Source organism: Falco peregrinus, chromosome 4 (genome assembly GCF_023634155.1).
Source record: "Falco peregrinus isolate bFalPer1 chromosome 4, bFalPer1.pri, whole genome shotgun sequence".
In the NCBI taxonomy this organism is placed as follows: Eukaryota; Metazoa; Chordata; class Aves; order Falconiformes; family Falconidae; genus Falco; species Falco peregrinus.
Genome location: NC_073724.1, coordinates 14919378 through 15063556, shown reverse-complemented (window position 1 = coordinate 15063556; position 144179 = coordinate 14919378). Strand labels below are relative to the sequence as shown.

The 144179-nt window shown below is 40.7% G+C and overlaps 1 protein-coding gene across 9 annotated transcripts; it reads left to right on the top strand.

Annotated features, from left to right (window-relative positions):
• The first annotated feature begins 49794 nt into the window (after positions 1-49794).
• Positions 49795-130350, top strand: NRIP1 (nuclear receptor interacting protein 1). Of its 9 annotated transcripts, XM_055801603.1 has the most exons (5): positions 50340-50501; positions 57502-57586; positions 95380-97054; positions 105707-105755; positions 121302-130350. In XM_055801603.1, the coding sequence occupies exon 5, from the start codon at positions 121668-121670 to the stop codon at positions 125151-125153; it is 3486 nt and encodes a 1161-aa protein (XP_055657578.1). In that variant the 5' UTR covers positions 50340-50501; positions 57502-57586; positions 95380-97054; positions 105707-105755; positions 121302-121667; the 3' UTR covers positions 125154-130350. The 9 variants fall into 9 exon arrangements, 5 of the variants coding, with proteins under 5 accessions (XP_055657578.1, XP_055657576.1, XP_055657580.1 ...); XR_008746807.1 differs by lacking the exons at positions 95380-97054; positions 105707-105755; positions 121302-130350 and adding exons at positions 92519-92674; positions 93778-94226 and having other exon boundaries at positions 49795-50501; XM_055801601.1 differs by lacking the exon at positions 95380-97054.
• The last annotated feature ends 13829 nt before the right edge of the window (positions 130351-144179 follow it).

Sequence of the window (144179 nt, the reverse complement as noted above, 5' to 3'; positions counted from 1 at the left end):
TTTTTTTTTTTTACTTTTTTTTTTTTTCTTGGATGATTGTGAAAGGAGTCTCTTTTTCTTCTCCAGCACTAAAGAATGGGGTCTTAGGGTCTGATTCTGCCATGCTGACACTGATGGGCCATTTCCAATGGACTGAACTGGGTTTAAACAACATTTAATATTGTCTTCTGAATGCAAGGAAAGGAGAAAAAAAAATATATACTTGCCAGTGTTTTAAACAGCAGTTCTTGAAGGACAACAGGGGCAAGTGAGAATGCCTAGTAAGACAACTGCCTTCTGACTTGTCTTCCAAGGAAAATTCTACATTAGCACAGGGAAGAGAACAGGTTTTCAGGTGCCCACAATGAAGAATCCAGTCAGCTCTGCTTTCTCTTTGTGTGGGGATCTGTAATTTCCATGGTGGATTGTTTGGTCTGGGGATTATTTGGGTTTTTTTCCGATAGAAGAGGCAAAAGATTGTGTCAGGTTTTGGTTCCAGATGAAGATCAGTGTTTTCTCATTGGTTTATCAATGATAGTCTCTAAAACAGATTTACTCACCTGAATTAGTTGAGTCCCAACGTAGACAGCAACAAATGCAAGTGTATTTATTTGCAAAGTTTCCTTTTTCTAAAGGAAATGTGAAGCCACTACACATAAAGAATATCTCTGGGGAAGAAAAACATGGTTATGAATTTTAAGGGAGAGAATCAACTCTTATCTGCTCCAAGCCACTTTCCATTGCCCTGGCTATTCTGTTGTTGGGTTTGTTTGGGGCTTTTTTCCTTCCATTTTGCAGTTTAACAGATGGCTTGGGGTAACCTGAGGCATTTATTGTTAATGTTTTTTTAGCAGCCATCGAACATTACATTACAAGAGGTTTTAGGTCTGTATTGCTTCTTGTTTTCCTGACTTTTTTTTTTTTTTTGTCCTTACCTTTATTTTGAAGTTTTATGTCTGTTCTATATGTTAAAAAAATAGAAGATGCCAGTGTTGTAGACAATATTTTAACCATCTCATTTTAGGTCACAATGTAACATTGTGTAGTGCCGATTTGAATAACTATTTTGGTGGAAGACATCTAATTCTAGTGTAGAGCATGAATGGCAGAAGAACTATACCTGTACAGTCCTATTAGGATGTCCTTGTTTAAAAATCTGGAAAGTAAAGCATAATGCAAATGAAATCAGTTATGTTATGAATAATGTAGGCTATCAATTATTCTTTATAAAAAGTTGCACGTGCTTCTCAAACCTATCTAGATACATTCCTGTTACGTGACCCCCATAGCAATGAGAACCATGGAAGACCAAATGTTATGTGGCGGAAGGACAGATCAGAGAGGGTTATGTTTGGCTGGAGTGTTAAGTGAAAAATGCATCTACATGGCACCAACGTGCCTTCACGTCTTCATGTTGGTAAAGTCATTGGTGAAGGGCAGCTCCCCTCCGTGCAGGTGGAGTGGCGCAAGGCTCTCGCCTGTCTCTGCTTTGCTCCCCATGGCTCGGTGTGCTCCTGGGGAGGTGGGGGATCGATGTTTCAACTGCACATCCCCAAAGAGAAGTTACCTTGTGTTTCTGAGGACAAGGTTTGGCTCACAGAGTTACCACAAGCCTATGTCTCTTTATTGTTTCCGAATAAAACCGTCTCTTTGGCTGAGATCCTGCAAAGATTTATGCACATGCTTAATTCTGTGCTCTGGGAATAATCTCACTGGTTTCAGTGGGACCACAAGCAATGTGTAAATGTAAATCATTGCAGCACTTGTTTCTAAAAATCAGTGTAAATAGAAACAGATTTAAATGTATAGCTGGTTATGCAGCCTTCTTATTTAAAGAGGGAGGGGAGAAGAAAGAAACATTTTCTCTTGACAATATGGAGCTTGAAAGTCCTTCTGTGGTCAGACACTATTTCAAAACTGGTATTGGGAGATGGTTTTAAACAAATTTCACTGCAAAATGAAGTTGATGATAACAGTTTCTAGGTCTTAACTCCTCAGCAACTAGTGGTAGAAACCCTGAGAAAAAATTTTACTTTGGTGAGGACTATTGACTCGCTTTCTTACTCACCCTGGTCCAGTTCTGCTACCTCCCTCTGCCTTGTCTTGCAGGATCAGACCTTCAGGACCTTGAGAAAAAGTAAACTTTTCAGTAATCAAGGATACAAGAGGGTAATGTGGGATTAGAGAAAGCATGGTGTGGCTAGCACTTCTTTCTGCAGTATGTACTTTCCTGCCTAGGATACTTTCTCATTATGTTCTCTGAAGCTTGGGATGCTTTCTGAATGCCTCACCTACTCACTCAGATAATTTTTTTGTTTGTTTTGTTAGTATTTTATTTCTTCAATAAGTAATTTCTTCCCTCCCTTAACTAAGTTTCTGTATCCTGCAGAGTTAGAGGCTGGATTTAGAAAGAGCAGGCACATCAGGCTTCAGCAGGTTGGCTGCTAACCTCACCAGGAGCCTCCTTGGAGCAGGAAGGGAAAGGTCTCAGCAGCTGAAATGCAAACTGATCCAAGCTGCATGTGCCTGGGAGGCTACACAGGAGTTTTGGAGAATCATACCTGAGTATACTAGGGTTGTACTTCAGTGCGGACATAAATGTTGTTGCTTTCTAATTATTTGGGGAGAAGGGGGGGAAGCGGGATTTTCATGGTGCAAGTGGGGCAGGTAGTAAAACTGAGATAGAGAGCTAAAAAGTGTTCCCCATGGTCCTTTTTGACTGCATTCCTGCTTTTCTCAGCGGTGCTTCACAGTTTGCCTTTAAAGCCTCCTTATTCAGAGGGACTAGCAGAGGTGAAGACAGGGGAAGGGAGTTTACCAGTCCAGTAAAAGAAGGTGCTAACCTCAGTGTTGCATACTGAAAAGCTTCTCCTGTTGTGGTATAATCCTTTGCTAGAATGAGCCAAACTCTGTTACTTAATTGAGCAAAGCTCCCATTGAGTTGTGCTTGATTAACAACTCTGGAATCTGGCTCCGCGCAGTTGTGATGAGAGATGCTTCAGCGTTTCAGCTCAGCCCGCCAACACTGATCTCCCCAGCTGCTGGTTCCCAGAATTTCCCAGCTACTGTCGTTGTGTGCTTGGGAATTTCTCTTTGAACAGCTGCAAAATGTTGTACTAGGCATACTTTCTGAAAGGCAGAGCCATAGGCTGGCAAGTGGGAATGACAGGGAAATGGCAGAGCACAAACCTCTCTCCAGTCCATCTGCACAGTCATTGCCAAGAAAGTTTTGGTTTTGGCTTCTTTTTTTTTTTTTCCCTCTTTTTTTTTTTCTTCTTTTTTTTTCCTTTTTTTTTTTTTTTTCTTTCTTTTTTAATATGATAGATTTGCTTTTGTGGTTGCCTTTGGGGATTTGTGCAGTGGTGCAGCGCAAAGGCTGCTGGTATTTGGCATTAGTTAAGACCTTCTGTGGGTCTGTCTTGATCGTACCAAAAGGTTTTCTTCTGTTGGGGGATTTTGTTTGTTGGTTTTTTTTTTTTAACAGTTTTTAGCATCTCAGGAAGTTAGAGCTGGAGACCACTGATGCTGCATCACAGGGTTTTGTAGTAAAGTACGGTCTCCTCTAAGTTACAGAAGGATTAGAAAAGCACTAGGCTGAGTATACGCTTACAGGGCTGCCTGAAATTGTATTCTTCAGACATATTGTGAGGTTTCACCTGACACTCGTTGTACATGGCTTTTGAACTGATGCATGCAGTTTGAAAATCTGCATGTCAGACATGTACAGCTATACTGTGCTGTTCCTACGCTGTTACCATATGCAGGAATCACTTTATGCAGAAAATAGTCTAGCCAGTACTGTCTTTTAAAAACAAATACTCTGCTGTACTTGTCTAATGAGTACCGGCCATGTTTTATTACATGTGAAGTCAAAGAACATGCTTCATCACCTCAAAAAAAAAAAAAAATCAAACTGTAGAGACTGGAAAAATTAGATAGTGCACAAGGCTGTTATTAAAACACCTTAGATGTCCTAGTCAGCCTTTGAATTAAAAACAAACAAACAAAAGGCCTGCAGGCTACCTGGTGTAACCAAAGAGGGGCAATTAATGAATTGGGTGTGAAGCTGCATTGTGATTTTTATGAAAGATTATGAAAAGGGTGTTAAACTTATGGAATCCATAGCATTTGGCTTAAGGTTTATTGGTTTTAATTTCACATTCTTGGTTCATTTTTAACTGTCTCATGGACATATAATGAACAGGATAAACTCTTTGTTTAACACTTTCTCAGTACCTTCACTTCTTTTCTGTATAAATATGGAAAGGTTAAGCAAGAAAATATAAACATGTACATTACTTGATTTCTATTACAGAATTATTAATGATATGGCAGATGTAGTGTTTGCATATTATGCTTGATCATCAAAACCTTGCTGCATATCTCCTTAATGGTAGCTCCTTTTAAGTTGAGCAATAACGTGGCTTGAATGAAGACTTCAGGGTTTAGCAAATGAGGAATACACAGGCTTAGGATTCAGAGGAGCTGATGCTCTGTCAGCTCTTCTGTGTTAATGGTGACGTGCTCCTGTCATGTTCACTATCTGTGCTTGAGAATTGCCTTTTGAGAAACAACAGCCTTGTGCTGGCTGAAATTGCTCTGAGGTCAATGTCTTTATCCTTCTTCAGGGAAGGAACGTGGATCCCACCATCCTCTCTATGGACCACCACAACAACATATTTCTATTCCTTTTGTTAGAAGACCATAATTCCCATTTAGTTGTTCAGCTTCTTTCTACTTGAGAAAGGTGTAAGGACAGGGCATGATAAACATGTGTGAGTCATATAACAGGCTGGACACTAACACTCAGGACAGAACTGGATAGAAAATGGATTTCTACAGGGCACATATCTATCTGATTTGATGGGGGGTGGGGGTGGGTATCACTAGGGAAACAACGCTGGTTTGTCATGGAAAAAATAGCTGCTATTTTGGCCTAAATCTCTGAATTTCTGTAGTTACATGCCATCTGAAGGATGATTTATTAGAAAAGGAAGGAATACTTTTCCTTTGTTTGAAATCAGCATCCCCAGCTATGCAGCTGTTATACCCAGAGCCAAAAAGAACAGATGTGGGAAGAAGAAACTGGAGAACATAAGAACATATCATAAAATAGATTATCCCTCACTCAGAAACATGCATTTCTCACATGTATGCCTGATACAGAGCTTACACCGATTGAGATCATAGTACCTGATACTCTGGGTGGATGGAAGCAAGTTTGGGTAGAAGGTTGGTCTGAATCTCATCTAGGATACCTTTGTGTTTATACACATACTCCTCTGAAACTGGTCCCATCTATGAACCTTGCAACGTTAAATCGGGCTGAGCAGGATCACCTTAGCACTGAAACTGCTGCCGTACCTCAAACACTGTGTGGCTCTGTGCCGTCTGTTCTATAACTTACACTGTCACTTTTGCTGGGATAGTATAAAAAGAAAGGGAGGGACAAGTAGATTACAGCAGTGTAGTCTCTGGCATTCTGTAGCTTTTACGGGGCTGCTCTGCCTGGCTGCAAAGGGGTTCTTTACTCCGCTGCCTTTCGTTTTGCAGCACCGCTTTGTGTTCTGCTTTCCAGCTGAATTTTCAGGAGCGTTACTTTGTTGTCAGTGTTGTTCATGAACTGCAGTTTTAATTGATGGGAGACCTTAACGTGCGTAAAAAGGCTTCTGATGTGTCTGCATGTCATTGTCATTGCTTTTTCTTTGTGCCTTTGTATAGTAAATCTACTCTTATGCTTTGACAGTGCAGTTGTAGCAACTGAGCTGATTGATTACATGTAGATTCACAAGCAAATCCATTTACATTTCTCAGGGAATGCTTTAATTTCTTTTTTTAACTTCTACCAGTAACTGAAATGACTCTAAGCTTTAATTATATTAATGCTATTTTATGTATTGGGGTCTAATCTTTGAGACACAGGACATCCCTAGCAGCTAATGGCAGCTCTGAGGGTTCGAGATCTGCCCCTATGTAATTAATTCCTCTCTTTATGTTTTTGAAGTGATGGAATAGTGGAAAAATATTTAATTAAGGGTATAGTTTTGAATCTTCCCTGAGGTTGATTCACGCATAAAACTTAGAACTGGCACGCTACTCAGAATGTAACTCAGAATTCAACAGGGCCCCCTCCTTTCAGCAAAGAGACCTTCTGTTTTAAAGCAATAATCGTCTCTTCCAGATATTTGGCCAAATCAAATACCGATGCAGATCAGTGCAGCTTTATTGCCTGTAGCAGACTAATGCCCCTTCCCATCACCCAAGGCTTTGGCTGTTTGCATGAAGGCAACTTGCCACCAATTAATAGGAAAGTTGTACTTGATTTTGTGTGACTTTATAAGCTGAATTTAAACCATTTGGCAATATCTTGAACTGTGTGTGGCACTAGTTTTTGTTGGTTGTTGGTCGGGTTTCTTAATACTAAAATCTACTAAGTCTTCTTGAGCTTTGTGTTGAGAGGAATATTATGCTGGTATACTGGAAGGGAGGTAGACACAGAAATAAATGTATGTCACTTCCCAAAGTGAAAGTTAAAATAAATGCTCTTACCTGGTTTACCTGTTGGAACATGTGGTTTTAGCTCAAGAAAAAAAGACAAAAAAACACAACAAAGCCCCCAAACCCAAAACAACAAACAACAAAAACATACAAACAAACATCAACCGCACAAAGCACAGTATGTGGAAAATATAACCACTCAGTAGGAGGTGTAATACAGATTTGCTTCTTGTAGTAATCCCTTTGATTTCTTTTTCTTTCATGTATGGCACTATCATTTATAATTCTAGTATTTGTTTGCATGCCTCTAACTATAGTGTTTACTCCCAGGAATTGTTTTGTGATGGCTGATTGCCCCAAATCAAGGATGGTTAGATAACCTTGTCTTTAGCTAAAATAGCTCGGTGTTTTTTTCAGCAGACAAAATACAATTATTGATAGAATGAAAAAATCAAGTATTTTTCTTTACCCAGTAACCTGAAGAGGAAATAAAATGAATTCTGTTCTTCTGTAATAATTTGTAGCACAGCACTCATAATCTTGTTGAGAAATTGGATTCTTTCATTGAAATGTAAACTAAAGATGCATTTGCTTCTCCTTGTTTTTTCCTACTTGCAATGTATTCGGAAACCTAGTAGAATAGCATTTACTTGGAGGCTAAAGACCTAATGAAAATCATGGTTTCCATTTTACTCACCGAAAGCTTTACTCAGAATAAAAAATTGGACAGGCTTAAGCAAACATGTTGGTAAATGACAAGTGACACCTGCCAGAGATGTGTCTACTGTCATCATTTTGACATAGATTCCATAATCATCCCCTGTGATATCCTGTACATATACCAAAGATTGTTCTGAGCCAAATCCCTGTATAAAAACATCTATAGCATCACTGGAGGCCATAAAATCCAGGTGGAGATTTTGTTGTTGGACCCTTCTCTAATTTCATCAGGTATACGTGCTCTCATTGCAGATTTGTTAAATTATTGTATTAGCCCAGTTACTTTCATATTTTATAGTTGCTATTTCAAGTAAAAAAAAGATAGTGCTGATACATGGCAGAACACATCTTTCTGTTTGCCTGAGGTTTTTTGCTGTTTCAGTATCTCAAAGTGTAGGAAAAAAGTAGTGCCATAAGGAGGAAAAGTTATGAAGTCTGATTTCCTATAGGTTTGTGCTTAATATGTGGATTTTCTTGTGTCCTATAAATTAACATGGCAAATTTTCCCCAGCAGAAGCATTATCTGTGTTCTGCCCTACCGTCTATACGTGTACAAAATTCCATCAGACACAGTATTTTCATAACTGCCGCTGTTCTGTCAAAACCTCATTGAAATTGCCCTGGAAAACTGGAAGCTATTTTGCAAGATAGATAAATGGATAGAAACACCTGTACAGGCAGTTGTATAAAGTGGCTTCTTAGGAAGGCGGACTGATAATAAAAACTGACTTGCTAAATTCAAGCTCCTTCAGCAGTATGCTGGAGTAGATAACCTGTGCCTCTGTTTGTCATGGAGGGAAGAAGCAAAAGCAGCCCTATTATCACCAGGTTTGATTTGCTGCAAGTCAGAAGTGTTGATCTACTTCTAGGAGATCTCTGAATGGATTTTATTGTGCAACAGTATCAGCTGGACGGTGATTGATTTGATTGTGCTTTTTTTTTTTTTTTTTTCTTCCCTACTGTGTAAGAGTCTTGGAGAATGCAAGAAATGTCTTTTTGATAGCATTAGCTGAAAGGCTGGGGAGAAAAAAAATCAACAGGGTGTCCCCTCTAAATCCTTCTCTTTCACCCACCAGTAAAATTCAGGGAATTTGCGTTGCTGTGTTTCAATTTTGACTATATGTTTTATTCAAAATGTTTAACTTTCATTGTTGTTGATACCACTCTAGAAATCGGAAATGCAGTATTTAATTTTGAAAACTCAAAATGTACGCACAGTTGGAATGTTGTGAATTTAAAAATACTCCACAACTTAAATTGTTGTCAAAATGCTGCCTTCCTGGGCAGAGGCCTTGTTCCTTTGGATCCGTATTTTCTGACGACTGGTGGGGATGCTTCAATCTATGATTATAAATAAATACATAAATAGAAATGCTTGGCTGTTCCAGTATTCAGGCTTTGTCAGCCCCTCTCTGAGGGGCACCTGTTGGGACATCTAAAATGAAGTACGTATTCTGGATGGTTTTCCCTTTCCCTCCTTTTCCCCTCTTTGTTTTCATTTCTCTTCCTCAGAGGGAACATCTGAGGCTCCCAGGAACTGGGGATATTTGAATAAATGAGGGAGATGGACAGCACTATCTCTTATATCAACAATGACTACATGTAACTTAAACTTTTATAATACTTAATGATCAACTAAGCTAAACAGATTGCCTGGGGTAGCTATAGATTGTTTCACATAGCTCTTTATCCATCATTTTCGTTTAAGTATACACTTGAGCAGGTGTTTTAAAGCGGAGTTGGCACTGCAGAAATCAGTTTAACAAAAAAACCAAACCCAATCCAAACCAAAAAAGCCTATGCATGGAGAAGATAACACTTATCAGAGGATAAGGTTACCATAGCTTTCCCTCGTACTTCACTTCCTTGTGGCTGGAAAATACGATTCTTGAAATGGCACGTGTTATCTGGGTAACTGGTGCCATTGGCAGGGCAAGGCTCACAACCCGCCCGGGAGGGCACGCACCCCTCTGCTGTGAGCGGGCGGCTGTACGTCCCTGCACAGGGGCTAGGAGGGCAAAGCCTTCACGCCAGAACCTAATCCACTCAATGGCATTACCCAAGTGGGATCTTCTGAGATGAAAAATAGCATTTGTGTGTGAGATCTGCTATATTTGCTCCGTACGGTTACGCAGAAGTTAGACTTTGGAAGGGAGTGCGCAGTCTAAAAGCAAAGAAAAAAAAAAAGAGAGATTGATCCTAGGTCTTTCCTCCAGGACCAGAGCTCTGTGTGTATCCTGACAGAACTCTTAAAGCTGAAATTTCTACCGGTGAGGTGCGGGTGTTCTGGCAAGGCCCTCAGAGCGGTCACTGCCTCCCCCGCTGCCATTGCCCCCCTCGCCCCCGCTGCTGGGGAGGAGGCAGCTGCCTGCCAGCTGTGGCTGCAGGCACTGGGGGTTCTCCTTCTTTTCCTTCATCTCTCTTTAATGCCATCCTGCTGGTTTTCTTAGCTGAATTTTCCTCCTGCTTGAGTTATTCCTGCTATAAATCTGCAAAACTGGCTCTGAAAATGCTCAGGTTTTAATTTCCATCTTTTGTATTTTGAGCATCCGCTCAGGTAGCTGTTGTTCCCGGTGGTTCTGACTTTTGGTGCTTCTGTATCATGCTCTTGCCTCTGCTCCAGGGGCTGATGACCCTTCAGAGACAGTCAGGTCCTCTCTGAGGCTTGAAAAGTCCGTGTCTGATGCTTGTCGTGGCCTCAGGCAACTCTGGTTGCTTCTGGGTTTGAGAGCTGCGTAGAGATGTTTGCTGGAGCCTCTGGGTCCTGCGTTAGACAGTGGCTGATCCACTGCAAAGCTGCCGTTAATTCGGACCTGTGGAGCTATGGCTACATGACAGGCTGGAGCAGGCCTGTCCTGCTCAGGGTCAGAGGGATTCAGTGCCGCCTGACGGGCAGACACCTTGCGTAGGTGCAGCTGAAACTCTTTGCAGGAGCACTTTGGTAATAGTTCACTGACGGTGGCCACTGAGAGGGTGGAGGGCACAACAGAAAAGTTGCTTCTGTCTTCTTCCTCTGTTAAGTGAAAATTGCTGGTGTGGTAGAGCAGTATCCCTGTACTGGCAAGGGACTCCTTTGGTGTTATTTTAGCCTCTGTAGGTTGCTTGCTGGAAGGAGTCGTCTGAAGAACAGCTGTCTTGAGTTGTATGTGACAGTAAGAGCTGTCCTGACGAATGCTCTGGGCAACACTGTGTCTGCGAAGCTGATGGCCACCTCCACTGCCTCGCTGAGTGTGGAGCCGGTACACCACCAAACCATCATTTTTTTAGAGCAGCAGCAGTTCACTCTGGAGGATGAGGTACCACCAGGGTTCTCATCTGGGTTGGTTTTGTTTACTCCTAATGCTTGAGCACTGGAGATGAATATCACCGGGATCCACCCAAAGCATCTCCTGGAAAAACTTTCTCACCGGGCCTAAGGCTTGCAGATGTGTTCCCCTGTATTCCTGACTTTTCTTCAACCCTGTAAGAGCTTTATACTTCACCCAGTTATAAACACTTCCTGGTCTCATGTGTGCTAACAGACCTTACCCACAAACATGCTGTAGCTGCACAGGCTGAAGTATGTGTCTATCAGCTTACTCCTAGATGCCTACCTTTCCCTTCAGATGTACCTAGACAGCCGGGAAGGTTCCCTGAAATGGGGATCTTAACGAAATGAAAAAAAAACCAACCAAAGAAACAAACCAAAAACCCCCAGAAAATCTTCATGAGGAGTATAAATGACTGTCCTAGTTAATGACCTCTCTGAGAAGCTTATCAAGCAAATACTGAATAGTCTTTGAACTTGCCCTTAACACAGGCATTGATATTGGGCTCATCAGTGCTGCGGAATTACAGTATACTTCAGGGAATTGTTTATCGCTGTGATCCTCAAAAATAGGATGACTGGAATTGTTAGAGGCAAATAACAGCCATTTTGTCCTGGCATGGGCTGGGTTTTCAAACACTTTTGAGATGACGAAAGCTATATTCTGTTTTGCTTTATGGATGTTATCCTGCCTGCTATTATCTTTAAGCATCTGGGAAATAATATTGAATTTAGATGGACTAACTCAATTTTTTAAGTAAAATGACGATAATTTCCTGCATTTCATTCTGAAATTTTATTTTTTATATTTCCTCCCAGTATTGTGGCTGCACAGGTGAGGTACACCAAATGATGTACCTCATGGCTTGGTTTCTGATGTAACTACCACCGTGGGGACCTTTCAGGCTTTTGGGAGTCCTTTACTGAAGTGATGATTTCAATAGACTAAGCTTGAATTTTGCGTTGGATCTTTTAGAACCCAACAACAACTTTATATTCTTTCTGTAACTGAAGAGTAGTAGGAAAAATATTTTACGGTTATCAGTCGGGGTTTTTTTCAAAGAATTTCACAAGTTAGTTCACTGATCACTGAATCCTTCCACATCTGGAGCAGAGCACTGCTGTCAGAGGCAAATCACTGGCACACTTCAAGTTCATGCTTACACGTATGAGATGTGTTGTTGCTGTACGCATTGTGGCTAGACTATTCCAACATGAAACTGGATGGAAAAGGAGAAACTAATTGCAAGAGGTGGTATCAGGAGAAGCAGTATCCTCCTCTCTGAAAATGGAGAATTTGATGCTCTATCTCCTCCTGTGTGATTAGTCATTTGGAGAACAACTGTTCACCACCGACTGGGCAGTGTTCCAGCTGTGTAACATTATTGACATGCCCTGATCATCACCCATTTCTGCCTACACTTTCAGCCTACATGATTGAAACATTCATTTCATCGGCTTTTGGGTTCACAGGAGGCTGGAGCCTGGGTGAAAGTACTTCTTCAACAAACAGGACTTCTCATTTCACATGTCCTTACTGCAGTTTTCTTCTTTCGGTGGGATTTCAGTTGAGTTAGCAAAGCCAGTGAGGGGTTCCCTTAACTTGGAGACTGAGTTGCAATGTGGAGGTCTTTTTATTTAGCAGTACTGGGTTAAATAATCTCAGGCGGCTAAAATAAGACCCGTATCTTTTTTCAAAAGGGTGGTTTTTCTGAGTGACCAAAGGAGACATTCTGCAGATAATCATAACATTTCTGTGTGGTCTAATGAAATTATATCTGTAACCCCTTCCCCCTCCAAGGGGTCAGTACATCATCACGTCTTACTCGAAGGGGTTTTGGAAGGGTTACAAAAATAACTGTTACACTCACTGAAATGTGAGTGACTCACTTAGAAATAAAACCTATGCTAAGAAACCATTAGAAACAGATGAGCTATGGCTGTCCCACATTTTGCATGTGCTTTTTGGTCTTTCTTTGCACTTCAAAAGCATCATGTAATTGTCAGAATGAATCAATGAGTTACGCGTATACGGAGAAAGCTAAAACAGAAGGTTAGTTGCTTGAGAGCAAAACTGAAAAAAAGCAATAATCCTTTTCTTCTTAGTCCCACAGCAGATGTATTCAATGGTGTCAGGGCTTGTTCTCTTCCTTCTTGTTCCAAGGGAGCGGCATGTCTCTCAGTCCCTGGCACCGCACTCCCACAGCCATAGTGGGGCTGGCTCTCCTTCCAGCAGGGTGCTGTGGTCAGAGCTTGAATGAGCCCCAGGGACCCTGAACCCCTGGCACAGGAGGAGCAACTTAAAGTCTCAGAGGGAAAAATGGTGATAAATGTTCCACTCCAGCAGCTGGTGCTTTCAGTGCTCCCTTGAAAAATACGGATTAATAAAATAGCAGAAAACTGACATATTTAGGTTTTGGTTTACCTTGTTTTTAAGTATCTCAGTGTCTCAGTAGCTGCTTCTGAGAGCTCCAGTATCACCTGGGCAATCAGTGCTCAGAGAGAGGAGCTGTTTTCTTCAGGGTTAAAGGACAAGAGCTACCTGCCTAGCTGGTGAATGTGATTAATTGTTGCTTGTCTGTAGTAGAGGAGTTATGGTCTGCTGGCCTTTCATACTGGCTTGCATGCTTTGCCTCTCCTGCAAGGCTATGAGAAGGAGAGGAGGGGAGGCTATTGTAGAATTTATCAGTATGATGCTGATATACTGTGAAATGCATGAGTATAAATATACTTCCCGTTTTAAAACTGATTTGCATCCACAAATAAGCAGATTACAATAAAGCATGGGATAAATCTCTTAATTTTTTCACAGATAAGAGCAGTCATGAAAAACAGATCAGTTTCCAAAACTAGTGCTTTGCCAAATGGAACATTTCTTTATATACATCAGTGCGGATCCAGCACTGACATCTTAACAGCAACAGAATGAAATCTTTGTTTTTTAATGCCAGCGTTCATTTGTTGTTCCCTCAATAGCTGCTCAAGACGTGAGTCTGTTGGTGGGCATTCATTGGGTTTTTTTAGAAGAACTATTTTGTACATTCTCCCTGTAACATTGGCTGGGGAAAGAGCTTCTTAAAACCAGTAAGGCTGCCATGTTACTTAAAATATTTTTTTTAAAAAAAAAACAACAAAAAACCAAACTAGTAAATTATTATTACCTATTTGAAAATAAAAAGAAGATACTTCAGAAGATTCTGGTCCTCATCACCATATGCAATTCTTATTTTTGCTGTTATTTAAGCACAGGAAGGTCCCAATTTTTATACCTATTGGGTGTCTGGATTATGCCACAGCAAGTCTAGGGTGCAGTCCTAGCTGTGTTATAAGCCTATGTCCAGATGATGATAATCTTTTTATCTGGGGGGTTGGGGGAAGATAGGACTATAGTGAGGCATTTTAACACCAGACCTGGGATCCCCATCAGGTCTCCCCCACTCCAAACTTTTCTCCCGTTCTTCATTTTTACATTATTATTATTATTATTATTATTATTACTATCTTCTTTTGTGTGTCCTTCTTAGCCTGCTCTACTGACAGCCCAGCTGGTGCTATTCATAATTGGCAGGCCATTCAGGGCTTAGGCAAAAATAGCTATAAATTAAAACACGACTGACTGACCACTCTCTCCCCTGCCTTGCACCTTCTGTAGGTACTTTCATGTGTGGAAAATGAGTTGGGAATTAGAATCATCTCAGTCTAGTAAGGTTTTATGCATGCTTTGCAGGGATGTAAAAGAGTACAGAACATATATGGCTGGTACTGCATAGACACAGAGCCAATAGTTTGCATTAAGGCTTGTGTGCTAGTTCTTCCTTTGGTTCACACTTTCCACTTATATTTCATTCATTTTAATTATTTATAATATTAATACTACATCAATCTTCCTTCTATTCTGCCCCAGAGGGACCCTATCATGAAAGTTAAAAATTAGGTATGTTATTACTGTATCTGCTAAGCATTAGGAGCCTGATTATTCTAGACAGTGATATCTGGAGAATATACTGATAATTTTAGATAGTAATTCACCTAGATAGTGAATTGGAGTTGAAAGAGTAAGTGTCAAACTATTACAAGCTCTGTAACAGCAGCTCTGGAAACCTCAACAGTGATTTAATAATGAAAAGAACTCTAGAAGTATTATAAAAAATAAAAAAAATAAATTCAAAGCTTACAATGGTCCCTACCTGTAACAAGACTGGTTAATAAAATACTTTTGAAATGCTAATTATTAAGATGGAAGACTAATAATTAGTCTGTGTAATTATCAACCAAGTTTCAGAACTGACCTTACAGACATTTTCTTTGTTTTGGAAAGGGTGATGGGCAGAGGGAGAAGGCTGCCATAGGGATGCAGCCATCCTTACTGCACAGGTACATACTGTGAGGTGTAAACACCACAACTGGCGCTGTAACTCAGACAGAAAGTCTGACAGGTAAGTGTGTTCATACAGGAGACATGCTTAGGTTTGACCTGAACTAAATCGTCACCTCCTCTGAAAAACAAAAAGTTCTGGGAAATTTTTGGCATGGTTTTGGCGTCTGTTTTGTTGACAGTGTGGTGTGTAGATGCTGCACCTAGCTAAAGGGGCAATTCTTTTTCTAGCAGACAGTTCACAAAGGAGTCAGTGTCCAATGTTCTGGTCTAGCATCTGTACATGGGGTCAAAGCTCTCCTAAGTCCATGCTTTGATAGCACTTTTGCACTAATGGCTTTCCTTAGAGCAGGCATCCAATTTCTTTTAAATCCTTTTAGGTCCAGTTGACCCAGGAGAAGGAATTTTTAGCAGGAATTTTCCATTCTGCCTGCATCCAACTATTGTACAAACAAAAGTGAAGAACTCGGCCCCTATGAGTAAATTACTGTGTTTGGTATAAAAGTCTTCAGACTTCAGCAACTGCAAGATGTACAGCCAGACTTGTTTTAATTCTTCCCTCCCCTCTCCCAGGAAGTTGCTCAGAAAAGAGTTTCTGGGATGAGTTTTGACTAGCTGTTATTAGAGTTTTCCATCTTTACATATACTCTTTTTCATATGTGCTTGCTGGCATATTTGTCATATTCACTGGGTGACTGTTGTTCTGTACCGCACGGAGACCTGGATCTGCCACTGAAGCAACTGCAGTTCCTGTACTGAATGTAGAAACTCCTTTTTGAAGGCTGCCAGAAATCTCCTGTTCTTGCAAAAGGTAATGGATTTCGAAGCCGTAAGGAAATATGTCAGTGGCATCAGGCTGAATATTGCCCTAAGGCACATAGATAATTTTTAATGTCTTTTTTTTATTTTAAGTAGTTTAATATAGAATAAAGCTTCTCAAGATTTGGAACGTTAGGAATATCCTCAAAGTGGATTTGCTGGCAGAGGCTGGTGCACAGGATCAAAAATGCATAATAGGTTCATTACCGCATGGACCAGCCTCAAAGAACTGAAAGTCATATCATGATGCAGAAGGCAATGGTGATTTTTTGATTTGTTGTGTAATCTGTTTTGAATGCCTGTCAGAGCTCTGCTGTGACTGATTTTGTTGAGCAGTGCTTAATGCATAGTTGTCTGGTGTATCGTAAAGTTGAAAGTATATATTCTACGTCTGGGTTATTTTGAATCGAAAGTCCATTTTAGCATGTAGTTAGCTTCCTACACTTTCTTGGTTGCAGTAGAGGACAGAATTTGAAAATATGTGCTTTTTAGGTGGAAAAAGAGAATTTGTGTGTGTTTGACAGGAATTCTTTTTACTTCTTTGAAGAGTGTACTGAGTATGATAGTGTTATTGGACTGAAACTAAGCATGAAGAAGGAATTAGGGTTTTGCGGTGACCTGTTGTAAAGCTGACAGCTGACTTGTTTTGGGACTTCGCTTCCTTTCACTGTTTCTGATGTTGGGGAAACAGACCTCAGTTCCCCCAGGTTTGTGTTTGGCGTGCAAGCACACAGCAACATGTTGAAAGGCAGCTGCAATCCAAGCACTTGACAGGGTAAACCAGAACAGAGACTGTACAACCTGAAGAGCTGACACAGAGAAATGGGGGTGTGCGTGTGAGAAAATGGATGGGATAGAGGAATTGGAGGGAAATGACTCCTATGTGGTCCTCATTACCACGCACTTCTGCCTTTTTTATGTTTTTAATGGGTTTCTCTTGCTCCTGGTGAGCCTGCTGTATTGGCTTCTGTGCTTTTGCTTTTCTGGCATGCTCGGATACTTGCTGAAACAAGGTTAAGAACATGAGAGATGGGGAAAATGTGTTCATATTGTTTGGTAGTGGGTGAATACCTGAACCAACTCCAGGTGAACCACCTTCTAGACTCATCAGCTTGCTGCCACACCTGAGCCTCATGGTTTTTTAATTAGCCTCATGGAGATATTTTTATTTACTGTGAGGAAGTCCCTAGAAGTTGTGCTCTCTGTGTAAGAAGAAGAGTTTAAGTCATTTGAGTAAGTCCTTTCTCATACCCTTTTGCTGTCAGAATTATGGTCATCTTTCTTCTCTGTGTAATATTGAGAGCAAACTGATAATTGTAGCTTTTGTAAACTGTTGGTACAATCACTTTTTCTAGGTTAAATGATTTATGATGTTTTGCCACAGCCTTATAAACAGGAAAAGCCAGCCTAAAGACAGAAGAGAGATACTAATTAGAGAATGATAGAAATACAAATTTAAAGCAGCCACAGTAGGGCAGAGAATTTAAACAAAACAGCATCCCTTTTATTACAACCTAAGCCTTAATTATATATCCTAAGTCTTCTATTGCATCCTAAGTTTAATTGCAGAAAACAGGGGATGGGAAAACTAAGCCTTCGCAGCCGTATTTGGCAGAAGCTCCAGAGTGAGACTGCCATTAGAGGAGAAAGTCGGAAGCGAGCCCTCCTCAGGACCACCTGCGAGAGATCAGGATGCTCTAACTTGGCCAAGGGGAGACGAGGAGAACATGGAGCTTCTGCCACCAAGGAACGGGACAGAAGTAAGTTGGTGAGTGCAGGCCAGAGCTGGATGCCCCCTGAAGTAGCCAAAGGGGGAAGCTGGTGGTGAAGTATGTTCTGGTGATATGTTATGCTGTTTTATCATTTAAAAAAATGTTTAACTCTACGTTGGTGGTGTGTATTTGTAACAGGATGGCTTAACAGGCTCCCACATCATCTGTAAGCCACCATGAGCAGTGTTTTCTTCAGTGTATGTTCAAAGAAATATCTTTTCAGGAGATTGGTAGCATCAGGTGCTGATCTTTGAGAAGGAACATTTTTAGTAGATGACGAAAGGTTACAGAATACAACTCCTTGATGCCTCTCAGCATTCTTAAATAATAGCGAGATTTCTCTCATATGTGTGAGGACTCCCTCTGGCACACTGCTCCCCCCTGCAAGCTGTCTCCTCCAGACAGCAGCTTTTTTTGCTTTGTTTTTGTTTCTTCCCCCCCCTCCCCAAGCTGGTCACTGAGGAGGGCCATGTCCTGCCTCAGCTAGTGTACAGGGCTGTGATCAGTCCTGTAAGTTGGTCTTAATTCCAGGGCATCCTGGATTTCATCTGTTGTCCTAGTTTATTTTTCTTTGTCTCCAAATACACTGGATTGCCTAGCTAGTCTGTTCTTCTGAATATGTTTATTAAGTCTGAATATTGAAAGCGTCCCTTTTCTGTCTCAGCTTAGTACAAACAATAAAAAGAAAAACATAACCTAGATAATCATGAGGGCTTAAGCCCCCACAGTTCATTAACTGAAAGATTCCTCAAAGTTTCAAGGGTTAGGGTGTTTTTTTCTGGGTTTGCATTTGTGTGTGTGTGTGTGGTGCGTGGATTTTTTTCCTCACAAAGAAAAAGACACTTATCTAACCATCTTTGGTTTATATTTTTAATTCTTACTTCAAATCATGGAAATCTATAGAATTTCTGATTAAAATCATGAAGTATTTTTGCATAACAATATCTGCTAATTACATTCTTTAAAAGCCTTGGCTGTTTTACCTGAAGCTAAACACCCCCCAAAAAATGGATTCTAATGGGCACTCTATGTTAAATTTTTAATATGTCTTTATAGTATCTTAATATTTCAATGCTTAATATTATCCCCCCGTATTATCTCTATAGGTAGAAAATTGTCCCCTATTTTCCCTTTTCTACAGATGAAGTGACACACTGAGACAATTAGACTTACCTCTTCAAACCTCTTCTAAAAAGCATCAGGGCCCAAGGTCATGTGGGAATGATATCGTGGTGCCAGGAGCTAAACTGCACTTATAGTGATAGACAGAACCACATTCCCCTTCCCTCAGCTGAAGTGCCTCCAAAGGGGATTTGGAAAACTTCATTCCACAAGCAAAGGCTTCCTGTGGATGCTTTCCCTCTGCTGATTCCGATGCAATTTTGGTAAAGGTTGTTTACGGTCTCCTTTGGTAGCAGCTTGTATGAAGCCTGGAAGCTCTCAAGGAGAGAGCAGGTAGTGAAAGGGTCGCAAAGCCAGTGCATGTGGAAATGGGAGAAGATGGATACCTCCATTGTAAGTGCTGTGGATTGTCATGGGCTCCATTCCCAGCTGACAGGCACTAGATGAGTCTCCACACAACTCCATTCCCAACTAAGCTAATGGGGCTGAAGGTTTGCTATCTTTATTCCCAGCTGCTGACCAAGAAAACAGTTTGTCTCCATTGCTGCCGTCTACTCGGGGACATTCAGAGAGCACAGCTGGATTCTTTACCCATACAGCACTAAAGCTAGAACTTTGGTTTATTGTAAAGAAAATGATAAATTCTTCTGTGTTTATATTATACAATTTTCACATCTGTAGTATAAAATGTATCTGCAGCTGTGGCACTGCAAAACCTGGGCTATTGTCTTGTATTCAGAGGCTTCTGTGTGTTGTTTTGGTTTTGTTTGGTTTTTTTTAATCCATAATTTTGCCCTCAGTACTGAATCTCTTTGCCAAAAATACTGGGGGGAAGAGCCACCCAGCCCTCACCTTGTGGAAGAGGTTTAGAGTGAGCTGCTGCTGTGTCCCCCAGTCCAGGGGGACACAAAGCAGAGTCTGGCTGACACCTTTGAGAAACAGGAGTGTGTTTCCACATCTCTATCTCCTCTGCATAATCTGTGATATCTGAATTAAGTTTCATGACATATTAACACTTTGAAGCTGAGTTAACATACTGTGTTGTATAATACATTATGTATGACTTGAGCATCAATTGTGCTGGAGCATCAGCAGCCACAGACTTGGAAATGTCTCTTTCAGTGACAGAAATCCTAAATAATGCTGAAACCAAATTCTGCTGGCATAATTTTATTTTGTATTCCTTGTCCCATTACAACATCTCTTACTCACAAAACCACTCATGTTCAAGCCATCTAGCTTCCTCTTTCCTCCACGTACTTGTCACAAAGTCCCCGTTCCACATCTTTCATATTACAGATATTCCCATGGTGCTGCATGGTAATTTTAGTTTGTAACATCAGAAGTGTTAGGATTATGTTAGCTTTGCTGAGCCCAGGCACTACGATGTGAAAAAGAACAATGATGAGCATTAACATTTATAATAAGTATGTGCTACAAAGAAGAGTAAGAAACAAAAAGAAAACAAACCTCACTGTGTTTTTTTTCTTCTGGTACATTTATATTTCATGCTTCCAAACACAGCTAAGATATAGCTTGTTGTATCAGAAGTTGTCTTGTCAATTATACATTGGTCTGACATTGGATACGGTGTGTGTATATATATGCGTGTGTATATATATAGGCAAATATGCAGTCAGAGGTTTATTGGTCTTAATATAACTCATCTTAAGCCTGATTACTTTGTTTCAAAATTAGACTCTTAGAACATATTAATTATGGACATATCCCCAGACAACATGGCTCTCCATGGGGGATTTCTGCCCTTAACTCTGATTAGTGTTAATAGGAGCTATCCATGTAAACTCCTAGAGGACCAAAAAGAGAAATAATTTTCTGCTGGCTATATTTTTCTTTTAGGGTATAAAACAATACTGAGGTGTTCTGGGACCGAATTGTAGAGTGCTTGATAGTGCTAGTCTGAAACTTTTCCTCTCTCTGGTGGATTCTGGATCTGATGAAAGCACACTACAATAGTATGCACAACATTGCATATGTTTAAGTTTTATATATAAAGTGGTATGTCTTTTTGGTTTTTTTTTATTATTATTATTTTATTTTATTTTCTAAGCTAAATTAGACTTTAAGGAGTATTATTTTCTTCTTTTTTTTGCTGGAAGTACTGGACTAAGGAATGTTAGAATTATATAAATATGTCTACGTGACCTGTTGTTGAATGCACTAATTATCCATTTGTCATGATTCTCCCACCCTGGATTACTCAGGGAAAAATATCATCTAATTTGGAATTAGCAACAGGAACAATTTTCAGACAGAGGAGGTGGCTTGTGCTAGAAGCTAGATAAAGATTATTGGGCCTGTGTTGACTGTAAACTAAGCACACAATAATTAAAATAGTTTCTTAGTGATGGAGAATTTACTGCATCTTTTGACGATTCATCTCAGTAGCTAATTATACTTAAAATGTGCTTTTTATCTCCAGATTGAACTTGCAAATATTGGATTCTGTTGTGTGTCTGCCCACTAATTTAGAATCCTCTGAAAAATCTTCTTCTTGTCTAGTCCCTTAAAGATTATAATCTTCTCTTTGAAGGAAAACACATTTAGTTCAGTGTCTCTTTGGAAGTGGCCTTTTTTTTTTCCTTTTTTTTTTCTCCCAGACCTAAATCATTCTTGTTGCTCTTCTCTGCACTCTTTCCAAGTTTATTCATTTTTATTTATTTATTTAAATTAAAGGTATTGTCATTTCCCAGGGGCTTGCCTGCCTTTTTCACAGAGTTGTTATGGTTTGCTTGGCTTCATTCATGTTCACATCTGTCCCTAGCTAAGGAATGGTACAGATCTTCATGCCTGCCCTCACGGAGAGGGGTCTGATGCCCTTGATGAACTGATAGCAAGACCAGGCAGGTGTTATCCAGAATCCAGCCTAAAGGTTTTATTGTCTAACACCATTCAGAAACTGTACCCAGAAATAAAGTGCGATCTATTCCAAATGATCGTGTCTATTCTTAGCAACAGCTAAACCTTGTGATCATCATGGTAGACCCCATGTGACAGGAGGGCTGTGTTCCAGGGGTGAGGTGATAAGGCATGCATAATGCATGCCTTATCATGGGGGGGCACCTCAAGGAGGAGAAATCGTGGCTTTCTGGATATAGAAAGTAATAAGGTGTAACATTCTTACAGTTGGGCCAGCTGCTTTGCAGTTGTAGGAGGGCAACAGTGCTGTTGCCCAAAATAGTATCAACACAAGAAAAGTAATGTCATTTTCTGTCAGGCTGCTCTCTGCAAAGAATGCAAATCAAACTCTAGGATTAGATGAATGATGATGCTTTCAAAGGAGTGCCCTGAAGGTGGTGGGCAAAAAAATACATCCAAATAAAAAAAATCATGGGCTTCTCACAAGGAAGCTCAGGAGCTGGCCATCCTCACCCAATCGCTTCTGAGTCCTGCCAACCCAGCTCCACACAAGGGGGTGGTTTGAAATCACTTGACTTGATTTATTTTTTTCCCTCCTGTCTTTCTAGACTGGTTTAAAATTTCCTTTTTTGTATCCTTCTGTTAACAAAGAGGAAGGAAAGCTGGGTGTGGTGGAGGTGGGGGTGTCTCCCCCATCATATAGAAGAAAAAAAAGGAAGAGAAAAAAGCTGACCACAGAGGCATGAAGAGAAATTCATGTTGAAAAGATGGTAGTGATGGAAAATAGGAAGAGTGTAGCTGTGATCCCTCTGTGGATGATTTCTTTCAACAGACTGTGACAAATACTTGCAGTATCTGAAGACAAAGAAAATACACTTCCAAGTATTTGTTTTGTTTTAGTTGCACATGAAGAATCATTCAGGAAATCTTTCCTTTCTTAATCTTCATTGCCACTCCATATCGTTATGACAGCACCGACACAATGGGGCATCACCAGGATCTTCCAGTACCTTTCTGTTACTAGGTTTCATTACAGTAAATGCATATGTGCATCTTCAGCTTTTACTTCTGCTACAGGAATGAATTAAGCGTCTTCTTATGTGGCCCCTCTCTTGAGGTTTTCATTTGGTCCTTGTTTAGGTAGGTTTCTGTTCCCAAGCAAAGCTTTATTTTAGTAAAGGCTAACAAAGGGTTGAGCCACAAATGGATCTGGGCCTTGAATATCTTCCCTACAAATTTGCTGTGCTGTCCATGTTAGCGTACGTTATGGTGAAATAACACAGGAGCCAAGCACTGACACTGCTCCAAAGGAAAATCAGCAGCAAAAAGCTGCACAATTTTAAGAAAGTGTCATGGGTTTTTTTGGGGTATGGCTTTTCAGTGTGAGTGGGCTGACACTTCCTACTATTTTTTTTTTTTTTTTTTTGGTCTGATTTGTTAAATAAGGATGAATGTTTGCTGCAGGCTGAATTACTGTGGGTATCATTTCAAGAAGTGATCTCTGCAAAGATAGGCGCCAGAATAATGCCCGATTTCTGTAATTAGCTCTGGCTATTACAGCTGGGTTGCTCAGAAGAGCGCGCACAACAAATACCTGCAGTATTCAGAGGTGTATAATGTCTAACTTTTTTTGGGGTACTTTTTAATAGTTAACATAATCCTATCAAGCTGGGTGGTAGGCTTTATATTTTTGGGAGAAGGTGGTGGCAAAAAAAACCCTTGCACCATGCTTTAAAGCTTCATTAAGAAAGAACTTTACTCAAGGAGGAGATGTTAATAAGTAATGAAACAAAGGCTCTGTTCTGGAGATTAAATGTGCATGTGTCCAAGTACAAAGTTCGTGTTGCAAAGTGCAGCTGTTTCCCTGCTCAACACCCAGCGGCAGCCCCAGAGCCCCGGGTTCAAAGTCTGTCCGCTTTCCTGCCCGAGCGCCGAGTGGGGCAAGGTCTGCCCCAAGTTCAGAGTTCAGTGTCTGGGGGCTCGCTGGCTCGGTCGTTCGGGATAAGCAATAGTTGGTTTAAGATTATAAGTACAAACAACAAAAACTTCCCGTTCTCTTCTGATGTGTCAGATTTCATTACAGAAGGAATGGTTTTTCGGAAGGAGTTGATGAACTGTTTAGAAAGAACGTGGGGTGTAACAGAGCGACCTAACCAAATCCCACCAAAGGAGCGCAGCAGTAAAGTGATGCAGGAAATAGCGCCTGTTTGCATTCTCCTTCCTCCTGGGATTTATTTAAATGAGGAAAAATGAAGTGAAAGAACTAATTCTCTATATACAAAGGGATTAAATTGAACTCTTTATTAAAAAAACATAAAAGGAGAGGGGAAAAAAAAAGGGGGGGGGGGGGGGGGGGGGGAACCAGTCCATGTGCTTCCTTTGTGTCACGATAAGTGTTCCACACCATGGGGGTGAAGAGAACTTAATACATCTGGATATCCTGCTTTCAAATCTCCCTTTTTCTCCTCCCTCAAAGGCTTTTTATGAAGCTAACCCCAACTTTCTTATTCAGAAGGGCTGCAAAGCCCACCTGTGCAGCTTTTTTGATTAGCTGTGGTCATATCAAAGGCTGCTGTACCCAAGCACGGACCCTGAGTGAGAATAGAGACCGATGGCTGAGAGCAAAGGCTGGTACAAACCCCCTTGGAGGAATTTATATTTCAGGCAAAGCTGTAGCTGTGTTACAGAGAGAGGAAAGTTTCCTATCTGTTGCCACATCCTTTCTGAAGGAAAGGACGGTAAACCATGGGTGGTAAACCAAGTCATCAGTGATCAGTGCCCACAGCACACCGCAGGTCTGAGCAGACTGCCGTCATCTCGCTTCATTGAAAGGAACAAGGATGTTCAGAAAACTTTCTCAGACATCAGAGGTCTGCCCCATTTGTATCACAGCTGCTACTTCCCTGGGTTCAGTACATTTAATCATTGAGAGCCACAATCAAAAACAGGATGCAAGGAAGGACTGTAGTAGCCAAAACCATGAGCTCTGCACCAAAAATATGTGTGTTTAGATATGATAATTTTTTTCCCTTCCTACAAACACTCATGAGTCTATCAAACACCAGAGGAGAGGAGCCTCCCTCTGATGAATTAGTCCTATGCTTTGGTTTTTACCCCAGGTCTAACCTTCCATTTCTGAGCAATATACTCGAAAAGCTAACAGAGACCCTACGGTGAATATTCCAGACCATGGCTTGTAAGGGTTCAGATGGGCACATGGATTTATTGGTGCGCAGAAGAAGGAGGGTGGGGGAAGAAAAAAAAAAAAAAAGAGGCAGCCAAGGTCCAAAGATCCAAAATAATGTGCTGTAATGGCTGAGCCCTTCCTGGGAGGATGTGGAGAAGAAATAACAGGAACTGCACCTGTGATATTCCATTCCTGTCTGGGAATGTGGAAACCAGGAGTATTCAGGCTTTTTCCTGTTACTTTTTGCTGTCTCTGTGCAACCGCTGTAGTGAAGAGATCAAGTCACTGAGACTGGTAGTAATTAGTTAACTTGGTCTGCACTGATGCCAATCCCTGACATAGCAGCACCTGTGAGTAACAATTTCTGCTGCTCCCACGGCGGGAGGTCCACACAAGTCTCTGGCATCATTCTGAGAGACTGACCATACCTGGCCATGAAATCTCTCTTTCCTAAGAAACTCTGGCTAGTGCCATTGCTCTCCCTAACACTGTAGGCTACTGAGAACATACAAAAGGTGAGGAGAAGATGATGGAATCAACACGTACATTGCTTACTGCACTGATAAAAGTCCTTCAGACGATCCAGCTCTGCTGAGTAATAACCACAGATTTGAGCCTTGGCTTGCCTCTTCAAACAAGATGGCACTGTCAGGCTAATACCTACTGTGTGGAATGGGTTTCTTTCATTCTTTTCTCTTAGCATTGACCACATATTAATAGTCATATATTTGTAGAGGAGATATAATGGGAGGAAGGGGAAGAGTCCCTGTAGCCCTGTGGTCACTACGGTTGCATGGGCGAGGATGGTAGGCTGATGTAGTCCAAATCGAGCAAAGCAGGAACTTAGACTAGCTTGCAAAGTAGCAACTATTCTGGTGGTTGACTGCTGAAGCAAATAGGTGAACACTTGTACCTCTCCCTCTTGCCTTTGTCTCCCCCCATTTTCATGACAGTCTTCTGTGTCCATGTCACCTGGCTTTAGTCAAAAATAGAAGAATAACATGAAAATTACTTGCAGGTCAATCTTTTTTCTTTTTTCTTTTCTCCTTTTTTATTCCTGTCCTTTTTTTCCTTTTTCTGGATGTCTCTGCTTTTATTTAAAATCACTTGTTTTCTTTCTCAGCGGATAGTTTGAGAATCGTGTACCTGAACTAAGAACCAGATTCTGGAGTAGGACTGTGCTGGTACTGGTTGGCTGCAGATCTACTGTGATCCTAGTATTGAGAGAGACCTAACAGGTATGTAAAGATCAGTTTGCTCAAGGGGCTGAGGGTCTTAGAAGAGAAGAGTACTACTGCTATCTGCTCCTCTCTGAAAAAAAATGGCAGGAAAAGGGTGTGTGCATGCACATATCACTTGCAGGATTTTTTTATCTTGGAACCAGTATCTTTCCACTAAGAATCTGTGCCTGTGAATTGTTTTCTTCTTGGTTTACACACTCACCAGCCCCTGTTTTCAAACCCCTTCAGGTAAGGCTATCAAAAAAGCCCTCCTTCCGCCTAGCCTCCATTTTCTCATTCAAGATCAGATGTCTTAGAAAGTACTGAGGAATTTCCTTTGGCAGGAATACTGGAAGAAAACAAAGAAGAATAGTTCAAAATAGGACTGGCACAGCTGCCCTTGGGCTGGGGATTTTATTGGTTTCTGATTCTTTTTTTTGTTTTGCTCTCCACTTCAGAATTTTTCTTTTCTGCATGTCTTCTGCATTCAGTCTTGTCCACACTGAAGTAGTAGAGTAAGAAGGCTTGTCTGCACCTGAAGTTTTGCAGCTTTACTCTGCTGATGTAATTAAGGCAAACCCCCCGCCACCCCTTGCTTCTTCCTAATGCAGGCTGTGTTATATCAGCAAGAAGTTGCTTGTACAGACAATGTACTTACAGTGCTCTGTAAAGCAAATCGACATCTATTATTTGGTGTCGTATTTATGCAGTAAAACTGTTTATGCACTAAGGCTTTTGGTGATATAATTGCTTCATTTAAAAAATCGTATTTCAAATAAAACAAAAATGTATACTGGTAAATGGTAAAAGCAGAAGAGATCTCTGGGTAGCTCGCTACTTTATACATTGGTAATAATGAAATTAATACACCTTAGAGTAGTGGCACATGTTACAAAATTATAAAAGGACAGAATGAATTAAAATGAAAGGGTTTTTATAGGTATACATACATTTGCTATGTAAGGACTTTGACAAACTTCCTCAAAAGAGTTGTTCAAACAGGAATGGTTTTTTCCTTCCATCGAGGTTAAATGTTTCACTAGCAAGAACTTCAGACTTTTGCACTTCAGTCCTGTAGCATGGCCTACCCTATGTAAAATAATGATTTAAAGTCTGCTTTTCTAAGAAAAAAATGAGTAAACTCATCAAATTTGCCTAAAACTATTAATTATGGCATAATATTGATGAAAGGTTTGAGTATTATGGCAGGACCTTGTTCCTTTTGGTCTTTGTCTGACAAGTTTTCATATGAAAACACAGATGTGCATTGCTTCTACGTTAAGTGCAAGGTTCTGCATGATCTCATCTGTTGTCTGGATCTTCTGGGCTCTGCTTTGCTATAGTTAAGGATGGAACTCTGTGGTTTATTGTGGAGATGCTGGTTTTAAATTCAGAATTCAGACTGTGCTAGAAGCTTTTGGTTTACTGGGATTTCAAGTCTCAAAAAACCCTCCGTAAACTGCTACTTAAGGTAGGAGTGATTTAAATACTGAATGATATTTTGTTTGGAAAATGAATGGACATAGAGGGATCTTTAAGAGTTAACACAGAATTTATTTCGTGCCAGTGTTGCTTTTAGTTTATTCTTCCTTGCTGTAAGTCACTCTCGTACTCTGCGGTTGATCCTTTGTTCCTGCTCTTGTTCCCCAAAGTGCTCCCTGCCTGACTATCAGTATGGACATGCAGTTTTCATCTGTGGAGAGTTTTCTAACTTTTTTTTAGTCATAACTGAAAATTTATGTGCTAAGTTCAACTCAGTGAATTACATGACAAATCTGCAGCAATGCAGACGCCATCGGGGAGACAGAGAGACTGGCCGTCTGTCTTGCCAAGTATCTCAGCAATCCTAGCGCAGAACAAGCTTTCTAATGCGCGGCGTATGTGACAATGAGATGTGCTGACTTTTTGATATATACGTGTGCAAAGTCCTTATTAAAGATTTGGTTTCCAAAGGCGAGTTTGACACAGCTGGGTGTATACCGTGCTTTTGGAGAGAGAAGGGAAAACGTTAGGGCATTTCAGTACATTGTCAGCCGTGCTGGTGGGCAGTGTGAGGATGAAAAAGGAGCCAGTGTACTCCTCACAGCTTTTAAGGTGTGTGCCTGCATGTGTAGGGTATGTTCAATAATGCGGCTTAACTGATCACTAATTAGCTTTTGCTTATTTACATGAATTGAACTTAGACCTATATACTATTTTGATATATTTAGTCATAATTTTAAACTTCTGTGCTTTTTGTTATACTGAGTATGTAACATAACTGTGCTTTTATTTCCTGTGTTCATAAGCAAACCCGTTTCCTTGTGAGAAGCTGAATTGTTTAATTTTGAGATGAAATAAGAACTTACTCTTTCAAAATACATTATAGCATGATCTGGTCTGACTGAGAGACTGGTAGGTACACATTACACAAACAAGAGGTGTTCAAATTTATTGCTACAGCTAAAATAGCATTTGCTGCAACATGTAGATAAGAATCTCTGAGAATGCATGAAAAATTTAAAAATGTGTCCAAAATTTTTATTCATATCCCATTTAGATAGCTCATCTTTAACTAACAGTGAAATTGTTTTGGTTTATTTGGTTTCAGTTATTATTGGCTGAAAAAGTGGAGACAAGAAAACATAACTGGTTACCTTCAGTTACATGTTAAGGTGTATTTTTTTCTTTTTCGAGAAAAAGATCCTTGAATTAAATATAAGCCAATTGATTTGTCACGGATTTCATCTGAGGCACAAGCTTTAGGTCAATGAAACTTTGATTTCTCTTTCAAAATACCAAATCAATTTATGTGAAGGATAGAGTGTAAGTTTTACTTTTAGTCTCAGTTTTCTATCCTTAATATTTTTTCTGAATGGACTCTTGGAGTCTGGAATATTAGTGTTGAAGTGCTTGCTTAATTTGTCCAGCACCAGTAGTCAGTCACTGGTCCTGCGTGTCTGTCATAGTGAAACGGAGCAGGCTGGGGGGAGGGCACACCCATGGAAGGGACAAAAAAGCCTGGAACAGCAACTTACAAAATTCGCCAGCCATATTCCTTGTAATAAAATGATGCTGGCAAAAATACTTTAATTCCTGTGTTTCTTCATGTCTCTGTCTTCTGTGGAATTCAGCAGGTGCCCCTGGGTATATTCAGCAGTATACTCAGTGGGTGCCACTCCTGGAACGTGGTGTTGATGTTTTCACAAAATTGAGCAGACCCTGAAACACTACCTGTGTGCAAAAGGGATATATGTATTCTATTTCATTCCTTCCCTTTGCGTGTAATAATGGTGGTTTTCACATAAGAAGGGTAAAAACAGTGTTGCAGTTTAAGCATCTTGTCTCTAATCGTCATTAGATTTTACTTTTCTGTGTTTATGCACCTGTTTTTCCCCCTACTTTGCCACTGACTTTTCTGGACCAAATGTAAAGAAGGTGGTTCTGAAAAACCCATCCTGTATTTCTTTAGCATCAGCTCAGTGAATCTTCCTTTGAGCTGCAAAGCCATCCCAATATTCAGGATTTTAGCCAAGCCAACAGGGCAAAACTCTACTGTTGCGCAAAAAAAAAAAAAAAAAAAAAAAAGCCAAGGGACTTTTAATGATCAAGCAGAGATGATAGGACCTTGGCATGTGAAAAACCCTGATGTAGTAAATCAAAGCAGGCTGTCTTGAGCGTAGTAATATTTTTATGCTAATAAATTAGTGTCATAAGCGATTTGTCAATAAGATGTAGAATACGCTATGAAGGAAGTCAGACAGTATTTTTCTTTCACGTAGAAAAAGAGGGTGAGTTCATAGCAAAATTCTCAACATAATTTTTTCTAAGAAAGGTGTTGATGGTCTGACCCACTGCACAATTATTTGCATATTTAAATTCTTATGTGCCTAAGACATTTTACATACCTAAGCTGGATTTAACCATTTAGAAGATTTTGATGAGAACTGTTATGGTAAGGAGCTGGCTGCACTGCTCTACTGGAGAACACTGCAGTCTGGAGATGTGCAGCACTTCTGAAGCAGTGGCTCCAAAACTTGCTTGAGCAGAGCTGTACATGTGGGTAGTGAGAAGCTCGTGGCCCATTCCACCTTTCTTCTCATAGAGATGTACCTCACAGCTGCTGTTTTCAAGAAGTAACTGCAAGCCCAGGTAGCAGAGACAGTAACTTCTGTCCATCACCATTCCTTCACACACATACCAAACCATGCCTGTGTATCTCACCAACACAAACTCTCCAAACTCTCATGCTGTTGTAGTGCAGACAAGAACTCTTGGCCCACAGCCATGCACAAACCAGACGTGCTGCACCAGTCCCCAGGAACCAGAGCAGGAAGGAGCCTGAACCCATGCCTATGGCTGTATCAGGACCAGTATGGTTAAATATCTTCATTGGTAACAGAGACAGTGGGATTGAGTGTCCCCTCAGCACGTTAGCAGATGACACCAAGCTCAGTGGTGTAGTTGACACGCCTAAGAAATGGGATGCCATCTGGATGGACCTGGAAAAGCTCGAGAAGTGGGCCCTTGTGAACCTCATAAGGTTCAACAAGGCCAAGTGCAAGGTCCTGCAGGTGGGTCAGAGCAAACCCCAGTACTAACAGGCTGTGATGTGACTGGGAGCAGCCCTGCTGAGGAGGACTTCAGGGTACTGGTGGATGAAAAAATGGACGTGACCCAGCAATGTGCAGTCACAGCCCAGAAAGCCAGCAGTATCCTGGGCTGCATCAAAAGATGCGTGGCCAGCAGGTTGAAGGAGGTGATTCTGTCCCTCTGCTCTGGTGAGACCCCACCTGGAGTACTGCACCCAAACCCAGAGCCCCTGGCACAGGAAAGACATGGACCTGTTGGAGCAGGCCAGAGGAAGGCCACAGAAACTATCAGAGGGATGTAACACTTCCGTGAAGACACACTGAGAGTGTTGGGGTTGTTCAACCTTGAGAAGAAAAGGCTCCCAGGACAACTTATTGCAGCCTTTCAGTACTTTAAAGGAACTCATAAGAAAGATGGGGGAAAACTTTTTAGTAGGGCCTGTTGTGATAGGACAAGGGGTAATAGTTTTAAAATGAAAGAGGGTAATTTTAGACTAGATATAAGGAAGACATTTTTTACAATGAGGGTGGTTAAACACTAGAAGAGGTTGCCCAGAGAGGTGAGAGATGCCCCATCCCTGGAAACATTCAAGGTCAGGTTGGACGGGGCTCTGAGCAACCTGATCTATTTGAACACATCCCTGCTTGTTGTGGGGTGGAGGGGTGTTGGCGATGGACTAGAAGACCTTTAAAAGTCCCTTCCAACCCAAATTATTCTGTGATGGTGCACTAAAGGGCTCAGGCCAGTCCTGTGTGACTCTGCTGCTAGGCTGGTTGCTCCTGGCAGTGAAGGGCTACTGCACCCCTCAGCCTCATTTGTGTACCCAGGCAGTAGTCACAGTCCTTCATGCTGGTCACTATGCCAGCCCTCAAAAAAGCCATCCTTCAGGGTACAGAGTCACCTATTCTCCTGCAGACCAACCCCTCCAACTCCAGTTGCAGCCTTAGATTTACTTTTTCATCTGCAGTCGGTTCACTTCCATTCTTCAACTGTCTGAATCTAGAAAACAGATGAAGCAGCTGTCCTTCCCCTGGACCTGGTGCAGTCCAAAGCACCAAATACACGTTTCTTTTTCAGACTGCTCTTACATTCCAAATCCATTTTGTTCCACAAAGAATCTGCTGCTTTCCCTGAGACAACTGCACTCATAAGGACCGGTGGGAGTTACTGTGTCCCTGAGCGTGCAGGGCCTTCATTTCTCCTAGCCCTTGCACAAACTGCAGGGATGGAGAGCTGCCCTCTCTTGTGTGCTAGCAGTCCAGCAGAGTAAAGGCCTCTGACTTTGCAGTCTGAAGGTATCCGTCCAAGGTAAAGAAAAGTTTTTTAGGGGAAAATCAGGGAAATCCAAGGGGCCAGGATTTATTCATTATCTTTTGATTTGATTTTTCATGCCAGGTCCTATTGCATACAACCTCCCTCCAACTGCTGCCTCATGCATACAAAATCACAGTTGGAAGTCCAGTCTGACCATTTGGCACTGCTTTTTTCAGTGATACTAAGAAAAAGCCTTTGGAAGGTCAAAGGCTTATCAAAACTCTAAAGATTCATACTAGTGCAACTTCGATCTGTTTGTTTTAATTCATTCTTGCTTTTAACAGATTTGGACGTTGCATGTTAGTACCCAATTTAAAAGTGGTATGTAGAGGTAATGCCTCTGGAACTTGCTGGGGCAGCAGCAGCAGCAATGGTAGCCTTCTATTAACCTAGCTAACAGGTATGATATCGAGAAAAGAGTTTCCATGTCTCTCAACACCCGGTTTGGAAGGGTAGAAGGCTGGCTTATGTATAGATATGTAGGTATGTGAATATTAATATTAATCTTTCTTATGCCAAGACATCTTTAAGCATTTCCCCCTCACTTTCAGGTCCTCATACCTCTTCTCCAAATCACAAGTGTCAAAGAACAACACGTTTAACCCAGAATCTGTTGTAAGACTAATTGCAGTCATAATGCAGAAATTGAGGTTTTTTATACGCACTCACCCTCCACAAAAATATGCCTGCTATAGCTGGCTGCTGGCTTTCTGAGAAACGAGGGGGAATTCTCTCTGCTAGTAAGCATGCCTCTTGCTGGTGCAGACCATGTTTCTGCCAGCACTGGCCTCGTAGATGGCTGTCCCAATTGCAGCATGATGAAAGCAAATACATACTGCATGTACCATTCACACAGATAGACCAACTGCCTTATCTTCACGTTATCCTCTGTATTGCTAATCTGGGAGAAGACCTTCTTCTGTAGCAGTAAATGGTGTTCCCTGCAGTTTGGACCCGTTTTTAAGGGGTTAGCCAGAGCACATCAGCCAGTGACTCAGAAGCAGGTCTCTGAGGTGGAACCCCAGAGCATCCCTTCACATGCTGCACTGTACGCTTCCAGGGGCACTCCTGCACTGTGCCCTGCGATTGTAATTTCTTCTTGTGGGTTTCTGGTTTCAGCTCGTGATTCCTGGGCAGATGCTTATTCCTATCTCTGGCTGCTGACCCTTGGTTTGACTTTCTGGTTCCTGATTTTTGGCCATGAATATTTGGCTCCTTTCCCAGTTCTGGATGCGGGCCCTAACCTTTGGGCTGAATAGCCCGTGCTCTAGTCTGTAATCCTAGAAGGCCACCAGGTCATCAGTAGTAGACTGTACTCTAATTTATTCAATAACAAATGAAATCTAGAAGGTAAGTTATTTTTTTATGACAACTGCAGCTATTTATTTGTAACCTGGTCTTCTATTAGTATTTTGCTAGGCTGCTAGATGCAAACTTCTCCTTTCTGTTAGTCATCATATTGTGATGGCCATTAATGGCCATTCTTCCTTTGGGGAAAATATAATCATACCTCAGCCAGTGCAGCAGGTAAACAGACCTGTTAGCATATATACAAATTTTAAATTGGTGACTACAAGTCCAATAAATTACACCAGAAAAGGCAATAGTGTCAGATAAAAATGAAATGGAAGTTCATAATAATATGAAACATTATAAACATTATTGATATACTGTATACATGGTCTGCTTTTTCTTTTGGGAGTTCGTAATGCCATTCCATCACACATGACAGAAGAGTGTAAACATACGCTCAAATGTAGTCACTCAGACCTTTTATAATCTCGTGACTGAAACTCGATGAAAATATGTGTTATAAAGTTGACAAAGTATGAATGAAAAATTCCAAATGAAAGAGGAAGGACTGAAGTCTGTAATGTGTGTTAATGATCAGGTGGAAGAAGGGTCAGGTTGCTTTGGCAGGAGAATTAATGGAGAGTGAATATAAAGCTGAGTTGTAAAACTGAACTTAAAACTGAAGTTAATACTTAATCAGCTACAAGTAATACAAAATCAGCAGCAATGTGGATTTGAGTGAAAATAAAACTGCTTTAATATATACTATGTATGTCACATTGTTTATACACAATTGTGTAACAGACACACATATACATGGTCAAGAGAAAATAAAAATCACAAGATCTGGGTGGATTGTATTTAATTTTGTTCATCAGTAATTTGGAAATAAAAAGCTCCATGTTGATGCAATGTTTTTGCTTTGTAATATTTTGATGGAGTTAGGTATCTAGACTCAAAGAAACGTATGATCCATCTGTCCTCCTTCTATGTTGAAATGTGACAGTTGTCAGTCTAGGAAAAGTGCACTTGTTAGTTTGCTTTAGCCTAAAAGCAGGTTACATTATAGTCTGCTGTTCATTGATGCTTCATAGAAATGTGACAATTCCTTAATTTTAGAGCTTAAATCGAGACCTATCAATATGGAGACACTTAGATTACATTTTTAAAATTATACGAACGTTTGCTAAACCCACCTCCTTCTCCCTTTCACCAAGAAGGGATGTCCTTTACTGGAGTAATTTTCATGGAAACACACATTTATTTATTTTTCCTGAAGCAGGCTAACTCAAAGAAGGGATAGCAGGATGTTTGTGGAGTTCAGCTAAGGGTGAATTGAGACTCTCCTTTGCTTAGTATAAGTGAAGAGGATGATGGAAGAAGCAAGTTTGGTGTATTGCTTTGGGGTGTTTCTTCCAAATCGGTCATGTACATATTAGTATGATTTTACATACTTTTGTTAAACTGTCAGATCAGAGGAAGAAATCTGGTGAAATAAGACAAGTGACTTCTTCAATTTGTTGGTCAGTTAAAATCTGTTAGTATAAAAAGCTAGAGCAGAACAGCAGGGCATAGCTTTTATCTAAACTGAGAATTTTTGCTTGGTGTAAAGCTCTTTAATGGAACTGCCCGTGAACTCATGTGACATTCACCATGTGTAATGACATCTTTTTTTTTCCTTTTTCCCCCAAAATGAATTAAAAATGGAAAATATTTCCGGTAGTACTTGGTAAGTACCAAGAAGTCAGATCCCTTGGTACCACTGAGGTCCTTTCGTCATTAGAGGCAGGTAGTTTCCATTATTCATATTGGATCGCATTTCATTTAAAGTCTCACCATTACTTAAGAAGCAAGATATTAATGAGAGGTGTTAACTGAAGTGCTGTCTTTTAATTTGATATTGTTCGATCCAGCTGTTTTAAAATTTCAAAGAATAAAGCTTCCATTACCTTACATCAGAGAAGAATTTTATGGGCAAGAACACCTAATTCTTGCCTAGTTTCCCTTGTCAGCCAATTACCTTTCTTAACTCTCCACCATTTAGTTCTAGGTTAATCCTCTTGCTTCACTTTAAATAGTTTCTCTGATTCCTTGATATTCATACACTGCAGTTAGTTATATAGAGATATTTTTCATACTACCCCCATCCACTTAGCTGGTGAGTAGCCAAGTAATACATACTTAGCACTTTTAATTTTATCTCATAAATCAATCACTGTAGCTCTAAAATCAGTTAGATTTTTTTTTCTTAAACGATCGTTCAATACAAAAAGTCCATTATGCATTCCTGTGAATAATATATTAATTGTGTAGTTTAATTTCATAAACAATATTACACAATTAACTTCATAAAATTGCTCACTTTGAAAATTGTACAACTACAATTTCTATAAAAGTAGTTACAAGATGACATAATTAATCCAAGCACTGTCGCTCCGAATTGCCACTGGTAAAGCAGAGGCCTCTTAAATGTGCGATTATGATAGAGAGAAAGTATATTCCTTTTTACAGATTTATTCCTTTTTGCCATGCACTAATGATGTAAGGCAAGATTACTTCAGTGAATGGCTTTATTAATATAAAGAAATACTACTAAAGGTATTTTTTTTAAAAAAACAGATTTTTTAAAAAATCTCTTTTTCACTATGCTGTATTCTCTATCAGGTTGTTAAAAAAAAAAAAGAAAAAAGATAAAAATTACTTCCTTACTGATTTTACTCTTTTGCTTTTGGCGAACACCATTTTTTTTCTCTTGGGATGGAGACAGAGACGGTATGAATAACAGAATCTACAAAAGAGAATACAAATCAAAACTGAAAGGAAACATGTTTATATGTTGATAATTATTTGTTCCCAGTTAGAAGAGTGAACTGAGATCCAGATTCCACAGGCTAGACAGAGTGCTGATGCCTCTAATGGAATATTCCTGCTGTATTACAGGGTGCTTAGATAAGGCAGGGAAGGAGTTGGAAAAGGCGCTACCCCGTGTCCCAATCTGCAAACCTGAGGTGCAAAGAGACGAAGCAATTTGTTCAGTATTACAGAAATCCATAGGAGAATCGGGAGTGTAAGCTCCCGCCTCCCAGATGAACTGATCTACAACACTGTATTTATACTATAATCTGTTTTTATGCTCTTATCTATTTAATCTTCCCCTCATACCAATTTTTATAAGTATGTCTCCACAGAGAACTCCAGCATAAGAGATGTTTCTGCAGATGAACCCTGAGGTTTTATAGTAACGCTGTATAATCATTACGTGGGAGGTACTCGGAGTTAAAATGGTACAAATTACCATTAGAAGTGAATCACTTCAGCACAGCCAAGTAAGGTTAGCGATCTGCTGGCTGCCGCCTTACCGTCATTCACCAGCGACAGCAGCCGCTTCTACGGCCTTACGTAAGGTTACATATGTGTCGCCAGATTGCCCACAGAATTCTGGTGGGGGCGGGGGGACACCCCCAACCAACTCACACCCCCTCCTGCTGTGACGGGGAGGAGAATCCCGAGGAATCCCGCCTGGGATTTTCCTGTATCTTTTTCTGGGCATGGGAAACTTCGGCCCTGTGCCCCCGTGCGTGTACCTATGCACTGGTGGGCAAACCTGGGGAGGGAGGAGATGCTGGTACCCGTCACCTCCCTTCCCACGGCCGCGCAGGGGACCGCTGCCTGTGCCTCCCTTTCCTCTCAGTGATGCTGCTAAGGAAAGGCTGTAGAACAGCTCCTTCCTTAGCTTGCTCCGTGCTTCTCCTGTCCGTTTCTCCCTGTTATTCCTCGCCGAATAAAGGGGGTGGGTCAGCACTGCCCTCCCGTCACCTGGATATCCACACACGAGGGCTGTGTGGTCAAAGCCAGCGCCATACAGCCATCCTTAACCTTTGCTGTGTAAAAATAACCCGGGGGGACGTTATCCCATGGCTTAGAGCTCCGGTATAGAAATACACTAAAATGAAAGCATGGAATTAATGGATTTGGTACCCTGCTACTCAAAAGTAAAGCACAGCCACTAATAGCACAGTGTGCCAGTTATTTCACAGGTTATTTGTTTAAACTGAAGATTCCACCACTGCTTAATTGTACTGTATGTGAAACTCCAAATCTGCTACGGTTCCAGATTTAAAAAAGAGCATTATATAGAATATAGGCCTATTAATTTTACAGTCTAATTTCTGATTAGATTTTACAGCACCTCTGACGATCCACATAGATTTTACCCATTAAAAATGATGACAATTCAGTTCTGTCATTTTAAGTGGAATTAAACCCAGTATTGCCAAGTATGATAATATCCTATGAAAAAAATGAACCAACACTTAAATAAAAAAAAATAAATAATCAGTCTCAGCATCATGTTATTTCTGTATAGGAAAAGTTAACTACAGTGGGATTGTTACCTGTTAGTGCAGCCAAAATCCTGTGGGTCTGACACCAACAGAAATTCTCCATTCAGGCTGAGCAGGTTAAGTACTGTTTCCTAGCACAGCTGTGTAACGTGTCCGTTGGTAATTAAAAGAACCTGCTAGAGCTGGTTAAGGAAAAGTTTACTTTCAACTGTTTTCTATCAGAAAATAATTTTGTTCAAAATTAAAATCCCTGCCATGTCTGTGCCTTGTTTGAAAGGAAACTAAAAAAGGTGGGGTTTTTAAGAGGAAAAAAAAATCTAACACTGAAACAGTCTGTTCTTGACTTATTTTAGATGTATACTTAAATAAACACCCCCAAAACCAAAAATGGAAATGTTGTTAATATGAAAATAAAATTTCCATTTTCTTTAGTGTCGATTTTAAATTTGGGGAAGGGGCTTATTCTGACTTGAAACCAAGCCAGATTCTGAAAACAGATATAAAATGACATTCCTACTTGTGACGTGACTTTCCATTTGCATTTGTAGACACAAGGTATATTTTTTAGCTCTTATTTGCTACACTAATCCTGTTGACTTCACTTGAAAAGAATGGCATGCTTCCCACTAACTTTATTAGTGACAGGATTGGGCCTTGATGCAATACCTCATGTCACAGCAGCAAAACTTGTTGCCAATAGACTGTCTCAAGGGAGGAGATTTCCAGTAACTGCTCCCTGAGAACTATTCTAAAAATGCATCTTTTTTTCTGTCCAGCCATCGGGATAATGATATACTCGATCCCTAAAGAGAGGGGCACTGCCTGAGCTGCATTGATGGCACCAGAGGTCCCTGCTGGCTTGTTCACTAAACAGAACTGGCAACTGACTCTGAAGATAAAAGTTCTTGACATTTTTCCAAGCTGGTGGAATGGAGCTGAGTGACACTTAGAAATAAATAGAGGAGGGAATAGTATGATATTGCATGGCAGACAAGCTTTCATGAAAGACTTTCATGGGGGAGATGTGGGATGTAGTGTTCCAGGCTTGAGTCTAGGGGATTTGTTGACAGTTGGATAATGTGCGTGTTTGCTACCACTAGTACGAAATGTAGAGGAAAACAAAGGGAAAAATTCCAAATTAATTCTTTGCTCCCATTTAAATGGTTAAAACCAAAATACAATGATGTATCTCTTTCTTCCCTATAATTGACTCTCTACAAATTGCCAATCTCTTTGGAAATCTGTTAGAAGAATGTTCTCTCCTGACAAGGAAATGTACTTCATGCAAAACATTTGTCATTTGTCTGTTATTATAATTCACGATCTTATCCTTCATTCTCTCACTTGTTTAAGCAAACAGTAATAGTACTTTTAACCTGAGTCTTCAAAGGTAAAAATATTGTGAAGAGGTCCCCATTCTTTTTCTTCTTGTCTCTGATCTCAGACAAAGCCTTTGAACATCAAAGTGGCTCAAAATTTGGGGCGAGTTCTTAAGGATCAGGTTACTAGAAAGAAATTCATTGAATGTCCATGTTCATATTCAACATAGACCAGAACAAATATTAATATTCAAGAAGAGTTTAATTTAATCACAACAATTAAAGCAAGTTGCTGCTTAATCTTTTTTGCCCAGTACAACGAAGCTCACTCGTTCCATTGTATTGCCATGAAAAATCCTTGACTTCTGTCAGTCAGAAATTTCTTGAAAAAAATTCTAACCTAGGAACTATAAAGCAATTAGAAATGTAAAATAAATTCCTTAAACAAAGAATGTTGCCATTTTAATTATAGTATCATACTGTCATGTAAAAGGTTAAAACTTAAAAAAATGAATCTTGTACCCTCAATCTATTACCTCTAACCAATTCTTATTTTCACATTAATTTTTGCAGGTTGTCATTTAAATTAAATACTTTTCAACTCTGTCAGTTTATCTCTATGTGTATTCTCACTACAGCAGTCACTAGAGCAGAAGTAGTTTAATCTTTGGTATAATCCCTGTAGGACCATATTCTTAGCTACAACTTTAGGGGTTCTACAGATGATCTTTTTCTTTTAAACAGCGGCACTCCTTTGTGGGGCAACTCTTGCCCTTGTAAGGACTGTCTATAAACAAGATAGTTTTACAGTCTGTTCTGAAATCTCCTTCATTGTCAGTGGCTAGGTAGTCATAAATCCTCCCTTTCTCTGTTACCTTCTAATTTCTGTGTTCTCAGGAAAGGTTCTAATAACATTATTCTGATAGGTTTAATTTCTAGTTGTTTAAAAGCCAGATCCTGGGGACAAAACTCTTATAATTTTCTTTTTTTTTTTTTTTTTCCTTTTTCTTGTCACTGATAAGAATGTATCTAACATAAATGATAAAACATGTTGCTCCTAAAGCTAGATCCCTCCTCAGATCATCACAAGCATGCATGATACATTCTGAGTGTGCAAACAAACCTGAGTGACCACAAGAATCAGTAATAAACTGTCCAGCAGAAACACATGCCATCAGTAAGGCCAGTAAGGTGGGCTAATGACTCTGCCACATGACTACTTCTGACTTAGGTTATGGTTATGTTTGGTTATGGAGAATTTTCACTGACTTCAGTAGTATCAGAGAATTGCAGAATCATTTAGGTTGGAGAAGACTTTTAAGATCATCGACTCCAACCACAGAATCATAGAATTATTTAGGTTGGAAAAGACCTTTAAGATCATCAAGTCCAATGATAGAATCATTAGCACCACTCAAGAAGTAAGGTACTTGTATGAGTAAGGTTGCCTGAAAAAAAACAGGCTGCTGCTGTTTGTTTGCCAGAGTGGGCTTTGGGTTTTTTATTTACTTATTTATTAGCTAATAGTAAAGAGTGCTTAGTCCAAGTTCTTAAAAATGACTACAAGAACCATGATAAAATTAAACAGCTCCTTAATCCATGGAGCTGACAGACAAAACACCTTCACTAGCCAGAACTCCTCAGAAAACGATGCAAATCTGGTGCAGCTTGTGGCATACTCAGACCATGGCCAGGAACAGCAGCCCAGGCTGCCTGGCCAGCCCCAGTCCTCTGACCAACCTGATGGAAGGGTGATCCTGCATGAGGGTTTCCTTCAGAAGAAAATCAGAGCTGGCAAAGAAATAGTGCCTATACCTAGGTTTCATTTCAATACGTAGGATACAACCATAGTGCACAAGCACCTGGATTCAGGAGCTGAAAAGCGCTTCTGAATCTGCCGGTCGAGATACACCAACTCTATCTGAAAAAAAATACAGGGTATGAGCAGAAAGCCATTACCCAGTGTCCACGCAATAGCTTTAAGAACACCAGTAGAGGCTACATGGGTTTACAGCTTATTTTTTTTGAAGTCAGTGATAAAGCCTCCATTAACTTAACTTGGTAGGATCAGCCCCCTGGCAAATATCTCTTAATAATAAGTCAAAGTTCATCAAAAAACTTCGTAGGGCAAGAGCAGCAATAGCTTAAACAGATTTTGTGGTGTATTAGTACCCACTGTGAAAGAACAGCAGGTATGAAACATGCATTAGTCTGTACAATATCTTCCCCTGGAAACAGAACTTGCTATACAAGATGAAATTTGATAATTGGTCTCATTGGCGGATCAACAAGCTGGGCATTAAAATAATCTAGTCTAGGGAACATAAAAGCATGAATGAGCAATAAGCAAAGCACATTTATTTCAGCTAATAATAGGAAGCCTTAATCTTTTGACTGCAATTCTGAAAGAAGAGCTTGCAATCAAAAACCACATAAGGTTTTTAACCAATGAACCTGGGTTGAATTTTAAAGATGGGTTAGAAGTTCAAGTGGGTTTGGGTTGATGGCAAGAGCCATCCATGAACAGCTCCATTTTGTCTGATTTTAACTGAAGAAAATTGATGCTCGTAGAGGCTTTTATAGTCACCAGCTCGTCAATATGGTAATAGCATAGTTTGAAATTGCTGGTTTGGTTGACAAATAGATCTGTGCTTGTCGGCATAGAAATGAAACCCAGCATCATGCCAATGAACCACCCTGTGCACAGGCAGCTACGGACTGCTGAGTAAGAGCGGGGCCAAAATGGAACCCTACAGAGCACAAGAAATAAATGCTTAGGAGAAGGACACAAATTACCCTTGAAAATATAATGCAGGTAACTATTGGATAAATACGATTTAAGCCAATTTAGAACTGTGCCAAACAGGAAGATAAAGTTCCTCAGGCGTTCAAGAAGAACATTAAGATCTAGCAAAATGAGAGTAGCTGGGAATGAGAACCTGTCTTTAGGAGAAGGTTATGTCTCATTGCTGTCTTGGTGAAAATTTTAAATAGTAAAAACCCCACTCAAAATACAGAATTTGATTCCGTACTCACTGAAGCCAGTGTCAAATTTTTATGTATTTTGGAGATGCTGGATTATGGGGGTGTAAAATAAGACAGTAATTCACAGAGGGGTTTTATGCTTTGTGTTGTGTATCAACATGGCTCTCTTGTCAATATAATAAACAGAATTTATGCATGGTGTTGCACTTCTTGCTTTCTTCTGGATTCCAGCGACTAAATAATGTTTATTGTTACTTTTTTTTATTTAACCCCAGAAGAGACAAGAAAAAGACAATTCATCATAATAATTGGGTGAAGCGTTCTGAAAATCTGATTTTTATCCATTTTTAAGAATTTGAGAAAACATCAACAGGTTACTTTTTATCTTCTGGTTTATGGATTTTCTTTCTACCAGAAGCATTCTAGCAGGATCAGAAAATGTTGATGAAAACATTCACTGATATTTCAACTCTCAGTAAAGACACAGGGGAAAGAAGGAATGAAACCCTGTAAGCAAGAGAGCAGCTGTATAATAGGAGGAAAGGTTCAATGTCCTCCTCTTTCGCATGCTCCAGACCATGCAATTTACCCCCCATTTTTTAAAACAAGGAAATTTACTTTTTTTTTTTTTTTTATGTGAAGGTGGGAACTGAGAAAAAGCTGATGAGTCATAGAAAGCAGAATTACATGTCTTGATGTCATGATTTACACTGTGTTTTACTCAGAAATCCAAGTACAGCTTATGACTGGAATTGCAGTAGATCTCTGATACTGGGAAAGAGAATTTCAGTAGACAATGGTTATTTGTAACACAGTAAATTGTTTCTGCCTTTTTTTTTTTATTTATAGAAAGGAAATGAACAAAGTCTATTTACAATTAAAGAAATCTCTCTGGAAAACACATGGAACTATTTTTTTCAAAAAGCCAAGAGTTCATCTGAACTGTTGCTTCATTTATTGGCTTTCTTTAAGCATCCATATGAGGAACATCAATCAGATATCATGAGTAGAAAATAACAAGTAACTAGTACATACAGTGGCTTGGGAGAGGTGAAGAAATGTTTATGGATTTAACTAATTTATATTGTGTTGACCTGGGAAATTTAACTGCTTATTAATTATTTGTTAATTAATTGTGAATAGTGATCACCTTTTCAAGAGCTTAAATCTGCTCTAGACAAACACACAGACAATTTTTTTTCAAATACATTTTTTCAAGTAACATTTTTTGTACATTTCTGTAGGTAGACAATACTCCTGGCCAGTAAAATATTTAAGTTATTAGGGATAGTTGTGTGAGTCCTTACCCTTCTATTAAGAAAGTTGGTAATAGTGAGGAAGAACTGACGTAGCAACAGTTTTAGCATCATTTACATTAAAGAAGGGATTTTAGGGAATGGAACAGTTTTAAATAGAGTTTGTCAGAAAAACATGGATCCATTTATATTTTGTATGAGATGAGAGCATTCTGCTTAACCAAAATAACAAAACTCGACAAAAAAGTAGGCACAGCATCAGGTTAGACACAATTCAATATGAAAACATTTGAAATATTTATTTTCCCTGCTGCTTGACCATCTGATTCCTCAGATGGGGGAGGAAGCGAGAAGCAGGAATCCCTAGGAGTACAAACTTCTCCGCCCTCTGTAAGAGGGGCTTCCAAGTTCAGGCTTCTTGAAGTATTTTATTAATACAACAACATTAAGGTCCTGGCTTTCCAAATGAATTAATACAATGAGCAATAATGATAATAATATTGGAGGGCTTAAAATGTTGCTTCTCAGCCCAAATAAACATGAAACAAAACTTTCAAGCTATTCACAAAATGTAATTATTTTTCTCCACTCAAGCTTTTACTTTAAAAAAGTTGTTTCAGGCATTGTAATGCAGAAAAATGGATACTGTTCAAGTGATGTAAGCCAGAGATTCTCCGTGCTAAGTCATCAAAACGCAGAATGAATTTTCTTCTCCACAGAAAACACTTTCATTCTTTTTTTATTATATTAGACAAGAAAAAAAGGACACAATTATTTTAAAGAAACAGATTATACTATCTGCTGTTTGGATATGGAAGTATCTCCACATTCTTAATCCTTGCTTTTCAAAGCAAGAGTAATCTTGGCTAGGCAGTTCTCTAAAATTCATGTAAAAAGTGGCAAGAAATTTCCCAGCTCTACGAGAGGATGTAGCTGATGTGAACTTAACCATTGCTATCTGGTTTATGGTGAGCTGAATCGCTCCTATGCCTCTGCCAGCTTTATGTCACGGGTAAAATACTGGCATGGTGATCAACAGCATCAGAGCTGGATCTGTTGTATATCTAACATTTAGCGAAGCTAATGTCTCCTAATAAACCCTAGATATTTCTACGCTAATAAAAATATGCAAAGATATATAGGTGGATCCGTTATAAAAGCACAGCTAGTACGATTCTGGTTAACTAAATACAATCAAGCAGAAACTTATCTAAGCTTACATGGCCAAGTGATTTGAGTTGCTTAAGTTTTTTTGATACACAGTTTAAGTGGAATTTGCCATTAGGCATCTGTAGGTAAACAGAAGCAGTAATCACTTGTGACTAGATCTGTGATGTTAGGTAAGTAAGCACCGATTTTTTTTGAGAATATTAAATCCTCAGAACTGGGACCAAGTTTTCCAGTCACCTTTTAGGCACCCAGCCATAGCTGCCAGATTTTTTTTCAGAATTTCTCAGTTGATACTTTTCTGAGGGCTTTCATGAGTGGTGTTAGGGAATGGTGAATAGTAGTTCATGTCCTTTCTCTTTCCATCATGTTTTTGTGCATTTTTGAAAATTGTTAAGTGTAGTATTTTTCAAAATAGTATTTTTTCTTTTCATTATAAAACAAGAAAATCATAAAGATCTTCAGTACTTTTGAATTGCAGTAATCTTCAGAGGTTGACCTCTTTCCTTCACCTCTCCTTTCAACTCTCACAATGAAAAAAATAAAGAAAACAATCAGCAACTTAGACAAAAAAACCCACATTATAGACAAATAGAAAATATGTTACTCTGGCTTTTAAAATACTGATATTGTATTATTTCATCAACAAAACATTCATTCTTCTGAGGCATGAGGTATGAGGACTGAGTTGGCTAAAGTAAGGTACCTCCATGCCATATTAGAGATTTGATATTTACACTCTGGTGTAACTGGAATCAGATAAAATAAATCGGGACTTGTTTTTTTTCCTTTTATTTGTTGTTAAATAAAATATTGTATTATTTATTAATTTTCTTATAAAAGGAGAAAAAGAATAAAGACATGAAAACTTTGACTTAATGTAACTCAAGTAACTGTTCCAAGTTAGTGGATGGATAGAACCATAGCTTAAGTGTATTAAAATAACTTGTATTTTATATTACTGGTTTTCCATCAAAGGTTGTCTTCATAAGCTGGTATGTGGGGAGGTAAATATATTTAACAAAAATACGTGAGATACACAGTTCAGCTTAACGTAGCAGTTTCATTTACTTGAGTAAGAGCACTTAAAAGCATTTGTACTGATGAATATTATTGCAATTTTCATATGTAATTAAAGTGTTTGAATATTTTAAAACATTTGCCCAGTACCTCTATTATTTTGAAGGGCAAACACCAGTTGCTTTAGCTTTGTTTTTTTAGCCGCTTCCCATCGGTCCTTTCCAGAACTTAATTCATTTGCAGTTTGGTATGGGCTGCCAGATCACCATATGCATAATTTGTACATACTGTTCATTTTATTTTAGAGCGTACCATTTCAACAACATGGCTTGTGTCTTCATGAGATCCACGACAAAGGGTTATCCAGTTTCCATGTTAGCCAGCCAGAAAAACGGGGCTGTGAAACAATAGTTACTGAGAGTAACTTCTGAACTCAGAGTGTGAGAGAGGGCACAATTCTTCAGTCCTTGTTCAATCTGTTATTGCTTATACAGGAAACATCTTTGTCAAAGAAAAGAGGAAAATACAAAGTCTGAAAGGAATATGCATGTTCTGAACAGTTTCAACTACGTGCGTACAACCTTCTCAAATGCTGTCTTTTCATCGCTGTTGACCCACAAGTGGCAACAGTGTTTTCACAGTGTTTTACCTGCTCTACCAGTACTTTCTCATGTCAATTTGCAAGTAGTGACTCCAGGCTCATTATTTTCTGGACATGCCTTCACACTACCAGGAACGTGACTCATCAGAGCAATGTTTGCAGAAGTACATTTTTCATGTTTGTTTGTGTGAGTGGGATGAAACTGCACAAAATTCACAAGTACAGGATGTGTTCTTGTGACTGAAAACACCAGTATTTTATTCTGGTAAAATAATTAATGTGTTCCTATTGACTTAGCATACACCCCTTTGATTCTTCCATGAAAGGTGTTACAGGGGCTGAAAGTAATATTCATTTCCTGCCACCAAATGTAAGACTCAAAGTGTTACTTCCTGTCGATGGTCAAAAAATGCGCACCCCCACCCCAGAGATGCATATGGGAAAGTGAGCCTCACCCTAGCTCATGCCTCAGAACAGATACAGTGTGCTAGAGGCATGGGCAAAACTCACCAGATGCTGCAAGCATATGATTCCTCCATGAGAGTTTATATGGTACAGCTGTCTTTAAATGTTTTTGTAATTGAAAAGACTGTAGCATCTGGTCCTTCGCTTATTACTCTTAGATCAAATACTCACAATCTGAAGCCTACTTTTAAATAATGCAGGAAAAAAAAAAACCAAAAAAAACCCAAAACAAAAACTTGAGGCGCTAAGGGTACATTTCTTTCCAATGACCTGCTTCAAAATGCTTGTACAAATATAAGTAAACTGTGTAATACAAAAAAAAAAAAAAAAAAAAAAAAAAAAAAAGGCAGCAGAAATCAGCTCCGGTGGGGAATGTGTTATGTAAGCATAAAAATACCTTTATCATTTTATATGTAGGTGGATAAAGTAACAAGCGGTATGTACTCTTGATACCTTTCAGTTATATAAAAAGTATATTAACCTTCCCTTTACATGTGACTGAGTAATTCAACTCCACCTCCAACAGTTGCAGACTTGCTACTGTCATGAACAAACCAGGATACGCTCTATGGCACACCCCGCAGAAACGCTTGCCCTGGACCTGTTTTCCCTCTGATAACACTAGCAGTGTTCCCATTGATTTCAGTTAGTCCTAGATGCTGCTCCTGAAGAAAGGCAGACTTTTCCACTTTCCTACTTCAGATTTATGGAAGAACACCGTTACATGATTATCATTTATTCAGGCAAACCTCCTTTGAAGTCAATTATTGAATAAATAATATCGATTCTTTTTTTAATGTTATTATTTATTTTGTGTGCCTACATAAATTTTGGGATACTAGGTGATTTAATCCTCTGTGAGGGCACCTTCGAAATAGTAGGTAATCTGACATATTACATGAATTGAACTAGGCTGAGTCAAGGATGGAATTTCATTAGTTGTCTATGTAAGGCTGACAAACTCTTTTAGCAGAAGATTTAGTCTGGAAATGAATTTCTGTAAAGCTAGCTAGCTTCTTGACCACATCCTAAGCCTTTCATACCATGACTGGATGCCATAAAGCAAGGCCTTAATTATTTTGATTGAAAAAGGTGGTTTCAGAGCTGTTAGTTTTTTGAGAGGCTGAGACAGCCTTAAAGGAAAATCAAAACATGAGCAACTGTTGTTCTCCCAAGCTCTTCAAAGCACTTTATGTGTAGCATTAAAAAGGGGAATCGTGTAATATCATTTTCACTATCTTTTTGAAAATAATACGTGTCTTGTTACCACATGGCACAGACCTACATGTTTTTACTTCAGCAAGACAAAGACAGAGTTTGTCACTGGAACTGTAGCTTTGTTCATAATTTTTAAATGCATTATTGTAATCATCACAGTGGTCAAAGAAAAAGTTAGGGTACATCAACCATTATTTAACCTTTTTTGGAATGGTCACACAGATTAATTCTGTACTTCAAGAATGTCAGAACCACAATTATATTTTGATTTTGATAGAATTCCTACTAGGTCAAACCCATACTTTTCTGTTGAGATTTCCAGTCAGCAGTTTAGAAGAACATGCGCATGTGTATTAATATGTTTTTTTATGAGTACAAAACCAAATGGTTCATCGATATTACCAAAGTACGGTACCAACAGCTCTCCACTAAACGCTTGCAATTCTGGGAATGACTTCTCTACAAATGTGGTTTTTCTCTTCCAAGACTGATCCAAAGGCAGATTATGTTTTCCTGTCATAACTGGCCTTCCATTTACAGGCACCTTATAGCGATGAACTCCCCTTGACGAAAAAAAAATGAAAAAAGCTCCCCTTTTGCAACGTCTATAACGAAGTGCAGGTACGGGTACCACCCACAGCTGGTAGGTTGACAGGTACATTGGTAGAGGCTCATCTTTTATATTTGGAGAGTGAGAGCATGTTCAGGTTTGGTTGCAGACTGCATGGGAAGAACCAGCAAATACACATCAATACTTTCATGGTTCTTGAGAGACTGATTTCACTGTATGCTGGATTTTTTCCTTTACTTGTACAAAGCATTTTGAATATTGTTTGAATTCTTATAGTTTAAGTACATATGAGCAAATGGCACAATTCAGTGAGTATTAAGCATTGGAAATGACCTGCTAAATCCATACATTATATTATTTAATACAGTCTCAGTTGATTGTATCATACTGAAACTTGTGTCCTCAGGCAACTATGTGTTACCTAACAACAATCGTTTCAACAAATATTCCAAACATGCATTTCTTCTGTTGCTTGTCCAAGACTCCTCATTTTGTAGGTCTCTCATCTACACAATATACTCCCTAAGGTTAAGCATGAAAGAGGTCTCTACTACAGACACCCTTGATTGAAATAGCAGCTAAATTGCTGCAGTAATGAGAAAATTTCCTTTTCCCTAGATAATTCATCTGCGTGGCATTGAGAAATTTTTGAGATAAAGATTCTTCATGAAATAAAAAATTTAAAGATAATTTCTTTACAATCAGAATTTGCTAATGAGCCTACTAAGGAAATGAAAAGCAAGACTTGCTGTTTTAATGGATATATGATCATGCTATATTATGAGATTTACGCTTTCAAAAGAAGAGACGGTTGCCTAAACACTGTGACACGCAGTAGCTTCAGAGAATGCTGCTGTGTTTCTGGAAGAAAGTGGTTAAAAACACACGATGATGAAGTTAACCTACATCTTTCATTGGCTTAAAAAAATAGGTCAAGTAATACATTACTAGCGCTGCTGTAAGCCTGTACACAATCTGTACATTCCAAAGTGAAAGCGGTTTTGCTTAACATTCCTACATCTACTTTCATTCATGGTATCTCCAGGTTAAAATATCTGGCTTTTCACAAATGTGACTCCCTTTTGGTTTTTTTTAAGTGGAAATGTCTGCATTCTTTAATGCTATTAGTCTTTTACCAAAAAAAGGTGCTTGAATACACCATTCATAATTATTTTACCTGAATTTTAGAACTAAAATGTTGGCCTATATTAATACAGACACTATCACGCCATTTAGAAGGGCCTTGGAAACACATTTGCTTCGCTTTTCTCAGTCTTTTAACTTCTGGAAGTCTCACGAAGCGTTCCGTGTGGCATTTGGCAAACACCAAATGCCGAGATAATTTGTTGGCACAGGGGCACACAGAAGATGTGACCAAGGTCACACAGGGCCCGGGCAGCCTGGCCTGCGCGGCCGCGCTCGGGCCTGGCCGCGGGTGCTCTGCCTCGGCGGGATGAGGGCTGAGCGACGGCTGGGCGCGTCAGGCGGCTCCTGCGAGCAGGGGCGCCACCGACCAAAAATGGAGGGCTGGCTCTTCTTGGGAGCCCTACCCAAGGCTGGGGTTTCTCCCAAATAGGATTTATTACCCCGTGGGCAAGCAGCATGGCTTTGGGGAACTGTTTTGCCCTCACTCTCGAACTGCTTCCGCGGAAAGGGGGGGGGGGCAGATCGTGATCCTGGGGTCTCTCCCCCCCACAAGGGTCCGTCCCCTCCCCGCGCCGCCCGACCGGGGGGCTGAGGCCGCGGGGTGGCGAGATGCCGGCAGCCGTGAGGACAGGGCCGGGGGGGGGTGTTGGCAGGGGCCGCCCGGCCCCCCGGGAGCAGCCGCAGGTGCCGGGGCGGCCGCTACCCTCCCCCGGCGGCGCCGCCGTACGCTGTCGGCCGCCGCTGCTCGGCTCTTCCAAAAAATACCAACAACAAAAAAAAAGTTTCCAGCGCGTGTTTTGCGGGGAAAAGGCTGAAAATACAAGCTCTGAAGCGACGAGAAATGGTAACCACTGGAGGAGCCCCCCCCGCTATTCTGAGACCGAACAGAAGGAAAAAGGGAGAAAAAAAAAGGTGTTATTTTTAAGCCACCGCTGTTTTCATTAAATACGGGTCCTCCGGTGCTATCGCTCGTAAGTTTGTTTCCCGGGGGCTCTGCGCCTTCAGTTAGATTAATTAGAGAGGGCAGGAGGCGACGCGAGTTGCGTACGTGCGACGCGTTTAGCGGCAGCCCGGCCCGCAGGCTGCTCCCCCGGGCGGGGTGGGGGGGGTGCGGGGCTGCCCTCCCCCCGCCCGCCCCTCCGCCCGCCCGGGGTTAGAAAAGGGTTAAGAAACTTGGCTGGAGAGATGAATGGCGCGGTGCGGGGAGGGGCCGGGCTGCGCCGCGGCGGGCGAGGTGGAAGGCGGGGAGGATCGCGGCTGCGGGTTAGGCTTTGAAAGTCAGCCTCACAGGCATTGCAGCAGAGCCCCGAGCCGCGGAGGGGCGCGGAGAGGAGCGCAGCGGAGCTCGCCGTGTATGTGCGCGGGGACGGGCGGATGGGCGCGGGGATGGGAGGGGGGCGGGGGCGGCGCGTCCTGCCCTCCAGCCGGGGCACCCGCCCGCCCAGCTCGGCGTGAGGAGCCGCCGCTGCCCGGACCTGCGCGTCGGGACCGGCCGCCGGAGCCCTCGCCGCTGGGCCGGGGCGGCACGCGTGGCCGCCCGCTGCCTGCGCGGGGGCCGCCGCCGGAGCCTCTCCCGGAGGCGAGGCCGGCCGGCGGGCACCAGGCAGCCCGCCCGGGAGGAGCCGCCGCCGCGGCGGGGGGGGTGCGCGGGCCCGCTGCGGGGTGAGTGCGGCGCTCGCCCGCCGGCGGCCGCGCTGGCTGGCGGGGGAAATGGCCGAGCGGGGCGGGCCGGGGCCGCGCTGCCGGGCGGGGAGGCGGCGGCGGGGAACAATGCCGGGGTGAGCCCGGCGCGAGGGTGGCCGCGGCGGCGGGGGCCGTTTCCGGTGGCGGCCGCCCCTCCGGCACCCCCCGCCCCCGGTGCCAGCCGAAAGTTTGTCTGGCCGGGGTGGGTTTGGGGGAGCTGGAGGGACGGAAAAGTTACTCGTCGCTACCCCCGAGACCCGCCACTGTTCTCCCCAGCGCTGGCCGCGAGCCTCGGAGCCCGTTTCGGAGGGACACCCTCCTCCTCCTCCCGGTGTGTGTGCCCGTGAATTATTTAAAGCGCCGCAAGCTCGGTGCGCAGCGGCTGCGGCGGCCGGGGAGGCGCCGGGGGTGCGGGGAGACCCGGCCCCGCCGGCCGCGGCCTCGCTCGCCTCCCGCCGCCCGGCCGCCTCCACAGCAGCTGCGGGCAAGGCCACGCTTCCCTCGCCTCCCCCCCCCGCCGCCCGCCGCGCCCGCCCCACCTCCACCTGCCCGCCGGCAGCCGCCTGCCTCCCCGTTGCCTCTCGGCGGTAGCGCGCCGCTCGGCTCCCTGCTTCCCCCAAAGATGCCTTCTCATCGCTTCGGGTTCCTCAGGGACGTCGCTGTTGCCTTTCTAGACTAAAGGTTACTTTTCCAGACGTGTTTTTGTGTCCCTGAAGCCCGTTAAAGGTGATCCCCCACCCTTTCTCCCTGCGGAGCGTGCTGATGGTGGCTGTGCTTTGTAAGGGGCAGCTGGCGATGAAGTTGGAAGGCAGCGAGACCCAAAGAAACGGCGTGTGGGCAAAATGAGGGGCAGCCTGGTGTAACATGCGAGCAGCCTTGCGCCACCGCTGCCCCCTTCTCTTCCCTCCGTGTTGTGGATCCTGGCGGTCGGTTAGGTTTTTAATTTCAGGAAGAATTCGGCTGAAATGCTTGACACGTGTTGAAGATGTTGAAAAAAATGGTGGGATTTCTGGCTCTGGGATTCTGGTGGTGTTAGGAAAGCTGAAGTGGAAGTTGTCCCCTTCTGCCTCATCTCTCTGGAATCTGGAGACTGTATTATTCCTTGTTTTATTTTGAGGGGACCTGCCTGCAGTGTCTAACAGCTCACAGGCTGATTAGAATTTAACTGAGTCATGGCACTATAAATGTTCAGAGATACTGTAAAGCTTTATTTAACAAAGAGTGCGAATCCAGCCTACGAAGACCCGTGGGGAAGAAGCAGTCGCTTGTGGAAAGGGGGTGGTGTATCCCTGAGCGAGCGGTAGAAAACATCTTTCTTTCATATCGAAACGCGATTTACTGCTTCTAGGGCTGACTGAACACACTAAAAAGTGACATGGCAAGATGCTGTGTGACAAAAGCTTTCTGAGCTGAGCATATCTTGTGGTTAAAAGTCTGATTTAATGGCATCTGCGTAATTGTCGCTATACGGGCAGCAAAAGTTGACATCTCGGAGGGCAAAAGTATCGTCTGGAGTGATGTTCAGGCAGTTTTGGGGCTTCTGCTGTCTGGGACAACTGTCCTCACAAACTTGTGGTCGAGAAGTTGGACTTATGTTATCGATGGTCTCTCAAGATAGCGTTGACGTTGACTCCAAAGCAAGACAGTGAGTTTGTCATGAGTGAAATGAGTACGTAAGGGCATGCGTTTCCCGTGGAGTGGGATGGGAGAGGTAAGGAGTAGTGATTGCGTGTTTCAGGTAGGGGTGAAATCTGACCTCCTGTTGGACCTGCCTACGGTTCTGAGCTACCCAGTGAGCAAGAGCTGTCAGTCGTTTTCAGGTTTCCATAGACCATGCATGCACAGAATACAGGATGCTGTGAAATGCCAAACTGTACTGGATGGATTTTTATTTTTTTTCTCCCCTCTGTTAGTCTTGTGGTAGAAAATTGCCAGATGAAAACATGCCCTTCCTCTCTGCTGCCTGTGCTTGTTTCTTTTTCGAAAGTGAAAGACATGCTAACCAAAATTTATTATACCCATAAAAACTATGTTGATGAAGAAGTAAAAGTGAACTAATATTTTTATATTGTAAACTTAAATGGGTGACTTCAGCACTGGCTGTATCACCAGCAGTGTTTGATAGCTGTGTTTGGGGCGAATCTGTTCTGTAAAAGGCGTCAAGGAGAATTTTTTTTCTCTTTTTTTCTTTTTTTCTGAAGTGATTCACTAAAGGTTATAAAACTCAAACATGAATTAACTTTACGGTGATCATATTTGCCTGTAGGTTTTACTTAATGTGGGATTGGTTTAAAAGAATTGACAAAGGTTTGCTTGCTTAAAGCTTATTTTGTCTTTTCAGGGCTAACTTTATTTTTCTGGCTTTGAACACTGGCAGAAGGTTTCTGTAATACCAACTGTATTATTGTTAGCAGTAAGAGCACTGTTAATTTTACCAGTGACAGTGTGGGACATAACTATATTAAAAGATCAACTATGTTTTGCGTTGTGCCGAGCACATGTATAAACTTGCCCAAGGCAAAGCCAGGGAGTTGCATTTCCCACAGTCAGCTGTCTTGCTCAAGGGTTGTGCTTGAAACCTCCTTGCAGGGCTATCGGAGAAGGCACAAGGGCTGTAAAATTTTGTTAATTTTTAGAACAGCTTTTCAGGATTTGCCTGAACCTCAAAACCCAAATGGTTTGCGTTTTTTTTTCCTGTATGTGAAGGTATGGGGAGTGGAGGGGGTCCAGAAGGGGGACTGGGGAGAGCGTGGGGTTTCCAGAAGGGGGACTGGGGAGAGCGTGGGGTTTCCAGAAGGGGGACTGGGGAGAGCGTGGGGTTTCCAGCTGGGCACCTGGCAGGGGGGGCACAAGCCCCTTTGCTAGTGGGGCTTTGGTGGCCGAGCTGCCACGTGTGGGGGGTCCTTGAGGCAGGGGGGCCTGAGCTCAGCCTGGCTGATCTTCCACCTGCTGGGTGACACGTGCTGAGCGATGGGCTGGGTGACAGAGCAATAGGTGGGATAAATAGGATACCTATCCTACGGATTAAAAAAGGATAAATACCCTTTTGGGACAAGAAGTGCAAATCTTGAAGTATAAATCATTACTGCTCAGCGGGGGTTTAATGACAAGCAAGTGGAAAGATAATGTAGGTAGGGAATGAAGCCTGAGCAGAAGGAAAAGGTATGAAAGAGTATGCGCAAATGTACAAAAAAGATTTAAAAAAAAGCCTGTAAACTTGAAAGTCTGCCTAAGCAGCCTGAAACTAAAGACAAAAAGGTTAATGGTAACAGCACTTGTGGTTTGCTCTTTCTTCCTGCCAGCAGGCCAAAACGATAAGAACAGTCACCGTCTGCGCTGTGCTGGCCGGCCTGTGGCAGGCCTGGGGAAAGTTACGGGGAGAGTATTTAAAAGGCTTTTGGCATTGCTTTTGGATATTGCGGCCTTAGGGATTTACTAGTTGCATTTGAAAATACCGGATCAGTAAATAGCGCGCTGTGGTGGGCAGGCAGGACTTCGGGTGGACAGCTGTGATCGCGTAAAAACTTCCTGGGAGTTCTCCGTTGGGAAGATCTGCCTCAGAAGAAGCAGGCAGAGGGATTCTTTCAGTAAAGATGAATGCCTGTGCTTTAGTGTTTCTGGATTATTTATTTCAAATACTTAGAAGTGTTAACGGACCTATTTAGCACTTGAAAGAATTAATTTGGTAATTTATTTGGCTGTCTGTTGCAGGTCACTTGGCTTGATGGTTGAAGAAGGAGAATAGGAACTAAGACTCATGTAAATAAATATTCATGTGCAGAAAGGGGAAGGAGCAGTTGCTAGCCATCTTACGTTGGGTCAGACCCCTCCTGGCACAGTCTTCTCTTACTGAAATTGTTACTGGAGCTCGCTGCTCCTGTTTAATTGCCTGTCTTGAGAGAAACTCTCTTTTCATACCACTTATTTCTAAATAGCAGGTCTTTAGCAGAGGAAAACCGATTTTGCTTATAGACAAAATCAGATTAAAAGCAGACACTACAGACCTTCTGTTAGTCACTGGTTTAAGAGGTTGAATTTAGTGTAGGAAAGAATCTCAGTGTTGGGGAAGACTTCTGATGGACTGCTCTTCCCCCTTGCGAAAAAGTAAGTTGAGGGAGTCATCATGAGAGGTCAGGCACTAGATATAACATGTTCCAGTCTTGACCTAAACTATTACTTGAAAACAAACAAGGGAGTATTTGATTTGCCCCAAGAAGCACTTTAATGAATTCTGTGTAGAAACGTGCCTAAGCAGTACGTCTCGCTCACAGAACAGTATTTTTGTTCTTCGTGGTGCTAGGCTGATTATGCTGCTCCAGTGCTGACTTTTTCACAGCAAACTAAAAGTCGTGGCTACGAGTTTTCTCCTTCTCTGTGCCACACCCCACTATGAAAATGGAGTGGGGAAGGAAATTGGAAAGGCTTTTTCAGTGATACAGAAGGCAGGGCTTACCTCAGAGGTAGAAAGAAATGATCGTTCTTGGCCCAGGAGATTGGTCTGTTGGTATTGTTCATGGCATCACCTATCCCACTTTCAGCAATTTATAATACGAAACAAATCAACATTTAGAAAAAAATCTATAAGGTGTGCAAAACAAGTGATCCAGATCTGATGTTTCTGGGAATAAAGTAGTATTCTGGAAAAGATTTTAAAAATTCTTCTATTATTTTTGAAACATCATTGAAGAAATACGGCATTTCCCCCAAAAATAACAAATTCTTTTGTTCTCTTTTCTCTGAACTGTTACAAGCCTTTTGTAGTCACTTGGAACAATGCAAAAAAGACTGTTTAATGGTGACCTAAAGGAAATCTTGTCTATACAGTGAACCTTGATAGGAATAGAATGTGGGGTGGTGGTGTTTGGTGTGTCCATTCCCTCTCCTTGTGCCCCCCCACCCCCCTGGTAGAAAGTGTTTTGTCTGCATCTATTATATAGAACAGAAATACTGAAATCAATTTTTTCTCAAATTAGGGTGGATTGAAAAGGTGTATATATATATATTTTTTTTTTCCTGAGTGCTACTTCCTTCTGCAGGAAGGGGGGTCCTCTTGTCCCATTTCTCCTTTGGTCACAAAAGATTCCACATCCAGCTTATTTGCCCTTTCAGTGAAACAGGGTTGGGAAGGCTTTGAACTATGTTTATTACCACCTTTGTCACTGTACCCATCATTTCTCGTTATTTTGACCGCAGTGGTAGCTTTGGATTTATCCCCAGCCTGGAATCCAAATGTTGAGGATTGGCTACTGTTCTGTGGTGCAAATTGATTATTTTTTTTTTTCTTCCTTCCCCGACGAATGTAGGGGAAGGATTTGAAATTGTATATGCAGGTAGTATTTCAGGGTATTTACTTACTTTTCAACTTAATTGGATACATTACTTTTGTTGGGGTTTTATGCTGGCAGTAGTCCAGCATGATTCTGTTATTTCATGTACCTGACAGCTTTGAATAGGTCTTTTTTTGGATGATGACCTGTCTGTTGACACCTGTATTGGTTTTTTTCTTTTCTTTTTTTTCTTCTTTTTTTCCCCAGGGAGCACACTGCAGAGTTAGATGTTTTCTCTAAGCTGGCTTTAACCCAAGTGGTTTTGCAGAAGGGGGAACTGCTGAGAGCCCCCACTGCCCCTCTCCCCTTTGCATACTCTCTTTGGGGTCCTCTCTGCTAGAGAAATTCTGTGTTTAAAAAGCTTTTGTATGTCGTGGGTTTTGTGAGAACAGAAGCTTAAAGGTGTGGAAAAGAAAGGAGCTCTTCCTCTGCCAGGTAAGGGGAGGGGAAAGTTCAGCCAGACAGGGGAGAAAGTCTGTGTTGTGAGTGTGTGTTTTGTTTGTTTGTTTTTTAGTATTTTATTGTTATGTTTGACTCTTTATGCGTGATAAACTTGCTGCTTGGGTGGTAACTGACTGACAGAAAATTTAATATAATCTTTAATAATGACGCTAGTCACAAGAACAAGGCTGAAATAATACAATTCATGGTGATCTAGGCTAGCTGTAAGTTTGCATCTTTTAGCAAAAGTTGATTTAGGAATAACAGAGAAGTGCTGAGTAGAATTTTTATGGTGATGCTTGTGGTGGGTAACGTACTCTAACTATAGTATTATATACTATTTAATCCCTAAATATCTTAAGAGCAAATATTATAATTTCTACTGGTTTAGTTTTTTCTAACTAATTTTGTGGTGTTCAGCATTACATTCACCAGTTATACTATGCTCTCTTACTTGTGTGTTTATATATTTAAATTAATAGGGGCTCTTTACAAAATAAGATTTTGACATTCATTAAGTCGAAGTATCAGTAATTTCTGAATAGGAAGGAAGGCTTTTGTATGACAGCTGTTTTTTGAATGATAGGAAGCAAAAGAAGACTATGGCTTTGAATCAGTTGAACATGGATTTTGTTCTTGCAGAAATACTGTCCACTTAGTACAAGTCTAGACAACACAATTTGCTTTCTGCTTGTTTTACTGATGGTTCTGTTCAGAAGCTTTTGATTTCTGAAGTTGAGAGTTAGATCTTTCATCTGAAATAAAAATGTTGTTTGCAGATCTTGCTAGCTAAAACAAAGTCTTGCTTTACAACAGCAATTAAGAGAGTAGGTAGAGAGACAATGGATAGGAAAAATTGGTACGTGGACTTTCATAGGGCGATTTCTGCTGTTCTTTTCAGATCAAACATGGAATTGTTGAGGAAGAAAATTAATGCATCCTTGGACTCCTGAAGGAAGAGCTTTCCTGATGGGACCACTTTCAAGGTAAATAATTTGTTGGGGTTATTTACCTTGTCTGTTTGGTTTGGGGTTTCTTCTTCATATTGCCAAATCTGTCAGACAACTGTCTGCTATGTGTAAGTCTTCTAGGATTGTAATATGTTTTAAGTGATAAATTTTCAAGTTAATCCCTCTATTTTGCTGTAAGACTTTTCTTTAATTATTTATTTAGTGTATGCTGATTAAAGAGAAATAATTATTTCAGTAGCGTTTTTGAACTTTTTGTATGGAATTCACTGGTAAGTCATGAAGATTTAGCCTACTTGTTTGGGAGGTGGCTGCTAAATAGAGAAGAACTTGATTTACATGTAATTTCAGAGTGAAAGAGAAGATTAAATAAAACTTACTGTTACCATTTCTCTTTTTTTTTTTTTTTTTTTTTTAAATAGATCCAAATTGAGCTTCTGTGGCAAGGGACTGTCACAGTGAAATCATTACTAGATATTACATTACAATGGCTTGTAGACATTTAGCACCGCTGTCATTTTGTTTGGATCTGCTCCCTTGGTTCCCATTTCCTAAATCCTATTTTTCTTTGATACTGGGGAATAATTCCCTGAGTGTTGTCCAGTGATTGCTTATGTATATGCACTTTGCTTTGTGAGTAATTTCATTCACTTGAGTAGCCCCACTGTACTCGGTGGGCCTAGATGCATGCCTAAGAACTTGAGAATGCTGATGAGCATAAAGAATACAATTTGGGCGTGTAATGGTTGACAAGCAGTTGTTGTTTTGTTTCTGGTCTCTCTTAGGACTCATTTGCATTGCCTCCAGTGGCAACGTTTGAGCATTAGTAGGGAAGGTCCAGAAGCTGTAAGCAGTCATACCAAATCCCAGCCTGCAAAACTTCTCACATATTAGTTCTAATGACACAGATTGCAGATGCAAGGATGTATTTTTCTTTTTTTTTATTAATCCATGTGTTGCTTGACGGCATGTGGCTGCAGCATTAGTCTGTGTACTGCTGTTTGAGCATCTCTGGTACAGTAGAATATGGCAAAGTAAAATCATTAGGAAATACATGCACTTTTTAAATTGAGGAGCTTTGCATTTATCCAATCAGTGTTTTGGAAGCAAAGGGAAATCAAGATGAGGGATTCATTCCTCGGGTCCCTCCTAATGTTTCCTATTTGAGTCCTCAGAAAAAGATGGCATTGCTGTAGTGCTGCTTAGTTGTCTGAGCAATTGTATTTACAGGAAGATTAATTGTATTACTTGCTGGTCTCAGAATCAGTAAGATATACACTTTGGAATTAAAACATTATTAATTAATCAGCTATTTAAAACTTGAGAATTGTGCTCAGCAGCAGATGGTCACTTATACAGCCTTAACTGAACTTCATAGGCATTTGCTTTTGTGGCAGTCAGGGTTTTTTAAGTCCTTCACATCTTCAAAAATAAAGTGATTCAAAGCTTTGTTTTAAGATTGTCACCTCTGTTTAAAAGCAGTTCTACTTAGAGTTGCGGAAGTGTAAACTGTAAATAAGGGTCTTACACCAGACATTGAGCTGGTCAGTTAGGTGGTTAAGCTAAAGATTTGAGAAAATTTGTTTGTGTATACGTGGTTGGCAACCCTGACACAGTTTGCATAGGTTTTTCCATTGCTAACCAACATTATAGAGCAGTTACGTGCTATGTCTTGATTTTTTTTGTCGGGGAGGGAACAGATTTGTTTATTGGTTGTAAGAACTAATTGTAAATACCTGTGTTGGTATACACATTTGCTTTGCATACCACTGTGAATAGCTTTAGGGTGAAGTGCAGTAGAGTTCTGTCTTGATCAGAGGTTTGGTTTTGTCACTGGAATTAGATTTCTTGTTTTAAGTCGCACTTCTGGACCATTAAGATGGTCTTTATCTAAAAGAGTACTGCTTTGCAAATAACTGTTGATCTTGATCATACTGTGTAACCTTCGTAAAGTAAGAGACACAAGAGGGGAAGGCAGTCATGCCAAGTTGAGCTTCCATCAAGGGAAAAGTCTGTAGCAGTAAGATAAAATTGATAAATTATGCTCTCTTCACTGTTCAGGTCTGAGAAACTTCAAAAGATGCAACTCATGAGAAGATACACTTACTATTAGTTTTTAATTCTCAGCTGCGATTGTCTTGTCAAAGAACAAGGTTGTGACTCAGCGTGAGCCAGGTTGGCTGAGGCAGCCTTTAATTGAGGAGGAATTGGACACTGTAAACCAATTATGCCTTATTTTTAATGATAGGTTTGAGAGAACAGCAAATGACTGTTGTATGATCTTGGCTGATAATATGTGCTTTTCTTGTTGGATAAAAACCTGAAAGCCTGAGGATATGAAGTTGCAAACTGAAGTTTCACTCCCTTCTCCCCCCTTCCCCATCCCTTCTTTCCTCCTCTGAAGAGGGAAAAGTAGGCTATGCAAGTGGAAGAAACCCCACTTTTTCTTTTTTTTTTTTTTTTTTTCCCTGTGAAACTGCTTGGCTTTTGGATGTATTTTGTCTTTGGGGACCAACTTAGTGCTTCCATTTTGTTAGCCTAAGAAGCTTGGTAAAGAGATTGCAGTGTAGAGAAATGTCCCTCATTCTTTCTGTAGCTTGGCATTTAATATTTTACAGCAAACTTAAGTTTAACATATTTGAACTTGTACTAGATAGGGTTAATAGGCTAGAACAAAAGGTCAAAGCATAAGGCATTAGGCTTAATTAAGGGAGAGCAGGAGTGGCGGGAGTATGTGACAGTTAAATGGGTTTCCCACAGACTAATGTCTGTTACAGTGCAACCATGCCTCAACTTAAGTGGGTTATTTTGTGCAAAGGGCAGCAGTGATTAGCAGTTTGACATGCCAGACATTTCTGGCCAATCCCATCTGTTTTGGAGGTTAAAAAGCATACCTTTATGAGCTGATAGATTGATTTGTGTGCCCGTCTTGTACAGATTAGAAGTCCAAGGCCGATGCTGTAAATGCCAGTTACAGAATATTGTACTTTCTTAGTTGCTCTTTGTTTAAACTGTCAGCTGTGTTGTAATGGGGCTAACAGCTATAAAAGTGACCGTGCAACATGAAGAACGTGGCAGGGCTGCTGCGGCAAGTGTTTTGAACCAGAAAGGTCTGGGAGGAGCACTTCCTCCTTCATCAGGTTTGTTTTGAACTTGAGCCTGTAGGCTTTGGTCATTTTGCAGTGCTTTGCTTGGAAAGGGAATCTAGCTTAATGTGCTCCTGTGTAAGGCTCTTGCCTCTTCTTTACAGCAGTTGCTGTTCATGTGCTTGTCTAGAGGTTACCTGCCTTGGCACGAGCAGTTTTCCAGTTTGGGGCATGGTTGGCTAAAGGAGAATGTCAGTATTTCAAAGGTTTCCGTATTTATCTTGACTTCATTACGCTCTCTGCGTTGTTCCCACTCCGCTGCTGAACTGAGATGATACCTATGCGTTTTGTTGGTTTTTTCCTTGGTAGCTGTTACTCTCTGGATAGTTTTTCTGATTGTATCATGAGGTTGCCTTATAAGTCTAAAATAAAATAGGTAGCACAATTAAGTCTTGACTGTGTTTCTCGTCATCTTTATGACTTTGTAAAGTCAAAGCTACATTACTATTAATATAAGACTATTAATAAATCGTTGATGCAATAAAACTGTTTTTGATAATGTTCAAGGTTCATACATAGTTGAAGGTGATTATCCTATTTTAAAATCAAGTAGAGGTCAGACTGTATTGTAAGATAACTGACTGTGGCCCAAATGATATGTGATAGCTTCAAGACCAATGATGGTCTTCCTTGCTTTTTAAATACATACATGATTTTGAGTTAAATTGTTAACTATAAATGTACTTTGTGGTAACATACAGATTACTTCCTTTTGTATTTCCTGAAAAGCAGTGAGATATGTGCTCACTTAAAAGTAACGCTTAAAGCTCTCATTTTTGAAAGACATTAAGTTTTCCCTGTGTTCCCTCTCTCCTCCATTCAAGCAGTGACACTTGTAGCTAAATATAACTGAGAAATAAAATGGCATGAAATTAACATTCGGCGCCTTGCATTTAACATTCCTACCTTAACTTTTTAAATTACGTATGTCTAAAATTTCTTGGTTTTTCTCCTTGCAAACATGATTATCTTTTCCTTGCTCTGTTTAAAAGAAAATAAAAATAAAAACTGAAGATAGTAATGAATTGATATTCATACTATAAAGTCTGTTCCATGTACCTTAGCTGTACTTCTGCTCTAACGGCTGTGGCCTGTTCCTGAAGAGATTTACTAATTTGTGATTTATGAGTAAATTCTCTTCACCTTATCTAGCTCTGTAAGAGCCACCTTAGTTTTTTCTTTTGTTCTTGTGAAAGTCTCTTCCTTTTACTTCTGTTTGAAATGCTTAGAAATATTTTCGGTGTCCTTTAGGATGAGCAAGGCAACATCATTATCTTGCAGTTTATTTAGTAACATGGAGCTGAAATGGGCATATGCAGCATCATGTTCTCTATGGAATAATATCTATTTAAATGATTTGGATCTAATACATATTTACATGAAAAAACATCTTGCCCTTCTCTGTGGGGAGAGAAGGTGAACAAGCATAAATTTTATAATACTCATTGCTTCTGTTGCACTAAATCATACTTAAATTGCAGGAGGCTGTTGGCTTGAGAGTTGTGGAAAAAGTGCTTGGCTAGTAAAGTGAGGGTGCGGGGAGATTTATCTAGTTTAATACTAAGAAAATGTTGTCAGCTGTAGTGCGTTGATGTGGGATTGCCTAAGTCCAAAAGCTGTACTTTAGATTTTTGTATATGCATATCTGTAATATTTTTGTGGTTATAATACACAAAATATAATCCTGAAACGATCCATTAGTGCAGTGTGCATGCATGCTTTATTTTGGCTAATTTGATTACTATTGATCATACCTGAGCCATTATCTAATATCTTGGGAATGGGATGGACACTGCGTCTGCTTTTCTGCTGTTTCAGGGCAGAACGTACTTAATGAAGCCTCTTGCAACAGTCATTGTCAACATCTTTGTAATTGCTGCTTGAGCGTAACTAGCATTTCCTGCTCCGAGCATGGCACAGACAATGGCATAATGAAGGTTTTCAGGTAGCATGATGAAGATTGTACTTGGGACTAAACGCAGGATGTTTTCTCCTCTTATCTTAAGGATATAGTCTAGTCTTGTTGATGACAGTGGAAGTCTGGGCAGTGACTTTTTTATTAGGCTTGGGCTTCTCTCCTAGTCTGCGCAATTCATGAAGTACAGCGCTGTAGAGTCAGTATGGTGGTTTCTCTTCTACTGTTCCACTTTCCTCATTGGATAAATCTCAGCAAAACTCTGCAGTTCAGTATTACTGAATGTAACAGCGCTGTACCAAATATTCTGTAGTTGTCAGTGTTATCGGCTGCATTTTTAAAACGTATCTCTCCTTTTGTATTGTGCCTTTCAGTCAGAATATAAAATGTTTGCATAGGATATTCATACAGCTTGATTGGCCATTAGGCATTAAAACCCATTCTAAAGTGTCCAATGTTTTCAACTTTGAGTAGCCTTCAGAAAAAGAAAGGATGCAGTTGGTCTTCGGTGTTCCATGTAAATGATGAAAAGGTGAGCAGTGGGCTGGTGTACCTGACCCTTTGTAAACTGGGTAGAAAGGATGCCTCATCATGCTTCTGTGAACGGGCGGACTATGGATTTCTCCTTATTTTAGATTTCCATACTCTCTGACCTTGTAGTTGTTGACTTTGGTCTGGAACAATTTCAAAGTCATGTAAATGAATGTAATTAAGGTATTGCTTATCATCTTGGAGAGTTCACAGAGATGCTTATTGGCTAGAAAGGTTTGTTTACTTAATATGGAAGGTTAATATAAGGTTAAATTTTACTGTGTAAAATGGCTTCATAATGTTTTTATTTAGCAGCTGAAGAAAATAGTGTTTGAAAAGGCAAATAATAGTTTTATTTGACCTCCATGTGTTTCCTGTAGCTTGCATTATTGGGAAACTGTATCTTCATTGCATAGTCTTATTACAGTTTTCCTTTCTCTCCTTTCTAGGAAGGGAACCTCTCAGAACTATTTGTAGGCCTTTGTGAAGGAAAGGAGCTACATTAAGGAAGGAAGTGCAGAAATAATTAACAGTAATTGCTATAAGTAGTCCATCCACTTCCACTTAAGTCTTTTGTTCTCTCTCCCTCTTTTTGCCAGAATGGGATTCATGCTTTGTTCTTTGGTGTTTCTTTTGTCTTTATGCCCACTGCTGCCGAAATAAGGTGAAAAAGCAGCCTGAAACAGGGAAGAGCATCAAGCTACTGGCTTCTGCCTTCATTTCTCAGGCAGTAGAAAGAACAGGGCCAAGCCTACCATTTTCTAGTCTGTAGCCCTCAGCTTTGTTGGAATATAGTTACTTATGGAAAAAATTGCTTGCCTGAGTGTTGGGTTTTTTTCCGTTCACTCTGGAGATTTTGTAGTCATCAAAAAGGTGAGTACATGAGAAGCATCATGCAAAAAATGAAAGCAAACCAACCAACTTATTTCTTACACCTTTTTCATCTCCTGCTTGTGGCCATTTTTCTAGAAATGCAGCTCCCAGCCGGAGAAGCAGACATCCCCGGTGGGTGATGGTGTCCAATTCTGCCAGTCTTGTACTGGGCTGAGTTTGGTGGGGAAGAACAAAGCTATGTGAAAATTGGAAACAACTCCTAATGCACAGCACTTTCTGGAATCATTTGGGCAACAAGAGCTGCTGGCTGTGTTGGCGTTGGTTTGCAGAGTACTTGCTTCTGCCATTTTTCTTCATGTAACAAGTGGTACATGGATGGGCTCCTCACTGTTCGAGGTAGCTAACTTCTTTCTGCTTACTATAATTTTATGTGCTAAATTAAGCAACAATGAGAATATCCTTTAAAGGCTGAGTAATTGAATGAATAGCCTTATCTGAATATTTCTAGCTTGTGGAGATACCCAAGAGCAGGGGTCCTCAAACTTTTTAACCAGGGGGCCGGCGCGCGGGTGAAGTGGCAGGCAGTCATCTGCGGCTGCTTGGTTTCCCCCCCAGCCCCTGGCGGCGGGGGGGGTGGGGGGGGTTTCTGTAAACACCGGCGGCTGGATTGAGGACCCTGGGGGGCTGTATCCAGCCCGCGGGGCGTAGTTTGAGGACCCCTGCCCAAGAGCATCATTCCCTCCCATTTTTGGAAGAACTGAAGGCTTCAGGTTCTAGTCTCTGCTTCCTAAATGTGCAGCTAGGGCAATAGCTTGATTTTTTTTTTTTTTTTTTTTTCCTTGAATTCATAACAAGCATTACTTGAAGTAATCTAAAGGTGCTTCTAGATGAGAGATAAACAAAATCTCTCATGGATGAGATATGAGAAGGAATGTAAGAAGCTAAACTTCAAAACTAGAATGTAATGATCTAAAAGTGGTGGGGAGGAGGAATGCCACAGCTAAGTGTGAAATCTTTCACCTTTGAAATTGGAAGAAATGGTGCTGTTGACTTCAGTAAAGCCAATAATTTCATCTGAACTCCAAGATGCTATGTTGAAGTCTGTGAAATTCACTCCCTGATAATGGAGATGTTGTGTATGGTTATGGGGTGGAAAGGCAAAACGAGCTGAACAGTGTTCTTTATCTGTTACTTCAGGCTGTAATTATGGGAAAAAAGGGAAGAATCTATGCACTTCTGCCATTTACTTTTTCTTTGCTAACATACTAAGAGCAAGTCTGCTTCAGACTGCTCAACAGTGGCCCCATAAAAGTGCAAAATTTCTTGAAGAAAAATTTCCTCTTGCTGCTGGAGGTCAAGATGATATCTCAAGAATCAGTCCTGATCCTCTCAACTTACTGGTGTTTAATTCTCTGCTACCTTAAGTTTTATCCCATTTCAAAACAAATGCAAAAGGAACATTTAATAAACCGTGCTGATAGCATTTTGTAACCTCTTTGCACTCCTCCACGTTGGTTTAACTGTCAAGATGAAAAGATAACAAGGTTGTGCAGAACCGCATATACTGTTTACTGAACTCTGGCTTGTCTTTGGAGTGCAGCACCAAACATGAAAGTTTGATCGTTCCTTTTGGATACAGCTCTTCAACAGAGCGGTCTTGAGTGCTTGCTCACAAGTGTGGTTGTTTTTTTTTTTTGTTAAAGCTAGTTTTTCATATGCCTATGGCTATCTCAGCACGAATATAGCCAAACTGGTTTTTGATCTGAAATGCATAAAAGGCCATTTTCCCAAACTTTATCTTTTGGACCTCAAATATTATCATTAGTCATTTTCTAGTATGAATCCCCTAAATGGGAAAAGGGTCTGTTCAGTGTGTCCTTCAGGCTTTCCAGGCAATTTGACTTTTGCATTATCCTGCTTTGGTTTTGTTTTCAAAGTATTCTAATGCGCAGTAGGAGAGATGAACAGTATTTGGACACAACTTTTGGGGTAATGCTGGGTATTTTGGGTTACAGTGCTCTACGGTTCCTCTAGCTCTGGTCTTCAGAGCCTCATCTATGCAAATACCAGTTGTGTTTTGTTTCTGCAAAACTGAACTTCAGCAATAAAGCAAGTCTTAAAATATTTGTCCTGATGATCACGCTATTTCTGTGTCTCTTACCTTCTGACTTTGTTGTTATTTTTTGAGGAAAACTGCACATGCTTCACAAGATACCAGGAGCACAGGAAACAATCAAATTTCCACTCTTGCAGCCTTTTGGGGATAATGTAGGCCATTGCTGTTCTGCTACTTAAGTACATTTGGAGTCTTCAGAGATCAGTTACTCTTTTGGATAAGAGATTGTATGAATTTAACATATAAACATGCTCGTCTCCTTTTCCTGTCCTCCTTAAAGGTCACTGTACAGGAGGGAAAGTTGAGTCATGGGCTATAAACACATGTAGATCTGCTATCTCGTCTAATTCTTGTTAGCTTATTGCTTGGTGCTGTGGCAGGTGGACTTTGTCAGGTTTGTCCGTGGTGGTGCTACTGTCTCTCGTGACCTGCTCCGTTCCTCTGCAGAAAGTCCCTTCCCTGTAGCGGGATGGCGTAAGTCAGGGTGCGTTGTCTCCTCACCTGCTGCCCTTCCTTGCTGAGTAAAGAAAGTTGCTTGGAAATGCATCTGTTCCATGTGTATCATACAGCTTATTTCTGTGGAAAACCTACTCTATTTAAACTTGCACATGTCACGTGGAGATCATCTGCAGGATTCAGAGAACACTGACAAGATGCCCTGGACTGTAGAAATAGCAATGATTGTTTAAATAATTCAGAAAAGTAATATAGTATACTGAAATCCTCCTGAATATTGCAGTTACTGTGCTTCAGTATCAAAACTGTATGTAGGAGAAAGACTATTGGAAAGGTGTGTGACAGCGGGTATATTGGAGCTGGTGATACTGGGAACATCAGATACTCTTAAAACTGGGACGGATCTAATGGAGGTGTCCATTTTTCAGTTCCTGAACACATGTCATGCTGTCCTGGGGATTAAACACGTAATGTGGGGGTGGCTTGTTGGGTGTTGGGGGTTTGGGGGTTGTGGGTTTTTCTGGTTGGTTGTTTTTTTTTTTTTTTTTTTAAATCCTAATTTAGATTATGTATTTTAGACCTCTATCAAAAGACCTCATACATTCTTGTGTGGAAGAATTAGGGCAGAGGGCCACCTTATGACATAATTGAAATTATAGTGATGAAATGCACTTGTAGAAACTAAAAAAAAAAAAAAAAAAAAAAAGGAAAAAAAAAAAGGAGTAGTGATAGAAGTCCTGGGGAGGGTAGGCTGTGATTATTTGATGTGCTTTCGTATCTTTCAGATGACCGAGGGCCTTACTCCTGGGTAGTACAGGTCTCACTCACATGGATCAAATGTGAAATTTCTAAATGTGTCACTTCTAAAAACCATTTCTGCAAAAATGATGCTTAGAGGCTTCTCATTGAAGAGTACAAATAATGCAATGCTCTTCAGCTATATTAAATAAAAATGAGATGGAGAAACAAACACATGCTTACTTTTCAGCCTGCATAAACAGTCTTGCTAATTAAGATAAGGGCAAATATCCCTATGATTTTCTCTTGATTTAATCAGTAGACTAACTAAAAAAAAAAAAGTGTAAATATAAACATAATTCATAAACTCACTTTTCCGAGTTTTTCACTCCCTCATACGTGCACTAGTGACTAATGGTGTGTTCCAGCATTATTTCTGTATTTGTTATTTACAAGTGAGTCGCTTAAGATATGTGGAAATAACTGGTGATTATTAAAATGAGATCACAGAGGAGAAGGAGAAGGTATATTATCTTCTGTATGCTTTTATTAGCTCTCTTTCATTACCTTGAGTGTGCTATTTAAATAGTTTTTGAATATTGTTCATGTGTAATGTGTGCATAAAACATTTCCTTCTGGAAATGCATAAGTTGTTTATGTTTGAGTTGTTTGGTGACCATTGTACAACCAGGAGCCCATGGATTTGACCAGCACTGAATATTTTGATACTCTGTGGGCATAGCTTCCTCTCAGTTTACAAGTACTGTTTGCCATGCCTTGGGACTACATGTGTAAGTGATATAAGTCTGAACTAACGTCAGCTACATTTTTGAAGTTAGTTGAGGACCATGGTTTAAAATTGACATCTTCTATTTAAATATTTTTGTCTTGGAGGCTCCAAGTATACTGGAAAGCATTTTTTTACTAAAAAACAAGTAATAAAATCAGTATTTCTGTGCCTGAGTGATAATACCCATGCCCCCTGCCCTCCATGTGTGAGATAAATTTGGTAATATATGTTTTAATATATTCCATGGCAATCATTGCATTCAATGGCATTGTCTGTGGGCATGCTCATGGAACTAACTGGTGAGAAGCAAATCTATGAAGAGAATTTTGGCCTATAGAGGAGAAGATACCTAAGCTGTCCTAGTCCAAAGGCAGAGCCCAGTATTTTTATCTGAGTGCAAAAGGAGAGTGTGGATGGATACGCTGGAGAATGAATGAGTTTGGTCTAGCAGTGGGCATTCTTTAGAGGTTTGGTTTTTGTTTTTGTGTGTTTGTTGGTTTTTTGTTTGGTTGTTTTTTGTTTTTTTTTTTTAAAGATAGCATCCTTAGTTTCTGGAAAAGCCTGGTAAGGTGATACACGTAAGAATACAATAGAGATGTAAAGACTTACTAGTCCTAAATACTTGGAAATTGGAAGACATTATTACTTGTGTGACTGGAAATACCACTAGTTGAATTGAGGATATTGCCACAATTTGGCAGCTTAAATTCTGTGTGACTTGTTTGATTCTCTGTCTCTGTGGGTGAGAGGGGTAAGTCTTAATGAAAAAAATCTGTTACTTAAGGATGTGCAGATGATGGAAAACTTGAATAATCCCTTTGGGCTAGGTTGAGTATCCTTTAATTTTACTTCTTGTTTAAACAGTGTAGAGGGAAGAGCAACCATGTGGAGGGGAAGAGCGATAGCAGAGGGCAACTTGCTGCATGAAGCACACTATCAGTGGGAGTGTGTGCAAGGCTTCAGGGGCACCTGGAGGCTGATTCGGGGGGAAGAAGAGGAGCAGGCAGGAGCACTGTAGCTTATGAATCCTGTCAGTGCCCTTCTGAACATGGGGTTTGCTCTGATTCCTGAGACTACAGACTGCTAGAAACCAGTGGGAAAGTGTGCCGCTCTGTGCATCTGAGAGCACCGCTGGGAGAAAGTTGTTTAACTCTGGTGTAGTGGAGAAGGTAAAAAATAGGGTGTTCCAGCTTGCTATATGCACTGACATCATTACGTAGGACTTGCAGAGTCTGTTCTGCATGGACACAACACCCACACTCCCCCGTTCTTGGTACTTTGTTGATATGATCATTGCCTTAATAGCTTTAAAGCATGTTTTTATAAAATATGTTTTATATTGTGTGGGAACTGCTCTGAGCCTGGCAGCGAGTCTAGGGCATGAATTCTCACAAGTGGAAAAGGAGCAAAATGTGATGTCGAACAAAAATTTATATGTAGTAGTTCTAGGCAGCAAAAGGAAGAAATGGTTCCATGCTCTATCTCCCAGCTCTGGGGAAAGGCTTTAATGTCCATCAGTGGCCTCTTAAGTTTTGGTCCACAGATACTGCTGATGTAAAGTAGCTCGCTAAATCCCCACACACCCACCCTTTAATCACGATTACAGGTTTGGTGGTGGTGGGTTGTGGGTTTTTTTTTTTCTGTTTGCAAGTGGAATGTGAAGAGCTGGCCTAGTCTAAAGCAACTTACTCCTTAAATACTTCCCAGTGTCGCCACTGGCTGGCTGAAGTCTTTCTTTCCTTTAAAAAGACATGTGTGCTATATAGAGACCCTTCTAAACAGAACTATATAAACAGCTTTGGTTAGAATTGGCACATTTGTGGGCTGTATCAAGGGTAGCTAAAGCTATAGAAGTTGAATTTTATCTAGCTAATAAAAAACTGGCAGAAGGTTTAGTTAGGTATTTATACTATAAAGGCTGTGGTGGGTTTATTCTGTTACAGAGATACTGGCTACTTTATGAATGAAGGCAGGTTTGCTTATTTGTATATATTTTTGGTTTTTTTCTGTAGAAGTTTGGGAACAGTGCTGTTTTTCTTCTTTTAAGCCTTGCAGCGTTTAATTACATGGCTTTGGCACCTGCTGTAACAGAAGGTACATACACATACAGCATGCATGCTGTAGGAGGTTATGGGTCTTGGCCTGTAAGTGCTGTGCCTTGTTCCTGGGTGACTCCTTCCCGTTCTGTTTTTTCAGCTCTTAGTGGGGAAAGGGTGGGATGCAAAACTGTGGTGGGCTGACTTCCATGTCCTTGCTGCCTCTGGTGGTGGAACAGACAGGCTCAACAGGGATGTCTGGGCAGAGAGAGGGTAAAAAGTGTCCAGGCTCAAGTTTAAAAATTAATCTAGGAAGGACATTCTAAAAATAGATTAGGCCGTGTGAACATACACCTGTGCAAAAGAGAAAGTAAAAGGTTTTGGTCCTAAAAGAGGCTTTTTAAAGGGGTAGCTGTAGGCATCTCTTGCAACACATCACATTGCATATTCATGATTCTTAAAAATATTTATTACTGTTACGAGGGAAACCTGTCTCTGCTTTCATTGCTTCTTGCTCTTGTAAGCTTTGAGACTGAGTGTAAGAGCATCAGACTGAAGTGGAACACACCCAAATTCAGGGTAAATAGCCCTACTGCCAGCGGAAAGTGAGCTCTATATTTAGAGGTAAAGGCTGAATTTTTGACCAAACACTTGTTTTAATATGCTAACTAACATTTATTTTAGTTGTTCCTGTTAATATCTGTATTGCGGTAAATGTGCCTTTTCCAAGGAGGAGAGTCAGTCCCGTAACCATACTGTGCCCCACTTCCCAGGGGAGCTCAGCATGAAAATGGGTGAAACTGTAAGTTCTCCTGCAAGTTGGTGGTTTGGTTATTGTAGTTTCCTTTTGCTGGAATGTGTAGATTATACATATCGAAGGAAAAAGTGTCTTTTTTTTTTTTTTCCCCCGCCCTGCCCCAGTCTGTGCTTTTTGTTTCGTATGCTAATGATTGTTTTGTAATACAGGAACATAGAAATTGTAGGTGGAAGTAGCACTCCACTGTGTTTTGGAGCATAAAAACACGTGCAGGCACTGAAACAGAGTAAGAATGGGACTGCTAAAATTTTAAGGTGTGGGACTAAAATGTAGGGACTTACATGGGACTGAGCATCCAGAAGTGGCATCTGTGGCAAAAGTATACTCCATCCAGAGCCCTGTAGGCTTATGCCAGCATTCCCGGCTGGATGTTTGGTCTAGTGCTGACAGAACACCTGGTTGTAGTTGCATGGAAGCATTATTTAACAGTAGAATATAATAGAATATAAGAAAAGACACTTGCATAAAACTAGCAAGAACGGCAGCATCTTGATGGCAGTGCACTCAGTTGAGGACAAAACTAAGACCAGGTAAGACAACAGATAACCCTCTCACCAGACATAGTCTTCATTCAGAAACAAATAGAGTAAGTATCCTGATTTTTTTTTTTTCTCTTTTTTTCTGTTCTTTTGCTAAACTTGGAGATTAGAAGGCAACAGGAACCTGCCCAGTGCTTTAGTCTGAGGAATTGAAGTACTCCTCTTGCTTGACCTTGTAATGCAGAGGCAAATACTCTGTTACCTATGTGGCTAATGCAGCTGGGATTCAACATTGTTATCAGTGGGGGTTGTCTAGCCTCTGCTAATCAATTTTCATTTTAAACCTGTGTCAAATAATGTGAGATTTTGCTTGCACAGAAGGATGATGTTGTGTATGTGATGGAAAGCTTGGGCATATTCACTTAATTAGCTATGGAAGTGCCAGCGAATCCTTATCTGTAAAGACCAAGTGCTCAGATGGATGTTACAGCTCAGTTTCACTGAGCAGGGAAGTCCTACCCCTGGCCCATCAGTCCTGCCACTTCACTGGAACAGGCATAGACAGCAGTATTACCCTGGTGGGGGCATTTTAAGGAGGTGCACCTATTTGTCCTGTTACGAATACAAATGTCTGAGCTGTCTTCGTTACCTGAGCCAGCTTACTGTGCGATCAGGAAATAAGAGTGCTGTCACTAATCAAAGAGTTGGGGCAGGGGGAGGATATGTAGGGAAAGGCTTGCACCAGGGCACAAGTGAAAGTAAAGGAAAGTGGGGTACTGGAAGTGATGATTTCTTTTATTTTTTTTCTTTTATTGCTTGCCCCACCTCCCCCGCCCCGCCCCACCCCACCCCCAGTGGGCTCACCTGAGCCTATAGGCAAACAATGAAGAACAGCAGCAAGAGATAGATAAATAAAATGTGAATTACATATATTAGGTGAATCTCTGAACAAGACAAAAGAGACTTTTCCTTCCAAGAGACTATCAGTGTTGGAAGCGTTCTGTTTTTTTGTCATGTTGTTCCCCACCCTCACCTTTATTTTGTCCTTATTTTCCAATTTTATTTATTTTTAACACTTCTCCAAAGTAAAGAAAAAAAAGAGATAAATTCAAGTACAGGTGTTTTTGAGTCAGGCTTATGAGGTGTTAACTTCTAGTTTTGCTAAAGGAAATTTTATTAAATGAGAAGTCTGACTCATATGTGTTAACGTTTTTTCATTACAACATGTAGCTCTGTACTATGGTTAGTAAGTGACTGTTCCAGCCTGGTATTATATGAAATGGCACATACTACCACAGTAACTTTTGAATGCATTGGATAGTCTAAACAACAAGAGCAAACACCACAAAAATTACCAAAAAAAATAAAATTGGATTTATGAAGACCACTCATTTCATGTAAGTTTTGTAACAGCAGGTGAAGAGGCCAGGCCTTAAGTTACTTAGACGTTTGTTTACAGGATAAAGTGGAACAAACTTCTGAAATTCCAATTCCAACTAACAAGTCAGTCTGTAATCCAGAAGTACTCTGCAGGCAGAACTAGTAGCCATCCATGAAAACGTTAGTATAATTTAGATAAGAAACATCTAATTCCGTAAGCTCGGGTTCATGAGACATTCCTGACTTGGAAACAAGGAAAAACGTTCTTAGCGAGTAAACAAAATGGAAATACACTTTTTAGTTTACCACTTTATAGGTTTTGTCTTTAAAAGATGGTAACTTTTTTTCTAATATTAGTGTTAAAGTATTAAAATTTATTTAATAGCTTAGAAAACATACACTGTTTTAACTAAAGTAATATTCTTGGGGAGGTGGGGCAAAAGCAAGCAGTGTCTGTTTTTCAGTTAATAAAGTGTTCTATATAGGAATTAATTCTGTACTTCTTACATTTGTCTAGAAATGCTGATGGCACGTTCATTGAAAAGAGCTTTGAAAGACCAGCTTCTCTGCTGCTGAAAAACAAGCATTTTGTTTTTTAATACCCTAACGTTTTATTAACAACTCATTGTAACTCTTCTGAATCAAAATGAGATGAATATCCCTTAAATGCTCTCCTCCTGTTTTGTGTATGTGTACGCTGTAGAATTGTCACTAGCAGCAGTAGGGGAGAGAGATGAGGGTCGAGGGCTCTAGGGTGCCATTGCACTGAACTGATAAATCTGTGAGCAGGAATGGGCGCGTCCAGAGAGGTGTGTCGCAAAGGGACGTAGATGTGGGGTTGCGTAGCTGCGGTTTCAGCATCACATTGAAGAGCCCCTTTCCGCCTTTCTCCTTTTTAGCCATCTGAAGGACCCCTGGACAGTCCTGGTGTCAGGGTTCTCTGCTTGATGCAGACGGGCAGTTCCAGGCTGTGCAAAAGCAGAGTGAAACCTTGGCCTGTTCCCCTATAGACGGTTGGAGTGTAGCTGGCAGCAACATGGAACGGGACTGAGCAAAGAACACTGCAAAGATCTGCAGTTCTGCGGGCTTTTTTCCTTTAAGACAGGAATTGGACTTGCTGGGTGGTATTCTTGGTTCCTGCCATCAATCTTTTATCCGTGCAGCTGTTGTCTGCGCTAGGAATTTGTGTACGTGCTACCTGTTCGATATGCAGTGTTCCAGAGCTTTGCTCGGGAGGCTGTAGGAGACCTATCACAAAGTATTGATGTCCTTGTACGAATGAAAGAGCAGAAAAGGCACAATTGCTTATTTCCAAATTAAAAAAAGCCTCTTGAAGAACATTAATAGGTTATCAACACTGTTGACTGCAAATGTGGATGTAAAATCATAGAATATCTTGAGCTGGAAGGGACAAATAAAGCTCATTCAGTCCAACTCTGCTCCTCACAGAACTACCTAAAACTAAACTGTATGACTAACAGTGTTGTCCAGATGCTCCTTGTGACAGGCTCGCTGCTGGGACCGCTTCCCTGGAGAGCCAGTTCCAGTGGCTGACCACCCTCTCAGTGAAGAGCCAAAGTCTGGTGTCAAAGAAAAACCTTTTCTTAATGTCTTGATGGGTAAGGGAAAGATGTGCTCTAGTTCATAAGCCCTGGGGGATTCATCCGGGTTTCTCCCACTGATACAGGCAGATTGTGGTGATTGATTCCTCTTGGCCTATGTTGAGAAATACCATGTACTACTTACTACAAATACTTTCAGGGTTAGTTTTGGCTGTTGCTGTATTTGAACGTTTTATGCCTTACCTGGGTCTGCAACAGTATGCACTGTATAGAACAGAAAAACAAAATTAAGGCATTCTTTTTTAGAGTTTTGTTTGGGCTTTTTTGGATGGATGAGGGGGTCGTGTTTTTGTGGGGTTTGGTTTGGGGTTTTTTTCGGTTTGCACAGCGTTGGTTTTCGGTGTTTCTGGTTATTTTTTTTGTTTGGTTTTTTTTTGGGTTTGTTTTTTGGGTTTTTTTTGTTTTTTTTTTTTTTTTAAGGCACTGGCTAGCTTTTTAGAAGATCCTTGACACAATTTTGCATTTGGTCCAGGATTGTTATTCAGAACATTTGGACAAAGTGTTAGGTATCTTTATGGGCTAAAGAGCTTGTGTTTTTTTGGGGGAAAGTCTTTTTGTGTTCTCATTGGGCAAACCAAGCTGTCAGTGGTCCAGAGTACTGCATATGCTGTTAATTGCCAAACAGTTGACTGATAAATTACTTCTTCCAAATACTGTTCCTGCTTTGAAAGTCTATTTGGACACCTGTATTACTAAATTTTTGAATAAAATAATACAAATATTGTTGGAATTGCTATAGACTTTTGGTTTTCCAGCTGTGTTTGGGTCTACATAGCTATCAGTTTGTATGCTAAATACCAGCTTAGGGTCTGTTGCTTGAGCTATTCTATTGCAGCACTGTAAAGAAGTTTTATAACAGTACGAATGGGCACTTAACTTATATTTGGTTTGCAAGGAACTTAAAAAAGTACAGTCAGACTCTAATATAGCTATCTATAATAAAATTATTTTTTCTGGCACTTGGACATTTAAAAAGCATTAAGATTCAGCAGTGCTTAAATGCAAAGGAAAATATTGATTACAATTTGGAAACCTGCTACGAGTTATGGAGTACAACTATATATTTTCATCTTTTACTCTTTAAAAATTAATCTGTTCCTTTTATGTCAGTTGTATAAAAGGCCATGTTATTTAAGTTCTGTGGATAAGTAAGGTGAGCCACTGGTTGTTTTCAGTTTCAGCTGTAGCTTTGGAAATACATGGATTGCAAGCGCTTGTGGAGTTGCCTCTTCTTTACATGAACTCTATGTACCTTAACATTTTCTTCATCTACTGTAAGAAATACTTTGTAAATAATTGGAAAAATATGTAGAAGGAGATACCCTTCAACATGAGCAGTGGTTCCAGAATCTGACCTTTGCATCGGCCATGATGGTAACTCCAGGACTGAAGATGTGTATTTGAATGCTCTCTCTCTCTCGTTTGCATTAGTAAGGTGCATTCTCAAAATTACTACTGATCCTAATCAATCATCTTCCCCTAAAAAAAATAAATTGTGGGAGGTTGTTGGTATCAGGTGAATATTTGAGGTTTTGAAATCCTTTAGTCTGGTCTTTGCCTCATCAACAGTGATAGCTTTGACTACTTTGTTACTGTGTGGTGTGTGTCTGTCCATCCCCTCCCAAAAACTCCTAGATGTTTCTTTGTGACTCTTCCTGGAGTGCTGATCCATCTTGCTACCACTTTCGCTGTCTCCAGATTCTTCCTCAGCACCGTTACCTACTTTGCCTTCAAAAAAAAAAAAATCACTGTTCAGTCACTTTCATTTCATATGGTAGTCCAACAGAATTTTTTTTTAATTTTGTCTTTTGTAAACAGAAAATTCAAAAGTGCCATCCTTTTCTTTGGGAGTGTTTTTCTTGTTTGGTAGTCTGTTTCTTGTTTTTTTGGTGGGTGTTTTTTGTGGTGGTGGTGTGGGTTGGGTTTTTTTTTTGTTTTTGGTTTGTTTTTTTTTAAATTTTAAATTCTGTTTTCAGCCAACACTTTCACACATGGTGGTGTACAGCACTTGTTGGCTTCTCTGGATAACTGAGAATCACCCCAGTCTTGTGCTCTCGCCAATAAGAAAACAACTCAGTTTTCCAGATCCTCTTTCCTTTCCTGTTGGACATTGCACATGCTTTGCCTTCAGAGTATGTAGACATAAAAGCGGCAGGAAACAGGTAAAGCACTAAAGGCAGGTGGCATGAGTTTGCTAGTAACCGAAGTGTTTCATCTGTCCCTTTATATAAGCGTGTTGTAATTTGCTGGTTTTTCTGAGGTGATGTATAGGGAGCAGCCTCCCAGCCTTCTGCACCAGGACGCAGAAGAGCGTACCTAGGGGGGTTCCGTGTCACGCAGGCAGTCGCTGCCGTTGCGACCTCCCCGCGAGGCTGCAGGCTAGCCGGCTCTTGAGGCTGCGCTTGGTCGGTGCTGTGAAGCTGCAGTTTGAGAAGTAGGCAGCTCCCTACGCAGAGAGGGCATGGGTGGTAAGAACATGCTTGGGCAGTTCTTCAACAGCTGTGTTGGCTTCCTTTTGGCTTCTGGGTACGATTCAAGGTTTCTGCCTTGATTGCTTTTCAGTCTAATGTGACTTGAGCTCTGGCTGAGAGGTTGCCTCCTTTTTTTGATCCAACATAGCAATTAATGTCAACGGGGATACTTGACCTAGATCATCCTGGGTTTTAATGTCAAGTAGCCATTGGCAGGAAGTTCTTTGAGAAGGACTTTTGACTGTGGAATGCGCTCCCAACCTGGTCTGGTGGGGCTGGCTTGCTGAGTGGGCTTAGTGCCAGGCGTATCCCATTTCTTTGCCTGTGGAGATGAGGAATTGTTTGGTGCTTCTGTTCTCCTTCGCCCCTGAAGAAAGACAGGTTAATGTGGGTTTATAATCACTACACTAAGATTTTCCATTTGAGCCGTATGGGAAGGCAAGTGAAGTGTGTTTCAGAGAAAAAACAGCATACATGCCTTTATACATAAAAGGGCTTTTTCCCTGAGAGAATTTAATTGAACATTTTGCATGAAATGAAAGCAAAAGACGTTTCCTCACACAGACCAGTTTGAAAGTACAGCAAGTTAAATTTAGGTAAGTGCTGTTTTCTTTCAGCTTTGTGGAAGACTCTGCAGTTCACTGCCAGACACAGAAGGCTTCCTTCTTGCTGGAAAGGAGATCTGTCAAACCATTAAACCCATCACCAAGTTCTTCAAGCTTAAAGTACCCTCCCCAAGCGTCACAGCTGAATAGACTGTGATAGGGCTTGCTCTAACCCTCCAAAAGGTGTTTGATGCTTTTTTCCTAGCCATGCCATTTGTCATGAGGTTGGTCGGTTCCGTGAAGAAAGATGTTCAGGAGCAAAACGAACTTTGAGAAGGAAGGCTTTTGTCTGGAGTGCTACGTGACAACTGCCCACTGAAGCTGGAGCGAACTGTCGGAATATAAATACAGTCATAGCTTTGGCCTGGAAAAACTCTGTGCTCTAGCAGCTACTGTGAGATGTCTGAACGCTTACTGGCAAATGCCCAACAGCTAACCAAGACAACTGTGGCTGTAGAAGGATACGAAGGAGGAAGAGGGGGGATAAATTTGATCTAAACCCCAAAACTTTAGTTCAGGGAGATGGGACCCATTTCTAACGGTACAGCTACATCATGCCTCTTCTTGCTTAGGTGAGAGACTGCCTGGTCCTACAGCTTGCATGTCTGCTTTGGGCAGGGTAGAGAAAGTCTAACCACCTCCCTTTCCTGAACATGTTTTAGCACTTTTCCAGTCAGTCTGGCTTCTGGAGAGCTTTGGGACCACAGTTTAAGAGACGAAAGGAGAGAAATTAAAGAGGCTAGAAAAAAGGAAAAAAAGTTGCTTGTTTCTGGAAAAGGTTAGGGATAAAACAGAAGTAGAATTAGGGAACTTAAGAATATTCATAATTTTAGTACTTTACTATCTAATAAAAATAGGGACTCTGTAAGGAAAAATAAGAGGTAACATGATAAACCTGATCAGGTGGCTTGATTCAAAGTCAACTGAAGAGTCCCTGGTTTCAGCGGATTTTGGGTCATGCTTTTTTTTTTCTTTAAGTGCAGAACAAAAGAAAAAAGGCTTAAGAAATGAAAACTTAAAGGAAATAAACTAGAAGAAAATATATGGGTCACACCTGAAGGGAAGGATCTTTTGGTAAGTGTTTTTTGAAGACTGGTAGCGAAGAGAGGAAGTTTCTATGCTAATGAGAAAAGTTACTACCTGGAGTGAGGCAATTCTTGTGACATCTGAGGGGAAAAGTACTGAAGGAGTAAGTGGAAGCTGCTGAGCTGAGTATGTTGAAGTAAACATGCTAACTGGTGTTTGTAACTAAAAGCAGTGATGTGGAGCACTGGTGTTACCCACTAGCAGGCATCCACTTTGCTGAGTGGGAAACTCTTGAACTTACATGATTGGTATGAACTTACATGGATGGAGGATGAAGATGGTGCTAGGACAGACATAGCATGGGATCTATCTCATCTGAGGTATTGATGTCTACCTTTTGAAAGTGGGGGGGAAGAGCCTGTATATATTCAGCAAAGAGATATAGGAACCCTGTAGAACTCTTAGCAGGCAGGGTATAGACACAAACGCTTTTAGGGTGTGATTCATTTGACCTCCTTTAGACATGTGCTATAGGATGAGTTCAGTAGAGGAGTGTAGTAGTTCTTACGGGCTCTAAAGGGAGACTAACATGACTTGTTCAGATACAGACACCTATACTGTAAAACATCTTTATTTGATCAAGTGAATTCTGGCTTAGTGTCCCCATCTAAGAATGGAAAGATAAGGGCACTCTGTTACTATGGCTTATGGTTAAGTGTTAGATTCCCCCCATCCTAGTTGAGTAAAGACACAACACCTTTTTGAAATGGAAGGTGGCATTCCAGGGCCTCCTGAGATCTGCCCAGACAGGGCTAACCATTCATGCTGAAGCGTTGCAAAGGCATCGCCCTAGTGCCATCTGTTTATGGGCAGCAGAAGCAAACCTGTTGTGACTCCTTGATCCTCTTATGTCAGCGTACATGGATGCCAATGGTGGAATTTTGTACAAGGCTCCTGGATCCTGCAGCATCACTGGCAAGATGTGAGCACGTGTGTGGTTTACCCAGCTCTGAAGCAGGAAGCACCTTCAAAGAGCTGGAAGTAGTAGCCTGTTGAATTGCCTCTGTCGAGCAGTGATTGATTTACAGGTGAGCGTGCATAGATGTGACAAGTGGTCAGATGGTGAGCTCCACAGGGACACTATTACTGGAGAGCAGAGGGTACGTTCTGGTGACAGGCTTGGTGCTTACCTGTAAATCACCTAGCACGTGTTTGGTGGGCCATGGAAAGTAAATGATTTATTGAAGCTGGTTCCTGGGTGAAACTGGAGTGTGGTGCTGTATTATTAAATAGGGCCACATAAACCATAAGAACTTACGTTTTGTTATTATCAAAAGTCAGTAATCTTAATCTGTTGTTTGGACTATAAGTAATGTGCAGAAGTCACGATTCTTTCACTTGTTTCTATCACATCCATACAAATCTGTTTTTATTACTTCAGGGCTTTGAGATTTTTGTTTATGCTGCAGAACTCCTAAATAAATAAATAAGTATGTGTATCTTTATTTTATTTGCAAACTCCATTGAAATTTTTTCCTGCGCTTTATTTGGAATACCAGCATGTTATGTGGTGGCTGCAGTATTCTTTCCTTGGGTATGCAGTATAATTGATATCTCTGGAACTGAAGTTAAAAAAACCCAAACAAACAAAAAAACCAAAACCCGAAGAACTTCAGTATTCTGTTATTGTGAAATGTGTTCAATGTAAATTTTTCAGGAAATTTTTGATATGAAAGTCAAAAAAATCCAGTTTTGATTTAAGTTTTATTAAAATTGAAGGCACTGGACTAATCCTTTCTTAAGAAGAGGAGAGGTGACAAATTTAGTATTATGACTATTACGAAATACTGTATTAAAGGAGTTTTAAAAGGTAGCCTTGTTGAGTGTCTTTATTGCAAAAAAAATCCAAAACCCAAGAAACAGATCATTCTCATTATTACACCTATTTTCTTAAAGTACTCATTGTCTCTGTGCAGGCTTATTTTATAATGTATGCATCTGGTAATGAAAATAATAATTAAATTCTTTCACAATGAAACTGTGATTGGGGGGAGGGTGGGGGCGGAGGAAGCTCAAATAATACTAGCAGCTGGATTCATACCCAGTAAAGATAGCTAATTGACTAGTAAGGCTGATTCTTCACGTAACGTATTTTGAAGCGGTGTTCTCTTTTTCTAATTGGCACTCTGTATTTGGAAACGCACCACTTCTTTCTCCCCCAATTATTCTTCCCTTAATTTTCTTTTTCCCCTTTCCTGCTTTCCCCCCTTGCCCCTGGCCTGTCTTCTCTCCATCCTCATATACGCACTCTGACCTTCATCCATTGAGGAATTGCTCTTGTACTGGGGCTGTGAGTGATGCAGGCACTGACTTGGAAGTGTTGGAAGAAGATGCTATTGAGGAGGTTGGAGGGGTCTGAGGGAAGGTGCCTTTGTTGGCCCAGAACATGCCTGGAGTGATGAGCCATGCTGTGTGACCAAGCCCAAATAAAGTCTCTCAATCCTGGGAAAGACAAGGATGTAATCTAGAGCTGAGTAGCAAAACCAGACTGATGGACTGATGTGGATTAAAATACAGCTATTTGGGTGTCCGCATGCTGATTGAAATGCAGGCAATGATGCAACAGTTGTGTTGCAACATGGTGACTAAAAGTATTGGGATTAAATCTGATTTACCTTTTTAGTTTTTAATCTCCTTGCTTTTAATTTTGTTATTGCTTATTTTATTTGGGATGTTGTGCTTTCTTCGTGTTTTTTGTCGGATTTTTCTGAATCCTCGTCTTTTCTTTTAAATATTTTTTTTTTTTGGCCTTCGTTTATACTACTTGGCCCAACAGTGTCCCTAAGCGCTGTCTACGCTCCTGCATATCCTCTGCATCTCGTCCAAGGTATATTCAAACAGGTCTACTCTTGAGTAAGGTCTTGAATATTACAGGAACAGCATCAAATGTTTTGAGAGCTTAGGACAAACTTCTGACAGTGCCCAGGCTCAGCACAGCCCTGGAGATCTCTACTCATGTCACCTTGCAGGCACAGATTAAAGCTGAAATATTCTCACAGCCTTGGACTGTGTAATGATTCCCTGTGTGCAACAGAGGGAAGGAAGATGAGGTGGGAAAGACATCAGACCTGGCTGGGTACACGGGTTTCAGCTTGGGGCAGCTGTAGCATCTTTTCAGGATGCCTTTCAGTCATATCTGAAGCTTGGGGTTCCCTGAGTCCATATAAAAAGTGATTTTCGGGAAGGCTGGTCCAATTCATACATGAGTGCTGCACATTTGGTATGGTGTCAGTTTTCCCTTTTTGAGATTAATCATTGTAGCATTTTAATAAAATGGATGTACAGCCTACTTTTTTAATGAAGGCAAATGGCGTACAATATTAAAGACCTAAAAGATACACTAAAATGATGGCATGTAATATTACAAGACTTACCTTGCATGAACAAAAGGCAAAGTGACTGTTTTTGAAGTTGCTGTTCCATCATTAACTTGGAAAGTAATTTTGGGCTTTCTGGAACTCATTTAAACTTTCTGCTTCAGTCACCACCTGTAGTAGTTTATGCCACCACCCTTAGCATTAAGTACTTGCTGCAGGACCTATCTATTTACTTGTATTTTCAATCGGTTGCTTTATGTAATGTTGAAAACCTCTGAGTCACCCCAAAATATTTTCTTTCCTGATGAGAAATCAACCTGATCCTTTAACCTCTTCATTACAAATGTCTGAGGCCGTTTATCACTTTCTTCTTTTGTAATCGACATCTCTATCCTTATTTGGATCAAAAATGAGAATCAACAATTTTTCTTTTCTTTGCCTGCAACAGCTGTATCCTTCACATTTTTATTACTTTTTTTTTTTAGTGTAGATTATTTAAAATATACTCCCTCTCATACCTTCTCCCAGAGCAAACTTTTCCAGAAACTGGGGGGGCGACAGGGATGGAGCGGGAGACATGGAACTTGGTGATGAAAAGCCAAGTGTGGTGTGGCAAAATTGGAGTTTCATCAGAGGATTTGCAACTATGTATGCCCATTGCAAAAGCTTTGTTGGGCAAGATAGAATGTGATGGAAAACAAACTCTGGAGTTTGGTTTCTGCTTTTCTCTTTGGCTGTTCCAAGAGAAGAGGGTTACAAAAGCAGAAACCAGGTGCTCAGCTGTGCTGGTAGCTGCTCTGGAGGGGTGGACCAGCAGACCTCATGTCTGACCTCTTGCCTGCCAGCCTCTGTGGGAAGCAGCTTCCATCATCTGGCGTAGCTTCCCTCGCCAGGGAACAACCCCTCCCTTCTCCAGGGAACAGCGGTGTTCAGCCTCCTGCCCTCCCTGGCTCTGTCACAGACATCACACAGGGCAACAGGAGTGCTCTGGCTGAAGGACGTCACTGTTAGAAATAACTAAAAACTTTTGCATCTTTCTCCATGTAAAGCCATCATACATGCATCAAGCTTTGCACTGCTGAGAACTTTTTTTCTTAAAATGAGTCTTATTTTGAGAGTGTGCGGTAGGAGACTGCCTGCTTAGTGGTTTTCTGTACATGCACGAAACTAACGGTTATGATGTGTTACATCTGACTAAAGGAAAAAAATCTCTTATGGGGACATGATCAAGTTCAGTATTACTTGTTAAAACTTCTGAACTGTGTTTAAAGAGAGCATGGGGATGCTTTGTCCTATCTACTTTTTTTTTTTTGGCAACAAATAGGAGAGCGTAAATGCTATGGGCAGCTTGTAAAAGAGCTCGCCCATTTCTGCCATGTGGTGATAGACCCAGAAACCAGAGCTCAAACCCATGTCCAGGTTTGTATTGTGCTTTTAGTGAACTTCTGAAAACTACTACTTAGAAACTGAAGCCTTAACTGCTGTGATGGAGAAGCTCAACCCTAAGTACAGAAGGAAACTAGTCAGAGGTTTTGGCCCTTTCCTGCCATTTTTCTTGTATGTGGTCTATATAACGTGTGTAACATAACCGGTGTTTCTGTGTTGGTAAATGACAGTGTGACATGTATAAGTCATGTTAGTGGTTGTAAGAAAGTGTGACTTTAGAAGCCATTTAAATTGAAAGCATTTTATTAGATTTAGTTCCTGTTTCAAACAGAAGTGGAAAGTTGTTTTTGGATTAAACAATTTTGTATGTGTTGTTTACCATTATGAAAGACTAGTAAATCCTGTTTCCATGTGGGATGGTAAATTTTTGAGTAATCATTCAAGTTAATTTTAAGTATACCTTTTGGTTGGGTGTTTAGGGGTTTTATTTTTTTTTTGTTTTGTTTTGTTTCGCCTACACCACTGATACTCAGCTTTCTAAAATGAATTATGTTCTTGTGGGACATCTCATACAGTTCATCCCAAAAAAACCCTATTGGAAAGGGGTTGTTTTATTTTTTTAAAATAACAGAATACATTCTAGTAGCTTTGTTGCAAAACCATATACCAGTGCGCCTTCATGGTTCTTGAAACAATGCTTTTTCTCATTCATTTGCATTCCTTGATTTTACTATCTACCTAAGAAATGGGAAGTTCTTTGTATTTCTGAGGATGGTTGGCTGGTGTCTGTGAAATGTATTTTTTTTTTTTTTTTTCACTTTTGTTAGTCGTCATCATTCATCTGCTCTTGAGTTTGTGGACTCAGTTTTGCAAGTTTTGTGTTTGTACTGTCATCCATCTGTCATACACACACATCTCATGACTAATAGTCCTGTGATTAGATTTCTTCTGCTTAGATTCAATCACTATTGTCCTTGTACTTACCAATCTACGTGCTTGTTTATAAGGTTCAGTAAAATAGAGAGTATGATTCCATAGGCAAAATGATTTTCCTTATATTTATTTTTGGAACCTCCTGCTGATAAATGGAAAAAGCTGTGCCTAGAAGCTTACCTGATTGTTACTAGAAATTCTAACCCTTACATTTCAGAAAAGTTTGTTAATAAGGCACAGAATAACTCAGTCCTGTTACTCGTATTTGATGACAAAGAAACATCTGCTTGAAGAGCTTACAGTGACCCAGTTTAAATAGTCTGGACTGTCTAAAACCAGTTCTATGGTATCAGGGTGGATTTTTTTTTCCTTTCTCGTTTTGAAAGAATCAAAGATAAATGTCTCTCACATTAAGGAGATGAGCTATAATAAAACATGTATGGATAATGTGGCAGCAGTCCAAGAGCATTAGTATGCATGCCCTGATCGAGTTGTGGTGGCAGCTAGCAATCACTCTCAATTTACAGTTAAATGTTACTCGGTGAGCATGGAGAACCTTCCTCAGTGAACTGTGCATGTTTTGGAAGGAAGAAACTCATCCTGGTTTCAAGGCATTTGTTGCCTGGATTGGTGTGAAACCTGTTGATTTGGAGAACTAGTGCCCAACCTCTCCAGGAGAGGGTCTGGGCTGCAGAAGACTGGGGATGCAGCATGTATGTGTTGTAACAGGAACATATGGGTAATATGCAGTCTTGCTGACACAGGACTAGTCATACTACAGACACGGAGCAAAATTTCTGTCTGTTAACACGCGTATGACAGTTATGTGAGCACCATCACTCCTGGATAATTTTGGTTTTTTGATAGAGAGGAGGCTGCAGGTTTTTATGAAACATAGCGATGGGAAATCAGGTGTGAGAGAATTCCCCTGGCCCTTGCCAGCTTCCTTCCTATATCTAATTAGTTATTGGGGAGGACAGCAAGGAGTGGGGGGCTGGGCAGGTAAATCATTACAGTGGATTGGATATGGCCAGCAAGTTGCAGCTGGGGCATTATGGTTTGGATTGCCCAAAAAAAAAAAAAAAAAAAAAAAAAGAAGAAAAGTTTTATATGAGTTCCTGACTCTGCTTGCCTTGAAAGACACGTAAATGAGGCGTTGGTGGTTATGTTTAAAGACCAGGTTCTTTTTCTGTTCTTGAGTAGAGGCTTTTGGAGGATCTTAGTAGTTTCTTTTCCATTATTATCTATTTATTCCCTTTGCTTAGGGCGGGAGTAATCTTTACTGCTTCTCTGCATTATTACATGCTGCTTGCAAGTGTTCAGGCTTTTACTTTATTATCCTTCGGAGACTCTTTCACGGAGAAATGAACCTTGATGTTGGGTGGTAGTGAGCATGAATATTCCAGAGCCAAACTGCGCCTGCTGTGGAAAACCTCATACATAAGAAGAGAATTAAGGGAAGGAAATTTTCCACAAGGTTCTTTGCACAGGTATTTCTCATCTGTTCTTTACATTCTGATGGTGAATGCAACAGAGCAGAGAAGGCTGCTTCATGGGCATGGGAGATCCTTTCGATAATGTTGGGATACACGACGTGGAACCATCTGTGTAGGTCAACTCTGCGTACAGTTGTGTGATCTGTCAGTTATCTTACGCTTTTGGGTGGGTGCTATAATGTTAATTTTGCTCTTGTGACCAAATAAATTGGGTCCTTTTATTTTTTTCAGTGGTCAATGCTTTGTTGATTGGTGATGCTTTAATTGATGCTTGTTAATGATCATATGCAGAACACTGGGAGGAGGAAGGGTTTAAGGTTTTATGTCATTTCTCTCCCTAATATGGCGGATACATTATGCACTGAAAGTTGAAACACCTGTAGAAGGCCATCTGATATTTATGTATACAACTTTTATAAAGGATGTAAATTATATTTAGAGTAGCAACCAAAACATTCCACCTCCTTTATCTTTTTGAAATTGCTACTCGGTTTGCTTTTTCCCAATATTGCATTTCTGCTTATCTGCGCTTTCTCAGTAGTCGTTCACTTGTACAGCAGGGAAGGTGAAATAATGGAATAATGTTATTTTTCATGATTATGGATGTTATATACATTTCTAGTAGCTGAAATCATTTTTTGTGATGTTAATGTAAGTTTGGAAAGCTGAAGAAGTTAATTGTAAGTTGCTTTTTGGTTTTGTTTGAGGAAAATAATGGTTCTCAAGGTATTTTAATTTAGCAAATCTGTGGTTTTATGTAGATTTATGCCTTCTGAAGAATGCATTTCATGTCTGTGTTTGGCGCACACACACATGCTGTTAGTCATCCATAAATGAAAGTAAGTGAAAAGTGCAAAGGTTTTGTAAATGTTTTGAAATCTTAGGATGCATTTATAAAACTTGTGAAAGCTTCATATTTCTGATTCTCTAAATCAATCAACCTGAAGAGTCGTGGTGGGGATATTTGTACTACTGCTAAATCATCAAGAATTAGACAAACTTGAACGGACCGTTTCACACTTTGAGAAACTGGAGTTATGTTTTGTGGTGTGCACTAATTACAAACTTAATGTGTCTTCTGAAAAAGCAGAACAATTTTAGTGTGCTCCATATTTTCCTAACCCAGGAGTTTGGCAAGATCTGCTGTAGCTTAAAAAATGGTTATGGGTATGGAGGTGTTGTACATTCATTTTATAAAAGCAGTGTGTTTGGGCTGAGAGTTTGTTTACTACAAGAGAAATGAGAGGCTTTGTTTCTAAAAGGATCTATCTAACCTTTCATAGAAAGGGAAGAGAATGGTTCAGGATAATTGCTTAAGAACTTTTATTTCCCTTGTTGTTTTTTTTTTTTGTTTTGTTTTTTTTTGTTTTTTGTTTTTTTTAATTTAAAAGCATTGCTTCTTCTGATGACTTGGCCCATACCTAGGCTTACGGCCCTGGCTTTGACTAGGAACAGGATAAATCTCATTTGCTCTTACTAAAGTTTCTGTTGACTTTAATGGAGATGTAATACCGCTTCCGAGTTACATGGTAGGAGATATGAGGTCTAAAACTTCCAAAGGTACTAGAGATTCATAAACATTTGGATTTCTAAGGTTGAAAAAAGAAAGGGGAGCCTAATATGTTGCAAACTAGGATATACAGCAGTAAAGTGGAAATCCCTGGCTTGAGTATAAGGCAAAGCACCTGCAATCCTAAAGAATGCTGTGAAGTGAAATAACAAAACAGTAAGAGAATGCATGTGGTAGGTGGGTTTCTGACACTCTGGCTGAAGAACAGGAGGGGTTTGAGTCACTGTATGATCTAGCAATTAGTATCACTGAAGATAAACCAAAGCGTGTTTGGGAGGAGGAAATGCAGTTGGCAACTGAGGACCCAAACAGCCTTGATAACCGGGAATCACTGCTGACTACTGTTGGCTGCAGCTATTTTGTTGGACACATGGCAAGGCTATTACAGTGTGATCATTGCTGGAACCGTGCAAGTGTAATTCATGCTTCTCTTGGGCATATCTGGTTGTCAGCTTCTTACTCTCTTCTCAAAATGGCCTGGGGTACCAGGATAAGGTATGCATGTCTAACACAAGTGCACACGTGGAAATAAAGTGCATGTATACAAAAGATGCTTGCCTGCTAGACACTTCCAGTTTTTCACTTTCCATAACTAGCTATATTTTCTGTAATCAGTATTGCTGTGTAATGATACCTGAGATTTCCAAAGACAATAGAAAGTACTCTAAGTACTCTAAACAAGAGTATTTGAAGGTGAATATTGGCAAAGTAATATTTCTGTGATGATACAGAGACCAATGTATTTGTTTAAAAAAAACCAAAAAAGTGTTGATTTTTTGTTTTGCCCAGGCTTGTGATATTTCTTCAGCAATCAAATGCTGACAAAATATTATTAATAATTAATACAGCACAATAAAAGGTGTAAAATCAGTGCTTACTTTTGCCTCCTCAATCCCACATCCTTAATTATAAGGATTAAGTGATACAGAAGCCTAAGGAGGTTGGTTGGTGTAATAAAAGAGAGGAATACGGAATCTTCTTTAACTTTACAAAACATAATATAAACCAACTTGTGGATTTTTTTTTTAATATTGCAAATTATTGTTGAATGTAATTAGCTCCCCACCACACCCCCCTTTTAAGTACAAATGTGGAAAAGATTGTGTCTGGCAGAGCAGGGGAAGGAGCTCAAGGACCTGACTATGCTGGATGTCTTCAAAGGCTAAGAGTGCGAGCTGTGGCTTAGACTTGGAGATTGCTGGAGTTGAAACTGATTTTTATTTTTGTTACATCATGTTTATACCTTCCAGATATGGGTGGCTGCAGAGATTGAAGGCTAAGTTAGAGCCATGGTAATAAAGGTAACCATGTAGAATTATTAAGAGACAACTGATTAAGGCAGCTTTAAAGGATGTTTTTCACCATGTAAAGATGTTTCCAGACATTACTTCGCTCTGAAATGCACTTTAAAAAATTCTCTCTTCTGCAGACAGCCAAAAAGCTGTGCTTGTGAATGTTAAAAATGACCTTGAGCAGAAGAACTCAAAGGTTGTTGGTGGCTTTGTACTGAATAAAATAAACTGGCACAGCAATGAGAAAAACCTGCAGTAAGGTTCAGGGCCCTGATTCAGCAAAACACACTTAATCTTAAACCTGGATACAGCCCTTTTTCTTCTGCGAATGCTCATGTAATTTGTGATCAGGACACAAGTTAAATAGTAGAATAAACTGTACTCATGAGTGTATGTAATATGAAGTGTTGATAATGTCCTTAGATGGGTATCTTAGATGCCTGAAGCAGGAAATGACCCCCTCCTCCCCCCCCAAAAAAAGAAGAGTGCTGCTATCTGTGCAAGTAGTCAGCCTTGCTTTTTGGAGGTGCATCTTGTGGAGAGGTGTCCCCAGCTTTGGAAGTTACCCCTTTCGACAAAATATTTGCAGAGGATTGTTGCTGTGAGTGTTCAAGAGTTGTTGGGAGACCTAAATTAAACATCTGGTTTTACTAGCGAAGTGCAGAAGATGCCTGGGTATTAACTGAGATCTCGGTAGAATAAGGTTATTTCCTTTCTAACTGTAAAAACACTGATAATCTATTAAGCCTTCTTCTTGCCCCTCTCCCCCATGGAGAAGAAACACTGTATTTGATCATTTACCTACATTATTCACTACTTCTTGCCCTTTAACTGTTACTATTAAGCAGCAATTATAATACACTACTTATATTAGTATAAGAAACCAGTATTTCATACTAGTATAAGTAGTATATTACATGCTAGTATAAGACCGCTAGCTATATTAAGTATACTTGAAACTACTACGCTAATAATAAGGCCTCTCTGCCTTTTCTTTACTTCTAATTTCTGTGACTTTAGTTTAGATGGGTAGAATTCGTACAGACAATTAAGCAGATGCACCTAATGTTTCATAATAGTATTTTCATTTTGGTGTGGTTTTCTGTATAACCATTCTAAGATTTATCTGTGCTAATGCTTTAGCTGTTATTTCAGTACTTAGTTTGTATCTGGTGATGCTTTCTTTTTCATGAAAACACGCTTTTACTATATTAGTGCTAATACATTCGTCTGTTAGCACTATGAAGAGCAATTTATCAAATTTTCTCTTTAGTCAAGTACCCCCCTTACCTAATTTGCACTTAAAAAAATTGTCGTTGCTTTACGCTATAGCTAGCTCATAAATAGTGTAACAGAACTTAATAATAATGAGAAGCATAATTTACAGCTCATCTCTGTAGGAAAGTCCCATGTGTGGTTCTAGACCAAGGGCTGCTTTGGATGCTGCTGGGAAGTAAGGTCAGCAACATTGGGTGATGTGGGCACAGGACAGTTTTTCAGCTGTTCCTTGTTAGTACCAGTACTGATGGGAGTATCCATGTTTACTCCCAAGAGAATGTTTAGTCAATAGTGTTTTTGCTTTAACAGGTACGGTTTTATTTAATAATGGGGTCTAGGTGGGAAGAGAATACATTAAATTCCACCATCTCGCTCCTCTTTTTTTTTTTTTTTATTTCCCTGTGCAGAAGTGCGCTGTGTATGAAATAACTGCTTTATGCTTAAAGAACATTAACATTGTATGGTCAGAATCAGCAGTAAGAAAATGGCAGAAATAAGGTTGTGCAGACAGACAGTCTGTGCTTGTGTTGTAAAATGCTGGTCCTGTCTTACAGGGCTCACACGTGCTTGCGTGAGCACGTCTGTGCAGGGAGCCAAGTGGGAGCGCTGCTTCTGTGCGCTTGCTGGCCATGAGAAATGGTAGCTGCAAAGACCGTTTCTATCAGACGGTTAGAAATGAATGACTGGCTGACCTAACAGATGTGACACAGTGGCTGTATTTTGAGCGTATGGGACGCAGGTTGCTGCTCTAGGTTCCAAGTCATGGCTAGGTGCTGCAGAACTGCCCTCCCTGCTTCTGCCTGACATTCTTAGGACAGCCTGATTTGGAAAGTTTTCGCTGGACTGTTGTGACTCTGGAAGAAAGCTGCTAATTTGTGTTTTTGGTTTTTGGCTTCTACTTTTGGCAGGCCCACGCGATGTGTCCCATACTTGGCAGCAATGACTACCTGGCTTGAAAGCTTTTGTTGTGTCTTTAAATCTCCCTGCTCAGCTGCAACATTGCAATATGAGTTCTTTGTTTTTGTTTTTGGAGTTTTCACAACACTTGATGTTTGGAAAACCCACAGTATATTTTTGTCACATTAGATGTTGGATAAACTTAAGAAACCGCGGATGTGGCATCATGGTCAGCTGTGCATACTGTGAAAATACTTCTCAGTATTTTCTGCTAGGCTAACATGTTACAATGTGAACTTCTTAAACTGGTCTCTCCTAATCCCTCTTCCTGGTAACTCTGGGGTGAACTCAGAGTGTTTTCTAGGAAACACAGTGTAGGACCCAGTACTGCAAAATTGTGTAATAGGCTAAATGACCAAACTTTTTTTTATTTAAACCACAGTTGGCGGCCTATGTGGTGTCCTGTCATTCAAAGGCCACAAAAAGGCCACATTTATGCAGAGATCAATGAACTCACATGTGTGGATCTGCTCAATCTCCATTTGCCAGAGGCCCTGAGGTGGTGGTGATGGCACACGAGGTTGTGCCACCTCCAGCCTCCCACTGCCCTACAGCTGCAGAGCAGAGGCCAGCCAGGTCCCTAGGGCAGAGCAAGCCTTGAGACCTCTCTGAGTAACCCCAGGGATTGTTCTGACATCCCGGTGCTGCAGGAATGCTGTGGCCCTCTGTCCAAGCATAACAAATATTTTGTAAACCTTGGTGAGTCTGTGGAAAAGCAGCTCTGTGGTGTGAGTTCCTCCTCTGCTAATACAGAAGGCACCATCAGTATTACTGAAAACTTAACAAAATTGTTAAAGCCTCCTAAGAAGGAGGGTATTTTGGGAGAAGAGCCATGGTTCTTGGGAGTGAGGAGTGAATCTGTTGTAGTCGGAGGTGAAGGGTAGTGTTATAGCAATTGTGACATAACTGCCAAAGCCGTGTCCTTCTCCAGTAAACTTAAATGTGTGCTGTTCGTGTCTAATAGACTATAGTACTTAAAAAAATGACTGCACAAAACCAGACTAAACAAGCCCTCAGTGCTCAACCAGAGAAGAATCACAACACCCTCTGCTGGTATGAGTGGCTGCTTCTTCCCCTTCTCCTCAAGGACTTGCCTGGCTGATATCCTAGAAATAGTAAAGACAGTTCCGAAGTGCAATGCTGGCTGCTGTTGATTAAGCTAAGGTTATTTTAACCCATTTGGTGGTATTTTTTTTTTTCCTGGAATTCTGGTAGTTTAATCGGACCAGTAACATGACCACTAAAACCGATAAGGAGATGGTGGCGATGGTTTTTCTCCACTCTCACGCGTGGGAATCCATGATACTTTCTAACTGAGTGTACCGAAGGCTGCTCCTGGCTGGCAAACTTAGTGGAGCTGGAGGTTCTGTGCACAAATAAGTTTCTGAAGAAAGTGGCCGTCCCTTTGATGCACTGATAGTTGCATTCTATTAATGCTGCCAAATCCATTGGGTAAACTTGTGGTTTCATAGAGTAACCATGTGTTCTAGGGCCTTTCCTAGAGGTTGTCTCTACGTGCTTGCTCAAGTTTTTAGAAAGCCTCTGTGCCACTTGTCAGATGATGAGCAGTCAAAAGCAGCCAGGCTGGGCGATGAATTTATTTATTTGTTTTTCGCCAGTGCGTACAGTCATGCTCTCAAACTCTTTGGTAGGCCTGTTGCATATTAATATCCCTTCCTCTACTTCCTTCTTGGCTCAGGATGACTGAGAAGGAAATCACAGGTTAAGACGAGGAGTGGACACTTTTTAATTTCTTCTCATAAAACGTGCCCGATGCCTGCCAGAGCAGCCCTGTGCATGTTCCTGACCTTCCTCCTCCTCTTACCTGTCTTGGCTTCACACACAACATGCCGTGGTAGGTGCTACCGCTTTCACTCGGAAAAATGATCTTCACCCGGGGTATCTGTGGAGGGTCTGGGAGCATGGGGCGCCGCCAGGCACCCCTCTGTCCCACCGCAGCCCTGCGGGCGCAGGGGTGTCACTGCAGTGCTCACAGCCAGCCGGACACCACCTGGGTGCAGGACAGGGATGGGGATGGCGGCGTGGAGAGCTGGCTGAGTGTTCGGTATTAATAACAGCACCGTTCCTGGTAGATGATCGCTTACATAATTGCGTTATGAAAGAATGAACCGTGCTCCTCTCTGTGGCTTATTAAAGTATCCCCTGAGCGCTGCGATGCACTGCCTCCTGCATGGGAAGGGTTAAGAGGAGACAACATCCTGTCAAAGACCTTGTTTTTAATTTTGCCTCTCACACTGGCACAGATCCGGCTAAGAGCAGCCCAGATTAGTTCGGAAAACCTTTGAAGAGATTTAAGATGTCCTTCAGCCAGTTTGAAGGTTTTTGTCTTGCAAATCCAGTACAAGGGCGCCTGCAGGCATCTCGACCCTTGCTGTGCTGCTGATGCAGCTCAAGGTCACGCTAACCCGCCCTGTGACATTCAACAACACACACACACAAAAATTATGCGGTGAAACTGCTTCAGCATTCAGCCAACCAACAACTTCCTCAGCTCCTCACTAAAGGAAGAAGTGTATTTTTTTCTTTTCGTCGTGGTTTGTTTTTTTTTTTTTTTTTTTGGCTTCGTAGATTTTTGCTGCAGGAAATAATCCAGGATTTCTGGTGTGTGTGATGACAAGGTCATTTCTTAATTAGAACACATGTAAAGAACAAAGCTAAATGGCTTCAAAACAGCTTTGTAGTTGATGGAGAGGATTTAAATTATTTAAAGAGATAGTCACCCAAGTATGATGGAAACTGAATTCTAAACACATTAACTCTTTCAGTACTCTACGGTTTCCATATGCTACTCCAAAGAAAATATCAAACTTGATGAGCATTATTGCAACTGCTGTTAAATGAACATTTTAATGTCTGTTTATAGTTAGGGTTGTATTATGCTTTCCCTTATCAGAGTTATGAAACCAAGAGTATTACTGTTTCTTTTTTTTTGAACAGTGAAATATTCTGCGCTGGCTAGAGATCAAGACATAGCCACAGGAAATTGCTTCTTGGAGATCAGTGACTGAATTTCCACCACATTTCATATTTTGGTGACTGTATTAGCATAAATATGTGTGTATGTGTGAGTACATGTATGAATTACGGTGCAAGTATAGAGGTACTATTTCAGAACTGCTGCTGGGAGAAATCTGGACAACTGTCCTCAGTACTCAATGTGGTTGCAAGGCATAAATAAGAATATAAAGAAGGTGGATTTCAGATTAGGGAATGGGGAACGAAAGGAGAGAATTGACAAGATAAATGGCAACTTTGCTTAGTTTGAAATGATTGCGAGCTGGCTGGAAAGAGGAGATGGTGTCTTGGAATGTGAATTTTGTTCCTCAGATTTGTTTGTTTCTTAGACTCAGAGCACCTAAATATTAAAGGCATTGGTGCATCTCTTACCCATGGTCTGAGGTGGTTGTATGTTAATTATCCATCCTTTTAATCTTATCCTTTTTTTTGGTGTTTGTTTTGGCTTTTTTTTCCTCCTTACTTGGTTTTCTAGACTCCTTGGTCTGTAAATGCCTGGGGGCTGGTGAGGTGCCTCACCCTTGGGCTTTGGTCACTCCTGCTGTGGGGTCCAGCCTGGCCTGCTGGAGAAGCCAGATTTACCGGGATCTGTGGGATGTGCCCTGTGATTCCAGCACACAGTAACTTTCCAGGTTGGATGCTTAAGAAAATAGTGAGGAGCAAAAAAATATTTGGAAATTGTTTACCAAGGGGAAAAAAGGCCAAAAATAGCGCACTGAACAGAAACTTTACTGGCAAACTTAGGGCTCTGTATGCCCGGAGATAGTACTGCATGATGCATCAGAGAACTGAAATGCGGAGAATTAAGTCTTCCCCCTCTAATCAAAAGTCTAGCACTTACATGGGATTTAAGTTTTCAAGTGTAAATGACGTAAAATTTACTGAGAGTTTATCACATTGTTGTTTTTGCTCTTGTTTTGTTCGTTGGTTTTTTTTTTTTTTTTTTTTCCTGGGGTAAATCTTGTTCAGCTGGAACATGAGGCCAGCAAATGTCAAATGTCAGGCTGAAATGGAGTATGCTAACTAAGAGGGAGATTGTGCTGGCCCGGAGGACTCCTTCTAAGAAGGAAACTGCATTTGCCAGCATAAAGAGGGAAGATCATGCGCTACAACTTCTTTCTTCTTTGGGTTGCTGCTTTTCCTTTCCCTGCACTATCTGGCTTGGATGAGGCTTGTGAGAAGAAAACGGTGGAGTGAAACGGGCTCCATGCAAGAAAGATGGATAGGATGAAACTGATGTGCTCTGTGAAATCTGTATGTTCCTGCCCTTGCCTGGGGTGTGCTGTGCCCTTAATATTATGGGAGACCTAAGCTCACCTGCTAGTAATTTCTAATTTACTGTCCTAATTCATCGATTTGTTATCACTAATTGTACTTCATTTACTTCTGTGTAGTTTCCAGTACCTAAAGGGTTGAAAGGTTGCTGTAATTGGCACCCGCAGCTGCTCTTTCTTTTGACAGGGGATAATTTTGCAGCCTATGCTTTGTGTGACAGCTGCCTAATTGGGCATTCTCCCCTTGTAGCAAGCCTGCCTCCTCCAGCCTCCCTGCTGACAAATGGTGGTGGATTATAGATGAGGACACGCTGACCCGTTCGACCTTGCTGAGACAGCGGGGAGGGGCCTCCTGCTACTTGAGGGAAGCTTTGGGTCATTTAAAGGACAAGGTCATGAGCCAGGTGGGGAAATGACATGATATCACATGACAATAGCCCGATGACACGGTCAGTATGTCAAGGACAAACTCATCAGTATTGATTAATGCTGCTTTTTCCTGGTGTCTGTGCAAAGCCACTGGTATTTCAAAAATATTTTGCTAATTTATTCTAAGTAAAGTGCCAAACGTTATTTTTGGGGTTATTTTGGGGAGAATTTGTACAGTGTTTTCTTCTCGGTACAGATCACGTGCAAAAGCGGTGGTGTTAAAACCCCACCGATGATAATTTATAGGGTTCATCTCGATGTTTTTGGAAAATGTACATCTGCATGTGCTGTAAGGAAAATGCCATGAAGGTGCATGACAGAGCAGAACTTAAGGAGGAGGAAAAATCCCTGCTTTTCAAATTCAGAATTTCACATTTCATTCCTACTTGAAATGCACGTGTGTGAACCCTTATGAAAACACATGTATCCACATGTGTGCGGCTGCCTGGAATGTGGGAAAAGTGCTTAAATAAAGACAACTGAGAAGAAAAGTTGAATCTAAATTGAATGTTTAAAGAAAAAGTCTTGTATTAGCTCAAGGGCAATACAGTTAAGATAATGCCATGCCTATTTCAAGAACTAATACAGTATCCAGCGATGCCAGGCAATAAAAACCTGCTAAGTGGGTTTTTGAAAATGTTTTGAATACAAGTGACAATATTTTGAGAGCATCTTCATGTTGCATTTCTATGCTAATAAACTTCAAGGTAAATGAACAGCTTGTTTGACATTTGCTATGTTAGACAATAATAAAATGCTTTCTTCTGTAATTAGACTTGATAGATTGATTATGTTAAGAGGTAAAGATAAATGTAATCAAAAAGAAAACTCTTTCAAAGGGAGTTATTGCCTGTTTTTGAACTTTAATGCTGTCGTTCCTGTTTAGTCGATGCCTAATGGTGCATCTTGCACGCGTGCATGTGTGCGTATGTGTGCAGGTACACACATGTGTGTACAGACACATGCACACCCCTACAGACACACGCCGAGTTTCTGAAACAGCCTGTGAAGCCGGGAGAGGAGTGTTCACCTAGGAGCACGGTTCCCATTTCTGTGAGATCTGATTTGTTGTTGGAAGCTGTTGTGTCTGAACATCGTCAGTTCACCAGGATATAATTTTACTCCCCTGAGGTAAAAAACCGTCAGTGGTAAAGTGTGATAAATTAGTTCACTCAAGTAGATGCGCGTGCGTGTGTACGTGTTTAATTCTGACCTTGCTGTGCATGTGTTTAGCTGCTCTCAGTGCCCGAGTCAAGCCTGGTGGAGGTTTAATCCTGTGCCCTTGTACACATATACTTGATTAGTAGTTGTGGTTATCTCAGCAGAAGACATTCTGCCCTCCTCCTTGTATTGGTCGGGACCTGGGCATTGGGGAGTCAAGTCGAAGGAGAAAGAAAAGAGATTTTGCATTAGTATTCTATGAAAGCCTTACTGTCTGCAGAACAAATTGATTGCTACAGTGTACCTGTGCTTGGCACCACTGCTGTGAAAGAAAGGTATGGTTGTAATCTGTTTTATTGTATTACATATTGTGACACTCCAAGAATGTTTTAACATTCGGCTCTTCTATGGCACATGCTAGAAGTCTATAAAGAAAAATGTGTGAATGAATGAAAAGTATGCGAGGCTGCCGTATCGGCAGCTTTGTTTACTACAACGAACTAAGTAGCCCCTGCTAATGAGACAAATTTATGTGCCAATGGCAACGTAAGGAGATGGATAACTGAATTCTCTGTATTGTATTCACTTGCTCCCATCTGTGTCAGTAGTTGTTAAGTACCTACACAGATAAAATTCTAATTAACGTTTTAAAGGGGGGTTTGTTTAGCTTTTAGCAAGATGATAAATGTGAAATATACTTGAACATGGATGTGTTTGCCTTTTTAAATGGAAGTGTGGTTTTTTCCCCTAAATCTGCTGCACTGGGTTCTGCATGAATGGGGAGGGGGGAGGGGGGGGGATGTATGAAAATACGAAAATCTTACATGTGGTGCTATGGTAAACAGAACAAGAACAAAGCTGAGGAAAAAGCCTTACAGGATTTGAGCCTTCATCTTTCCCCCCAAATAATGTGTAAATATGCACCCGTATTTTCATGAGGAAGCTGGTGCTCTTCATTTCCTTAACTCAGTTGCAGACTTTACACAGTTGATTCTCTGGTTTTATAGGTGCTCCGCTAATGCGAGCTGTGTGTTTGGGAAGTATGAAGCACTCCATTAATAAAACTCGGGCTGTTTCACAGAGAGCTGTGCTTAGTGCTTCGTTCTTGGCATCACTGAAGTTGTGTTGGTGATTATTTGGATGTTTGCTTGTGGTCAGTCTAAAACATCTGAAGTATCTGCTCTTGTCATGCAGACATTCCTGACTAATTAAGTTTAGGACAGGTGGCAGACTCCTCCTGGGCATTTAAACCTGCATGTAAACCTAATCTAATAACTTGATGAGAAAATGAAAATCCATCTTTCCTGGTGTGTTATCACCATGCGCAAGCCACAGAGGTATTTGTGAAATCCTCTCTCTACTCTTTGTCGTGGCAGGTGACAAGGGAGTGAGTTGCTTTAAGGAAATGGGGGACTTGGAAAATGCTGAGGAGCAGTCATGCACTATAATAGTTACTTCTGTCATATGGCCTTGCCGACTTAAGATTAACACTTTATAGATGTGCAGTATATTTATATGAGTGTACCCTTGAGCTTACATTTTACACCTTGCAAAGAGTGTGAATGCAGCCTTATGCATGCAAGTCGCTGATCTTCGAGATCCTGTGACAGTTAAGAAAATTTCGAAGAACCTTGGATAGGGAAGCTCTGTGATGTGACTACTCAAATATTGATTAATTACAACTAAGGAGTCAAAACTTAATTATTCAAAGGAATTATTTTGTGAGTGAGCTATTCTTACCCTGGATATATATATTATTTTTTTTTAAATAGAAACAAGTGTTGTAATGATAAGAGTCGGTAAAAACAGTTGTACAGTTTACACAGCAGATCACAAGATGAAGGGAATTCACAGTGTTTAACAAGATTTTGGAAGTTAACTGCAGTAATATGGCAGAAATGGTTAAATGTTATCTTAGATTCTGTACTGACTTCTTGTAGATTTTAACTGGTTAGTGGCAGGCAGTTAGAGTTCTGAAGAAGGTGCTAGGTAAATACAGGGCAATACTGCATTTCAATGCAATTAACTTTTGTTCATAAATAATTCAACCTATGACTTTAAATAAATGCTTAGAGGAAAAGAAAATGACATGATTAAATCCAAGTCCTTGAAAACATTTTACCAGTCAAGATTGCTGTGACTGCTTTGAGACTTTCTATAATTCCTCTTTTGAGTAGAGCAAGTTCTGGGAGTTGTGTGGGGGTTCGTTTGTTTCTTTGTTTGTTTTTTTTGTCAATTATTAGTGTCTCAGTACAGAAACGAGGTAGACTCTTTAGAGCGTAGTTAAAAGAGGAGTGATGAGTATGTTTTCTTTGATATCTCCATTTTCCTAGTGCCATGGAATATATCAGCTTGGGTAGCATGTGATTTTTCTCTTTGGTTTTGTTTTGTTTTTTAATGAGCAATAGAAGAATGTTTTGCAGAATTGAAACTTTTACTGCCACCTTATTGAATGAGCATGCCTGATAACACTAAAATCTTGATGAGAATTTTGGAATATAACTTGGCCTGAAGTGGACTGATATATTGGAGTGGTGGGTGGGGTGGGGAGGGGAACAAAACCAAAAGCCCAACGAAATCAAATTGATCAGGTTTTAAAAAACATTTTGACTTCACGCTGAAGGTATGCAGTTGATTCCAGCATTGGTTAACTGTATAACATTGCCTTTTCTCTGGAAATAATTAAGTTTTAAGTAAGCATTGGTGCTTGAGCGTATCATAAGTTTGGGCAGATTTTAGAGGCAAATTCCAGCTTAGGTCCATTTTTGAAAGATAGCTGTGCCCTGCTTGAGACTGTGAAATGCCTGTTCGCCATCGCCACCCCCATTCCTGCTGTTCCCATGCTTTACCATAGTAAAGAAAAGAGGAAGCTGAGGTGTTGCGTAATTTCTTCTAAGTAAATAGATTTTCCGTGCAGATACTGAAGGTAGCCTTAACTCTGCCAGTGCTGTAGCTACCAGATTCCCGCTAATGCTAACGGCACTTTTGTAATTAATGGCCTTGTGTACTGAACTGAGACTGCTTCGAAACCTCTGGAGGGAATTATTTGGCTATTGTGTTGGTAAACTTTCCCTGGAAATTAGAAGTGTTGCTGATAACTCTGTTGGGGTGATGGGGGAGGATTTTACAAGGCCTTGATGAAATAATACTTGGCATCTTTTTCTTGATCACTGGACAAAGCATCTGCAGCAGCAGTGTGGGATTGAATGATTGAAATGAAGCTGTTAGTAAAAATGTGATCAATCTTACTTGAGGGGGTGAGCGTGGTAGGATAAGAAAGTGGAAATCTGCATCTAAGGTTTTGTGTGTTTTTAAGATGTAAAACTGTAGAAAGAATTGGGACCTGGTCTTGGTTCTAGCGTGATTGCCTATTGCCATTGTGGTAAATGACCTAGAGTAGACAAGATGAATACATCTTTGTCTAATCTTTTCTCTGGAAGCCATTTGAAAAACCTGGGGCATGTTAAAAGTTCCAAACACCTTTTTTTCCTTTACGTGGATCTTCGCTTCTGGAACTTCAACAAGAAGTGTCACTGACTATTAGCAGTTGGAAAGTTTGTGATACTTCCCCTCCTCGCAGACTTAGATGTTTTGTAAAGCCAGTGGCAGCCACTTTGATCTGTTTTCTCTCACTTTGACAAAGGGCATGTGTGGCAGGTATCTGCAGGTGCTACAAGTGGACAAGTATAGGGAGTAGATTATTTATTGAGGTTGGTCAATTTGGAAACTTGCAGTTTCTGAAGTTGGAATTTGAGTTTGTGGGAACTGAACAGGGAAAATGCTAATGCTGGTTATTAAGGGATGAATATTCTTCCTATGCTTTTTGGCTCTGTTTAAATGGGAGGCAACCTTGTTTCTGTAGTCTTTAGTTCTAGTTACTGGTGCAACTTGCAGAGGATGCTCAGTCAGGCTTGCTGTAATTTGGCGTTCCAGAGCCTGGGCATCATGGAGCAGTTCAGCACATGCAGACGAAGCTGCCCGTCTGAATTCACTTGCTGCTGAAGCTTCAGCCACCTTTCCTTCATCACTCTGCTTCTGGGATGGACCTCTGGAGTGTTTATACATTGGTGTGCATATGGATGAACACAGCCCCTGTTCTAGCCCACCCGAGTGATCCAGTGCTGTGAATGTATTGCAGCTGAATCGGACTAGTAAAAAGCAGATTTTGACAGCTTTCTAAAGCAAGGAAATAAAAATGGACCTGTTTGAGAAGGAAGTGCTTAGACATGTATACACGCTTATGTGTACTTCACTGTGAAAGATCCTTGCTTCAGGATAAAAAGGACTTTATTGTTCTTGGTTAGGAAAGGTGCTGAAAGTGGTCAGTGGATTGGAAGACCTGCTGCTACAAAACTACCTGCTAATGATGTGCAGTGGTCCTTCCAGTCACCTACATAGGGCTTGCCTGGCTCGTGAGGACTGTTTTAGCATGTCAGATCTCTGAGAAATAGGAAAAGTTGGTGGAATTACGGTTTTGATCATTCATCTTTTCAGCTCAGTACTGATACGGTGATTTTCTTGGAGAGAAAGTTGTTTGAGCAGGTGTAGGGGAAAACCTACATTGACTGTACTTGACTGACACACATTTCCTCTTAAGCGTGATGGCAGTGCTGGTAATTTTTCTTATTTTGGAAAATAAAGGCATTTACTGTGGTGTCCTATTCCTTCAGTAAGTCCCATTGTTTCCTCAAGTTTGGTGTACTCAACTGTTGCTCTGCTTCACTAGTAGAAACAAACAAACAAGCCACCAAACAACAACAGAACCCCCCCACCCCCAAACTGTGGAGACAGAATGTCTTGTAATTAAAGGGCCAAAATGAGATTCAGAAAATCTTTCTTCCTTGGCTGTGAAAATGGACTTTATGTGACTGTGGGCAACTTGCTTAATCTTCCCCTGTGCTTGCTGTTCTTCATGTGTAAAGTGGGAGTATTCCAAAGGACTGCTGTGATAACGTTCACTGATGTTTGTAAAGCATTCTGTTTTGTTCAGAGGTGGAATAACTTTTTTTTTTTTTGTGGTGCCTGGTAGCCTCCAATGTGGTTTAGATCCGCACAGTGCATGTAATGAGAGGTCCTGGTGAACAACAAAGGAGTGAAATTACTGTGATCAGTCTGTAAAGAGCAGCAACCATCTAACACCAGATATTTAGATGTCAGATTGAAATAGGTCTTTGGTAACTGAAATGCCTTTTACTTGTCATTAGTTTGTGAGTGGGGGCTTTTATGGTATTGAATTCTCTAGTTCACTCAAATCCAAAATAGTTTGGGATTTTCTTTTCTAGATTCCTGTAGAAGATGGATAGTCTATGAAAATCCCTTCTATAGTTAGTAGTGTTGCCTACTGTCTGCCGCTTGGTTGTGGAGTATATCACTTTTTTTTTTAATTACGGAGTTTTTAAATGATGGTTGTATATTGCATTGAAAAAAAATTGGATGCTTGGTCAACATCAGACAATTTCATCTTCTCAGCTTCTCTATCTGTGACTATCACTTTAACAAAGAAAATAATTTCATGGAAGGGTAGTTCAGATACATGTTTGGTGTAATTTGCAAGTGTGGACTCTTGCACATAGTTACAGCTGACAGAGTACAGTCAACGGAGGAAAAAGTCTCTTATCAACAGTTCTCTGCTCCTGAGAGCATTTCTTCTGTTCTCCATGATTTATGAGGTCACAATGTCAAGGGTTTTTTGTAGCATTTAGCTGGTCATGATGGAGTGCAAACCAATCTGAAATTAAAAATGGCTGGATGAGCTTTACTATGCAAAAATTAAACTAGTAATCAAATTTGCCAATCGAACAAAGAGGCTGTTTAACAAGAGGGGTTTTAGTGATAGTACCTAGAGTGGCAAAGGTTTTTGCTTACATATCCCTATCAAATAGTTTGGGGTTTTTGGATGTGCATTAGGAAAACTGTCATAAATACTATCACCTTTCTCATGATTGATATCTGTGAGGAGCGTGGATCATGCTTGCTCTGGGAAAATACCCATTTGCTTTAAAATAAAGTAATTAAAGGTGAATACAAGAATTTATGGAAAACACGAGAAAGGTGCTTTCAGTAATATGTTATGTTCAGATGTATTAGCAAAAAGGAGGCTGTTACTCCATGTGCTTTAGTCAGTCATGTCTTACTGGGTAGCTGACAAAAATAATTTACATTCAGTGCACACTTTGCTTCTTATATGTAGAAGTGAATTACAGGAATAGTTTCATCTACTAATTTTCATTTTGGAATCTTACTCCCATCCCCAATAGAAGTGGAGCTTTTAGTCTGAATGGTGCATAGGGAGTAAGTTAGGATTTTCCTCCCTCCCTCCCTTCCTCCCTCCCTCCCACCCCTTTCTCAACAACAGATTACAGAGTCAAGATGTTTTAGATCTTCCAGTCCTCCCTCTTGTTTCGTTGGTCAAGATCACAGTAAAAATAATGTAACCCTCTGAAGATTCTGACTTGCCATCCATATGCATTGTAACATGATGTTTATTGCAGTTCAGTGGAAATACTTCCTACAGTGGTAGAGAAACACAGCTGATGTTTTAGGAACCATGCTGCCTAGAATTTCATCTCTGGCTTTGTATGTGAATGAAGCAAATTGCTTTTGTATCCTTCTACAGTGTGCAGTATCCTACATCACCTTGTTTGTGCCCTTCTTTTTCTTACTCTTTGGGACTTCACACTTGTGAGACAGTGTCCCAGGCAGCTTGTATAGCTTCACTGTCTTCACCTGCCATTGATGCTTTTCTTCCTTACGCTGACTTTTATCCTACAGCCCTTCCTTTCTGCTTAGTTATCCCTGTATCTTTATTGTAGTTTGTAAGCACTTTGGGGTTGTAGTCTGAATTTACGGGAATATAAAATATTTTACAATACTAATTATGCCATGCAGTGTTTCCCTGCAAATGTCAAGCTCAGACAGACTTTCTGTCATAAACCTGGCAGCATATAAAGAAGACAAGTGGAATTTGCATCCCAGTAGGTTATTCTTGGTAAGCCAAACTGTTCACCTTCAGAAGTGCTGCAAGCAAGCTCTGGGTTGCATGATTTACTAGAGAGGTACCAAAGGGGCTGTGGGAGGAAGGGTTAAGTTTGACTTGCAATAAAACTGAAATCAGAGGTAGACACAGTAAATCAAATCCCTCTGATTTGAGGAGTAGGAGGAGAAATTATGTTCAAAAAAAAGTGAAGAACTTGCAGAATTAAGCCTGCTGTTTGGACGCAGAAGGTTATTTTGTTGTGGCAGCTGAGGCACAGAAAGCTTCCTTTGTTCCGTTGAAGGAGGTTTGGGTTTATGTTTAACCAGTCCCTCAGACAGGTACTTTCTCTGCCTTCACCTTCCTTCTCAAAAGCTTCCTTGCTCGTGTCATCTTTGGCACTGTTTGCTGTCATGATTATAAATAAATAAATACAATGTTGTCACTGAAAAGAAGTTTCCCTAGGAGCAGTATTTCCTTTCCTTCTCTGGTCTTTCTTCCATCTGTGCCTTCTGAAGTGAAAATGGATTGCATTGGGGTAGGGATGTTGTTATTGTTCCAGCCAGGGAAGGGAAAGAGCCATCACTAGATTTTTAATTGCAGCAGCTCAGGTTTCGGGGAGTCCTTTGATGCAGTATTTTAGCCCTTCTACATTATATTTTGGCCCTTCCTGTACCCTTTTTTCCATATAATTAGTCTTTGTGTTCTGCTAATCTTTTAGTCTGTATCACTCTTTCCTTCCCCTCCAGTCATATGTACTAAAAGAAAGGTGTCAGGTGAAAACTATTGTTACAGCAACATGTATCATTACATTGCAAAAACAATAAATGCCTTTTTTTTTTTTTTTTTTTTTCTTTTGTAAGAGAGGAAAACATACATATTCTGGAGGCCAGTGTTGCTTTGGGGCTTCATTTAATTGTTGTCCAGTTGAACTTGTATTACGTATGTACTCAGCATCTCACAGGTGCTTTATATAGTTCATATAGACCGTGATGAGGGAAAGGGAACAAACAGTACAGTGTGAATCGGGGAGGAAAGGCAGGCAGCATACATCACTTGTGTTTTGGCTTGTGGTTTTGCAGGAGGTATTTTGGTGGATTTGGATTAATTTTTGCTATGGTGATTTACTGTTGGTGGAGAGGAAGAAATAGCCTCCAGAGTGTAGATGATCTTCGCCTGGGGAGCAGTGCAGGAGCATAATGGAATTTCCTGTGTGTGAGGTGCCCGAGTATTACAATAAAAATGAGTGTTTGTGGAAACAAAAGGGTAAGGAAGAAGGACACAATAAGTGGTTAGGCTATGTGGGTAGAAATGAAAGAGTTATTAATGACTGTAGAACTCAGATGAGAAATTTTAAACTTAATCTAGAGCAAGCAAAAAACAATTGAAAACTTGAAGTAAAGGGTTATATGGTTAGAGTGTCTTGAGGGGAAGGATTACAGCTGTGTTTTGTGTAGTGTGGAAGGGTCGTTGGATGTTGGTAATGTTACAGAAGTGTGGGTTGTAGGCAGGGAACTGAAAGTCTAAGTGAGAGTAACTTAAGGATAAGAGTGGGAAAAGATGAATACGGTTTTAGAAAAGCAGGATGCAGTGTCAAGTGTTTGTTGTTCATTTTGTTTTGCTTAGTTTTTTGAAGTTATCATGGGTAAATGGGTAGCAGGGGTGTCAGAATAAAGATAATCCCCTGATGACAACTTTATCTTTTTTTGTTTGTTTTTTTTTGTTTTTTTTGACAAAGCTGATAGTATTAACTGGGCAAGGAGAACTATACCCTCTCTGGTGTCGTACCTTTGCCAGCTTGCATAGCTTGGTTTCACTGTAACAAGCTGACCCACAAGTATAACCAATTGAGGGAAAACTCTTCTAGTCTGTTGATACCTTGTTAAAAAGCAAGACGGGCTCCCTTTCATGAGCTATTACTTAATTAACAATGACTTTCCTGTTACAGTAGGAATAAAATTGTTTTCCACCGTAAGTTTCTGCATCCTGATTATAATGTATTTATTTTTGACAGGGTGAAGTGAAAATCAGATTCACAAAGATCCAGCACTGACACTTGAAAGGTACGAGTTTCTGCCCCTGAATTTGGGAAGAAGTTTATTAACCTGTATTTTTTCTAACCCCAGGCATGGAGTGGTAACTTTATCTAATTTACACTAACTTTGGTCCTTATCCTTAAGAATTCTGAGTTGGAGGGTGGCTTGTTTTACATCCCCAGATAGTTTTTGATCTCTTTCTCCTGAGATGGGTAACTAGGGTGCCAAGCTAACAATCTGCTAAAAGTTTCCTGGGAAGCTGGAGACGTGATCACCTGCCCACCAGAGCTTCTGGCCTTTTCTCAACAAATGGATTTTAAACTGTGCTTTAGAGCATAAAGTCGTTTTGAGAGGACTGGATTTTGGTGGTGGGGTTTTTTTTTAGTTTGTTTGTTTGCTTGGTTTTTGTTTTGTTTTGGTTTGGTTTTTTCCCTGCCTGGTGTTTCTTTGCTGCCCTTTTTTAGCTTGTACCTCCCTATCAAGTATGATTGGCTTCTGCATTAATTTGGTATTTGTGAGTCATCTTGTGGTTTTGTAAGATTCTACAGGTACGTATGAGCCTGAATTGCTGTTGAATGAAACCACATTAATGTAGTATTCAGTGAACTTCTTTTGGTATCACTCACTGATGAAATTTAGCAACAGGGGTTGAACAAAACCCACCTTCTTCAGCTTTATGACAGGATTCTTACGAAGACATTAAAAAACAAACAAAAATTTATTTTTTTAAAATAGAATACAGGCAGTTGATGAAACTTATCTTCAGGTCGTTGACAATGCCTTACTATATAATGATTCAGAAAATGCTGGAGTAAGTTATTGATGGCATATTGAGCTGGGAAATGACTCTTCCAGATATATCAAGGAAAGAAGGCTTTATACAACACAAAGGACATGAGTTGTGACCTGTCAGCCATGCTGAGATCTCTACCATGGCAGATAGGCTAGGTATTACTTCCAGCTTAATCAGCTGAGTTGATAGAGTTGTGGTTATGGATAAGACCTATTAAATAATAACTTTATAATATGTGATACATGGCTTAAGCTACCTTCATGAAGTTTCATGTGTTTATTTACTGGATTCATAACTTTTAGGTCTTTTGTTTTATGGCAGTTACCCAACTCTCTCTATATATATACTTTATCAGTAGACATGAAGTGAACAGATTAAAACTGTTATTACAACTTTGAGATATATCCAGGGAGTTTTCACCTCCCTTAAAGCTGAGGCAAGATACACAAAGGCAAATTCACCACCTACCTCCCACTGCCTTTCATTGTTACCACCATCTGATTTTGTTCACTGATGAATTGGTGTCAGACTTCCAGCGCATGAGAAACCAGATCGCCTGCTATGGTTGGTGTGTGTTGGAACAACTTGAGGAATGGGAAAGCTGGAATGACTGATCTTGCACATCTTGTTTGGGAAAGGGAATCCTGTGCTGTGTCCTGAATAGTAGAAAAATATTCAAATTGTAATGTGAACCAGTTTTCATAGTTATGATGCTTAAACTGGTGATGTATTACTGGTTTTCAGTATGGTAGATGCCCATCTATCATGTGCATAATTCTGCAGCCTTAATACATGTTGCATCAATTAGACACCTGTCATGCACGAATTTGCACGTATGCATAATCTTGCCATTATTTTGTTGTCCTGTTGTTGATCCATAGATCTACTTACGTTAGGAAAAATAAGTTAAAGTATAAAGTTAAAGGACTTACTATTAAACTATTTATGCATGTGATATTTTAACACTTTTAAAAACTTTGTTTGCCATTTCACACATGTAAATACAACCACAAAACTATATTTTTTTCCTTTAAAATAAATAAATAGTACCTTTACAGAATTGGGCATTGGCAGCCATCCAGTGCTTCAGGATAATCCATCGTTGTGTGCTACTTGACTACTAAATTGACCAGAAGTGCTCTCTTCTTTGTGTTAGTTGTCATATTCATTTTTGTTGCTACATTGGCAGTTTGTCACTGCTTCCTTTTAAAAGACAGTGCACTTGAAGTGGTGTACGTTAGGGTCTCTGTGAGGAAAGCTTCGGCTCAGCCTGTTTGAGCTCTCCGAAGAGGAACAGAGTACGGTTGGGTTTCAGACATTTCCTCCATGGTGTCACAGTAAGAAAGAGATCAAAACTGCCACTGGCTGCTGATAGCAGCCTGTCATATCCCTGCCACTTGAAAAATGGGGAATTCATTCCAAAATGTAGAACTAACAGAACCCCCTTGCTTCTGCAGGTTATGTGTGTAAAGAGTGTGAACTTGTATTTAACCAGGAAAAAACAAAAAACAGCCCAGACAAAAAATAAAAAAAACCACTGCTGCTGACTTTTTATTAAAGGTTTGATTGTGATGATTAAATAAAGTTGGGATGTTCTTGGGGTTTTTTTAGCGTAAGCGTGAGAGAAGACCTAACATCACAGTGAATGAACAGTTATTCACTCTAGTATAGCTCAATTAAAGTAAAAGCTGTTTCACACATTTGAATTTTCATATGTTAGTAAACTTAAATAAGCTATATGACTCCAAATACACTTGCTTTAGAGTTTGAAGTGTTGGATAGCTATACTGCTAATAAACTAATGTGTTTCCTAGAATGTTGTTTGTTGTGAAATGTCTTATATACACATTTTAATGTGTTCTTGGCTCTCAAAGCAGATTGCTGATTTGTTTGTGGATGTTGAATGAACCTCTTTGGGTTTTTTTCTTTTTTTTTTTTTTCCTATTTTGAATCACAGTCATTGTCGCTTTTTTTTAAAAAATTTTTATTTTTATTTATTCCTTCCTAATACTTCAGTGTAGTGAGAAGCTTTGTCACAAAGTAGGGAAGATGGAAATTCCATTGGGGGGTGGGAGAGCAGGGCTACAACATCAGGAAAACACCAAACCTCCCGTTTTCTCCTGTTTTTCTGAAAGGGTTTAGGAAAGGAGGCACTGAGGAAGGGCAGAATTGTATTGCCCTGAGGTCTACAACTTAACTCAATTTGATCTTAAACCAGTGACTGTTTTAAGATCTGATGAATCACTGTCAGGGCTAAAAACACCTATACCTGTTGTGCTAGAAGCTCGCATCACAGGCTTCCAGAGTGATTTGTATCTGGCTGTAGTACCTCAGGCAATCCTATAGCTTAAAAGGGTGACAATCTAATTCTTGTGAAGGATGCTTTCAAAAAGGAGACAACTTTCTAAAACCTCCCTTTGTTGTTTTTTTGGTTTTTTGGTTTTGGTTTTTTTTTTTTTTTTCATTTAAGGCCTTTTCATTAGTAGCTGAGCCAACTCAGTCGCACAGGTAGAGTGCTGGAAATGTAATACCTATTAAAAATTAAGTGGGAAACAGTAAACAAATGTTGAAGTGCAGCTGAAACAAGATGCAGGAGGGTGTGTGATGGCATGAAGGTTTTACTGGCAAAGTCTGAGGTGCCCAGCATACAAGTGGGTTACGCAGGTCACCCCAAATGAGCACCAATAAAAGCTTGCATACTAGCGCTAACGGTCCTATTTATAGACATAACTCTCTATCTAAATATAAACAGCTCCCAGTCATGTCTAGTCTCACATCAGAACTGTGCTGATGTTGAAAGTGGGGATTCAGAAGTAAAAGTACAAAGCACACTATTCATTAAATTACTACTTACTACAATGAGCATCTAAACTTTGTGGCAGTGGTACACCTTTGAACATCATATGACGTTGTATCACCCAAAACACCTTTTCTTCCTCTTATTTAAGTGTCAAAAGGTATGTCTGGTGACCTGTAAGCTAAATATTCCTTAGCATGTGTTTAAAGCTTAGAAAATATATCGGTGGGTGGGTGGGTGGATGGATGGGTAGATCAGTAAATGACTTTCGTTGCTAACTATTTTCAGCAGCTGAGTTTTAATGAGACTTTCAACTGTTGCTACTGTGTTTAATCTGCTCACTTACTCAGCATTCAGCATTAAAGAAGCTTTATAGGAGGTAAATTTTGTCCTCATTACAGAAGAGGCTAGTTTGATTGTGTTCTGTACAGACCTTGTGTTGAGGGGGTTTTTTTGGTTGTGTTTTTGTTTTGTTTTTTTTTTTAATTGAGAAATATATGCTGTGTGCACAGATAATTAGGATAGATAAGTGAGTGTTGTGCTTGGAAGTGCACATCCAAATATACAATTGCTATATTAAGATAAGTAACTTGGACTGCATGAAGTTAAAAACTGAAGTCCTGATTCTTTAGCAGTGGTCTTACTGTCATGTCCTGTAGTGAGTGGGTTCTGCTTTCGGGTTTGTGATTTAATAGGTATCAGCACACAGCTGAATAGAGAGAAAAGGATGGTGAAAGTGTTTTCCATTTCCGTTTAATGTAAGGCCTCTTCCTTAGTTTACTTGATATGCTGCCTGACATCTCTTGTCAAATTAAGTACAGGGCAGCTGTTCGTAAAGGTAGGGGATACTTAAAACATGTAAAGTACCAACGTGAAGAAAATGTAGTGTAGTGGTATTTCTGGTAAGTGTACTAAAAAAAAAATAATATCCAGGAGCTTTGATCAAATGCCAGCTCTTACATCAGTCCCCTTTGTAATCTTTCTTGCTGATCTGTGACCTTGACCTTGTGTTTCTGTTTGTATGTCAGATCTATTTTAGGGATGGACAAACTACATTCAGTTTAATAGGATTTATACTGCAGCTTCACAGGATGCTTCAGTAAAATATAAAAATAAAAATACTTGTATCTGTTACTTCCAGTCATCTTTTCAGATTTCAGAGGGCTTGAATACATTGACAGTTTTTCGGTTTTATTTTTAAATTCTGTTTAGGAGATGTTTCTTAAAAAGGCATCTTTGTCTCACCGATGAACTCTTCTAAATTCAGCACAGGCGTTCTGCCTGGAGGTGGGGTTCCCTCTCTGAGAATCTCACTGGTGGCACTGCTTTCATTTGGCGTAAGTGTAGTTCGGCACTGAAAGGAGTAGGAGTAGTCCTAGGTCTTTGTCCTTCCTCATTCCACGCCTGTAGTCACATGTTCCCACCTGGAGAACTGAAACAACCACTGGACAGTATCTTTAGGATTTCTTTTGAGGGCAATGAGGTCCTTAGTCTGACTTGCCTTGTAGGAGCTTTCTGAAGGAGTGCTTGTGTCAGTGCCAGGAAGGTGTTTGTGTATGTGTTTGCATGTATGTGCATGTGAGCACCTAGTTTAAAGCTAGTTTTCTGTGTTACGCTTCACCCTCTTTGGCAAAATCAAGAATAGCATAAATGTTAAGGTTTATGTATTTGAAGTGGTGGTACAAGCACAAGCAACTGCATATTCATAGACCAAGACAAGGCTACACATTTTGGCAGCAGATTCACACTTAAATCAGACAAAAAATCATGTGGAACCATGTTTTCGTATACATTTAAATGTGCAGCTTCTGAACTAGTTTATTTATTACAAGCATCGTTCTTCACGGCAACTGAGATGGGCTTTTTTTTTTTTTCTTCTAGAAATATAGATGGAGCTCACTAGCAGCCCGTTGGGCTCTGATGCGCGGGTGCTGCGGGTGTTCAGCAAGACTCTTCAGCACAGGCTTAATTTTAGACATATGCTAACATGGCAGTGAAGTCGGTCAGTGTAACTGACACTTTGGGCATATGGCTTTATAAAGCCAGCTTAGTGAGGTTGTTGGTTTGACGGGAAAGATGGTCCCAAATTAGCTAATAGTTACGTGTGAGTATGGAGTAATAGATTTATTTTTAATAGCCTTTTTTTTGAGGGGGTAATTTGTTATAGGTATAAAATCACCCGCTTTCTTCAGAAATCAGTCGTACATCTGTTGTTCTGCTTTAGACAGTTTTTAAATGGGTATGAACACCTGTTGCAACTTTCTTGACATTAATGGAACAAGCAGTAACATGTCTTTTTTTGCTGTTTTGCCATTAATTCCTTCATGCAGCATTCATGAAGGACAGCTATAAAACATATTAGTAAGAGCTCTTTTCCACAGCTTTGTGATGGGGTATTATCTTTCTTCTTAAAATGCTTGTTATGTTTATCAATATAAAATTTGAGAAATTACTTCAAAGCGTATGCCCTTATATTGAGGGGTAGTTAAACACTTCCCCTTGCCATCCATCCGCTGTTCTGGATACAGTTTTCATTGGTTTCGAGCTACGTCAGTATTTTAATTGTTCAGATTTGACTTATGGCAGAGGTTGAGTTGCAGCCTGGTTCCTAATGTTTGAAAGTATTATTAACCAACCGATCATCTTGGTATACCTCTGTGTGACTTGAAAGGCTTTTAGTATTTTACTTAGGAATTTGTTATGAATGTTTTCAGGCTAGGTCTGGCATAGTGGTAAGATGAGGACATTGTGACATTCTTTCCACGATGTTGTTAGCTTCTTCTCCCCAGGTTTTGCTGAAGTTTATTCTTATGTTGATGTTGTACCTTTAATTTCACTTGGGTTTATTGCTGCTTTTGGGAAGCAAAAAAAATATCATTTTTTTTTTATTATTATCGTAAATGAGCTAGTAGAGACCTTGTTGCTAATGCAGATTTTTACTTTCTCACTTAACTGAAATTATATGGGCCTTTCCTTTGCCCGTAACCTTTAGAAACATCATCTACAATAAGCTGAAATATCCCATCAGAACAGAAACAACATTGTCCTTCCACTCACTTAAAAAACACCACCAAATCATCTGGGCCTTTCATGGATTTAGGGGTTTTACATATGATTGGATACTGTGCAACTGTGATCTTATACTTCACTTTGCTGTGGAAAAACTGTGTATTTATGTTTGGTTAGCTGAAACCTATTCCGTTAAAAAGTCTAGAAAGTGGCTCTCATTCATAACTAACCATGAGACGCTCGGTCCCAAGCGGAACACAACTACTGCTGTCAGTAAAAGCTGTGCATTACTTTTTAGTGCTAGCAGTTTGGCCTCTGTGAAACCAGTTCTTGGTTAAAATAACGTAAAGTGATTTATTGTCTTGACAAATCACCTAACATGTACAGTTATTCCAACAAATCCTAGAAATACACAATTGTATTTAGTGCTGTAGATACAGGCATTTATCTTTAGATCCCTCCAACAAGCAGAAGGTCAGAGTTGTGTGGAAAAGCATTATCTGCATGCATTGATCATAACTCAAAAGCATGATTGTCCAGAAGGGGACATTGATTTCTTCACTGTATATTAATGAGGTTTCATTCTTGGGGAGTTGATGTAGAGCTAAAATGCACAATCAGTGATTTGGTTTTGTAGGTGTTGGAGGGAATGGGAATGTTTTGTTTTTAATTGCTTATTTATAGGCAGGTGGCTTACAAAGATTGAAAAGATGCATCCTCTGTTCTGTTGTACCTACAGTATATTATCTGCTTCTTTATCCTGGAAACAGCTCTTGGTATACATTTTTGAGCCTGTTTGCTCTTGGTGTTTTTGAATAAGAAGACTCAACTACCAAAAGCCTTTCTGCTCACTGTACTTCTGAGCTTTGAACCACACACTACCCAAGTTAGTGGAGATTTAGTGATATGTGCTATTTCTGAATCCCTGTCCTTACTGGAATAGGATAGGACTTTTCTGCTTTATCATTTAGTTTCTGCTCTTTTTTGTTTTCAGTTTTAGATGTCAAATACTCCATTCCTTCACAGGTGGCACTTGTAGGTTGAATGTCTATTCCTCTTCATGCTGCAGCTAGCAAAGGGTTGGAGGAGAGCGTCTTCAGAGTTCACATCTGAGTGTTAGCAGATCCCGATCAAGAAATTAACTTGGAGATGCCCTTTACATGCCTATTACAGAACAAAATAGAAATACTCCTCCAGTAGTATTTCTAAGAATAAATGTATGTGACAGACATTTTAGTCAATTCCTTAGCAATCACTCAGTTACAGGGGTAAATTGTTAGTTACATGAACAGGGTGGGGTTTTCTGTATCTAAGAATGCTTACTTTTGTGATGTTCAATTCTTTTACTTGTTAGATGAAAAAATATTAATTTAAGGTAGGCTGGCATTAGCTATTGTTTGAAGAGTGCCAAAAGCATGAAAAATGGCCATGAGTGATTAGTCTCTGAACTTAGTAGAACTTTGTAGCGGTGTATTTTGACATGCAGGCCAGATTTGGATTAAGTGGTGTACAGTGCTTCAGTGTACTTGTAAACCTTGAGAGCTGCTACTAAGGCTTTCATAAACTCAGTGTTCATGGCCCTTGTGTCTATCCCTCATTCCCCCCCCCCCCCCCCCCCCCCCCCCCCCCCTTCAGCTGTTTTGGAGGTTTGGTTGGGTTTGGGGTGGTGTTGGGTGAGTGGTTTTTTTGTTTTGTTGTTTGATTGTGGCTTTTTTCCCAGTTTTTCCCCTCCTTCCCGGTAGGTTTGTGAAGTAAGCTTAGAAAACGTGAGTCACGTGTAACTTCAGCAGAAATGTCTGCCTGCAGCCTTGCCTAAGCTGTGCGCTGCCTTCTGGAAGAGGTAGCTGAGGTGGACTGAGCACCAGTGTTGGGCGAGTCATGGCAGACAGCGCTGTTTTGAAATACCCTGCTTCTCAGGGCAGGCTGACCTCCGTGGGCTCCCTTGCTGCTGGGCTGGGCTTACCCTGGCACCCGCGGGCTCTTGGCTCTCACCAATACACGTCAGCCTGCAATGCAGACATAAATCTTTCTGCGAGCATCGCAGCTCTCGGGTTGCTGTCGTTCACGCTCGTGCTGTCCCCTCTCAGGACGGAGGTGTGTGTCAGAGCTAGATGGGTGTTTCTTTGCAGTGTGCTTCCCCAGGGCTGGGTAAAAGCTGTGATGTAGCCAGTCCTGCTCAGACTTTTGGTCTTTCACGGGAAAATGCTTTGCCACCTAGTTTTAAGGCGTTCAGACTCTCTCCTCGCATGGGCACAAGCGTGCACAGCCTGCCTCGCCGCCTCCCCAGAAGGCTCTCCGCAGAAATATGAAAATCTCTCTGACATTTCCACACCTCATCTAAGCAGACGGTGGAAATACTATATTCCCCCTTGATATATATTACTTATCATCGCAAAGCTCCTCGTTGCTGTGAGGTGGTATTGCATGGTCTGGGTGAGTCACAGATTCCCGGACTGTGGAGAATCCCATGTGAAATCTGAGGAGCAGAGGGACACTGAGATGAGGTGTCTGAATCCCCCTTTCCGCACCCCAGTGGGAATATATAGGAACAGCCTCCCCTTCCTTATGTGCCTCTGGGACCACGATTAACAGTAATTAACATTTACATTTTAGCAGTCTTTTTAAAAGCCAGAGCAAATCTAGTTGCTACCACCAGAACATTTGGGTTTTTTCTTCCCCGCTCAGTTGTTGGTTCGCTAACATTTCAGTGCAGTGGTCTGTCAGATCTTTTTTCTCACAGGGAAAACCATTTCTGATGTCTGCTGTGTTGCTGGTTCTGTGTTCGTGACAGTTTTATGTGACTTGGGACTTCTGCATTACTCAGGGTTTGTGTGCTTTCGTAAAATGGGAGATCTTGCATCTCGTTGAGCTGTCGCATCAACTTAAGGAATCTGTTTTCTGCAGCATTTTTCAAAATCCTACCATTTAAGCTGGCAAGATCATCGGAAGGTTTTGGTTGGTCTGGGTTGGGTCTGTTCCCTTCCCACTCACCCCTTTTTCCTCCTGTAATACTAAAAAAACCCAAACCCAAACATCCCTTTCTGTTGTCAAAAACTTCCCTTAAGAAAAGAAAGTAGGGTCAGGATGGTGTTTGGCAGTACACAGCTTAACAAAACACCAGGGGAAAGGCGTTTCCATTTCATATACTTGTGCAGGATTTAGCCATGATGCCGTGGCTGTTGCTAACCCTGCCGTTCTCCAAAGAGGCTATTTTGTAGAGTGAGCGATGCTGCCGGGTGCTGCAGGAGGTGCAGCAGGACTGCGCCAGCCCAGAGGGAACACCCCTGCCCGGGATGGGGGATGCCATCTGGGTGGCTGGTGGGCTCGGGACCCCCTCCAGAGATCCTGGCAGCAGCAGGGGTGTCCTGCTGCTGCTGCAACATGATTCCCCGTGTGCCCTCTCCTGACCGAGCTGTTTAAAAGTGATAGGCTATCCTTTCCATGTTTAAAATGTCTTTTGGAGTCAGTCAGTAGGCCTAACGAAGGAGTGAGTAACATGCCAAGCTCCTGGGAAGAAGCCCATTTTTGCTTTCTCAAAGTTATATCCCACGATTGTAGGAAAGGAGCCTGATTTTTTTGATTATTTAACTTTTTTTAAATTATTATTTTAATAAGGCCATTGTAAAAAAGGCTTATGGATTCCCAACTTCTTTTGAGTGCAGCCGTGGAAGAATTCACCATGTATTGCTGAATTTTGCTTCACCATCTGATCACATTTGCTTTTTTGGGGGTCTTTTTCTAAATTACATTTGCAAAGGGAGCCTTCGAAATGTCTTGACAGCCTGAATCAAAACTGTGAAGAGATCTCAGCTGCTCCATTCATCTCAATAGATTTCTGACATAAAATGGGGATTTAGCAAAGCACTTAAATACTTGAGTCTCTTAAAGCGCATGCTTAAGTGCGGCTGAAGTACCTGCATGTTTGTGCAGCTCCGTGGATTTGATACCATGGGTTGTTGAATCAGGCCTGTTTCACTGCTTATAACCTTAGCAAAGAGAGTCAACTGAAGTGCTTACACTACCACTCTGAATACATCCTTCCTGCCTGCTAAAATCCAAGTAGCACAAATTGAGCTTAATAACAAAGTAATTCTGGGACAGCTAGTCTTATTTTCCCCACTCACGTTTAGTTCACTGCGAGATTCTGCTGGCAGTTTCCAGTGCATCTAGGAATTTTTCTGGATGCCTTAATTTCATTGCGCTCCGCAGCACTTCACTGTAGGCAGCTAGAACAATGAGGAATCACTTAAACTCCTACGTTTTAAGGTACTTAGTGGTATTCCTGGAGCTGTTGAGCAACACGCAGCCTTCAATACCTTTATCCTCAATTATCTTTCTGAAGTTTGCATCTATTATTACTCCATCTGGGAAAACAGGGTACAAAAAAGCAAAAGCAGAAGTCAGACAGGCTGTCTGCAGCACAGTGAATAATTGGAGCCCCGGATCCCAAGCTGCTGCTGTAATCGCTGTACTGCATTCTTCACATCTGAAATAATTAAAATGACTGTGTGAGCCATTGGTTGATGTGGTGGGCTGTAGCCTTTACACTTGGGCATGTGAGAATGGGAAGTCAGTGAGCTGATGAGAGAACGACTTCTGGCTTTTCCCGGTAGTTTCTAACCGTTACAACACTACATTTATTAATAACTAAAGATTTTAATGTCAGAGGCTAGTTTGATTTCAGCTCTATGAATTCATGTTTCTAACTCATCTCAGCTTAAAAGTGGAACATAAAATTACTACAGGAATTCATTAAAGAACTCCAAAGTGCAGTTAATAAAAATATTTTCTCTCTGTGTGTATATATATACATGCACACCCCTCTCGTCTTCTGTTATTCATTCTAACAACGTGCATGAGTTTGGATAATCTCTCTTTTATTAAGTATTCATGTGGGCCATCTGCTAGCCATTGCCGATTTCCTAAATGAATACTTTAGTTGTTTCTATAAGATTTTTTTATAAGATCTTTAATTAAGACTACAGAAGGCGGCACCTTGACAATACCAAGTTTTATGAGTTATCTCCATTAGATTTGTGTAGCCCTTCTTATCAAGTAATACTAGTCTAGTGGCGTTAATTTACTTTGGCACTCTTCATTTAGCAAAGGGGTTTAACTATAAATACTAGGCTGCAATAGTGGAAAAATGCCTTTTGGATGTTGTTTTGCTAGTTTAGTGAACTGTTCTTTATTTTTTAAATGGCAGCAGCTGGATAACTTGGGTTAACTAGGAGGCTGCTGTTTGTTTAGAGTCTCCAATTAGGTTTTACACTTGAGGTGTTTGTTAACTCAAAGAGTTCTTCAAAAATAAATAAGTATTATTCAGGAGTAAAAAGTCATTGGCTCAGATGTTGTGGTTTAACCTATTAGAAGATGTGTTCTGAAATTTCATTATTTTCTGCAACAGTAATACTTTAGGGTGAGTGAAGGCTCTTGAAGTTTATTATTATCATTCTTTTTAAATCTTTGCGATGGCTATGTATATCTGTAGTTTGCAGACAAAGAACAACTCCCAACTGCAAAAAGTAAAATTAATATTCTGCACATATACAGTTCAGTGTACATTTTAATATTCTCTTACCTTCCCTGTTCTGCCCAGAGTTTCTCCCTGGGCCCGTTTATCAAGGCTGTAGGACTGGTTTCCCATGGTATGCTCCGCTTGGGAAGCGTCTCTCCAGGATACAGCATTTGTCTGTGAACCCTGCTGCTGCTTTAGGCCTGTCTAGGTAAACATGGCTTAATCAGCAGTGATTGGTGTGTGCTCTCAGAGGTTCTGAAAATAGTCGCTGGGAAACAAGTGTTTTATTTGTTTGTTAGCATACAGGAGTCTAAGACAAGGTAGTTGAAGCAACGGAGAAGAGCGTATATACAGTAGTTACATGGTCAAGAAAGCACATCAGCTTTATCAAATTATTTTGTCTCATTAGTTAAATATAATTTTTAGGTCTAGAGATTCATAGATACTAAAGGTCGATGTTAAAGGCTAACTGCGATAATTTTACTTCAGCCTTTACTAGGAAATACAAGATCTATTGCTGTTTGGCTTTTCCTTTCGCCTTATTTCTTCATGTTCTTTTTTTTTTTTTTTTCTTTCCTCAGTTCTGGTAATATCTGGAAGAGTGTTTTAACAGTGATAAAAATTGCTAACGTTTCAGTGGGTCCAGGAAATTCTTTGGTACAGTCTAATATGTTTTTTAAAAGGTCGCTGAATGGTTGCCTCAGTGTCCAGCTAAACATTAATTTCTGAAGCTGGTTTGGTTGCCACTTGACCACACTTGATTCAGTGGAAGGAAAGCATACTCTGTTCAAAACTCAGTGGAAATGCTTAGTTACGAGATTACCTTCAAAGTTACTACCTGGTTTTCCATCACAAATAAGGCGTAGGTTTAGAGACTTTTTTTTTTTAATGTAATTTCAGTTCTTGACAGATGACTTCATCACATTGTGTCTTGTACATTAGGTCATGTAAGGTTTTATAACACTGATACCTGTTGCAGCACTAGGTCAGAACAGGCTCATTACAAGGATTGCTGATGTCCCATTCCTTATGTGTTAAGTACTTTTCAGATTTCATTCTCTTTAATGAAGGTTTCTTTGTATCAACCTGATTGCTATAAAATTATCAATATTTCCTTAGTATTGCCTAATTTAAAAAAAAGGGGGGGGGGGGGAGCAAAATACTTCTTTAGAGTAGTTATTGTATGTAAACTGTACTGGCTACAAGTGTCATTTTCTGCAACGGGCATTTTCAGTACCCAAGGGATTTGCATAAAAGCATTGTCTTTTTTAATTACCCAGAGCTGGAATGAGTAAAGTTCTACTGAAGGTTGGCTTCATGGTACATTTGTTTGGGACTTTATCTTAAAGGTGACCTGCAAGGCTAGTTTTTATCAGATAGTAAGAAATTTTGAGAAAATATCAATTTTATTCTCTTAAACACAAAACATGGGGTATCACATGCTGTTCAGTCTTTTTAAGAACAGCATGCTGTCAGCTTAATTCCCTTATGAACTATGAAGACATGGCTGCAGATAAACAGTTTATTTTTGGAAGCTGGAAAACTGCATTTTCCGGATAAAGTCCATTCCCAAATATTTGAGGAAGTAAGGCTAGCTGTATTGATGTTGCAGTTGCTGGGTACTTGATATTCATTGGAAACCTTGGGTTTTTTCATGGATTTGTTATTTCTGGGTTTAGTCTGTTTTGGATTAAACTCCGTGAAAGCCCACCCGGCAGTTTCACAGCTTTTTGAAGGAACAGTAAGGTGCTCAGTATGTTTTAATTGTATGAAGCCACATTTAAGTTGTAGTTATATATTTGAACAAACACTGTATCTTCTACAGGTTATCATGTAAATGCTGATTAATGTAGACATGTATTTGAGAGAAGTACTGAGGCCCCAGTAATAGCTAGCAACTTTTCATTTGATATTTGGATACAAATTTACACTACAGTACGTTGCTGGTATTGGAATTCTGGTTTGGTGGAATTTTTGGGTTAGCTCAGAGTTTCTCTACAAGGCTTAAATCTAGTAAGGGAGTATTTGCACAGAGGGATATATGGCTGTTAACATTATGGCTATTTAGTTGTTCTTACGATTCTCTGCTCTTTTATGATCAGATATTTTTTTGACTTCTAGTTGCCTGTAGCTTTTGAATTAAAAAATAGCCTCTGGGAAATATAAAATATTCATTTCCTTTAAGGAGGCAGGGATTTCATCTCCGTACAGCTTTTTAAACTTGTAAATACAAGTTTTCAATGGGTCTTTATTCTGTGAAAACAGCTTACAGAGTTAGATGGGTGGAAAGACACTTAGCTTTGCTCACGTTGAATATTTATGCCAGTTTAGAAATGAATGGGTGATGGTATAGCCATGTGAGTTGTAATGATCTCGGTATTGAACTGTGGTGACTGCGCTGTTCATGCTATTCTTGACCAGTAATACAACTAAAACTGAAGGATGCATCTAGCATAAACACCATTGTTGCGCTTTTTAAAGTGGCTTTTTACAGAATAATAACCTCATCCAAGAAAGTACTGAGTAGAAATGTTCTAAACTTTTTGGAAATAAGAAGACTTCCAGGAAGACTAGGGCATTTGTGGGGTTTTTACTGTTACACGTTTAATACATGGGAAGAATGTGAAGGTAAAAATCCTCCGGGGGGGGGAGGATTTTGACATCAGGATTTATGTTGTATGAGGAACATAAGCACCCTTTTCACGACTCCTATCACATGATTCTTCTAATGATTTGTGGTATTTGGGAGTTGTGAGAACAACAGATTTCTGCCCTGTTGAGCGGAAATCTGATTTGCATACTAGATTTTGCATTGCTGGATAGTCCTGGGCAGCAATGACTACTTGGTTTCTACTTCTAATGATATAATCTACCTCCCAAATATATACTCATATATATGATATTACCTGTTCTGTTACTTGAAAACAGATTCAACATGAACCAAAACATTTAATTTAGGTATGCGTGCCTTTTTTCCCCATTAATTCTTTTAGAGTGATAGTCTGCATGTTGTGTGTATTTACATAATAAGAAGAAAGGTTGATGCAACTCTGAAGTAAAATCCAATGTAATTCTTTTAAAAAAATATAGAGTGATTTAAGATTTTCCTTTCATGTTTGCTATTCCTTATTTTGAGCTGTATGATAGAGAAATTAGATGGTAGCTGTGCTTACGATAGTTAAGGTTAATTTTTGTATAAAATTTTCTGCCTCAATTGGTTTCACAAAGTTCTTTAAACTAGTTAACATGGACATTGATTTTTAATTTCTTTTGGAATGTGGTTATTGCTTATATATCCTGAATCTCTAAGACAAATGTGTTTTGGTTTTGTTCTGTTTTTTGTTTTGGTTTTTTTTTGTTGGTTATTTTTTTAAACGAAAGAAGTCTTTTGCAATTAGATCTTATTCTAAATCTTGTCTTTTCTGTTTTTTGTTTTGTTTGGTTTTTTTCACTTAGGAATTTTATGTTTGCTGGAGATGGAAAAAGATGAAAAACAAGCTGGCTTCCTGGAGAAAGAAGGTGGCAGATACTTAATGGAACTTTCTTACTGTGGAACCATGTTTTGAGTACTCCTCTTAGATGTCTTTCATAAATGTTCTAGATATCAGCAGATTGATATGATTGGAAACCTGGCTCATCGAACAGTATACGCTGGAAGAAGCCTGCTTGGAATATGACATTTTGTATTGTTTCTGAAAGTCTGTGAGAAAACACTACAGACATCTTCCTATTATTTCTTAACTCTGCATCTTGATTCAGCTACAGCAAAACTAGTCTTTGAAGTGAATAGAACCAGAGCCCTTTTGGAAACTTCTATTGAACATGACTCATGGAGAAGAGCTTGGCTCTGAGATGCACCAGGATTCTGTTGTTCTAACTTACCTAGAGGGATTACTAATGCATCAAGCAGCAGGAGGCTCAGGTACTGCAGTTGACAAAAAGTCTACTGGGCATAGTGGAGGGGATCAAAACTTTAAGATTTCTGGAAATATATTTCCTAGCTGTCAAAGTAATGGTCCAGTTCTTAACACAAATACATATCAGGGATCTGGCATGCTGCACCTCAAAAAAGCAAGACTGTTGCAGTCTTCTGAAGACTGGAATGCAGCAAAGAGAAGGCGGTTGTCTGATTCCATTGTGGATTTAGATGGAAAAAAGGAAGCTTTGTTAGCTGGCATGGTTGAAAATGTGCCTAAAGGCAAACAGGATAGCACATTACTTGCCTCTCTGCTTCAGTCATTCAGCTCTAGGCTGCAGAGTGTTGCTCTGTCACAGCAGATTAGGCAGAGCCTTAAGGAGCAAGGGTATTCCCTTAGCCATGATTCTTTACAAGTGGAGAAGGACTTAAGGTGCTATGGCGTTGCATCCAGTCACCTGAAGACTCTGCTGAAGAAGAGCAAAGCAAAAGATCAGAAGCTGGACAACAGCCTGCCTGATATAACGAAGAACCTGCCCAAAGAGAGGTTTATAGAATCTCCTCATGCGGTGCAGAGTGGACCTAAAGTGATAAATGAGCCACTGTCATGCGCTGCAAGATTACAAGCTGTTGCAAGCATGGTAGAGAAACGATCTAGTCCTGCTGCTTCACCGAAGCCCAGCGTAGCATGCAGCCAGCTAGCTTTACTCCTTTCAAGTGAAGCTCACTTGCAGCAGTACTCCAGGGAACATGCTTTAAAAGCACAAAATGCAAATCAAATAGCAAGTGAGAGACTTGCAGCTATGGCCAGATTACAAGAAAGTGCTCAGAAAGATATTGGCCAGTTCGGTTTAGCAAAAGGAATGACAAGCCATCTTAATGGTCAGACAGGATCATCAACCAAAACAGCGTCTAGCAAAAGCAATATGGCACCGTTTCAGAGTTCAGTAGGAATCATGCATTCACCTCCCAAAACTGTGGGATACAAAAGTACTTCAGAAAGGAGTAACCTGAAAACCTCTCCCAGCAACAGTTTGCTCTTGCATCTACTGAAAAGCCAGAATACCACCAAACATGTAAAAGGGCGTGAACAGAGTGAGAGAGCCAGCATTTTTGAAGACAGCAGCACACCGACAACTATTGATGAGTATTCAGACAACAATCCTAGTTTTACAGAAGACAGCAGTGATGATGAAAGCTCCCATTCTAACTGTCTTCCTATAGACCTATCCTTTAAACAGAGGACAGATAAATCAGATGCGGGTCCACCTGCATCATTGGATAACCTGACTCAGTCCTTGCTTCATAACTGGGATCCAAAGGTTTCCTGTCCAGAAAACAAGGAAGACAAAGACACTCCGAAAGCTTCTAAACTGAATCCTCATCAGAAAGTAACGCTACTTCAGCTGTTACTTGGGCATAAGAGTGAAGAAAAGGTAGACAAGAGTAATGACCCTCAGGGACCACACAGTGCGGCTGATGTGGCAAAATTCACTGTACAGACTGGTAAAAGGACTCCTGTTACCAACAGTCCCAGTGCAAATCGAATGACTCCGTTAAGCACTCCACCTTTGCTGGCTTCTACAAAAGCAGACTCTCCTATAAATCTCTCGCACCAGTCGCTAGCCATCAAGCATGGCTCGCCACCGTATGCCTGCAGCATCCAGCCAGACAGACTGGTGAATCCCGCATCTAAACATTTGATAGACCTTTCTAAAAGCAAAGAAGTTCAAGGAGGCAAGCTGAGCAGGAACGATAGTCCCCAGAACTCTTCGGCATTCAGTGCCAGCAAGCTGCTGCAGAACCTCGCTCAGTGCGGCATGCAGACTTCCGTGTCAAGTGAAGAACAAAGGGCTAGCAAACAGCTGCTAGCAGGGAACGCAGATAAACCTGTTGGCTTGATTGATAGATTGAACAGCCCTCTGCTCACGAATAAATTGAGTACGCATGAAGAAAATAACAAAATATTCAGTTGTCAGCCTGCACCCGCTGAACAAGGACTTCCAGGTTCGGAAATAGAAAATCTCCTTGAAAGGCGCACTGTCCTTCAGCTGCTTCTGGGAACTCCGAATAAATGTAAAAGTGAAAAGAAAGAAAGGATGCTTTTAAGAGATGAAAGTTCTCAAGAACAGACAGATAAGGCTTTGAATGAGCAAATATTGACGGTGAAAATAAAAACTGAACCATGTGAAGAATCAAATGTTCCTTATAATTCAAATGCACAACAAGTTAGAGAGTGCAAGGGTAACAAATTTCAAGGATTTGTTCATTCACTGCAGAGAAACACAGCTGCTTCTCCAGCATCCGAGGAGTTGAAATCTGAGCCTCTTTCACCTCAAGATTTCTCTTTTTCCAAAAACGGCCTGCTAAGTAGGTTGCTGAGACAGAATCAGGATGGTTACCCTGCAGATGAGCTGGAGAGAAGTCACCGAAACAATGAACTGACACACCTTGAATCAAAGAGTCTTTGCACAGTGCCGAAGAAGAGGAAGCTTCATGCTGAGCCTTTGGAAAGTCCATTAAAAAAGATGAAAAGTAATGTGTCTGATGCTGCAAACAATCACACTTCTCCTACTGTGGCGCTGTATGGGCCTTTGCTTAACCAGCAAGAACTGAAATTCAGCAGAAGTGATGCTGAATTTAAATATGCTGCGAGTCATGGTTCAAATAATGAAAGTGAAAATAGGAGTTGGTCTAGAGATAGTAAAGGCTTCAATGTGTTGAAACAGCTGCTTCTCTCAGAAAACTGTGAGAGAGATCTGTCACAACATAGGAGTAACATACTAACAGAGGGCAAGAAAAAAGGAAACAAAACCAGTGCAACAATTAATAAACCTGAATTTAGCATTTCTTCAGTAAATGCATTAATGGGAAGCCCTGCGCAACAGAACAATTGTGCAGATCATAGAACATTTCAGTATCCTGTAGCAGTAAAAAGTCCTGCCAGTTCCCCCTTCCCTGAACACTTGGGGAGCACAGTGTCTAGGCTTGAGTCTGACCAGTTTAGCATGTGTCCCATGCCCAGTGAAAAAGGGCCCATCAGATGGGTGATCACAGGTATGGACAAGAATGATTATGAGAAAGACTCTCCGAGACTGACCAAAACCAATCCAATATTGTACTACATGTTACAGAAAGGTGGCAACTCTGTTAGTAGCCAAGAAGCACATGACAAAGAAATTTGGAATGAACCTTCATTTACTGATAATTCAACTCCAGTTACAATCAAAGAGGAGTTGACATCTGATGCAGAGCTTAAAACTCCTTTTAGTAACTTAAGAAGCCCTTACAACAGCCATATGGGGAGTGAGACCTCTCATCAACATGGTATGAATGGAGAAGTTCATGGACTTCTGGAAAAAGTGCGAACAATCAAAAAAGAGCCAGAATAAACTACAGCCTCCTCAGTGAGTTTACAATCAGTGGTTTTGAATCTTTGTTTAAAAAAAAAAAAAAAAAAAAAAGGAAAATAAAAATGAGTACGAACTTGACTACTGTATAAATTGAGCATGATTTTAGAAAAGCATGGTCTAATTGAAACATGTTTTCATTTGATAAACTTTTTATTTTTCTGGTGATGTTATTTAAAATACATGTAGATAAAATTTGCTTTACAATAGATTGTCACAAGGAAACTAGAAAGGTTGTAATTTGTACAAGACATTTCTGTATGTGTCAGATTAAGTTATGAGTACTCTTTGATCAGAGTCTTACTTGGATCTGCAAGTTTTTGGTATAACATAAAGTGTAAGCGTACAGCCTAGGTGGTGGTAATGCTGCGTTTCCTCCCTCCCTGTAAAATAATCCTTATTTTTTGGAAGCCTGAGCCTAGAGACAGTGTACTTTTCTTTTCTTTTTTTTTTTTTTTTTTTTTTTTTAATGTTTAGTATGTTTTGTGAAACTTTAAGATTAACTTTTAAGAAATGGAGCAGTTTGTCCAAGGTATTAGCTTGTCATATTGGAAAACCTGTGTCAGTGTTAATAATTGAAATGCACTGAAATGTATTTTTTAGTGCTTCCAAAATTTTTATTGTTATTTTTAAATCTTGTTTGTGGTCCTGCCAGAATAGTGGTGTAAAAATCTATTTTTCTTCCTTGCCCTGCTCTTGACAAATGCCTTCCTCAGAATCCTTAGCCATAGTTACGAGTTACTAATTGCGATTAAGGGTTTTTTCTAGGTTTTTATACAAAAGGCAGATTTTCATAGGCCATGCAAGTACTGCATGAGTTCTTTCATCGGCACATTCCTGTCACTTTCCTGCTTAAAAGGGGAAAGCCAAAATGCCTCTTGGAGTAGGGAGATTAAGAAAGTGTAGTTACATGCATTTGGTGAGGAAAATGGTGCAAAGTTTGTGAAGCAGATGAGCGCTACTGGCTGTGTAGCCAACATCCTGCTTCCCCTGCAGACGAATACCAACTGTGCAAAAGCAGCACATCACACTTCCACTCAAAGATGGAATAGGATTTTAATGAAAAATATGTTGGCCTCTTCCTACAACCAGGGAAAAGAATCCATATTCTGCCAATATTTATTACTCTCTGAACAGCTGATGCATGGTTTAATGCACTACCCTTTCACTGCAGAAAACTTGGTTTTAGAATAATTTTTCAGGTTGCACTGAGGATAAAATTGTGGTTTCGTCGTGTTCTGTAATGGATAGTGGGACATGTCTGAGAAATCCTCCTCTGCCCTTTTCCTCAATCCCCACCTGTGCTGTGATTTGTAACATCTGGCAAGATCAGCCTGAAATGGGAGTAACTGAAAATTGCGGTCAAAGCCGAGACACCTTAAAAGAATTGCTGGCTGGGGAAGAGCCGTGCGGTTCTGCTTTCCTGTTAACACTGTCAGTGTTAACTCCATTTGCAGCTTTTATTTCTCATGTGGGAGGAGGAGGACAAAATCCAGTTCCTCTAAATGATATGCATTATTGGCAACCATAAGTTTTGCTGAACTTTTTACTCCCCTGAAAAAAAATGTTCTCCATAGCTTCTAATTTCACTGATGATCCCCTGTGCTATCAGCAGACAGCTCTGGTTGGCTTGCACAGACAATGAAAGCTACGCTCTGTTTTAATTTTGACTGTTCTCACCACTGAGAGCCAGTGACATGACAAAACTGCTGTTCTGTCTGTCTCACGCTTGCATAGCAGAGGTGAGTGATGCGGCATTTTGCTCTTTTCCTTTCTGGTTTGGTTTCAAAGATCTTTTTCCAAAACTGCTGGCTTACTAAGACAGAGCAAGATGTTGTCCCCCTCTCATCCCCTGCTCCCTGCTTGGGATCAGTTTCCCCTCTTTCCAGTGCAGTCCCTACTGAAAGGGACTTTTCTTGTCTGCCAGCTGGAAAATACACCACTATTCTGTTTTGCTCCCCTCCCCCCACCCCCACCCCCCCGGGGATACCTTCTTTTAGGGAACACAAATATTTGGCAGTATCTGATATAAAACATTCCCCCTGGTTTATATGAGAAATAACAGAGTGATTTAAAGATATATTTTTATGTTATTTGGGTGAAGCGTAATATATTAATGGGCTGTACAAAGAAGATTTATATTTTAAAACCTTCACACAAATCTAATATCATTTTAAATGTCATTGTCTGAAGTATAATATAAAAATAAAATTTTGTTTGTCTTTAATATTGCATTTATAAGTGGCCCAGTGACAATTCAGATGTCTCATAGAATATTCATTAACAAGATAAAAGTATATTTTGGATTGACAGTGGAACTGAATTCTTTTTATATAAGTCAACCCAGCAGAAATATTAAAAAGATGGTATTTGTTCCATCCATTAAATGTCTCTTAAAGTCTTAATTGATTATTTTTCTTGAAACAACATGTATATAGCTAGGAAATATATACAATATAGAATAATAGATGGTCCCCGGAGTAAATACAGGGCTATAATTTACTTGAAGGGCTCCACAGAAAAATGCAGCTTCAATGGATGTGAAATAATCTGGCAGGAAATACTTCATCAAAACAAAGTTGAGGTGAAAAGTAGGGAGGCGAGTTTAACCCTAACAAAGTAATATTGGAGTCTAGGAGTGTGCTTACCTATGTATTTATTCTATGGTAGTCTATTGTTATAATATATACTTTTGAACATTTAGTTTTTAAAGTTTTATAAAACATTTAAGTTAAAATGTTAACAGTTTGACCAGTTAATGATTTAGCTTTCTTTTTAGGTGATGTTAATGAAAGGATATTACCATTCTCACAGACGTCAGTAAACTATAATACACAAGCATTTAAGTTTAGGACACGCTGTTCATGGAAGAATCTTACCTCTTGTAGACTTTGCAATCTTAAGCAGCACGTAACGTAACAATGAGGCCCTTGAGAGAGGGTAGGGCATGCCAACTGGATGCTCTTCAGTCAGCTGCTAAGAGAGCAAGAGTCTCCTGCATGAAATTCTCCAGTATCACTGATGTTACCCCTCCCTAGGGAAGAGAGTCTTCTTTAAAATCTACCCCATCCACATTTACAACCTTTTAAACCTGAGGACCAAAGACTCTTTTAATCATTTATCTTGTAGCGTGGGTCAGTAAAAAGGAGTCACCATAATTTTCCTTGGGGACTTTTCCATCAGAAAAGGGAGGTGCAGAAGCCCGAGATTGCTGTACCAGCAGAAGGACGGGTAGAGCTGGCCATGTTTTCCCAAGAAAGTCAAAGATCCTTGATTTCCACCAGTCCCTGTAGATGAGTGACAAACCAAGGTCATCTGTTGAGTAACACTTTGCTGACTCCTGGCTCCTTGGTTCAGTAGATGTTTACGGCTAGGGCATGCGTTTCAGCTGTCCCCAGTATGCTTCCTCGGTCTGTGGGAGTGGAAGCTTCAAAGATAGCTCTGCAAAGTCAGGAGGCTGAACTTCCAGCTACGCCTTTACATTATAGACCTGAAGAACAACGGGGCCTTGTCAGGTACTGGTGGCAGTAGCTCTGTAGGCAAAGAGGTGTAGGATTGATGGGTGCTGCTGTGTGCCCTCACCATCAAAGGAGCAGGGAGGGAAGAGGGAACACAGCCCAGCTGCAGCTGGGTGACACTGCTGCGGGAAAGCTGCCACCACCTCCTGAAGCAGTGAAGAAGTGAGCTGGGGATGTGGCAGTGCCACACTTGGAAGTTGTAATTGCAACCTGTTGGGACTTAATGCCTGAATTAACTTTAACCTTGCTTAACTGGGAGTAGTTGCAGCAGCAGCAGCAGTTGGGTTGCCAAGTGCCTGCCTGGCGCCTTGCTCGAGGGGGCAGCTACAGGCCCCTCGGCGGTGGCGTAGCACTCGGGCTAGCTAGATTCGGGGATTGGCTTGTAACTGCCACGCAGATATGCCTTTTCTTTCCAGAGGAAAGCATACGGGACTGAGATAAACACATTTCTCGTGTCTCCTCTGCTAAAGTTTGAGGAAACGATGGGGGGTAACACATGACCGCAGAATCAAAGGTGTTTTGCTGGAGGGCTTCTCTGCTGGTGCCGCGTAACCGGGCGGCTCGGTTCGAGAAGTTTATAAACGTTATGAGATCAAAAGGGAATTCAGCCATAACTTTCACTTTTCTTAGCCATTTGCTCTTAGTAATGTTTTTAAATTTTTAATTTACCAATGTTTTTAAAAGAAAGAAATGAATGGTTTAAATTTTCCCTGTTAAATGTTGGTGAAAGTATTACAGCTCTCATTGACGTCAGTGACATGATATTACCAGTTTGTTCTCTGCCACATCTTACAGAGGAGTAAACTGGTAAGTATATATTATATATATATTTATATATAATGTAAATATATTGACTTGTTACACCTATAATATGTTGAAATTGGTTTTTAAAAGGTGATGTAAATAGTGGTTTCCTTAATGAAAAATACATATTTTGTATTGTTCTAATGCAAAGGAAAAAACAAAAACCCTTTTAATCTTTTTTGTTATGTATATTCCATGTATAAGTGTAAATATGATCACATAGGTTTAAAAACTTTTGCATGTATGTATACAGTTGCAAGTCTGGAAGAATGTATAGAAAAATACTTTTATTTAAAGTTGTGATTACCTGCTGCATGAAAAGTGCATGGGGGACCCTGTGCATCTGTGCGTTGGCAAAAAAAAAAAAAAAAAAAAAAAAAAAGTCTTAAGTCAGGTCAGTTCAAAACACAACAGTATTCCACTTCTGGACATGACTTCTGCTGTGGTATTTTAGCTTTGTGAAAGAATGTGCTTCAAATCAAAAGGGTCTGGGGGGAAAAAAAAAAAAAAAGCAAAACTGCTTTTAAAACATGAAGTGCTCATACAACTATAACCAGTCGTGTAAGTTCAGGACTCCATTTTGCATAATTGAAATATTGTACCAGGACTATTCCGTCCCTGTAAAACAAAAGAATATTGATTTTCATTGCCATACATAAGAATTCGGGATTTTACCACAACCGGTTTTATTGTGATGTGTCTTCAGTAATTTATCTAACTGGTCTCATTTTTTTATTAGAAATTAATTTCCTCATGTGATGTCACAAAACTGTACATACTGCAGTGTGAAGTTTTTTTAAATCTTTCAGTGTTTACTTCCTGCAGAAGATTTGAATAAATGAGAAAAATGCATTGTCTTGATGGTTTTTAAATCTGCTTTATTTCATGTGTACTTTCTGTTATTGGAGTGTTAGTGGGCTCTTTGCATCAGTACTGTTAACGTAAATTTCTGAAAACAAAAATATCTCAAGTAACTTAGAGACACATAGCCTTCAACAAGGCTACTGACTGGAAATGGAGAGTCGTGGAGCTGGAAGTCAAATTATCTAAATCAGATTAGCAGCTTTACTTTACAAAGCACTGTATTATGTTTTGTTCAAATATCCTTCTGCTTGTTAACTTGAAATCAGTGACCATAAACTGGAAACCTCTAAATGGGAATTCTAATGTGAAATTCATTTTAAGCAGATGTTGAAACATGTTTCAGGTCCCCTGTGGAGGGCAGGAAAGTTGTGTTTTCCCACTAAAAACTGCTTTCGTCCATATCACGAAGAGGACTTTTTAGTTGTATTCAGTTAAGTTCTTCAGCAAATGTGTTCAGGTTTCTACACATTTACCTATGAGGGACTATACAAATACAAAGATTTAGCAATGCGCTTGCATCATTCTGCAGCTTTCAAGTTAGCTTATGATTAGTGCAAATGGTGGATTGCAACACTGGAGAAACAGCACTTGCACTAGAGAATTTTTCTTCCAGGATACATAGGCACACTATATCTGGAGTCATACAGTTGCAAGCAAGCACTTGGGTCATGACTGTCTCGGGTAACCATAACAGCTATTTTCATGAATCATCCTATATTTTCTGATCTCTTTGCAATAAATATGCATGCATAAGATTCTTTGGAAGCTTTCTGGAAAGCATAAACTGTAATACATAAAGTTAATTTTAAAACGATAAATCCAGCTCCCTAGATCTCATCTTCAGCTATGGCTTCATGAAGTATGTAGCTGAGCATTGTGATTGTTCGGTATCCTAAGTGGAACAGGATTGGGATACTGTCTGTCTTTGGATATGTCATCTTAAAGTACTTACGTAATGCCACCAGTGATACTGAAGCTGTGCTTCAGAGGGAGAAGACCTTTCACCCAGCTTCTGGGTAGACTCTCAAGGTAGGCTTGCCCCTGATTTGCAGGATGAATGGCTAAGCCAAAAGACAGGCACGTGAAAAAGCAACGTACCTGAGCAGCCAATCTACTCCTCTGGTAGCAGTGCAGCTTGGAAATAATGTCTGAAATACATGCTTCCCCACTGACTTGGTGGGTAGAATCAAAACCAAAGGAACCAAGCAAAACCAACGATACGCCTGTGTTTCTCAAGTGATGGTGCCTTAGCGCAGTGCCTTGGAGCACATGAATATCACTGATTTTTGTTTTATTACTCAGAGGAGCTTCAGGCTCTTGTAACGTCACTATATTTATTCAATTTATTGTGCTATAGCACCAAGTAAAACTTGCTTTGTGTCTACCAGAACAAACAGGCCTGCAGAGCTGAGCGTGTGGTATGCTAAACAGCCTGTGGAGCGACAAGGATGTCAAACGGGTGTAAATATTCTAAGAAACGTTTCACTCTGAGTGAACGTTAACAGCATTTGCTTAGTGATTCATAACGAACTCACTCAGAAATGCCTCAGACCCCCAGCGAACTCCTTACACAGACCTGTGGTCATGTGGAATCTTCTTGATCTTCAGTTTGTTCCTCGCAAAATGAAAGACGCCTGTGATGTTGATGATTTTTCACAAAACAGCCGCTGGATAAAGAAATGAATTTCTGCTTCGGAGATTTCAAAATGTGGGGGGAAAAAATTAGCAATTGTCTTCATGGGACTTGGCAGCCCAATCTGATGCTCCTCAGTGAAATTAACTTGAACATTGTGGGCATCAAGGACAGATGTGGACTCTGATAGGTCATGTGCAGGCCCGTGCATTGCAGAAGCCTGTGTCAGAGTGAAAAAACTTGTTGCAGTAATGCAAACATGCCTACACGTAAGAAAAGTAAAGCAAATTATTATTCATTGACTGTAAACTTTGTCAAGAAGAATGTCATTTTGAAACTGAAGAATATAATGACAATATTTTTCTGTATGACACAGTGTGGCACGTTAGGGATGTGTAATGCACCCATGGGAATGTCTGTAGGGACTTGATAGGAGCCTTGAGCAGTAGCTGGGACACGCAGGTAATAATTGTTGATAATATTTTTGTTTCCTTTTGATTGTCAGAGTGACTCAAAGGGAGCATGGCACAAACTCAGGGCATGAAAATCCTGTCTGCTGGTAAATGTCGCTGCCGCTAATAAAAGCATATGATGATCTGAGCTCACAGCAACCCACTTTGATTTGGCTTTTTAAGGACTGCTTGTCCTTAATGAATAAAGAGATTTGTCATTATTTCCAGATTATTTTTCTGATTAAACTACTCAGAATTTAACTGAATGCAAAATGAATATTACTGACTTGTGACTGTGCCAGTTAGATAAGCATGATGCCTGCCTCCACGATTAAACTCAGCATGTGCCTTCAGTGCATCTTGGTGTGTTGGGGAGAGATGGAGAAATGACCGTGTCCCCCTTCACAGCATTAGATGATTTTAATTCTCTTTGCCCAGTCTAGTTTGGGGAGTTGGGGATATTTTCTCATTAGATGGGAGGCAAGCTGAGGTATCCTGTAAGTTAGTGGGGGCTCTCTGGCCTCAGTCTTTACTGAAGCTGGCGTTGACTTTTAAGGTCACCACCCTTGGCATGCTCAGAAATTCTTTCAAACGTTTCATTACGGACCTCAAAGGTGGCTTCTGCAAATGTTTGTGCGTAGCCACTGGGACATAGATACATCCAATCTGTTGCTGTTAACCTCTTTGTATTTGCCTGTCTGCACCTTTGCAACTCTAGCAAAATGTCATTGTTTTGCCTGATTAGCACCGATGCCCAAATCTCATCACTGGTACTGAGGGAGAAGAGATGAAATGCAAGTGTGTTTTGGAGTTGGATGCCCTGACACTCAGTCTCTTCTATGCCGTGACTTGGTAAAAGCTTTACTAGGGGTTCTGTGGAAGGCAGAAGGAAGTTCCTCTAATACCTCTGTTAGCTGCTAAATTGTGCAATTTTTTTTCAGATGTGGTGTTCACATTTGACTCTGAATGAAACCCTTGGGTGACTCACATGCCGTACGAAGGGCTCAGCATGTGATTCTCCTTTGGTCGTGCTGGAAGCATGTTGTGTTCCTTCTGTTCCTACACGCTGTCCCCGTGCTCGTATGTATCTGTATCCCTGTCCTTTGTTTTTGCTGTGGCAAACCAGTGACTTGGGGATGTTACCTCCTGGGCCACAATTAATTTAAGGGGAAGAGGAAGAAAGAGAGGGAAGGAGAATCTCGGGGTAGCAAGCTACAAAGATGTTCTTCTTTTACTTTCTAATCTCACCTCATTTTCCTCTTTTGAGCATGGTCATGGGGAGAAAGTCTTCAATAATATTTGCAGCAACAGTTAGATACATCCAGGAAATAAATAAAAAAACCCTCATGCAACTATTCCTCTCACAGATACTGAACTATATTTTGTTAGTATATTACCACTGCTTAAATCTCAAAGAGTGCTACTGATGCAAGTTTACTTGCTTCCTTACCCAAAATCAAAAGAAGCCTTACATTTCACTATGCAGAAGTATACCAGTAGCTGGTTGGTCGGCCTGTAAATATGCTTGGAAATCTGAAGGGAATTATTTAGCTAATCCTTGCATGTAGTGATGTGTCCATCCTCTCATGTGAGCAGCTGTCCACTCTCATGCCATTTTGCTGTTTCGTCTTCCCTATTATTTTGAATCGTTTCATTTCATTTTTTAAACTACACAGGAGCCCAGTCATCACCCCTGAAGGGCAGAGGAGGCAAAAAAGAAGTATATATATTTTTAGACAAAAAAGCCTGCTTTGAAATTAGTATTTGCCTAAGGTACCGAGTTAGAACATTTCAATAAGTCAATGCATATTTGTCTCACCTACTTGAAAGTATTCACCGAAGGTATTGCGTAGTGCTTGTGTATGAGAAGAAAGGTGATCACATCTAACAGCACCTACCGCCACGATATCTTTACTTTACTTTAGCATGCTGCTTACTATGGCAGAAATTAGTATGTCACAAAGCCTTTCCCTGCGCCCCCCCCCCCCCCCCCCCAAAAAAAAAAAAAAAAATGCTATTTTAAGAGGTTTTTAAGCAACACAGAACAGAAGGTGCAAGTCCAAGGACAGAAAAGGAAAATTAGAGGGAAAAATTTTGTATTTTTTAAGCATCCTCAGCATGGTCCAGCTGGCAGCCTGTTGCCTGCTCCCATTCTGTTCCACCACCCATTTCCCAGAGGGAATACGCAGCAGTGGTGCAGGCAGTGGTTTCTTCCCAGGGGGGCAAATGCTGCCGTTTCCATGAGATATGACACAGAGAGCTGGGAGCTGGTGGTGGCTGATCTCACCGCTAACAAAACAGTGGCAGCTGCTGATAGAGGAAGAGAAGGCACTGAAATCCCCCGCTGAAAATGTTAACAGCCCAAAGAATCATCCTGTGTTTTTGAATAGCATAGATTTGCAGTTAATAATTTGGAAGCGGAAGGAATAGTTGTCTAGAAACAGACAGCAGCTATTGTATTGAATACATCCCACTCTTTAAAACTTGCATAGAAGGTCCAAGGATAATAGTTACACAAAAAAGTGACTCTCATATCCAGATTTTTTTCAGTCTTCCCACATCTGCTTAGCACTTGAAAACTTGGTTCACTTTGGAACTTCGCTATTCCAGTTTTCTTGTCATCTTTGTCTTTCTTTTTACATAAACTTTTATGTTGTGCTTACACTAGAACAATACGGCTTACTATCCCTTTTTTGATTTGATTGTAACACGGTGCAGTTCTGCCTGCAATACATTTCTTGACAGTCCCAGGAACCTCCTGCAGGAACAGAAGTCTCCTCTGACCCAGGCTAACCGTTATGCCTCACTGCTAGGATGCCCGTGGCGGTAAGTGGTAACGTTGGTGATACGAGATACCGAGCACTGAATAAATTCCTGTGTAGCTCAGTTTTTGTATCTCCCAGTTTGGATCAAGGGGGATACAGAAATTTTTGGCAGTACATAGAGCATAGGCTGCAGAAGTAGCAGCCAGTTTCCAGGCATCTACTATATATTCGTGTTACCCTGCATTAATGGCACAGCTGAGCCAGTGTCACCCTTTGAGCATGTGCCCAGTTGGCCGAAAGCAAATGTGGTTACACAGGAGCTGAGGTGGTGCTGTCCGTTTTGATGTGGAACGTGGCTGCCTGTGGCGTGGGGTCCTGTGCTTTGTAGGAAAGTAGAGTTCAGCATATGACACCAAACTCCTGACAACTGTAGAAACAGCTGTAGGGAAGGGTGGTAGAGCTCCTTTTTATTGAGGAGCCATACTGGATGCTTGGAGTTTGCTCTTATTCTCTGCTTGATGCACTGTTTTGCGTGTATTTTTCTGTAGTGTGAACCAGAAAGGGAAGATGCAGATGAATGAGAATAGCACTCACTGGGTTAAATCCAGTCCCTGGAGTGAGGAACCAGATCAGAAGGCAGTGAGGCTCAGAGACCTCTGTCCAGAAAGGTATCAAGGCCAAGAGACAGTTACAGTAGCAGGTTGATGGAAGGAGTGCTTAGAAAGAGCTCTGTGTCTTTTTTTCTATCTAGTTTGGAAATTCCTGGTGTTACCCGAGACCTGGCAGGAGTTAAAAGAGGTACCAGGAAGAGGTGATATAGCCAGGAGCCTGCTGGCTGCTACTGCTGCGCAGTGGGGTGCTGGTAACATAGTGGCCAGCTGAGTAGATGGTAGCATTCTGAGCCTGGAGGGAATGGTGACTGGATTGGGCTTGCTGAAAGAGTCCAGGATAAGAAGGAGATGCAGAAAACGACCTCAGAAGTATTGTGGTGCCAGGGTGCCTTGCTTTAGCATCTGAGCAAACATGGTCAGGTTGCAGAGCCAAAATGATAAGGCTCCTGTAAAGGCAGAGGTTCCTGTTTACTGTGTTTTCTTTTTCTGTAGCAGAAGTTACAGCTGCTACATCATCACTGTCCGCTCAAGTTCAGCAACAATCACTGCAGTCTTCCTGCCATGAGCAAGGGTGGCTTTTGCACACAGCATAGCTTCTAAATGCAGCATAGATGAGAGCTGATGCCTGCAGCCTGTCATCACTGGTTGTATTTCCTACCGCCATCCTCGCGAAGGGAAGAGGGATGGTCCCCTAATTACGACTGAGGAACCCCAGGTTTGCATTGTGGTTGACTGTGGGGTTTCATGGGATTTTAGGTAGGGCATATGTCAATACTGTGTGTCAGAAATTCTCTGTTAAATAGGCAAAAAAAGGTTTCTCCTTGTTTTAGGGAGACTTCAATGTTAGTGGAATATCAACTGCACATGTACCTGAGATAGACAAGAGAGTGTAATTTCTCCTATATCGAGTTTGGGTATATTAAAATACATGGCATGTGGTTTGACCTTCCCATGTGGAGCACCTAAACGGGAAGATTTCCATCAGATGGGAACATCCCTGGAGATGATGGAACTGCTGTGATCTGGTAACCTGTCTGCCAGAAGTGGCTTTGCAAGTGTTGGATCACAAAGTAGAAGGTAAACTCCACAACTCTGGTTCCTTCTTCCTGTCTGCATCAGTTATTTAAATCACACTCTAACCCTGCCCCTGCTTTGGTCATCTTGTGTGGGACCTTTGAGTAAAACTAGGTTAAAATGTACTTGCAAGAGAAACATTTTGGAAATACAACTCATTTACAACATATTAAATGGGCAAGTTTACAAGCCAAGGAGAAGGAACAAAATGAAAGAAAGGTTTCTGAAGCCGGAGAGTAACTGAAGCAGAAGCAGGGCACCGGCTGTGATTTGTACCTGCAGCCTGTGAAAGCTGACCCCAGGCTTGCGGGTATAGCAGGTCTGACCCCTAATAGGCTTGGACAAGTAAGTAAGACCTTGCAGCAGTGAAAGTGCCTTATTCAGACTGCTTGTGGGAGCCTGATGACAGTGTTTTTCTCAGCTGGGCTACACCTTACTGTGTTTTCCTCAACTTAAAAGATCTTTTACTTAGGCTTAGTTCCAGTTTTCAAGATATGAGTGTATTTTTAGCATGTTGTTTGTTTATCATCTGCCGTATATTTCTTATATCAACAGCAGGGCAAGTGAAACTTGGGGTCTTGTGTCTAAAATAGCTTTTCTTGAAGAGCACAAACAGTGTTTTTATGCTCACTGATTGGGTTTTTGGGATGGAAGGGGAACTTTACTAGGAAGAACAAAAAAAAAAGTGGAAAATCTTTAAAGCTGACCGTGTCTCCAGTTAATCCAAAATGTTTGGATTTATGTGCAAAATAAGGAATTTAGGTGCAGGGGATTATTTTAGCATTTCTTTCTGCAGAGAGAAATGTGAATGAGCACGTGTGTGTACCTAAACACAGGCAGAAGATTGGTACAATGACTCACGCAGACAAAAGAAAAATTAAGAAAGCTGACAATGCAAGGGCTGATATTTAAAACAGTAGGCGTGTATAGTGAGCATTCTTGTAAAGCAGCCATTATTTATTAAGTAGAGACAGAGTGAGCGGAGCTATACAAAAATATAATGAGACATGCTTCAAGGAATTTGCAGCCTATTACAAACTCAGAAAAAAACACTGCAGGCACATAAAGTACATTAAGTGCTGGTACAAGTTAGCAGTAGTGAAGGAATCTGGCTGAGGACACTGTTGAAAAGTATTGCGAAAGGAATAAGTCTGGAGGAGGAGCGGGGGGGGGGGGGGGGTGGGGGAAGTCATCTGAGGTAAAATTCTTTGGAAGACTTAAGTGGACCTGGCACTGGTTCCTCTGCGTGGGGTGAATTTTATCCTTGATGCTGGGGAAAGATGACTTCCCATTTGAAGAGGCTGCTGGGCGGAGAGGAGGAAAGTGAAGCAGGTTGAACTGGAGGGAAAGGTTTCATGGTAGGACTTGAAGGCAACTTTGAAGACAAGGAAGGGAAGGTGAGAGCAGGAAGGGAAAGAAGAATTTGAATATATGGAGCTATAAGATAGCAATGAGCTCGATTTGGAGCTAGTCAAGAAACACAAGTTACAGATGGTACTGAGCTGATTTTCAGGAGTTGAGTCATCCCAGAGTATTCAATATGTTATGATATTTAGAAAAGTGATAAATAAAACAGGAGTAGAAGAGAAAGATTTAATTAATAAATTCCATACATAGGCATTAGTATTCCTTATTTTGGGAGGTAGTGTGTTGTTTCTTAACTTGAAACAATAACGATTAACTATGGCCTGTATAATGGAGGTGATCAAAATAAAGAAGGGGCCTGTTGCTGTGGAGTCCCCCAGTGATCCCTTAAAAATGACCCCAAGAATAAGTGTGAGGTAAGAAAAGGAAGACCAAAAGCGGGGTGAAAAAGAGGTCACTTATTAATTGCCCAGAGAGGGAAAAAAAAAAAAAAAAGGTGCAAAAATATCTTGTTTAATACATTAAGAAATCTAAAATATGCACTGAGGTGTTTGGCTAGATGCTCTGATGGTCTTGGAAATGCTGCTGATGCCCACACCGACGGGTTTACAGCTGCTGTGGGTATGTCTGCACAGCCGCAGCAGCAGAGCCGTACCAGACTACGCAGACATGCTCTCGGGGCTTTGCAGGAGACTGGCCTTGAGATTTTAGCAGAGAAGTGAAGTGTCACCTAGGTCTGAAAAATGAGCAGTAGTGAGGTAAAAACAGGAAAAACTATATGGAGAGAGCTGACTCCAAGCCTCTGGGTGCTCACTTCGTTTATACTTAGTTGCTTTTGACTGTCACAGAGGTATAGACTGGTGTGTGGGTGGTCCCGGCGCTGCAACCCAAGGCTAGTCTTTGCTTAGTTAAAGGTTAGTGCTGACAAGACCATCTTATCACTGCAAGCTGACAAAAAAAAGTGCAATGAGACTTCCTAGTAGTGAATTTTAAGGAATTTTCCTGATTTCTGGTTGCAAGGGACAGGAAAATAACAAATTACGGCTAGTATAGCATAGCTTTTGGGAGGGTTTCAAACCAGCCATGGTATTATACAGAGTTTGATGGAGTAGATCACCTTACTTGCACTATAAATTGCAAAAGAACCTACCCACACCTTCTCTTGTTCCGTAATATTAGTGTGTGTTCATAGGGGCTGCACATATACAGGGGAGCCAAGCAGCTACAGGTAGCAGATGAACCCAGCTGGTTTTACAGCAGACCATGGAGAGAAGGGGCAGATGGTCTTTCTTGCAACTCTACAGACCATAAATTTCAGGAAGGAATTCTTCGTCCCCTTTTAAAATGACCCAAGAACATCTACTGGCCTTCAGTTAGTTAAGCTATTAATGCCTAGCCTTTGCTTTTCCACTGTGAAAGCAAAGCAGGCTTGTTTCTTCTGGGTGTGATCTTTGGCTCTCCTTTGATGTAATTTAATGAGCGTCAGTAACACCTCACCTCTGCAGACTGACCTTGCTTACCTTTCTCATGGACAACTTTGAGACTTAGACTGAACAACAGTGCATTTAGGTGTGAATCTAGGTAAACTGCATGTTGTTCCCCAGGTACCTGACTATGCATTTGGGGGGGATTTGCAATTATCTTCAGTTTCTGCATTCCTCAGCTCCTCCATTTGGAGCAGGGGTTCTGGAATTTATGGCCTCCTGCATTTATTTCATAACAGTGCAGACACTTTTAAGTCAGTGAATTCAACCATCCTGACAAAAAAATTTGCTTTTCCCAGCTGTCTTTTCCAGGGATGCTCAAGAGTTCCTTACGGCCCTAGTAGAAACATGTCTGCTGTGGAGACACAGTCTCTAAAGATTATTCATGTAAAAGATGTAGGAATACCTGATGAAATGAAAGAAATAATTTGACACAATGTAGATTTAATTGCATACCAGATGACTTTTCACCTATTTAGCACGTTAGTTAGTGTGAATACACCTTCTGTGTGTCTCTGCAACAAAATCTGTTTAGAACAATCTGCACAGATTTGGAAACAGAAACTTGCACTTTGGGAAAAAGAAATGCATTTGTGGACTGCTGCCCCTGCCAGATTACAGGAGTTTATTACTCATAGGGGAAAGCTTAATAGTCTGTTAATTGAGAAGACAGAAGATCTTTTACACTTGGCTGCACACTATGATTAGGAACATAGCAATAAAGGGAGCAAACCTTAGCCTACATATTCAAGTAAAATTTTGCAAAATAAGTTTAACAAGATAGTGATGGATTATCCATGCTACAATGTGCATGGTTCTCCGTAGAGCACAAAAGGGCTAATAGTGGTAAAAGCACTGATAACAGACAGGGATTCTGCTGATTTTTGTTACTGCAGACAAGGTGCAGTTGCCTAAGCAAGCCACATGTTTCCCGAACACTGTGTGAGGGCCAACACTGTGAGAAGAGCTGGGGCGTTTCTGGTGCTTCTGACCTAATCCACAGGTTGCAGAGCTACAAAACTCCGTAATATCCTGGTGGTGGGTCGGGCCTAGCTTGCAGAAAATTACCGATTTTTTAAAAATCTCACCACTTTTTGAGCTCGGGAATCAGACTAGTAGATCAGAGTGAACATTGAGTTCCTTGCAGGTACAGAACAGTTTGTTCCAAGGTTTTGCTTGCTTTGTATGCAGGCACAACTGCTGCTTTTCAGAGTGTGATCTGATGGTACTGTGATTCACACATAGTAGCATTGGTACCATGACAACTCCAAACTCAGCCTCGCTTGTGAATTTCAATCTCGGCTCCTAGTGCCAGCCCCATCTTTTATAATCCCCTTGTTTGGTTTGGTTTGGTTTGGTTTTTTAAATAGTAGTTTCACTAGGAATTGCTTCTAAGATTTTAGTGCAAGTCGTTACTGCCCCAACTCAGACAGAGAAAAGCATGCTTAATACTAAACTTGCAAACACCTCTGGGTCTTACATTTTTATACCTAAGTAAATTATGACTCTGTTAACAAGAAATTATTTCATAAATTCTATTGTCATAGATTCTTACTGACTTAAAGGAAGTCAGGTGTGTGACCGTGCTGCCAGTATGAAGTCTATGAAATTTAGATCTCAACCACACTTGTGAGTAGCTCCTGGTGTTTGCAGGTGGCTTTACCCGGGCAGCTGGCTGAGCTCATGTCTCCATTCCAGGGAGATGCAGAGGTCTCTTGCAGATGGAACTGTGGGTGTTTTAATCTGCATATCTAAATCCGATACATTTTCAATGGATCTGCATCATATACCATTTGGGAGAAGGTTATTTTAAAGCAATGTTTAGAACATCTGCACTAGGGAATGTAGAGAGTGTGCAAGTATTGTGAAGCAGGGTTAATATTTATGTTTGTATGCCTCTTGTCACTGTGGTTTAGAGATGCTGCCGCAGGTTTTTTAAAAAGGTTGTTGTTTTTTTTTAATCCATACCCAGTGGAGTATGTTGATTTCAGTACAGATGCTTTTGTCTTGTCCTTTGGGTATCTGCTATGGGAAGAAGCTCACCCTCCAGGGGTTACACTAACACATGGGACATACACCAGTCTTTCCTGCCAAATCTGAACACAACCTGTGTTTTAGTCAGACCGTCATCTGGTTTTATAGACAGGCAACTGGTTCCAGTGCAGAAGGCAAATAGCTGGAGGAAGGCACGGCACTGGGGTCTGTCTCTCTCTTCGGGGGAGAGCCCACAGCCAGCCCGCCACCCCATGCAGCCCTTTCAGGCAACCAGGGGTCTGAGGGAGCGGTGGACACATATTCATAACATACATATTTTTAAAATTTGCAGTTTACAGAAGAAGCTTCTGTTTATGCTCCTATTAAAGAAACAAAGACAAACAAACAAAAAACCCACCAAAACCCCAAAAAGCAGGGCTGTTGTGCAGGAAGAGCTTGCATCTGGCATGATGCGATAACTATGCTGTAAGGAGCTTTTGGTGGCTGACATGCCGGAGCTGACAAGGGTTTTACCAGGAGGGGGATTTTAAGTAAAGAAAACATATTACCTCCTACTTCTGCAAGCACGCGGGTGTAGCTTGCAGCCCAGGAGCCGGCTCTGTTTCTGTACTGTATTCACCTCAACCACCAGGTCACGCACCTGGGTGAGCCCTCGATAAATTTCTGGTATTTTCTTCTGTGAAGTTGCTTGTTTAGAAATAGCTATAACTGGAGCTGTTGGTGCAGCACTCACCCTGCCCAGCCCACCGCACCAGCCCCGCTGGTGCTGACACCGTGGCGGGGCTGTCGCTGCCGCTGCCTGCCATGTGCAGCCAGGCCGCCGTCGCTCCCTGCGCAGGCAGTGGGACGGGCCCGGCTGGTGAGGCCCTGCCGTGCCCTGCCGGGGTGGGTGGCCCAGGCCATGTCCCCCGCATCCCTGTGCCGTGGCATGGGCAGGGGAAAATGACGTCTGTCGAGCTCTCAGATGAGGCACTTGTCCTCGTTCGGGAGGAGCAGAGGGTGGGGGCCCAGGCAGTGTGTTTGGTGTTGGTACCTGAGGGTGCTGGAAGATCTGGAAGATGTGTGGAATTTGCATGCAAGATGTGCAGCAGTCACTGACATAGTTTTGTAAATCCCAAAGGGGGGGAGGGGGGGACCCACAAAAAAACCCACAACAACCCCAAGATGGAGAAGGATCTTTTCAAGCCTTTCTTCCAAATGCATTTTTTAAAAATGCAGCAAATCTATTGCGTCTCATGACGAGTACTGACTAGCCTGATGTCTCCCACTTACAAATTCTGTCTGCTCTGACAAAAGGTGAGATCGTTTTGGGCTCATCTGGATCATGTCAAACCCATACACACCCTGTTATCCTGGCACCAAATGTACCAGTGTACTACTCTGGTTGGGTCGTGCTGCTGCTCTGACCAGGGCAGGTATGATGCAGACATAAAAACCAAACGGGTGCCCAGCATGGCAGCATGCTGCAGCCGGTGTTGCCTCCCAAGTCCTCCCGTTGTGGAAGCAAGAGAAGGTCTCACCGTGCCACCCCACAGGAGAGGGCTTGTGGGTGCTGGAGCTCACAGGGGCACTTGGGGACTGTATGGAAAGGAGGTGGTAGGGCTTGAGGAGAGCAGTTCTGCTGGTGGCAACGCTTGTCCACCAACGCCTCAAAATCTCACAGCCAGCTGAATCACCACCGACACTGTGTCTTTAGCTCTTGCTAGGACAAATCAAATACTGCACCTAGTATGGTGTCTCTGCTGTGCCAGGTCTGTGAGCTACTTAAGAGTAAAAGTAGTCTAAGGAAATGTGATGACTGCTAGAGCTGCCACAGAGAAATTTGGAGTAAGACACTAGTGAAATACAGGAGACAGTGCACGAGCTAATACTGGCTTCCTGGCCAAGGGTTTCACAGCCCCTGTCTCTCCAAGGGAAAGATCTCCTGGGTGTAGAGAAATGGCGATACAGTCAGTCATCGGTGTCACCAGCTAGGGAGGATTCTCAGCCACTCTAACAAACCAAACAAGTGACAGAGACTGAAATGTGCCCAACAAAGGGAGGGGAAGTTTCTGTGTCTGAAACTGCTGTTCTTTTTTTACATTGGTGAAACTTAAGTCTGCACAACTACGTCTGCAAAGCATGAAAATTCCTCACAAGAAAAACTGGTGATAACAGTTGGTGTGCTTCACAGACCAGAGATGCCGACAGACAGTTCTCAGGAAGTGAATGGGAGCACCACACAAGAACATGAACATCTGCTCACCAGGAATGAAGCTCTGGGGGCCACATTTTCCAACAACTGAAAGGAACAGAGTTTGGGCAGCTGTCTTTGAATGCAGAGTGTTCAGATTTGCATCTCTCTTCTGCAATTTGACGGTCTAGTTGTGTAATACTCCTGGTGGCTAATACCATACACTTGGTTTCCGTCACTGCAAACTGACTGGGTGCTCCGGTAGCCTGC

Coding starts and splice junctions, on each gene's coding strand:
- NRIP1 (XM_055801605.1), top strand. CDS start 121,668: ATGACTCATGGAGAAGAGCTTGGCTCTGAGATGCACCAGGATTCTGTT.